This window comes from Mastigoproctus giganteus, chromosome 1 (assembly GCF_048544385.1).
Source record: "Mastigoproctus giganteus isolate SK-2022 chromosome 1, ASM4854438v1, whole genome shotgun sequence".
Taxonomy (NCBI): Eukaryota; Metazoa; Arthropoda; class Arachnida; order Uropygi; family Thelyphonidae; genus Mastigoproctus; species Mastigoproctus giganteus.
Window position 1 is genome coordinate 138,970,402 of NC_143575.1, and position 121,896 is coordinate 139,092,297.

Here is a 121,896-nt window from a genome sequence, read left to right on the forward strand (position 1 = left end):
TGATAATGGCTGCACTTTACTTTTTTTACTGAACTTCTTTTGTTGATGTGTGAATAATGCTTGTCTACTCTGAAATTTACTATGTAAATGAACCCGCAAGGTCCAGGTGGGCCCAAATTTTTTATATGGCCTAGTCAAAAAATTTCCAGAAACACTGTTTACAGTACCTTTCTAGGAAATTGATTATGTAAATTTTGTCAATAATTATAATTGTATTACTTTTGTTTATATTACTCATATAATGATAATTAAAATGATTATATGAAAAGTATAACAAAATATATATTTTTGAGGGAGTGCCAACTTACGATTGGTACCCGAATGAACATGCGATAAGAATGCCCCTGGTAGTAATAACGGAAAATGAGTCAAGAAAGCAAGTTTATATAGCATCAGCCATAAATAAAATAAATAACCTACAAGTTTACCCATCCATACCCTCCAAAAATTGGTCTGATTCTTCTTTGAATTTATTCAACCCATCCACTTCCACAACTCCAGATGGAAGCCTATTGCAATGATCAATCACCCAGTGGCTGAAGATAAACTTCCACACATCTATCCTACAGCCACCTTTCCTCATCTTGAATTTATACCCCCTTGTGTGTAGTCTCAGCAAGTGAAAGAATGCCATTAGCATTCAGCTTACTCAATCCATTTAGGCTTTAAACGCCTCAGTTGGATCTCCCTGCAAGTGCCTAGTCTCGAGACACTGCAATTTGCAGAACTGAAGCTCTTTCTACATAAAAGCACCCTTTTGTTCCTTTCACCAGTCTGGTTGCTTTTCTCTACAACTGTTCCAGCAGATCTACATCCTTCCTAAAGTGTTGCCTCCAGACCTGTATACAGTACTCAAGATGCAGCCTACCCATGGCCTTATACAAAGGGATAATCACCTCCTTATTCTTGGTAGCAAAGTTTCTGTGTGCCACTGACAAAACCCTGTGAGCTGTCTTGGCAGCATGTCTTCACTACTCAGATAATTTCATGTCTGACTGCACACTTACCCTCAGGTCTTTTTTTATTCTCTACTACCTTATGTGTAGCACCACACAGTTGATAAGTTACTCTGGTGTTACTGCCACCCACAGCACCTCTGTAGCCAGGTGGGCAGGAGCAGCAGTGCATAGCACACGCTTCTTGATTAGACCGGGGTTCGAGCCCATGACCACCAAATACGGAGGATGCGGAAAGGTCAGGGAATGACCACCGCATATCCCCGGAGCAATATGGCCTTAGTTGCTAATGCTCCTAAAAACCAAACAACAACAACTGCCACCCATATGCAGTACCTTGCATTTGTCAATGTTAAACTTCAACTGCCATTTCTCAGTCCATTGACCCAGTCTTCTTTTTTCCAGATCTTGTTGAAGTAGCTCATCCTGATGGCTGTTGTTAACCATCCTGCCAACCTTTGTATCATCTGCAAATTTAGACATTCAGCCTGATATACCTTCATCAGTATCAGTGGTAAATATTGAAAACAACAATGGGCCCAGTAGTGAAACTGAATATTATCATTCTCTTGCTTGGTGATTTCCCTTCTACTTCTCTCTTAGGATAACTCAGAATTTTTTTTTGGCTAGTGCAGTAAAAGTCTCAGGCTTGTTTGCACCATATAATGATGATAATAATAATTATCTAATAATGATGATAACAATAACATTAGACCCCCCGAAGAGTAGTGCCTATTGATAATTACTCTCTGTCATCTTCCACTTAAACCATTCCTTTACCATAGTAACTTGCCCTTAATGCCACATTGCTCCAGTTTGTAAAGCTCTTTTATATGCAACAGTATCAAAAGCCTTCCTGAAATCCGAGTATCTGATGTAAAATTTTTTACATCCAGCTCCTTGGTCACTCTAACCTCCAGATTGGTTAGACAAGACTGTTGCTTAACAAATCTATGCTCTGATTGCAGTACAATTGCATGCCTGTCCAGGTGGTCCTGCATTACTTCTTTAACTAGTAATTCCATTATTTTCCCTGGAACAGATTATTATTAGCCACATGGTGCAAGAAAGCCTGAGGCTTATGCTGCACAAGGGGAGAGAGAGAGGGAGGGAGAGAGAGAGGGGGGGGATATCCAGCTCTATACCCTGGGTGTGCCAAGCCCATATTCAACAAATGTGAGCCCTGGGGTAAGACGTTAAGCTAACAGGTCTGCAATTACTCATGTTGCCTTTTGATCCTCCCTTTATGAATTGGGAATACATTCACACATCTCCAGTCCATAGAGCTCTCCTGAATCCAAGGATGCGCTCATAATTATGGTTAAGGGTTTGCTTACCTCCTCTGCTGACTCCCGTAATATAATTGGATACATTCTATCCATCCATGCCTTTTTATGTCCATCTTCAACAATTTATTCTCCACTTTCATTTTAGTTATCAACTCATTTAGATCTTCGTTAAGAGTTTGATAAATTCTGGCATCCCATTCTGTAAATGATTCTTCATGTGTGATTGCAGATGCAAATACCTATTTAATTTGTTCATACCCTGGGCAGGGTCATCAAGCAGTTAACCAGTAGACATCAAGCCTTAGCTTGCCTAACCTCCTTTGTGACTGTATTACGGACAAATTTATATCTACCATAGAATTCTGTATCACCTGATAATTTATATGCATCCCATGCACTTTTCTTCTCTGCCACGTGTCTCAATAGTTTATCTGACATCCATTTAGGTCTAACCCCCAAACAGTATTTCTTTGTTGGTGTGAAAAGCCTAGCAGCTTCATCAATTACTTCCCAATAGAATTTGCTGTTGGTAACATCAGTTGGCCCCACTATACAGAATTTAAAAATTGTCTGAGCCACTTCTATTACCTTTGTAAAAGCCTTTACTCTTGACAGTAGTTATATCTTTAATTAAATTCACCATTAGTACACTGTGATTTGCTGCTGCCCAGTGGGTATTTTACCTGCAGATTCTTAATGCATGAAGAATCACTGCATATCAAGACAATTGCTTCCTCTTGTTGCCTCTCTAACATGCTGCTATAGAAAATAGTCATGCAAGAAATCTACAAGTCTTGCTAGTGTGCGAGTAACCAACTGACAAATTCCAGGTAAACATCTCAAAAGTTTAAATCTCACACTTTAATGAGATATTCTGATTTGTTAGCCTACTCTATTTCTCTGTATAGCTGTTTGGTATACTTATCACAGTCATTAGGCCTGTGATAACACTCCTACTCTCAATTTTGTTTTCCCAGTGCTTATATCACAACAAACTGACTCAACATTGCACTTGTCATCTATGTCAACTGGATATACTGCTTAGATTTAATATGCTTCTTAACTAAGAGCATAACTCCTCCACTTCTTCTGTCCTTCCTGTATACATTGTTACTGCCCATAGTCAAATCAGCATCACTTATGTCTGGGTGACCATGTTTTCATTATTCCTACTTCTGCATTTGATGAGTTAACACCATTCCATTTTAGCTTTCCATTTGAAGTACTTACTTAATCAGTACTTCAAATTCATCAGATTTATTTACAACACTCCTAGCAATAGTGTACATGCATAGGTTGTTACTCTTAGTTACCCTAACACAGTCCATATATTTATTTGTTCCATCATGGCCCATAGCAGGGTATGAAATCTCAGACTCCTTGCTTTCGAGGCTGCTGCATGTACCAATATTAGCAGTGCAAGAATTACTTTCATCTCTGCCTGCCTAAGCTATTATTCTGTGTATTTCCCCCAAGCTAGCAGTTTTCCAACCCACGTGTCACTGCCTTGATAGCATCAGCAAATATTCTTGTACCCCTTTTGTTCAAGTGTATCACATCCCTGTTAAAACAATCTCTCTTGTTAACAAGCACAGACCACGTTGTGAAAAACTCTACTCCAAGAGCTTTGCACATTCTCTCCAGGGCCTAATTAATTGATCTCAACATATGCCCCCGCTTCTATTGTCTTGGCAGAATTATAGACACTTTCAAATTAAATCCTAATATAATGGGAACTGTTTTGATCTGCTGTTGCATTTTTTTTTTTTATGTAAACCCCAAACACAAGAGGTATTAGAACCTATAGTACTCAGTACAGTGCTTGGGTCGGAGGTTGAGAAGACAAAAGAAGATATTTGTTGACATTGGACTTTTAACTTCTGTAGACTGTAATTTTCAGGAAATACTCATCTAACTAATCAATACTCATTTATCTCATCAATTTCTCCTGAAATTGATGAGATAAACATAAGAAAGGCATCCAGGGTGGATTGAATCTATCCAGTTATATTAAAGGAGGTAGTAAAGGAAATAAGCAAACCCTTAGCCATAATTATGAGAGCTTTCTTTGACTCAGGGGAGGTACCCATGGACTGGAGATGTTTTTTTTTTTTTTTTTTTTTTATGTGAACCCCAAACACGAGAGGTATTAGAACCTATAGTACTTAGTACTGTGCTTGGGTTGGAGGTTGAAGACGAAAGAAGATATTTGTTGACATTGGACTTGAACTTCTGTAGATTGTAATTTTCAGGAAATACGGATGAAGGAAGGTTGTTCCAGAAAACAGCAGTTGAATGAATAAGTGAGGAAGATGAAAAGTTGGTTCTGTGAGTTTGAAGTTGGACAGTAAATGATTGTTGGCTGGTGGCGGCACGTGTTCGGACTGTTTTGAAAGAAAGAGCGGGAATTATAGAAGCCAATTCAGAACAGTGCCCATGGAAGTATCTGTAGAAGAGGCATGCAGCAGAAACAGTACGTCTATGAGAAAGCGATTGGAGAGACTCTGTTAGAGAGGAATCATTAATTAACCTAACTGCCCTCTTCTGAATAGAATCAAGAAGCCTAAGAGGTTTTAGGGGCACACCCCAGATGTGGGAACAATATTCCATGGCAGGTCAGATTTGTGATTTATACAGAATGAGCAGCTGTTTGGAAGAAAAGTAACGCCGAGAGCGAAAGAGAAAACCAAGTTTTTTAGATGCAGAGGAAGCAATATTTGTAATGTGCTTGTGCCAAGAGAGATTAGAAGTCAGGGTAATCCCAAAAGAGATATATCATTTTGCCTAGAATTCGGAGTGTTACTAAAGATAAGCATAGGAGCAGAAGAATCCTTTTTGCGAGATATAAGACAAGATTGAGTTTTAGAAGGGTTGAAATCAACTAAGTTGTCTTTGCCCCACTGGAGAATTACCTGAAGATCAGCATTTAAGGAATTGGTAGCAGATTTTCGAGAAGTTGAAGCTGATTGAGCAGGACAAGGTTTCTCAAAATGGAAAGTGGAATGCAATGTGCTATCATCGGCAAAACTATGGATAGGATTTCCAGTCAATGGAAGAAGGTCATTAATATACAAGAGGAAAAGAGTCGGGGAAAGAACTGAACCTTGGGGGGACACCGGCATTATTGGAAAAGTTAGAAGAAGGAGAGCCATCTACCATCACCGTCAGTGAGCGATCAGAGAGAAAACTGGATAACCAATTACTAAAAACAGTTGGCAAACCATAAGATGGAAGCTTGTTTAGAAGACCTTTATGCCAAACACGATCAAAAGCCTTTGAGATGTCAAGAGCAACTACTTGTGTTTCACTGAACCTTTCCATTGAATTAGTCCATAAATGGGTAACATAAGCCAGAACATCACCACTGGATCGACACTGACGGAATCCATACTGGCAATCATTGATCAGACGGAAGGTTTCTAGGTAGCTTAAGAGTTGGCGGTTAATTGATTTCTCCATTACTTTAGAAAGAGTAGAAGTAATTGCAATGGGACGATAATTGGATGGGAGGGATTTGTCACCCTTTTCAGGAACTGGCTGGATATGAGCAAATTTCCAAGCAGAAGAAAAAACACCTTTGGAATAAGAAAGTGAAAATAGGCGGAAAAGAATAGGAGTAAGTTCAGGAGCACAGGTTTTGAGAACAAGTGGAGAAATACCATCAGGACCTGGAGCTTTCTTAGCATCAAGATTCATCAAAATCCTTCTGATATCCTTTTGATGGAAGACCACAGGAGGCATTGAATGGAGCGTGGTGGGAGGTGTTTTACCAAGATCATTAATACATGAGCTGGAAGAAAAATGGAATGCTAGCAGGTCAGCTTTATCCTTGGCTGAAATGACAACAGAACCATCTGGTTTGGACAGAGGTGGGAGCAAAGATGGGCAAAAGTTGCGGCCAATAGCTTTGGCAAGAGATCAGAATGCTCGGCTACCATTAGGGCAAGAAGCAAGTTTTCTACTCTTAGCCTGTTCAAACTCTAGTTTGGACTGATTAATAACTGCTTTACAATTGTTGCGAGCTTTGGTGTAGGCAGAAAATGAAACTGAAGAATAAGAAACAAGCCAATTACGATATGGAACATTCTTCTCTTGGACAGCCTTAGCACATTTATTGGAAAACCAAGGTTTAGATAAAGGACAAGATTTTAAAGTGGAGTGTGGGATAAAGGATTCCATTCCTGCAAGAATAATTTTACTGACATGATCTGAGCAAACGTTGTCATCAGAAGTTTTGAAACAGTAATCCGACCAAGGAAAAGAAGTCTCGCAGGTCATCCCATTTTGCATTCTTGTAATGCCAAACAACACGAGATTGGGAATAGCCATGAGATAAAGGTTCCATTGGAGAAGAGACAATCACCAAGTTGTGATCTGAAGTGCCTAACGGACCTCTCACTTCGACAGTGTACTTAGAAGGGTTGTTTGTGAGAAAAAGATCAAGCGTGTTGGCTGTATGATTAGGATTGTCTGGTATTCTTGTAGGTAAATGAACAATCTGTGCAAGGTCATTAGTAATTGCAAAAGCCTCAGCATCTCGACCAGCTGGGTTGGTGTGACTAGAAAACGGAAGCCAGCTGGAGTTGTGAACATTAAAATCACCAAGGAAAATTACCTCACTGTTAGGAAAGTTAGACTGGAGAAAGTCAAGTTGCAAAGAGAGGAAGTCAAAAAGCTCCAAGTGATTAGTGGAGTTGGGAGAACTGTAGAGACAACAGATGAATTTGACACAGTGAGGTAGAGAGATTTTAAGCCAGAGAAGGTCAAAGAGAGTAGATTCCAAAATGACAGGGAATATCAGAACGGACATATGAAAAAGTAACAACTTTGAGGCGAAAGGAATCATACAGCGAGTAATTTGGGCATCTGAGATGAGCAGTAGTTGAATCAACTGATAACTGAGATTCTGTCAGAAAAAGTACATGGGGTTTGGTAGACTGCAAGTGGAAATGGATATTGTTAAGATTAGAATTGAGACCACGTATATTTGTGAAATTCACACAAGAAACAGCAAAATTATGTGAAAGCAAGTTGAAAACCTAGTAAAAGTGCACCCACTTTTAGATCCCAACAAATTTTCCTGTTATATCTGGTAATTAATTATTATTATTTTTTTTTTTTTTTGAGGAATTCCATATTTTGGATAGGTATTTCCATTTTGCAACCTTTAACTACATTTTAATGACCTAGTAAAAAGTTTATAGCCTTCTGGGTTATGCTTGGCACATCCATTATGTTTTCAGTATCATTACTGAAAGTGAAATTTTCTGTTGCCGAGAAAAACCATTACATTCTTTTGGTGGCTACTTCACCTGCATATGAATATATGTTGTATGACAGGGGTGGGCAACCTTTATAAATGGCAGGCCAAATAAAATGTCTGTGAGGTACTTGCAGGTCATTTTTTTTTTTTTTTTAGCTTTCCATGATAGATTATAGACCTAGTCAGGATCCTTAGTTTATTCTAAATTGAGATAGCGAGATTTCGAAGCTAATCAATACTTAAGAGTCCGTAGAAATACCGTTCGTGAATTCCCGCCATTTTTACACGATAGCATAAGCTTAGTGTAGTATACTGCATAATATAATATTGTCAATTAATCAGTAAATCTATTAATCTTGATAAACTTTATTGTCAATTAAATTGTATTTTTAACTCTATAAATTTATATAACGACTTAATCGTAACAAATAATTAATACATAACTATAGTGGTACACGTGATACGGAAGTTGTATAAAGGGAACACTAGATACCGAAAAAAAAAAAAAAAAAAAAAACAAATATATATATATATATAACATAACTGTTTTGGGATATAACTTAAGGATTTAATTTTTGTTTTAAATTTTATTGAATTAAATTGGAATCATGACTCTGACCAGAGCAGCAAAGCAAAAGGCTCAAGCTAATGGGAGTGCTGTGGTTCAGGGGAGAACTGAGGGGGGCAGTTGCCCTCTGAATCACAGTCTATTAAAATGCACTGTTTGCTTGATGTTTGCGGAGCAGTCGGGTACGGGACATGATACTGCCAAGGGGAATGTCTTTGTGTGTGCACGATGTAAGGAGTGCAAGGAAATCAGGCGACAACTCAGCGTTGTTATGGGCCTTTATGAGACCTTGAAGGACAGGGTGGATGCCCTCGAAGGAAATAAATTGAGGGGCCCATCAAGCTCTCAGCTGCCCACATCAACGCCAGAGCTTGCACTTGGCCATCAGGCAACACAGGGGCAGCCCCCTAGGCAGAATGCGCTGGTCCCACAGGAACTAGTAGTTGTTGGTGACTCTATTGTCAGGGAAACGGGGAACATGCTTTGTAAAAAGGATAGGTGGAATAGGACCAGGGTATATCTGCCAGGGGCAAAGGTTGATGACGTTGTAGAGCGGATATCATCTTTTAAGGGCACAAAAGGTGATATAGTTGTACACGTTGGCACTAATGATATTAAGAGTAGGAGACCGGTGGAATTACTTAGCGAGTACAGGTCACTGTTGAAAAAAAGCCGTGAATTAGGGTTGAACTTGAAAGTGTCTGCAATTCTGCCCAGACACGATAGGAGGGAGTATATGATGAGAGCCTTGTCGATCAATTCGGCCCTGGAGGGATTGTGCAAGGCTCAAGGGGTAGAATTTTTTTCAGCCTGGACTGTACTTGTTAACAGGAGAGATTGCTTCTACAGGGATGGGATACACTTAAATAGAAAGGGCGCAAGAATTTTTGCTGATGCTGTCGAGGCAGTGTTAGGTGGGTCGGAAAACTGCTAGTTGGGGGGGATACAAGGACTAATAGATTAACAGTAGCCACTGGCAGAGGTGGAAGTGATTCTTGCACTGCTTCTATTCAAATGAGCAGAAGTCTGAAAAACAAGATGCAGGATATTTCAGAGACTGCTGGTAGTCATTGCGTTACAAGTAAACACATGGGTTGTGTTAGGGTAGCTAAGAATAGAAACAGGTGCATGTATACCTGCGTGTACACCAATGCTAGGAGTTTGGTAAATAAATTTGATGAATTTGAGGTATTGCTCAAAACATCAAAGGCAGATATTGTTGGGATATCAGAGACATGGTGTCACACAGATATAAGTAATGCGGAACTGGAATTTGGGGAATACAATGTATATAGAAAGGATAGACAGGACAGGAGGGGAGGAGGGGTTATGCTATTAATTAAGAAACACATAAAGTCAAAGGAAGTGAAGCCAGTTGACATCAATGGACAGGGCAGTGTCGAGTCAGTTTGGTGTGACATAAGCATAGGGAAATCAAAATTGAGAGTAGGAGTGTGCTATAGGCCTAATGACTCTGATGAGTATAATAATATATTGTACAGGGAAATAGAGTGGGCCAGTAAATCAGAGAGTCTTATAATGGGGGATTTTAATTTCCCAGATATTGACTGGAATTTGTGGGTTGGTCACTCGCACACTAGCAAGGCTTTTGTGGATTTATTGGATGATTGTTTTCTACATCAGCATGTTCGTGAGGCAACAAGAGGGAGCAATACTCTTGATCTGATTATCAGTAGTGATTCTTCATGCATTAAGAACCTGCAGATAAATGAACCACTAGGTGGCAGTGATCACAGTGTGTTGAAGTGGGATTTACTCAAGGAGGTAACTACCATCAGAGGTAAAGGGAAGGGTTTTTGTTTTCGTAAAGGCGACTATGATGGTCTGAGACAGTATTTAAATTCTATACAGTGGGACCAACTGATGATGTTACCAACAGCAAACTCAAAATGGGAAGCATTCAAGGAACTAATCTTGGTGGCTACCAGGCTTTACATACCAACTAAGAAATATTGTTCAAGGTTTAGGCCTACATGGTTGTCAGATGGACTAATGAGACATGTGGCAGAGAAGAAAAATGCATGGGATACATACAAATTAATGGGTGACATGGAAGCCTATGATAGATATAAGTTGGTCTGTAACCAAGTCACAAAGGAGATTAGGCAGGCAAAGGCAGACTACGAAAAATCCTTGGCAAAGGATGCAAAGAAAAACAGAAAGGAGTTCTTTACATACTTGAACTCGAGAAGGAAAGGGATGAATCAGATTGGTCCACTGGATATTGATGGTTCAACAGTTGAGGATCCTGCTCAGGTGGCTAACAATCTAAACGAGTATTTTGCATCTACATTCACGCATGAGGAGTTATTCAGGAAGGAGAATGATGTAGGTAAAGTAAACATTGGCAGTGAGCTGGATGATTTTGTAATAACTGAGAGGAAAGTGGAGGAGAGATTGTTGAGGATAAACATAAAAAAGGCACCTGGGGTGGATGGGATCTATCCAGTTATATTAAAGGAGGCAGCAAAGGAAGTATGCAAACCCCTAGCCATAATTATGAGAGCTTCTTTGGACTCAGGGGAGGTACCCATAGACTGGAGATGTGCAAATGTAACCCCAATTCACAAAGGAGGATCAAAGGCTGACACAAGTAATTATAGACCTGTTAGTTTAACTTCTGTTCCAGGTAAATTAATGGAGGCACTGGTTAAAGAAGCACTGCAGGATAATCTAGACAAGAATTCAGTTATAGCTCAGACGCAGCATGGTTTTGTTAAGGGCAGGTCTTGCCTGACCAATTTGATTGGATACTATGATGTAGTCACAAAAGAATTGGATGCAGGGAATAACTTTGATATTATATATTTGGATCTTAGAAAGGCTTTTGATACTGTTGCACATGGAAGACTGCTGCACAAATTGGAGCAGTGTGGCATTGGAGGCAAATTGCTGCTATGGATAAGGGGATGGTTGAGTGGCAGAAGACAGAGAGTGGTAATCAATGGACACTGCTCAAAGTGGACTAATGTTATTAGTGGAGTTCCTCAAGGTTCAGTGTTGGGTCCATTGTTGTTTTCGGTGTTTATGAATGATATTGATGATGGGATATCAAGTTTAATGTCTAAGTTTGCAGATGATACAAAGGTTGGCAGGGTCGTTAAGGACACTACTGACGCTATGCTGCTGCAACAGGATCTGGAAAGGTTGAACAGATGGGCTGAGAGGTGGCAAATGAAGTTTAACATTGACAAATGTAAAGTACTACATATGGGTAACAGTAACCCCAGAGCAATGTATCAACTCTGCGGTACTACACTGACAGTGGTGGAGAATGAAAAGGACCTGGGGGTAATTGTGCAGGCAGATATGAAGTTCTCTGAGCAGTGCAGACGAGCTGCAAGAGTAGCTCATGGTGTCTTGTCAATGATATACAGGAATTTTTCTAGCAGGGATAAGGAGGTGATTATTCCCTTGTATAAGGCAATGGTTAGGCCACATCTTGAGTACTGTATACAGGTCTGGAGGCCTCATTTCAAGAAGGATGTAGAGCTGCTGGAACGGGTACAGAGAAGGGCAACAAGATTAGTAAATGGAACAAAGGGTTGCTCTTACGAAGAAAGGCTTAAGTTTTGCAAATTACAGAGCCTGGAGACTAGGCACCGGCGAGGTGATCTGATAGAGGTGTATAAGGCTTTGAATGGTTTGAGCATGCTCAATGCCAATGGGATTCTTCATCTTTCTCAGAATAATCACCTCAGAGGGCATAAATTCAAATTGAGGAAGGACGGATGTCGGATAGATGTGCGGAAATTTGCCTTTGGCCAGCGGGTGGTTGGTTGGTGGAACCGACTTCCATCACTTGTTGTTGAAGTTGATAGCCTAAACAAATTTTAAGCTCAACTGGACAGGTATTTCGAACGAACGGAGGGGTGAAATGGGAGAGGTGTTTTTTTTTTTTTTTTTTTTTTTTTTTTGGCTGATGCTGAATAAGCTTGCTTTCTTGCATCATATGCCTCTACTAATGCTAATGATTTTTAATATTATTAAAATGATATAATAAAAAAAATTGTCATTAACAGTTTTGTTTATTGTAATATTTGTACATATAATTCATTTATTAATAAGAAAAAACAAAATACAAATTCAAGATAAAATTACAAAAATACAATTCTAGTAACAAAAATTGCAATATTTTATTTTTATAATATTTAATGAGAGATTTGATAAGTGTTTATTTTTTATCAGTGAATCGATATTTGCCATAGCAATGTTCAAAGTATTTATTTTTAAATATGTTAGAAATTCTATTAATTCGAAAAGTATATAATAAATAGCCTGCCGTTTATTATATATATTTTGAAAACTACTGCGGGCTGGAGGTTGCCATCCCTGTTGTATAAGGTTTCATTCATGTAGTATAGAATCTGAGAGTTCAGCTTAACTTTTAGAAAGATCTAAGTCTTCAGCCAGGTCATTTAGATTCTGAATAATCAAATGAGGTTGTTTCTCTTGGATTGGTATATACACTGTGTTGGCTTGGCATTAGTATCACTTATTTAATACTTTGTGGGACTCTTTTGCCCTTCATACAGTCTATACACCTTTTGGCATGGGTTTCAAACTGTGTTGCAGGGTATCTGGTGGCAGTACTACCCGTGTGTCCAGTAATGCCCACACATTTACAGGCGGATGGTTGTAGCGTCGAATGTCAGTAGATCCCAAGCATGCTCAATTCGGTTGAGACCAGGTAAGTTGGGTGACCACAGGACAGAGAATTCATTGTCGTGATCTTGAAACCAGTTAGCAACTTGCCAGGCCTTGTGGCATGGTATATTGTCTTGATAGATGCCAGAGTTGTCTGGGTACGTTGTCATTACAGAGGGGTATACTTGATGAGCGATAGAGGGAAGGAGTTGGTCCCATTAAGCTGTTAATAACAGTGATTAGAAGAGCCAGAGCATGCCACAAAAGTCCCTAAACCATTGCCTCCAGGCTGCCAAACACCAACAGTGCATCCAGGTGCCACAGCCTTGTGTTGCTTTCTCCAAATTCAGATATACCCATTAGCACGATAGAGTTGGAAATGACATTCATCAGACCAGGCAACAGAATTCCACGTGAGTGATCCAATGTTGGTGCTGACATGCCCTTGCAAGGTGCAGTTTCTTGTGTCTTGTATGGAGAATGGGCATCTGTTGACTGCCATAGCCTATACGAGCTAATGTATGGTGCATAGTCCATGCAGATATTAGTCTTGCTATTCCTGTTGTACTCAGTGGTTATCAGGACCACTGTACTACTTCACTGTTGTTGTGAGGTGAGACATGTGACTTCTAGCTGGTTGTTCAACTGCCATTGAGCCAGTCAAGGTAGACTTGTGGAGATACTGGCACCTGCACATCTTATCCACACAATCATTCCATGTTCAAAGTTGGAAAGATTTCAATGCCAACCCATACCTCGGAGACACTCAAAAACTGATCACCATGTATGTGAACTATATATAGTCTTATATCAGCTGTTCCCAAATTTGAGTGGTGTCACAGACCAGTCCATTCCTATACAAGGAGGTGTTGCTAATGAAATGCCAACTCGGTGTATACAGGGTGTTTCAGTTAAACGTTTCAGAACTTCTAAGAGGGGTAGGGTACATCCTGACAACTCGAAATCATATAGCAATGTGGGGTCGGAAATGCTTTCCTGAAGCGGTGTTGTACACAGAAGCACCATAAAAAGAAAAGAGACCGTAAGTGAGAAATCGTTTTAATAATACATGAAAAGAAGCAAAAGGTACATGGATTAAAGTAAGTGTTCGAAGTTTCTTCAACCTCATATTGCTTTCGCACTGTGGTACCTTGGAAAATGTGCTACAAATCCCCTTTTTCCTGCTGAAGTGTTGTTTTCCGATGAGGCATCCTTCACAAGGGAAGGAATTTTCAACACGCATAACGACCATATCTGGGCGGTCGAGAACCCGCATGCAATACGACGTCGTGCAGCACAGATTCGATTTTCGGTCAATGTATGGGCCGGTATTATGGGAGATCACCTCATCGGACCTTACCTGTTACCGTGTCGTCTAACCGGACCTATCTACTTGATCTTTCTGCAGCAAGTATTGCCACAACTTTTGAGAAATGAACAGATTTCTGCATCGACGCAACAGACAATGTGGTTCCAACACGATGGAGCCCCTGCCCATTATAGCGGAGATGTTCGTAACTACCTGGATGTCACATTTGGTCAACAGTGGATCGGACATGGTGGTCCCGTGCGTTGGCCTGCTCGGTCACCCGACCTATCATGTCTTGATTTTTATTTCTGGGGTCATATGAAATCGCTAGTTTATGACACCCCTGTTGACAATGCTGAGGAGCTGGTTGCAAGAATCGCAGTAGCTGCCGAAGAAATTCGAAATTCGCCTGGAGTATTCCAGAATGTTCGGATGTCCATGCGTCGGAGATGTGAGGCGTGCATTGTAGCCCGTGGAAGAAACTTCGAACACTTACTTTAATCCATGTACCTTTTGCTTCTTTTCATGTATTATTAAAACGATTTCTCACTTACGGTCTCTTTTCTTTTTATGGTGCTTCTGTGTACAACACCGCTTCAGGAAAGCATTTCCGACCCCACATTGCTATATGATTTCGAGTTGTCAGGATGTACCCTACCCCTCTTAGAAGTTCTGAAACACCCTGTATATTCTATATCCTTTTTTTGTTCATCTTCACGTGATATAGTCCATGCCTGGGAATGAGGTACTAGATGCTTTGCAAAAGGTAGATGGGGATATTGAATCCATTTTTATCTTACTTTTATGTGAAAAGCCAATGGGCTGGTTTAAGCAAAAAATATGGTCCTTTTGTTCCTGCCACATCATTTATTTTTTTATAATGATTGTAAGCTTCTTTTGTGTTGTTCAATAATATACTCACTGCAGAACAATTACAGAAACTGTCAGGATTCACACTGATACGACAATAAAGTTCTCACACAATAAATTCAGTACTTAATTTGCACATGAATTATAGAAACACACAAATAACTGATTCAAGTTGTACACTGGTGTGCAAAACGTAAGGACCAACATTATTTCTAAAGGTTACAACCACAAAATCTTTACTTAAGGTACTCTTTACTAATGAGAGTAGATTCAGTCTCAGCGATTCTGGATGTCAGCCAATCTGGCGAGAATTTGGCATATGATATCACCCCACAAACATCACTTAAAGGGATCGATATGGTGGTCAAAATGTTCTTGTCTGGGGAGACGTTATCTTGACCATCGGACTTGACATTTATCAACACAGACTTGACGGGACCTGTTCCCATTAGTGATATCCCAAATGGAAACACCAATATGACTGAAGACCAACCACAGCTTGCTGCTGGCCATCTTGGCTCTCAAACGATGCTCCCTTGCTTGGTCCTATCTTTTCCCCTCTCCCACCAGCGGGAGCAGTCTTTTGTATGCCCTCTCCTCCTTGCCACTCCTCTTTTCACTGGTGTGGCATGGGCCTGCCCCACTGATTATCTGGGGTCACCTTCTCTATTGTCCCCATATTTATTTCCCCCCAACCTTGTCTCCTCCCCCACTCTACCTAATAGGCTAGCATATACCCCGCATAACTTGAAAAATTTAATTGTGTTCATACTAACTCATTTGGCATTTTTACTCAATTTTCTTAACCACCACCGAGCAAGAATTTATTTTATTTTTTAAGTCCTAGCCACTGAAATCTCAGGAAATTAGGTGGCAGGACCTGCCAGAGTAAATATCTAAATACTAGTGTACCTGGTCTGCCTCCATGAGGCATAGTGTGGACAACGTTGGGCCCCAGCTGGTGTCTAGTGGCTAAATGGCCAGAAGAACAACGAAACACTACACTACACTTACAAAATCCATACACTTTTAAATCTCTGGCCTTTACAGTGAACTGTCTTACCCACAATGAAAGCAACACGGAGAGGGGGGGAAACCCCTGGTGCCATTAGACACGAACACACTATCTTGGATGGACATACACAACTCCAGATACTGGAGGGCGATACTGTAACTGGTGCACGCTACTGTACTGAGGTAATCCTTCCCCATGTGCGTGTGTCTGTTCTAAGGTGTCTTTGGCCCAGAGTTCGTGTTTATGGATGATAACGCCACACCCCATCGCACTGCAGCTGTTCATATGCTTTTGGAAAGTGAGGACATTGTTTGTATGGATTGGCCTGCCCATTCTACCGATCTAAATCCCATCGAAAGCATATGGGAAGCTCTGGGGAGATACCTAGCAGCACGTCCACACCCACCAGAAAATCTTCACCAGCTGAAGATGGTGCTGACAGAGGAATGGATGATGTTACCACAAGAACTTATCAACAACATTGTTTTAAGTATGGACAGGCGGTGCAAAGCCTGCATCGACGTTAGGGGTGATTATATCTCCTACTGAGGACCACCTCTTCCCTTTTTTCCATCTTTGCAATGATGCATCTGTATCATGGCAGCCAGTGCTTTGTTCCCATTTTTGAAAAAGTCCCTCTGTACCGGTTTTTTTTTTGTTATGCTGGTGTCGTTTCCTTTATCATTTCTGTACCTCACGAGGTTCCTTTGCATGCTTTTCCCATATCCAGGCCACTCCTATGAGAAGCTACAGGTGAAAACCTGATTGGGCCTTAAATTTTGCAAACCAATGTATATTAAACACATTATCAGATGTAGAATCTAATGTAGCACTGTGCCACTATGCAGATTAGCATCATTTATTTAGTGCTTAACTGGTCAGAACATGTTGTGACCTGTAACACAGTATGAGTGTTATTTGAGTCATTAATAACTCTGAAGGCCAGCAGGTGCTGCCAGTCTTAAAGATGAAATATAAATTTATTTTCATTGTAATTTCTAGTGAAAGCTTTTAAAGAAGCGAAATACTGTAATACTGGTATGTCACATGTCAGTTTACCAAGAAATAATGTGTACTTTAAACCTTGAAGTCAGTTTCAGGCCATATTAAATTTACACGATGCTATTTATGGCACTAAAATGAATTTTTCAAAATGTTTTTGGTAACTTACTTTTCAGAAAACATATACACCCTGCATTGGTGACACTTCCAAACCATGTAACTCAAATTTTTTTTTGCCAAATTAATGATTTTCAACTTTTTCTATAGCTGGTATGTTTCCCCATCTAATGATCAAACCTTGTATGCTGTAATTTCAACTAAACCAAACCTCGCATGTTTTTTTTTTCCAAACTTTGTACGTGGAGATACAAGGTTTGGCCTTCTGCAAAAAAAAGGTAAGGTTGCGCAACATTTCTTTATCCTAACCTTTTAAGTTGCTCATCAGTAGTTCAGTTCAAATGAAAGTTTCCTTTAAGTGTAACAATAATACTTTCTCAGGATAAAAATATGGTAGAAATGCTGAATAAGTCAGTCTAACAAGTGTTTGTTTTTAATCTGTAATTTCTTCAAACAGTTGTTTACATCACAAATTAATTACATAAATTATGATTCCATCTCAGATAAAAATTCGTGGAAGGCTTAAGCAACAGTGAGCAGACTATCCATTGATAAACTGGCCGTGATCATTTCAGGGTAGTGCCACAAATAGTAAAGTGCTTTTCAGAAATTCTTAGAAAAAGGACATACCCAGATGAGCTGCAACTCATTTCACAGTTACTGAACAGAAATTGAAGAATAAGATCAAAAATGTCCCTGCTGATGACTGTCATAAAAGAAACTGACACCTGCATAGCCTGGTGGGCAGGAGCAGCAGTGCGTAGCACACGCTTCTTGATTAGACTGGGGTTCCACATCCTCCATATTTGGTGGTCACTACCAAATATGGAGGATGTGGAACCCTCCACATCCCTGGAGTGGAACCCTACCATATCCCTGGAGTAATATGGCCTTAGTTGCTAATGCTCCTAAAAACCAAAAACAAACAAACAAAAGAAACCAGGAAGGTTCCACAACACTACGAAGTGTGATTGGGATCACATTCTTTTAAAAAAATTACACCAGCTTAAAAACTTATTCTTCAGTTTGTGCTGGAATGAAACCTGGAGATCGCAATGTAGCTGACAGGTATTAATGTACAGCCCAGCTGGAACCATCAGTACAAATTGCTCCTTACAGACAACTGGAAGTTGTTACCTAAATGTTGTGGATCAGCACACACTGAAAAACCTGCAGGCTTGTATAAGGAATGGCTCAAAATCACCAGAGATATTCATGACATCCAAGAACTGTAAAGAGTTGTTCCATGTGATTATCATCCATTTCATGACCAATTGCCTTGTGGCAATAAAAGGTGAAAAAAACCTTACAATATTTTAGAGGTTTTTGTTGTATAATTTTTCATACTTGTTCTCTTGCACAATTACGATTAAATTTTTACATTTATGTAATGAGCGAAAACATAAATGTACAGTTAATTACTTCAATAAACTCCAGGTTTTTAAATCTAACTTTTCCTTATAAAACCCCATACCATCATGTCCACACATCTCTCATAAATTCTCATTACTCGTAAGTCACAATAAAACTAATTATGTGTATTTTAAGTCAAAGATCTTTTAATTACCTTTTCAGAAATGCATTAGAGTATAAAGTTCAGATGTAATTAAATAAAAGATTGCTTTATTAAAAATAGATGGTTTTCTAGCCCTCCTGTAAAATTTCCATTTTGTCACTTAAGAGATTTAGAAGTGTCACCAACAATTTGTTAAGAGAATAAATTTTTTGAAGTCTACGTTTAATAAAAAATTTTAAAATTCTTCTCATTTATGCCTGATATTATATTTAAAGATTAGTGCTTCTGTTTGAAATTTTCACTGGAGTTTGATTCATTACAGTGAATAATTGTCCAACCCCAAGCATTCTTGGAAGGCATAAAAAGGGATTCCACCATACTTTTAATTACAATATGAATGTGTTATTCATATCAAAGTTGGAAAATTTGAACCAAATGTTAATCTAACACCGATTATTTTCGTTCCGCTCATTAAATTTCCCATCAGCACAAATTGTCACTCCTTTACCTTCATTGCTCTATTATCAAGTTTTGCATATGGGTATTTTTCTTGCAAAACTTCAAATATTCCCTGAAATTTATCCCTATTGTTGGTGACTCTATTGTCAAGGGAAACAGGAAATATGGAATAGGACCAAGGAATGTCTGCCAAGGGCAACAACAGATAACGTACAGTGGATATCATCGTTTAAGGGCACAAAAGCCAATATTGTTGTACATGGCACTAATCATAAGAAGTACAGGGCAATGTTGGGAAGTCACAAATTAGGAATTTGAAAGTGTCTGCAATTATGCCTAGCCACAACAAGAGGGAGTATAGATTGAGAGCCTTATCAATCAATTCAGCCCTGGAGAGATTGTGCAAGGTACATAGGGTACAATTTTTTGCAGCTTGGTCTGTGCTTGTTAATAGGAGACTTTTTTTTTTTTTCAGAGGTGGGATGCAAGAATATTTGCTGATGCTATTGAAGCAATGATAGGTGGGTCAGAAAACTGCTAGCTTGTGGGGGGGATACACAGAATTATAGCTTAACTAGAGGCAAAAGTGATTCTTGCAGCAGCCTGGAAAGCAAGATGTCTGGGATTTCAGGCTCTGTTGTGGGTCATCATGGAACAAATAATTACATAGGCTGTATTGGAGTAACTAAGAGGAACAACATGTGCATGCATACTTGCATGCACACTAATGCTAGGAGCATTGTAAATAAATTTGATGAACTGATTAAGTCATCAAATGCAGACATTTGATCACTTAATGACCATGCCCATTTTTTGTAGAAAACATGGTCATGTAGACATAAGTGATGCTGATTTGAATATGGGAAGTACACTGTATAATGTACTATACATAGGAAGGCCATGCAAGTATACTGCATGCACATGGTCTGTATAGCTAAACGACATGTACATGCATATGTCATTTTGCTACTCAGAGAAATAGTGCTTCAACAAATCAGAATGTCTTATAATGGGGGATTTTAACTTTCCAGATGTAGACTGGAATTTGTAGGTTGGTCACTAGCAAGACTTTTGTGGATTTCTTGTATGACTGTTTTCTACAGCAGCATGTTAGAGAGGCAACCAGAGGTAGCAATACTCCTGATCTGGTTATCAGCTGTGATTCTTATGCATTAATCAGCAGGTAAAAGACCCACAGGATGGCAGCGATCAGTGTATTAATACGAAATATAATTAAAGGCATGACTATTGTCAAGGGTAAAGGGAAATGCTTTTGCTTTCATAAGGGTGACTAAGTGGTCTCAGACAGTTATTAAATTCTCTGTAGGCAAACCAAATGTTAATTATCACCAACAACAAATTCTAAATGGGAAGTATTCAATGAAGCTACTAGGCTTTTCATACCAATGAAGAAATACTGTTCAAGGATTAGACCTAAATGGATGTCAGATGAACTATTGGAACAATCAGAGAAGAAAAGTGCAGTGCATGACGTGCATATAAATTATCAGGTGATACAGAAACCTATGGTAGATAAAAATTAATATGTAATCAAGTTGCAAAGGATGTTACGCAAGCTAAGGCAGATTATGAGAAGTCTCTGGCACAGAATGCAAAGAAAAGCAGCAAAGACTTCAATGCTTATATTAGCAGTAGGAGGAAAGGGTTGAATCACATTGGGCCACGATATCTATGGGTTAATTGTTGATGATCCTGCTCAGGTTGTGGACAAATTTAATAGGTATTTTGCATCTACATTTACACATGAGGAATTCTTTAGGGAATGGGATGCCAGACATTTATCAGACTCTAACAAGGAGTTAATTAACTTTGTAATGACTGAAAGGAAAGTGGAGAAATTGTTGAAGATGGACATAAAGGCACCTGGAATGGATGGAATCTGTCTATTATATTAAGGGAAGGAGGCAGTAAAGGAGGTAAGCAAACCCTTAGCCATAATTATGAGCATCCTTCTGTTCAGTGGGGGTTCCTATATATATGTGCAAATGTATTCCCAATTCTTAAAGGGGGATCAAAAGGTGACGTGTAATTACAGACCTGTTAGCTTAATGTCTGTTCCACGGAAAATAATGGAATCACTGGTTAAAGAAGTAATGCAGGACCATCTGGACAGTCAAGTAATTTTATACTGCAACCACAGCATGGATTTGTTAAGGGGCAGTCATGTCCAACCAATCTGATAGGTTACTATGATGCAGTGACCAAGTGACTGGATATAAAAAATAATTGTGAAATCATATACTTGGATTTCAGGAAGGCTTTTCATACTGTTGCACATAAAAGACTGCTGTAGAAATTGGAGCAATGTGTCACTGAGGGCAAGTTATTGCTATGGATAAAGAAATGGTTAATTGGAAGAAAACAGAATAGTTATCAATGGGCACTGCTCTTTGTAGACTAATCTTATTAGCAGGGCCACGTTTTCAGTGTAAATATTTTCTAAAGTAGTGATAAAAATTCCTAATAATAATAAACCAAGAAAACATGTAATATAAAAGCTTTCTTTAACTTAACTTGTTAGCTGTTTTATTTTATTCTTACACCTTTTTATTGTACGATAAATAAAGTTTCTATTAAAATTGTTTTTATTATTACTCTTTATTTTTCAAGTTAAAAACAAAATTTTGACCTTTCTTATTTTACATTTTTATCAAAGCATTATTATTTACACTATAAATATAAAAACTTATATATATATTAAAGGGGCCTCAAATTTAAATATGGTCGGGGGGCCTATTTCATCCTTAATCTGGCCCTGGTTATTAGTGGGTTCTCTAGGGTTCAGTGCTGGGCCCATTGTTTTCAATATTTATCACTGATACTGATGAAGGTTATCGGGCTTAATATCTAAGTTTGCAGATGATACAAAGGTTGGCAGGGTGGTTAACAAAAGTCACCAGGGTGAGCTACTGTAACATGACCTGGAAAAAAGAAGACCGAGAAATGACATTTTTGAAGTTTAACATTGACAAATGCAAGTTACTGCATATGGGTGGCAGTAACCCAGAGTAACTTATCAACTGTGTGGTACTACACTCAAGGGGGTGCCTCCATAGCCAGGTGGGCAGTGCGTAGCACACGCTTCTTGATTAGACCAGGGTTCGAGCCCGTGAACACCAAATACGGAGGATGCGGAAAGGTCAGGGAATGACCACCGCATATCCCTGGAGCAATGTGGCCTTAGCTGCTAATGCTCCTAAACTTGTGCAGTCACACATGAAATTCTTTTAGCAGTGCAGTCTTTGCTAGCAGTGATAAGAAAGTGATTATCCCTTTATATAAGGCCATAATTAGGCCACATCTTGAGTACTGTATACAGTTCTGGAGGCCTCACTTTAGGAAGGATGTAGATCTGCTGGCTGGAACAGGTGCATAGAAAGACAACCAAACTGGTGAAAGGGACAAAAGGGTGCTCATACGTAGAAAGCTATAGTTCCCCAAAATGCAGCATCTAGAGACTAGGCACCTGTGCGGAGATCTGATTGAGGTATTTAAAGCCTTGAATGGATTGAGTAAGTTGAATTTTAATGGCATTCTTCCACCTGCTGAAACCACACATGAGGGGGCATAAATTCAAGTTGAGGAAGTATGATTACTGGATAGATGTGCTGAAAAAAAGTTTGCCTTCACCACCGGATGATTGATCATTGTAACAGGCTTCCATCTGTTGTTGTGGAAGTGGATGAGTTGATTAAATTGAAGGAAAAATTGACAAATGCTTGGAGGATACTGATGATTGAACTGTGTAGGGTCTTTTTTTTTTTTTTTTTGGCTGATGCTATATAAGTTTGCTTTCTTATATAATTTGTCGTTACTACTACTACTTCATATTTCGATAATGTATATTGAGAATAGCTTGCATTTTCTATATGATATGTCCATGAATGCAAATAATTTATACAAAAGGTGCAAAAATATAATTACAATTAATTACAAGTGTTACTATGCGTTTTGCTCCTACTGTAGGTAACTATCCAGCTGACTTTTGAATTTCCCCAAACTGTCAGCCTCACCACCCATGTAGGTAACTTATTCCAGTAATTTATAACACACTAGCTAAATTAAACTTCCTGCAGTCCAGTCTAAACTCTCTCTCAATAACTTAAATTTATGGCCACTAGTTCTATAATCATTTATAACTGTTAAAATTTCATCCTCATTAATTTTGCTATTGCCTCTCAGAGCCTCAACACCTCAATCTAAGGTGCCTAGTTTCCAAGCTGTGTAACCCACATATTTGAAGTCTTTCCTCATAAGGACATCTTTTTGCCGATCTTACCAGGCGAGTTACCTGTCTCTGGACAATTTCAAAAATCTCTGTCTTTTTTTTATGTGCGGTTTCCACACTGAATACAGTATTCCAAGTGCAGTCTAACAATAGCCTTATATAATGGGATTATGACATCCTTATCTCTACTAGCAAATGTTCGATAAATCATTAACAGGACACCATGGGCCTTCCTTGCAACCTGTCTACAACGCTCAGTGAACTTCCTGTCTGACTGTATCTTACCTTCCAAGTCCCTTTCTTCCACTAATGACTTTATTTCAACTCCACCAAGTGTACAAGTTATTCTGGGGTTACTGTTCCCCAGGTGCAAGACCTTGCACTTTGCTGGATAAAAGCATAGCTGCCACTTTTCTGACCATTTCTGAAGTCTATCTAGGTCACTCTGAAGAAGCTCTGCTTGGCAGTGATCATTAACTACTCTACCAATCTTTACATAATCTGCAAATTTAGACATCATGCCCTCTATCCCTTCATCAATGTCATTTAAGAAAATCAAAAACAGTGGTCCCAATACTGATTCTTGGGGAACCCCACTTTTTACATTAACCAAAACTGAGGAATAACACATTTATCACAACCCTCTGCCTCCTGCCATCTTATCCATCTAAGGATTTGCCCTGCCATTCTAACCTATTCCAGCTTATAAAGTAACTGCTCATGTGGGACTGAGTCAAATGCTTTGCTGAAATCCAAATAAACAATGTCAAAATTATTCACTAAATCCAGCTCATGAGTGACCCTGTAAAGCTAACCAGATTTGTTAAACATGATTTTCCCTTTACAAAACCATGCTACATATCCTTCAGAATTCCATTTTTATCTAAATGGTCCTAAATTCCACCCTTGATCATTGCCTCCATGATTTTCCTTACTACTGAAGTTAGACTGACCGGTTGGTAATTTCCCACTACACTCTTAAACCACCCTTATGTATTGGAGATACACTGGCACTTTTCCAATCCAACAGAATAATTAGCCTCAATGCACTCACTTGCTGCCTCCCTTAAAATTATAGGGTATATGCCATCAACTCCAGGAGCCTTACTTGCACGTAGGCTTGAAAGATTTTTCATTAAATAATCATGTGAAATTTCAATATCATTAATTACATATTTTTCAACTTCACTCCCATAATTTCTCATTGACATAAAGGGTTTTTCTTATGTAAATATCGATGCAAAGTAACTGTTGAGTTCATCTGCAACATCAGCTGCAACATCCAATACTATCCCATGTCCATTACATAAGGGTCTGATGTGGTTTGTTGTTCTTTTTGCGAATAGTTGTTATAGACAGACACACACAGCTGGATGGATTGACATGGTGAAGACAATAGGTGCTTATTCATATATGCTACCATGCATAAAAAGTGCTATAGCATAGTATGAATTACTATAGCATTTTTTTTAAATAGTACTTTATTGTGGAACATTTTAAATGAAATGTGTCTATCGGCAGATTGTGTTAAACTTGCAAGAACTAGCAACAAATTGGAAAAAATGATATTTTGAAAATTAACTACTGTGATTATTACTAAGATATTTTAGCAACAAAAACATGTTACTAACTGGGGATGGAATAATACTAAATGATAGTGTGGTGTTCAGTTTTTAAAATTGGAGAATTTCTAACCCTACACAGCTTCTGGGAGGGACTGCTGAGGGGACTAGAGGACCATTTAATGCAGGTTTCAATTGTAATGGTTGCCCACATTGCTAATTGAGTAGCTGTTGGTGCATTTCATTGGTTTTCAATACAGAACATTATATTATCAGAATTGAAAGCCAGCCAGATAAGAGTTTGTGCACAGGAAGAACACAGAACTTACGCAGAAAAGATGAAAATGTGAGATTATATTGCAAATAAATTTTGCCCAATTTTAGCATAATGCCAACTGCAGGAAATTCCAATTGAGAAGTAAACATATTTTGAATTTCAGATAATTTCTTGCTATTATTGCAAAGCACCTTTCAAAAATTGGTTTTCCTTGATGAATCCCTACAAAATTAAATTTAAAAAAATAATCACAAGAGAATTGACATTGAAGGTAATGTCCATGTATACCCTGTATATGCATGTTTATTAATTTAATATGAAGGATCGTTTTGTTAGTTAAATGTAATAGTTTCAGCTACACATAACTTAGGTTAGGCAACATGTTTATTAAGAATGCAGATTTTATAGATGGTTGGTATTCATCTCCTCCCCCATCCTAGCAGAATAAAATGGTAAAAAGAAAAAGTGTTGGCAGTGTACACTTAATATTAATTTGATTAGGAAACATGAACATCAAGGGGAGGGAGAGCTTTTATTAGAGAGAGAAAGACTGGACGTAAAAGGGAGTTGGTTGAGGCTATTTCTCCTGGGACTTGTGCAAGCTCTCAACACCTGTGTTAGGCTTGAACCAATTTTATATGCATGATAAGAAATGGATTGACATGAAACCTCGATTTTTGCTGACTTAAGTGAACACAGAATCATAGTTACATTATTGTACATTCTACATACAGGTATTTCTGTTTTATAAAATTAAATGCCTGCTTGTTTATTATCTTATTATTATTAATAGCCATATGGTGTAAGGAAGCCTGAGGCTTATGCTGCACCAGGAAAAAAAAAAGTTCCGAAGTTACCCTGAGAGAGAGAGAGAGAGTGTGTGTGTGTGTGTGTGTGTCAAAAGTAGAAGGGAATCACCAAGGAGAAGAATGATGATATCTAGCTCGGGACCCTGGGTGTGCCAAGCCTATGCTCACCAGATGTGAGCTCCCCGGGGTTGAGTTTAAATTAATCATGCTTTCTAAATTTTCATGTGCATAGTCTTGTTCTGCCACCATTAGTCTGGAACATTGAGAATAATTCATTAGTGAAAACCGAACTAATCAATGGGCTGAACTGCAAACCTAATCAAAACTAAAAATTCAGGTGTACTGAAAGAAGAATTGAACTGGAAATTTGCAGAAAACAAATATTTCAGATTCCATAAGTCTTATCTGAATATTGTCACAGTCATCAGAAGCTTTCTGATTAGTAAAAGAGATTCTTCTTTGATGAAGTAATGCTAATAGGCTTACTGACATCACACTTCTTCCAACTAGTGGCTGGAAGACTGCACCATGCTGACAATGGAAACCATCTGGGTTACACCACCATCAACATGTTTTGACCATTGAAATGTCTGTAATAAAGATGTAGATGATGGAACTGCCAAGGAAAATAGAAGCTAAAGTAATTTATGAATATTCAAACATTTTGGGGTGTTATTCAACTGAAAGCTAAAAATGTACACGAGTTAGCATTAGTAGAGGCATATGAATCAAGAAAGCAAGCTTATGCAGCATCAGCAAGGGAAAAAAAAAAAAAAAAGTTCCCATTTCACCCCACTGTTCGTTCCAAATACCTGTCCAGCTCAGCCTTAAATTTATCAACTTCCACCACAAAAGATGGAAGTCTGTTCCACCAATCAACTACCCACTGGCTAAAGGCAAACTTCCGCACATCTAACGTACAACTGTCTTTCCTCAATTTGAATTTATGTCCTCTTAGGTAATTTTTTTCAGCAAGAGGAAGAAACCCATCAGCATTAAGCATGCTCAAACAATTCAAGGCTTTATACACCTCAATCAGATCACCTCGCAGGTGTCTAGTCTCCAGACACTGTAATTTGCAAAACTTAAGCCTTTCTTTGTAAGAGCAACCCTTTGTTCTATTCACTAATCTTGTTGCCCTTCTCTGTACTTGTTCCAACAGCTCTACATCCTTCTTAAAATAGGCCTCCAGACCTGTACACAGTACTCAAGGTGTGGCCTGACCATTGCCGAGAGGATAATCACCTCCTTATCCCAGCTAGAAAAATTCCTGTATATCATTGACAAGACACAATGATTTACTCTTGCAGACCATCTGCGCTGCTCAGAAAACTTCATGTCTACCTGCACAATTACCCCCAGGTGCTTTTCATTCTCTACCACTGTCAGTGTAGTACCACAGATTTCATACGTTACTCTGGGGATACTGCTTCCCATATGTATTACTTTACATTTGTCAATGTTAAACTTCATTTGCCACCTCTCAGCACATCTGCTCAACTTTTAGTCCACGAAGAGCAGTGTCCATTGATTACCACTTTCTGTCTTCTCCCACTCAACCATCCCTTTATCCATAGCAGCAATTTGCCTCCAGTGCCACACTGCTCCAATTTTTGCAGCAGTTTTCCATAGGCCATAGTATCAAAAGCCTTTCTAAGATCCAAATATATGATATCAAAGTTATTCTTTGCTTCCAGCTCCTTTGTGACTACATCATAGCATCCAATCAAATTGGTCAGACAAGACTTCCCCTTAACAAACCCATGCTGTGTCAGAGATATAATTGAAGTCTTGTCTAGATGATCCTGCAGTGCTTCTTTAACCAGTGCCGCCATTAATTTCGCTGGAACAGAAGTTAAACTAACAGGTCTATAATTACTTGAGTTGCCCTTTGATCCTCCTTTGTGAATTGGGGTCACATTTGCACATGGTCTTTGAGGTTGTCACAGACATTCTCTCAGATATGCCAGACAAGCTGTACTTGCTACCTGGGAGTCTAAAACGCTGATGGAACTGATATTCGGGTGACACTCAAGTCTATTGGATCCAATTTCGGCGAAGTCCGGACGTGCTGTGACAGCCAAATCCTCTGCTTGCACCTTCACAATGGTGGAACTGTTAGTAATCCTGGGTATAACCTCCATGCACAAGTACATGGTGGGTGATCACCCAGATGTAAACCAACGTAAGCAGGAGACGAGGTGTGGTGCCCAAACCACAGGGAGGAACGCCGCCCCTCTATGTTACTAGGCAGTACTAGGTGGTAGATAACTCTCATCAACTGGTGAAATACTACCACTTTGCTTATTGGAGGCTTGAAGTGGTGGAACCCATGTTTAGGCTCAAGAGCTAAGTTCCAGTCAACCCTTCCCTATCTCTTCCATCGTGCAGTATGATTGATGACTTTTGAGGTTATGATGAACGTCGTGGAATCCAATATTCCTTACATTTCGAGGGTACAGCTCTAAAACGGTGTTCGCAGGCCGGCTGCTAGTTAGTATACCGGACCGAACCTATTGGTAACTCTCTAGGAGGCTTCCGGATCAGCTGGTGTATAATCTTGCTACCTCTACTCTGCCAGATAGTGACTGGAGGGAGTCCGAGTAGTGTGTGTATGCGGGGAGCATTGTCGAGGCCACGTTATGTCAAGGATCTGGGTATATTCTTACCATGTGTATGCCATATCCAAAAATTTCATTACTTCATACAGCATGTCCCACCCCCTTTTTCTTACTATTGAATACACTATGAATTGTCAAACTAATAGAGCAAACTATCTGCGAAAAGATCTTAACCTCCCAAGCACTTCCTAATTCATTTCACAAATATACGTGGTCTCGATTCTAATCTCGACGATGTCCATTTCCACTTACAGTCTGCCAAACCCCATGTACTTTTCTTGACGGAATCTCAGTTATCGGTTGATTCAACTACTGCTCATCTCAGATGCCCAAATTATTCGCTGTATGATTCCTTTCGCCTCAAAGGTGGTACTTGTGCATATGTCCATTCTGATATTCCCTGTCAGAGACTTGGCAATTTGGAATCTCCTCTCTTTGATCTTCTCTGGCTTAAAATCTCTCTACCTCACTGTGTCAAATTCATTGTCTCTACCATTCTCCCAACTCCACTAACCACTTGGAGCTCTTTGACTTCCTCTCTTTGCAACTTGACTTTCTCAGTCTAACTTTCCTAACAGTGAGGTAATTTTCCTTGGTAATTTTAATGTTCACAACTCCAGCTGGCTTCCGTTTTCTAGTCACACTGACCCAGCAGGTCGAGATGCCGAGGCTTTTGCAATTACTAATGACCTAGCACAGATTGTTCATTTACCTACAAGAATACCAGACAATCCTAATCATACAGCCAATACGCTTGATCTTTTTCTCACAAACAACCTTTCTAAGTACACGGTCAAAGTGAGAGGTCCTTTAGGCACTTCAGATCACAACTTTGTGATTGTCTCTTCTCCAATGGAACCTTTATTTCAATTCTATTCCCAACCTCTTGTTGCTTGGCATTACAAGAATGCAAAATGGGATGACCTGCGAGACTTCTTTTCTTTTCCTTGGTCGGATTACTGTTTCAAAACTTCTGATGTCAATGTTTGCTCAGATCGTGTCAGGGAAATTATTCTTGCAGGAATGGAATCCTTTATCCCACACTCCACTTTAAAATCTCATCCTTTATCTAAACCTTGGTTTTCCAATAAATGTTCAAGAGAAGACTGTTGCATATCGTAATTGGCCTGTTTCTAATTGTTCAGTTTGATTTTCTGCTTACACCAAAGCTCGCAACAATTGTAAAGTAGTTATTAATCAGTCCAAACTAGAGTTTGAACAGGCTACAAGTAGAAAACTTGCTTCTTGCCCTAATGGCAGCCGAGCATTCTGGTCTGTTGCCAAAGCTATTGGCCGCAACTTTTGCCCATCTCTGCTCCCACCTCTGTCCAAAACAGATGGTTCTGTTATCACTTCAGCCAAGGATAAAGCTGACCTGCTAGCATCCCATTTTTCTTCCAACTCATGTATTAATGACCTTGGTAAAACACCTCCCACCATTCCCAACACGCTCCATTCAATGCCTCCTGTGGTCTTCCATCAAAAGGTTGTCAGAAGGATTTTGACGAATCTTGATGCTAAGAAAGCTCCAGGTCCCGATGGTATTTCTCCACTTGTTCTCAAAACCTGTGCTCCTGAACTTACTCCTATTCTTTGCCACCTTTTTTCACTTTCTTATTCTAAAGGTGTTTTTCCTTCTGCTTGGAAATTTGCTCATATCCAGCCAGTTCCTAAAAAGGGTGACAAATCCCTCCCATCCAATTATCGTCCTATTGCAATTACTTCTACTTTTTCTAAAGTAATGGAGAAATCAATTAACCACCAACTCTTAAACTACCTAGAAACCTTCCATCTGATCAAGTAATTGGTTATCCAGTTTCCTCTTTGCCAGTATGGATTCCGTCAGTGTCGATCCACTGGTGATATTTTGGCTTATGTTACCTATTTATGGACTAATTCAATGGAAAGGTTCGGTGAAACACGTGTAGTTGCTCTTGACATCTCAAAGGGTTTTGATTGTGTTTGGCATAAAGGTCTTCTAAACAAGCTTCCATCTTATGGTTTGCCAACTGTTTTTAGTAATCGGTTATCCAGTTTTCTCTCTGATCGCTCACTGAGGGTGATGGTAGATGGCTCTCTGTCTTCTAACTTCTCCACTAATGCCGGTGTCCTCCAAGGTTCAGTTCTTTCCCCCCACTCTTTTCCTCTTGTATATTAATGACCTTCTTCCATTGACTGGAAATCCTATCCATAGTTTTGCCGATGATGGCACATTGCATTCCACTTTCCATTTTGAGAAACCTTGTACTGCTCAATCAGCTTCAACTTCTCGAAAATCTGCTACCAATTCCTTAAATGCCGATCTTCAGGTAATTCTCCAGTGGGGCAAAGACAACTTAGTTGATTTCAACCTTTCTAAAACTCAATCTTGACTTATATCTCGCAAAAAGGATTCTTCTGCTCCTAAGCTTATCTTTAGTGACACTCCAATTTCTAGGCAAAATGATATATCTCTTTTGGGGATTACCTTGACTTCTAATCTCTCTTGGCACAAACACATTACAAATATTGCTTCCTCTGCATCTAAAAAACTTGGTTTTCTCTTTCGCTCTCGGCGTTACTTTTCTTCCAAACAGCTGCTCATTCCGTATAAATCGCAAATCCACCCTGCCATGGAATATTGTTCCCACATTTGGGGTGGTGCCCCTAAAACCTCTCTTAGGCTTATTGATTCTATTCAGCAGAGGGCAGTTAGGTTAATTAATGATTCATCTCTAACAGAATCTCTCCACTCGCTTTCTCATAGACGTACTGTTTCTGCTGCATGCCTCTTCTACAGATACTTCCATGGGCACTGTTCTTCTGAATTGGCTTCTATAATTCCCGCTCTTTCTTTCAAAACAGTCCGAACACGTGCCGCCACCAGCCAACAATCATTTACTGTCCAACTTCAAACTCACAGAACCAACTTTTCATCTTTCTCATTTATTCATTCAACTGCCATTTTCTGGAACAACCTTCCTTCATCCATATTTCCTAAAAATTACAATCTACAGAAGTTCAAGTCCAATGTCAACAAATATCTTCTTTCGTCTTCTCAACCTCCAACCCAAGCACGGTACTAAGTACTATAGGTTCTAATACCTCTCGTGTTTGGGGTTCACATAAAAAAAAAAAAAAAAAAAACACATCTCCAGTCCATGGGTACCTCCCCTGAGTCGAAGAAAGCTCTCATAATTATGGCTAAGGGTTTGCTTATTTCCTTTACTACCTCCTTTAATATAACTGGATAGATTCAATCCACCCTGGATGCCTTTCTTATGTTTATCTCATCAATTTCTCCTCCACTTTCCTCAGTTATTACAAAATCATCTAGCTCACTGCCAAAGTTTAATTCACCTCTGGCATTCCGCTCCCTGAATAACTCCTCATGTGTGAATGTAGAGGCAAAATACTCAGTTTGTTAGCCACCTGAGCAGGATCAGCAACAGTTGAAACATCAATATCCAGTGGACCAAGCTGATTCATCCCTTTTCTTCTAGAGTTTACATAGGTAAAGAACTCTTTGCTGTTTTTCTTTGCATCCTTTGCCAAAGATTTCTCATAATCTGCCTTTGCCTGCCTAACCTCCTTTGTCACCAAATACATTCAGAGTTACAGTACGCCAAGAGTTTGTCGCCTAGTACATTCCTATCTTGTGTACACTTTTCCTTGAGTAAAATATTGTTTATATGCTGCCATACTCTTAATATTTGAACACTCCCCTCCATTGATGATGGGTTACACCCTACCGAAGTACCATGTCAGACAACTATAAATATACTCATATGCATTTGAGTAAACAGTAGTATGACTGCGAATGCTGTGATCAGTGGAGCTAACAGACTTCTATCCCAGAATAATAGGGTGCCACATAAGCAATCAGGCTGTACGTGACATCTCAATGGCACTGGAGATCCATAGGTCGATGATTGGTGATGTAAACCACAAATGGGAGTGAACTGGGGTAAAGCTGTCATGAAATGAGCTGGATTATCTCCGAAGCTGACAGAACTTGACCGGAGAACCCTACCAAAGAATCATCCAGTCAGAACACAGGTTGATGTTGTCACAGCATACACAGGTCCTTAATGAGATGATTGTAAAACACGTGAGCACTAGTAAAGTGTGTAGAATACATGCCATTAATCATCTTCACTAATTCTCAGCAGTCTAGTTTCTTAAGGCCTGGAAACCATAATGGAAATCTGTGCTTTAGCATGATGAGTCATGGTACATGGTCTGACAGTCATGCATGGGTGTGGTGGTTTGGTTTGTTTGGTTTGTTTTGGTTTTATTGGCGCATTAGCTACTAAGGCTATAATGCGCCAAGACCAGGGTGTGGTGGAAGCAGCATGATGGTACGGAACTGTTTTTTTGTGGTTTGGCCTGAGACCATGGGTTGTTTTATGCATTATTGTCCACAAAGGTAGGGTCGATTTAAAATGTCTTGGACAATAATGCATTAAGTTGTGTCAACACTTTGGTGAAGGCCTGTACCTGTTTCAGGACAACATTCCATATCATACTGCTGAAGTTGTGACGGGCTAGTTTGAGGACATGAGCACTGAAAAGTGGACTGGCCAGCCCAGAGCTTTCATCTAAGTTCTAGGAAGAACCTCTGTGATCAGTTGGGTCATCAGGAGAGACTACTGAAAAAACAAAGCCAAACTGATTGCTGCTTCGAAGGTTGAATGGCAGAAAATACCAGACATTTGGAAGAAGAAAAAAAAAAAAAAAAAAAAAAAACAGGTGTCGAGTGTTCTACAAAGACTAGAGGTTGCCATAAGGGCTAACAGTTTCAGCACATTTTATTAGATTTTGGTAATGAAGGTTATTTGTCGATATGCAGGTTTAGTGGCACATGGCCTTCTCTGGCCATAGTGTGGAAAAAGATATGCAGGTACCCAGATATTAATAGCAGGTTTTTAGTGCCAGATATTTTAGCAGTGTAAAATGATTAAATTCATTTTAAAGACAAGTTTTTGGGATAGTATTAAATTTTCTGTTAATACTCCATTACACATAGTCAGAGGAGTTTATAAGAACAGTACTCTGTGGCATTCATACGAGCTTTAACCACATTCAACTCCAGAATGTCTATTGTACCCTCTCATTTTCACCACTTGGTGGCTATGGAGGCCTGTTTAATTCAAACAAATTCAGATAATCACTCAATAATTAGTGATTATCAATTGACTGTTAACTGTGTGTCTGTTGCTAAAGTATATTTGTACAATGTATGAACAATATTGATCATTTGATCAACTTCTGCACATCTATCCTACAACTGTCTTTCCTAAATTTGAATTTATGTCCTCTCAGGTGATTATTCTAAGCAAGAGGAAAAAACCCATCAGCATTAAGCATGCTCAAACCATTCAAGGCACTGTAATTTGCAAAACTTAAGCCTTTCTTTGTAAGAGCAACCCTTTGTTCCATTCACTAATCTTGTTGCCCTTCTCTGTACTTGTTCCAACAGCTCTACATCCTCTTAAAATGAGGCCTCCAGACCTGTATACAGTACTCAAGGTGTGGCCTGACCATTGCCAAGAGGATAATCACCTTATCCCAGCTAGAAAAATTCCTGTATATCATTGACAAGACACCATGAGTTACTCTTGCAGACCGTCTGCCTGCACAGTTAACCCCAGGTCCTTTTCATTCTCTACCACTCTCAGTGTAGTACCACAGATTTCATACGTTACTCTGGGGTTACTGCTTCCCATATGTATTACTTTACATTTGTCAATGTTAAACTTCATTTGCCACCTCTCAGCCCATCTGCTCAACTTTTAGTCCACGAAGAGCAGTGTCCATTGATTACCACTCTCTGTCTTCTCCCACTCAACCATCCCTTTATCCATGGCAGCAATTTGCCTCCAGTGCCACACTGCTCCAATTTTTGCAGCAGTTTTCCATGTGCAACAGTATCAAAAGCCTTTCTAAGATCCAAATATATGATAAAGTTATTCTTTACATCCAGCTCCTTTGTGACCACATCATAGTATCCAATCAAATTGGTCAGACAACACTTCCCCTTAACAAACCCATGCTGTGTCAGAGCTATAACTGAAGTCAGCTATAACTGCATTTTTCTTCTGTCACATGCCTAATTAGTTCATCTGACATCCATTTGCCAAAGGTTTCTCGTAATCTGCCTTCACCTGCCTAATTTCCTTTGTGACTTCATTACAGACCAGCTTATATCTATCATGGGCTTCTGTGTCGCTTGTTATTTTATATGTATCCCATGCATTTTTTTTCTGTCACATGTCTAATTAGTTCATTTGACATCCATTTAGGCCTAAATCTTGAACAGTACTTCTTAGTTGGTATGAAAAGCCTAGTAGCTTCCAACATTAATTCTTTGAATGCTTCCCATTTTGAATTTGCTGTTGTTAACATCATCCCACCATATGGAATTTAAACACTGTCTCAGATCACCGTAGTCGCCTTTAAGAAAGCAATAACCTTCCCTTTACCCTTGATGGTAGTTACCTCTTTGAGTAAATCCCACTTCAGCACACTGTGATCACTACCACCTAGTGGTGCCTTTCTCTGCAGATTCTTAATGCATGAAGAATCACTACTGATAATCAGATCAAGAGTATTACTACCTCTAGTTGCCTCCGGAACATACTGCTGTAGAAAACAATCATCCAATAAATCCACAAAAGCCTTGCTAGTGTGTGAGTGACCGACCCACAAATTCCAGTCAATCTCTGGGAAATTAAAGTCCCCCATTATAAGACACTCTGATTTACTGGCCCACTATTTCAGATTCATCACTCATCAGATTCATTAGGACTATAACACACACCTACTCTCATTTTTCCTTTCCCAGTGCTTATGTCACACCAAACAGACTCAACATTGCATTGTCCACCAATATCAATTGGATGCACTTCCTTAGAGAGGTTGGTGCCACCGTAGCCAGGAACGGGCAGTGCGTTGCACACGTTTCTTGATTAGACTGGGGTTCGAGCCCGTGACCACCAAATACGGAGGATGCAGAAAGGTCAGGGAATGACCACTGCATATCCCCATAGCAACATGGCCTTAGTTGCTAATGCTCCTAAAAACCAAATAACAACTTCCTTAGATTTTGTGTGTTTCTTACCTAACAGCATAACCCCTCCTCCCTTGCTGTACTGTCTTTTCTTTCTGTACACAGTGTATTCCCTAAATTCCAATTCTTCACTGCTTATGTCTGTGTGACACCATGTCTCTGATATCACAACACTATCTGCCTTTGATGTCTTCACTAGCACTTCAAGCTCACTGAATTTATTGGTTGGTTGGTTTTTTTTTTTTTTTTTTTAGGAGCATTAGCAACTAAGGCCATATTGCTCCGGGATATGCGGTGGTCATTCCCTGACCTTTCCGCATCCTCCGTATTTGGTGGTGACGGGCTCAAACCCCGGTCTAATCAAGAAGCGTGTGCTACGCACTGCTGCTCCTTCCCACCTGGCTACAGCGGCGCCTACTGAATTTATTAACTATACGCCTAGCATCGGTGTACATGCAATTATACATGCACCTGTTTCTACTCTTAATTACCCTAACACAGCCCATGTATTTACTTGTTCCACTATGACTCCCAGCAGGGAAGCTGGGAGTCATAGTGGAACAAGTAAAAAGGATGAAAAAGTCCCATTGCCTTGCTTTCCAGGCTGGTACTCAATTGCATTTTTTCAATACACCTGAATTTTTTCAGTTTTCATTAGGTTTGCAGTTCAGCACATTGACTAGATTGACTAATGAATTATTCTCAATATTCCAGACTAATGGTGGCAGAACAAGATTATGCACATGAAAATTTAGAAAACATGATTAATTTAAACAAATAGGCATTTAATTTTATAAAACAGAAATACCCATATGTAGAATGTACAATAACGTAACTATGATTCTGTGTTCACTTAAGTCAGCAACAATAGAGGTTTCATGTCAATCCATTTCTTATCATGCAGGTAAAATTAGTTCAACCCTAACGCAGGTGTTGAGAGCTTGCACAAGTCCCAGCAGAAATAGCCTCAACCACCTGCCTTTTACATCCAGTCTCTCTCTCTAATAAAAGCTCTTTCCCCCTTGATGTCCATGTGTCCTAATCAAATTAATGTTAAGCGTACACTGCGAACACTTTTTTTTTTCTTTTAACATTGTATTCTGCTAGGGTGAGGGAGGAGATGAATACCAACCATCTATAAAATCTGCATTCTTAATAAATGTGTTGCCTGGCAGCCCAAGTTATGCGTAGCTAAAACTATTGTATATTGGATTGTCTTAACTTAACAATAGCTGCTGAATCTGTAGCTCTATTAAATAAAATAATAAATATTAACTGAAATTATGTAACCTTTAACCACAAACTGAACTGAACAACAATCTTCTGAAATCATTTAAAAATCAAACCTTGTCAGGTGTGAAAACATTTATTTTTTTATTAATTCTGAACCAAATCTCAAACCACTTCAAATTTTGAAATGATTCAGATTCCTCACTTGGAATATACAGGGTGGCCCATAAGAAGAAAATAATACATGTTTGATTGTAAATAACTGTTTTAAACATATACAGGGCAGGCAAAAAAACTGCATCACCTTAAAAAAAATAACATTTGAAAGGGACTCATGTATTATGATATGGTCAGGTATTAAATCCTCTGGGCATTGTAGACTGGTTGCAAGGAGAGCCCATGGTGTCCTATCGATGATTTATCGAACAATTGCTAGTAGAGATAAGGGATATTTCATAATCCCTTATATAACAGGATTATGAAAGGCTATTGTTAGACCACACTTGGAATAATGTGTTCAGGCATGGAGACTACACCTAAAGAAAGACATTGTTCTTGAAAGAGTCCAAAGACAGGTAACTCGCCTGGTGAGATTGGCAAAAGGGCATCCATATGAGGAAAGACCGAATATGTGGGTTGCAGAGCTTGGAAACTAGGCACCTTAGAGGAGACTCGATTGAGGTGTTTAAGGCTCTGAGAGGCATAAGAAAAATGAATAAGGACAAAATTTTCAAGGTTATGATTCTAGGGGCCATAATTTCAAGTTATAGCGGGGGGGGGGGATTGTTTAGACCGGATTGCAGTAAGTTTTATTTTAGCCAACGAGTTATAAATTACTGGAATAAGTTACCTACGTGGGTTGGTAGAGGCTGACAGTCTGGGGAAATTCAAAGGTCAGCTGGATAATAACCCAAGGGAGGAGGGAAATGCATAGGTCGTCCATTTCCTTTTCTCTTATTAATTTTTATTATATTTTTTAAATTTTCTTCTTAATATTTTATTTTATTATTTATTTTTTTTGGCTAGTGCAGCATAAGCCATGGGCTTCCTTGCACCATGTGGCCATTACTAATACCTCAAAGTGATCACAAGTAAGTGGCACCAATGCTGTGTATGTATATATGTTTTCAGAAGCTGCATGAACCCCCCTCCCCACCAAATTAAATTTCTGGGGTGCACCACTTAAAGAACTTTTTACCCCTTTGATAAATAAAAATAATTGTTCTCATGTAATGACTTTACTATAAAAGATATTTTTCTATAGAACATTCGGTGAAATACACACCATTGTTCGTTCATAATAGCAAATTGCATTGAATGACATCGATTTAATTGTATCTCACATTGTGACTCCCTTCACGACAAGTTACCATGTATTGCACTACCTTGAATAAGTAATGCTTCTCTAATGGAGAAGACTACTGTTACTTATTCTCAGCAGATACCACCACCCAGACGGCATCATTGGTACCTGCCCACCCACAGACAATAGGCCTGTTGTCTGTGGGTGGGCAGGTACCCTCGTGTTGCAATCATGCCAACCCAGTTATGAAGCGTAACTCCACAATATGAGAGATGCCAAAGGGTGTACATAGTAATATTTACTATATTAGGTTCTAAAATTTTGATGTTTCATTTTTTCAAGTATGACATTTATGCCTTTGCTTTCTCTATCATTTAAAATTCTGTTTTTCTGTTGTTTGAATTACATTGCAGCAAGTTGGCATCTCTCATATTGTGGTGTTATACTTATAAGTAACAATAGTCTTCTCCATTGGAGAAACATTACTTAAGGTAGTGCAATACATGGAACTCGTGGGAGTCACAATATGAGATGCAATTTGCTATTATGAACAAAGAATGGTGTGTATTTCATCATGTTCTATAGTAAATTTCCAACTCATAATGTATTATGCCTTGTGCATTTATTTACTTAATAAAAGATGTTTTTAAAATATTTTTATATTAAAAATAAATAAACTCTGCAGGTAGTTGAAATGTGACAATCAGCTTGTGGGACCACTTAAGTTTTAAAATTTTTTTTTTAAAAACACTACAACCATGAAAATAATTTTGTGCACATACCAGGACAGAAAAAAAAAAAAAAAAAAAATTGGATTGAGTTATCAACCTTTAAAATTATGGCATTGAAGATACCTAAAGTGTCCAATAATGGTATAAAAATCTAGTGCTCATACACGAGCTAAAGTTTTGTTTTGGCACTTAAAGATTATAATATATGGTGTTATTTCATAGCTTAAAACTTTTTCTGATAAAAACTGATGTACAACAAAAACATCAGGAAGAGTGACTTCCGTGATAGACATATCAGACTTCAGGATAGGTTCTAAAATTTTGATGTTTCATGTTTTCAAGTATAACATTTATGCCTTTGCTTTCTCTATAATTAAAATTCATTGTTTTTCTCTTGTTTGAATTAGATTGCAGGAAGATGGAATTGCAGCACTGTTGCTTGGAGAGTCAAGTTGGATTGTTTCCTGTTCTTTTCACTAGAAATCTTCTGTTAAAACTCTCAATATCAGTTAAGCCAGCTTCGGTGATCATCCTATTATTTTTCATTATTTAAAGTTTTGTATTCCTTACAGCAAATAACTAATTTTGCTCTTCTTATTGTGTGTTTATCTGTTGTTTACCTATTAAAGAGCTTGCTTAATCTGAAGGTAGTGACTGTTATTTACAGACACACACTAATGTTATTTTAGTTCGGGGAGAGATTATTTTCACAAGAAATATTGTTTCTTGTAATTTAATAGGTTTATTCTATTAACTGCACAACTGGCAGCCAAACATTAAATGTGATTTTAGGATAAAGTGCCACTTTACATAACCCTGTTGGTGGGGGGGGGAGAACATTCAGATTCAAACAAACAACTCAGCCACTCGAAATTTTATTATCCATTCTCTTAACAGGGAATGGTTGTTGTGGTTATCTTCATAGCAAAAAGATTTCAGACCAGAGGTCTGAAATCTCTTTGCTATGAGGAAACATTAGAGTATAGGTGATGCATTAAAACAATTGAAATGAGTGCAGCTACAACACTCACACTTTTTTGCATTTAGCCTCAATTTCTCTTCCATTTTCCTGTCAGTTTTCTGTAAATCATGTAGTTCCCTGTTACAATTTGATAAAACTCTAGCATTCCCAACCCTAAAAATTCCTCATGAGTAACTGTAGATGCAAAATCCCTATTCAGTTTGTCAGCAATCTAAGCAGGATCATAAATTCATCCCCTTCCTTATAGTTTTTACCTATAAGGAAGGGGATGCTGCTTTTTTCTGTATGCTTTGCCAGAGATGTCTGGTAATCTGCATTAACTTGCCTAGCCTCCATTGACTTGATTGCAGTTTATATCAGCTGAAAATTTTCTGCATCCCTGATAATTTACACATTTCAATACTCAATTTCTGTCCATACTTTATCCAGGTATCATATAATGCTTTTAATTGCTTTAGTGATGGCTTATTTTAAAGTGAGCCATATCAATTTTTTTTTTCCAATACAGAATATTCTTCACAAGGCTCTCCATAAGAACAAAATGAATTGTGTGAGATCAGGACAACTTGGAATAATGCAATTGCCACATTTCTTTTAATTCATTTGTTAGGGAATCAAGTGTGCAAGGCCTAGCTTCTGCTGAAATGCAGTGGCAGTCCATCCTAGAAAGAGAATGTGGAATCCTTATAATTCTCCATGTTTTATCTAGGGAATGAAAATTGTTTAGCACATACTGATCTATGCTGCCATTGAATTCTGCAGCAATCTGCACAAGATGTTAACATCTGGCATATCTTGAATATGCCCTTGAACAATGTTTGGATTTTCCAATCTCAATATATTTGTTAGTTGTGTCATTTAACAGACCATTAATATAGCCAGTTGTCTTGCATGAAAACAGAATACTATTCAGGAACTCCAGTTTGTCATCCAATTACTAGAGCATGTAACTAGCAAATGCCCACTCTCTCTGTGAGTGGTCATTTGGTCAATTTCTTGTTCATACTCCGGCAAAACCACCATGTCAAAGGAGTTTACAAGAAATTATGTCCACTCAAAGAGCATGTGCTACTGTATTCTTTCAGGTGACTACTTGGTGACTACACAAATTCCATTTTATATGCATGGAATTTGTGTCTTTCACATCACTTTGTGAACAGTGATGGTGGTAAACTTAATTCTCAACTAAGGTGAGGAGCTGGGCAGTTTCTTCAGATCCCCTAGGTGTTTCTGAATTGCTTGGACCATCTTTGTACATTGTTTTCATGTGGTTGACGTAAAGTCACTGATTTCAGCTCAGCTAGCTATGCATAGTCTTTTCTTGATTGGTACTCATTACAACACGTTTCTGCAAAGAGAAAATTTACTGTTAACAAAATGTTATGAATTGGTGAATCAAATAAACAAAAGTATAATGCACAGTAAAAATCAGCCTCCACCTCTCAAAAAAAAAAAAAAATCAAATCATGATCTGGGTGATGTTGAAAATAAAAAGAAAATTTGGAATTTGTGTATTAGAGGGTATGACTGCCATTTGCTGAGATATTGCTGGAATAATCTTTAATATTGTGTTCCCAAAGGCACTACAGTGACAGGAAACTCATATGAAGAGATTGTAAAAAAAAAAAAAAAGTTTCTTCCAGCATTTTAGAAGAAATGCCCACGTAGACTGAATCACATTCGATTCCATCAGGATAATGCACTCTTTATGTGCAAAATTTTTAACATAAAACATAACTGAGCTTATCTCACATCCTCCATACTTGCCTGACATTTGGTGACACTTAATAACATTTGGTTGTTTCCAACAATGAAGCATGCTCTTTGTGGCAGAACTGCCAAGTGAACAGCCAAGCAGTATATGGAAGTTTTACTTCCATATACTGCTTTTACTTCTGTACACTGCAGGAGGCTTCCATCCTGCAGTGGGTTGATAATGGCTGCAGCTTACCTTACTGCTTGGCTGTTCACTTGGATAAATACATTATTCACTGTTTGGCATACATTTGCTAAGAGAGACCACCAGCAAGCTGATTAGAAGCCAGTAAAGTTTTGAATCAGAGACACCATGAGGACAAGAGCTGTCCTGGCAGTGCCTCAGATTTTTAAATGTACAGCTGATCCTACTATAATGTGCCATCTTACAACATGTTTCCAGTTATGCACATATTTATGTGCATGAAAATTTGAAGTTAGCACAAGAAATCCACACGTTGCACTGTTTTTCACAAGTGTAATTTTCAGTTTATGGTTGTTCACAAAAGTGTCACGAATTTTTATCTTTAAATTAACTTAAATTTACTATCTTTAAATTATGTTTACTATTAATTTTAATGAAATTAATAGTAAATTGGTAATTTTAATAATAGTAATTTGTATTGGGTGCAATAAAAATCCATACTAGTACAAAAATACAATCATTATAATGAAATTACAGCAAATGTAAAAATAAAATCCTTAAAAATATTATGTACACTTTTTTTTTTAGCATTTGGTATGGCTGCAGCAGTGTCTGTCTGCCTGTCTTAATAATTAACCTCAATGGTTCAATACACTCCATGGCGGTCTCCCTCAAAACTACTGGGTATATGCCATAAACTCCGAGAGCCTTACTTGCCTTTATGCTCAAAGGTTTTCTAATAAAAAAATCTGTAATTACAAAATCACTGATTTCATAGAGGCAAGTGAGGCTCAGCCTCTTCTCAGCATGAAGGATCTTTCACCAGTAAAGACCTATGCAAAGTACCTATTCAATTCATCCGCAACATCACCTGGGTTATCTAAGAATTTCCCCACACCCGTGTGTGTGTGAATACAAGAAGAAAGCCAATCTGATTAGTTTTCTTCTTCTTGTATTCACATACATGAAAAATTCCTTGTCCTCATTCTTAGTTCTCTTAGTCAGTACTTTCTCATACAGCCTTCTTAACCTTATTTGTGGTACTATTACAGATCAACTTGTACCTGTTGTAGGCTTTAGTGCTTTTCATCGCTCTGTAACTATTCCCTGCTATCTTAATTCTGCTCTATTCAACTGGACAGCTCCCAGTCATCCATTTTAGTATCCTCCTTCCGAAAGAAAGTGCATCACCTAGGAATTCCTAACCCTTTTTTGTGATGGTATGTTACATTAATGACTAGCATCACAAAAAGAAATATAAACAAAAGATATTTACTAATAGTTAAAACAAAGCTAAGTAATATTTGACAGGTGCTCTCAAAATATTCCAAATTAAGCATTTGCAATCTTTATACAAAATTTTTGGTAAACACGACAATTATGGCTGAAATGTTATCAGAAGCCCTCACAATTTGCTTCAGTTTATCATTTTAAATGGAAAACAAAATAAAAAATTCACCAGGTGCAAACTAATATTTAGTTGAACCACCTCTGCGCCTGATGACAGTAGCACACTGACACGATCAATTTCTGAAGATAATCAACTGATAGTTCGTGGTTCCAAACACGAATTATGGCTTCCTGAAGTTCATGAAGGGTCTTTGGAAAGTTTCTTTCTGGCAACTGCAGATTCCACACGATGACAGTTCTCTATAGGATTCAGGTCCGGGCTGTTTCCTGGCCAGCTAAGAGTTGTAATGGACCGTTCTTCCAACCATTTTTTCACCTGTAACAAATATAAACACATTACTGTTGAACCTCTAATGCAGAAATTAAGCTAAAGTAACTATAGAAGTGCCTACTTACACTTTCTGCCCGATGACAAGGAGCAGAGTCGTCCTGAAAGATGCAGTTAATTGGCAGGTTGAAATGGTCTCTAATGGTTGGGAGCAATTTGCCTTCGAATATAGCCAGGTATCCATTGGCATCTACGGAACCTTTTATAAACTGCAGGTGACCTACTCCATGATACGAAATGCACCCCCATATCATTTTGGCTGGTAGGGAATTTCACTGTGGACACCATACAGTCTAGATGGTATCTTTCACCATGTCTACAGAGCCATGCAGGTTGAATTTCTTCTCATCCGAAAAAATAACTGACTTCCACTGCTCAGGGGTCAATTTGACATGCTCCTTGCACAAAATTAATCAGGCCTTTTTAATTTTGTGTGTGAGGAGGTGCTTCTTCTTAGAACGATGGGCTATAAGTCCATTTTTGAAGAAGCTTCTTCTGACTGTTACTGCACTTGCTACCACTCCTGTATGTTCTTCCCATTCTCTTTTCATCTCAGACTAAGAAGCTTTATGGTTTTTAAGGCAGAAGCGCTTCAAACGCGGTCCTGTTTTGGCATAGAGACTAGTTTGCATCCGGTTCCTTTTTCCCTATCAGCAGAACCAGTATTCTTGAGTTTGGAAAGAAATCTACTCACTGTCGACTGATTACAAAACACTCCATAAGCAATATGACGGGAAGAACATCCTTCCTCACGTAAAGCAACAATAGAACTTTTTCTTCTTGGTGTCAACTGCATGTAACTCAACATCCTGACACAAGCAAGGAATGACTGCAACTCTTGCAGGGTGTGTTTATATAGCTGAAAGTAACAGCTGATGCAATATTACGTCATCACCTATGCATGTCAATCTTATCTGATGCAATCTGTAAGAAATATTGCTGTATACTTACATTGTTCGGATGACAACTACAATTTTAAGGGGTGATGCACTTTCTTTGAATACCAGGTATATGCTCATGGCTTTTGTGATTTTTGCTAAAAAAGAATTTCATAATTCAAATGTATTCACCCTCCCTTTACCAATAATTACTGCAACATCTTTCTACATCTTCCAACTGATGATTGCATGATCACTTCCTGACAATGGTTTCTGTACTTTAAGCCCTGTGATGTCATCTGATTCTCTAGTAATGATGAGGTGAAGAATATTCTCACCCCTAATACTTTCTCTAACATGCTGGTACAAATAATAATCATCTAGTTTATTTAAAAATTTTTTCTCCATCGTGAGTTTCTCTTTCACTAATTCCAATCAATCTGGGACATTTAAAGTCACCCATAATAAAATATTTTTGCTTGCTTGCCCATTCCATTTGCATATAGAGACTCATCACACTCTTCATACTCCCACTATTATTATACCTTTGCTTCCCACTAACTCACACCACACAGATTCTATGCTGGCAGATGTAACTTCACTAAGCAAAAGCTCTTTTTGCACTCAGGCTGCTTTTGATAAGAAGCATGACCCCTCCACCACTTTTATCTTGCCCATTTTTCCTAAATACATTATACATACCACAGTGGAACTGGTCATCCCCAATTTCAGGGTGGCACCAGAACTCTGTTAGCTCTATTATATCAGCATTAATTGCCCTAACTAGGAGTTGAAATTCAGCCTTTTTATTGACAACACTCCTGACATTACTGTAGACACGGTTGAACCTAAGTATACTTCTACAGTTTACTACCCTGACACACCCCTTGAAGTTATTTAGGTTTGTATCCCAAGCTTTACTTCCCCCTTATTTGAATTGCTGCTATCCTCAGAAAATCTTATCGACCAGCTGTTGTGGCAACAACTGAGAATTCTTGAGATGATAGTGCAAGCATTACTCTGACCCATATCATCAGATAAACACGAATCTAAATTACCATTTCTCCTCCCTTAACTAGCAATTTCCCTCAACCCTTAAGGTATTCAGAATGATACTGGCAAAAATCCTTACACCATCTTTGTTCACGTGAATACAATCTCTACAAAACAGATTCCATCTACCTACAAAATATTTGCTCATTCGGAAATATGTTTTAGCATATCATACTACATTGCCGAAAACAAGAAGTCTTTCCTTGACATGAAAACAGTTGTTGAATTAGCAAACAAACTAAATTTGAGGTTTTGGATGAATACACAAAACAACAATCAGTGTAAAGAATTTGTATGTCACATAGCCCATTATTGCCAATATCAGAGCACAAGAATTCATTTATATTTTGTTAGATGGCTCAACTAATAAGTCAAAATCAGAAGAGTGTATACTTTGTGTAAGATACATAAATGATGGCAGTATCGAAGAGACATTCTTGACTATTGCTCCCTTGGAAAATACTACTGCTTCAGACTATCTAGACAGCACTGACAAAGAACTAAAAGGTAGTAGTAGTGGCATGTGATGCAAGAAAGCAGGTGTATAAGCTTATGCAGCACCAGCAAAAAAAAAAACCACACCATTCCCTCCGAATGCCTGTCCAGTTCCTCCTTAAATTTATTCAACCTAACAACTTCCACAACAAGAGATGGAAGTTTGTTCCAGCAATTAACCACCCGCTGGCTAAAGGCAAATTTCCACACATCTATTCTACATCTGTCTTTTCTTAATTTGAATTTATGCCCCCTAAGGTTTGTGATCTGAACAAGTGGAAGGATCCCATCAGAATTCAGCGTGCTCAACCCATTCAAGGCCTTATACACCTCAATCAGATCACCGCACAGGTGCCTAGTCTCCAGCCACTGCAATTTGCAGAACTTAAGCCTCTCTTGGTAAGAGGATCCCTTCATTCCTTTCACCAATCTTGTTGCCCTTCTCTGTACACACTCAAGTAAATCTACATCCTTCCTAAAATGAGGCCTCCAGACCTGTACGCAGTACTCAAGGCGTGGCCTGACCATTGCCTTATACAGAGGGACAATCACCTCCTCCCTGCTAGCAAAATTCCTATATATCATTGACAAAACCCCATGACCTGCCCTGGCAGCCTGTTGCATTGCTCAGAAAACTTCATATCTGACTGCACAATTACTCCCAGATCTTTTTCATTTTCTACCACCTTAAGTGTAGTACCACACAGTTGGTACGTTTCTCTGGGGTTACTTCTACCCATATGCAGTACTTTGCATTTGTCAATGTTAAACTTCAGTTGCCACTTCTTAGCCCATCTGCCCAAATTATCTAGATCCTGTTGCAGTAGCACACTGCCATTACTGTCATTAACAACCCTGCCAACCTTTGTATCATCTGCAAACTTCGACATTAAGCCTGATATACCTTCATCAATATCATTGATAAATACACAAAACAACAGTGGACCCAACACCGAACCCTGTGGGACTCCACTAATAACATTAGTCCACGAAGAGCAGCACCCATTGATTACCACCCTCTGTCTTCTCCCACTTAACCATCCTTTTATCCATTGTAGCAACTTACCCTTAATACCATTCTGCTCCAATTTGTACAATAGTCTTCCATGCGCAACAGTGTCAAAAACTTTCCTGAAATCCAAATATATGATAACAAAATTATTTTTTGCATCCAGTTCCTTTGTAACCACATCATAATATCCTATCAAATTTGTCAGACAAGACTTTCCCTTAACAAACCCATGCTGTGTCTGAATTATTGCTGCAGTCTTGTCTAGATGATCCTGCAATGCATCTTTAACCAGCGACTCCATTATTTTACCCGGAACAGAAGTTAAACTAACTGGTCTGTAATTACTCGTGTCGCCCTTTGTGAATTGGGGATACATTTGCACATCTCCAGTCCGTGGGAACCTCCCCTGAGACCAATGATGCTCTCATAATTATGGCTAAGGGTTTGCTTAGTTGCTTTGCCATCTTCTTTAATATAACTGGATAGATCCCATCCACCCCAGGTGCTTTTCTTATGTTTAACTTCAACAATTTCTGATTCACTTTGCTCTTAGTTATTACAAAATCATTAAGTATCCTGCTACAATTTGAGAACTTTCTGCCATTTTCAAACCTTAATAATGCCTCATGTGTGAATGTAGATGCAAAATACTCATTGTTTGTTTGCTATCTGATCAGGATCATCAACATTCGAACCATCGATGTCAAGTGGACCAATCAGATGCATCCCCTTCCTTTTAGAGTTTATATAGTAAAGAAATCCTTGCGGTTTTTCTTAGCATCTTTTGCCAAGGATTTCTCGTAATCTGCCTTCGCCTGCCTAACCTCCTTTGTGACCCGATTACAGACTAGATTATATCTGCCATAGGCTTCTGAGTTGCCTGATAATTTATATGCATCCCATGCATTTTTCTTCTCTGTCAAGAGTCTCATTAGTTCATTAGATAACCATTTAGGCCTAAACCTTGAACAATATTTCTTAATAGGTATGAAACATTTAGTAGCTTCCACGATTAATTCCTTGAATGCTTCCCACTTAGAATTTACTGTTGGTAACATCATCAGTTGATCCCACTGTACAGAATTTAAAAACTGTCGGAGACCACTGTACTCAACCTTATGGAAGCAAAAACCCTTTCCTTTACCCCTGATGGTAATTAAATCTTTAAGTAAATCCCACATGAGTACACTGTGATCACTGCCACCTAGTGGTTCCTTTATCTGCAAATTCTTAATACACGAATGATCACTGCTGATAACCAGATCAAGAGTATTACTCTCTCTAGTTGCCTATCGAACATGTTACTGCAGAAAACAATCATCCAATAAATCCACAAAAGTCTGACTAGTGTGTGAGTGACCAACCCACAAGTTCCAGTCAATATCTGGGAAGTTAAAATCCCCCATTATAAGACATTCCGATTTTCTAGCCCACTCTATTTCTCTGTACAATGAACAATTGTACTCATTCGAGTCATTAGGCCTATAACACACTCCCACTCTTATTTTTGCTTTCACAGTGCTTGTCACACCAAACTGACTCAACAGTGCACTGTTCATCTATATCAACTGGATGCACTGGGATTGGAGAAAATTAAAATGTCTTGTTGGATTAACAAAAGATGGAACACCCTCCATGATTGGAGGGGCTTAGAGGGGAAACAGGCATTCTGTGTGTTATCACACACAGAGTCTAAAACACTGATGGATCCAATATCTTTCTATTTTAGAAGATTTAGAAGTCCGGTTGGCCTGCCTCCCTAAAATCCACCCATGCACGCCTTCTTGATGGTAAGCCCTGTTACGTCACTTTGGTGGCAATGAACGTGTAGAGTGGTTCTCTTCAAGATGCCGGGTCAGTGTGAAGAGGAAAAGACCAAACCCTCCAGAACACGATGAAACAAATGGGCCTCAGTCCTCAGCAGCTTTCACTCCCCCTATTATGGCAGTGAGAGGATCAGAGTGGAAGCAGAGGGTGCTAAGAATTTTTGGGTACAGCCAGGCTGCCATACACAGAAACTGAACTTGGCCTGTTACAGCGTAAGATTGCTCATCAGTGAAGACAGGATATTAGAGCTCGAAAAGGAATTAGAAAAATGTAAATTGGAATATCATTGGTTTGGTTGAAACAAGAAGAAATGAATCACAAGTTTATCAAGTGGAAACCTGCTGTACACCAATGGAAACTATGAAAAGGTTGAGTTGGCTTTCTGGTCCATAAAGATATAAAAACAACATTTTGGAATTCAAAAGTAAATAACCAAGGGTGTCCAGACTACTATTCAGGATTTCTAAGAGGCACAAACTAAAGGTTATAATGATATATGCACCAACATCGAGCCATGATGATGAAGAGGTTGAAGAAATGCACACCAAAATCAAGAAACTTGTAGATGAACAGAAAACTCACTACACAATTATTACGGGGGACTATAATGGTAAGATTGGAAGGAGACAAAACAGTGCAGAAGTGAGAACTATAGGAAATTTTGGAATTGGTGAAAGAAATGAAAGAGGTGAAAGACTTGTGGAATTTGCAGAATCTCAAGGAATGTCAGTAACGAACGCTTTTTTTCAAAAGGGTGAACAGAAAGTGAACGTGGAAGAGCCCAAATGGATTAACAACTAATGAAAACAACTTTATCCTGACTAACAGAAGGTATATTGTGAACGATGTTACCATTCTGAACAAGGTAAATACAAATTTGTATTGGAAATGATCACAGAATGGTAAGATGTATACTTGATATAGTTGTAAGAAAAGAAAGGAAAAAACTGACTAGAGTAAATAATATGGAGATCTTTGAGATAACAGAGGAGGAGAAAAAGCAGTATTTCCTGGAACTTAAGAACAAGTTTGAGTTTCTGCAGACCTTTCAGGAACAAGCTATCAATGAGGAATACAACTTTCTGAAAGTTTGTTGTTGGTGTTTGTTATTTGGTTTTTAGGAGCATTAGCAACTAAGGCCATATTGTTTCGGGGATATGCGGTGGTCATTCCCTGACCTTTCCACATCCTCCGTGTTTGGTCGTCACGGGCTCGAACCCCAGTCTAATCAAGAAGCGCACTGCTGCACCTGCCCACTTGGCTATGGAGGCGCCCTTTCTGAAAGTGATAAAGCCTGAGAAACCTATAGGTAAAAAGAAATCCAAAGAAGAAAAAATTAGTCAGGAAACACTTGTCTTGATGAACCGAAAACAACAAATGAAGAGCAAGATAAACAATTACAAGGACAAAAATTCGGTATACTGTGTTATTATGCAAAGCCATAAAAAGAGACTCAGAGAGAGGACATAAGAAGATTTAACACAAGAAAAGTAGAACAAGCATTAAGGGAAAAACAAAAGACTTAAATCAGCAGTCATGAGCAGTAATACAGAAAGACAAATGATACTGAAACCGAAAAACAGATTTCATGCACTTATAAATAGCAGAAGACTACTATAAAGAATTATATAAAGAGCGAGGAAATCATGCAAGCAATGGGGAAAATAGATCACAAATTAGCAACACATACAACATACCCAATATTCTTCCTGATTAGGTAGAACATGCATTGAAGAAAATGAAGAATCAGAAAGCCCTGGGTGAAGATGAAGTTGCTGTAAAGTTGTTAAAATTGGGAGGAAGAGATATGACACAGGAAACTGGCAAGACTCTTTCACAAAATACATTAGGAAAGGTGTGACACCTGAGGAGTGGAATAATGCAATCATAATTTTGCTGCATAAGAAAGGAGATAAATCAGAAATTGGAAATTACAGACCAATTAGCTTTTTGTCCCACATCTACAAGTTTTTCACAAGGGTCATTACTAACAGATCAGAAAGAATACTTGACAAGAACCAACCCAAAGAGCAAGCCGGCTTTGGGACAGGATTCTCAACTATGAATGGGTTGAGCATGCTGAATTCTGATGGGATCCTTCCACTTGTCAGATTACGAACCTAAGGGGTCATAAATTCAAATTAAGAAAAGACAGATGTAGATTAGATGTGCGGAAATTTGCCTTTAGCCAGCGGGTAGTTAATTGCTGGAACAAACTTCCATCTGTCGTTGTGGAAGTTGATAGGTTGAATAAATTTAAGGAGGAACTGGACAGGCATTTGGAGGGAATGGTGTGATTTTTTTTTTGGCTGATGCTGCAAAAGCTCATACACTTGCTTTCTTGCATCAAATGCCACTGCTACTACTATGGATCACCTTCACGTAATATTGCAGCTAATAGAGAAAGAAAATCAATATAAAACACCACTATGCCTGACATTTATGGATTATGAAAAGGCATTTGACTCCATACAGCATAAGGCAATTTTTTGGGCACTGGAAAGGCAAGGCATAGACGCTCCATACATTACGATTTTGAAGAAAATATATGAGAACGCTACCTCCTTTATTAGACTAGAGAAATTTAAAATAGAGAAAGGAATTTGACAAGGAGACAACATCTCTGAAGTTGTTTACTGCTGCCCTTGAAGAAGCTTTCAGAAGACTGGACTGGCCGCAGAGAGGCGCCAATGTGAATGGAGAGTGCCTACACCATTTACGATTTGCAGATGATATTATGATCATAAGCCACGATTCCAAAGAATTAGAGGAAAATCTTAATCAGTTATGCAAAATTAGTAAGGATTTCAGATTAAAGATGAATATGACTAAAGCAAAAGTAATGATGAACAAGTCTGCCACAGAAACAGATAAAATCATTGAAGGGGCAGAAATTGAAAGGGTGGATTCATATACTTATCTGGGACAAGTCATTAGCTGTAATAACAATAAATGGCAGAAGTCAAGAGAACAATAAATTTTGGATGGATAGCATTGAGGAAATATAGTCACATACTGAGGAGCAATATCCCAATTTATCTGAAATGTAAAATAATGAACCAATGTATACTACCCACCATTATTTATGGAAGTGAAACTTGGGCACTCGCCAAAAGAATAGAAGGGAAGCTGAAAACTACACAGTGAAGAATGGGATGAATTATATTAGGAATCAGACTGTTAGACAAGAAGAGAAACACATGGATTAGGCAGCAAACAAATAAAGGACATTCTTATCAAAACTAAAAAAACTGAAATGGTCTTGGGCAGGACATATAAGCTCAAAGACATAATGACAAATGGACTAAGAAAATAACAGAATGGTACCCAAGAGGAGCTAAAGGAAAACCGGGAAGACAACAACGGAGATGAACAGATGAAATTCACAAGTTCATGGGTAATAAATAAATGGCCATTGCACAAAACAGAAGGAACTGGAAAGTTGCTGGAGAGGCCTTCATCCCGCAGTGGATTGAAAATAGCTGATGAGGATGATGAGTGGTTTTGTAAGGAAAATCAGAGATTGTGGAGAACATGTCATAGCTATACATTGTGTAGCACATAACTTGCAATTAAGTGTTTTCAAATCACTTAAAGTAGTACCATAAACTGAGGAAATTGATCATTGCCAATTTCTATAACAGATCTACTAAAAAGGCAAAAGCAGTTAGCAGGAACTGCAGAATTGCTATCAACAAAACTCGTGAAGTTACACAAATTACACAGTGTATGTTGGGTAGCCAGCAAATCGAGAACCATTAAAGCTATCATTCAAGGCTGGAGATTTTTAGTGACACACCTTGAAAACTTCAGTTATGGCGAGGAAAACGACAGAAAAAAAGCAAAAGATTGAGGATCTGAAAATTACAGAACCCTGCACTCTGCGTAGCTTTTTGTTGCTGTTAAGAAGCACTGTTTGGTTTTTCAGGAAGCCTGACACTAATAAACAAAGTGCAGATTCAGGTTAACAAAACAATGGCCAGTCTTAAAGAACTCAAAAACCATCTAGGGCCTATGGAGGGTCAATTTGTAAAGTCAACATCCGTGAATGGGTTTGTATAATGATGTGCAGCTGACTGAAATTGTAAAAGAATGCAATAAATTTAAAACAGAAATAAAATAATAGCGAGAGGGATAGAGGCCATAAATGAATGATTTCTGAACACAGTTATAAATGATATATTAACAGCTATGTCAGTATTTGATAGATTCACTTGGCCATAAACTGCCTTGGAAATTTTTTAGGGAATCATGAAATAACTCATGTATCTCACTATAAGGCCCTTCTAAAGAACACAAACCATAAATGTTTAGAGTTAAGTATACACTAACCTTAGTTTTAATTTTTTATATCCTTTCTGCTTTATTAGCTTAACTATTAAGTATTAGTATTTTTAGTATTTCATTAATTAGTAAGCATTAGTGAGTAATTACATTACACCACTGCATCCCCCCCTGGTGTGTGAGAAAGAGATGAATGAGTGAAAAAAAAAAAAAAAAAATACACACACACACACCTTAGAAAAGCTATACTGGCCCTTGTCCAAGGGATAGCATTTTCTATATATTTACATTAGCACACTTTTCATTAACATACTTCTTGTATTTAATCATACTAACACTTATTGTACTTGTATAAACAAATCATTTCATTTATATAGGTTCCTTCCACTATCAGAGACAATCCCCTCCCCCTACTAACTCAAATATAAACCCTCTCAAGGCTATCAGAACATTTGCATTGACATAGGCCATATTGCCTCCAGCAATTTCACCATCACGCCATAGTCAATGAAAAGCGTAGCTGCGCAGTATCATTTAATCAACACATAAAACAACCAGAAGGCGGTTCAACCAGAAATTGATTCCTTTTCAGTCTGACCACCACAGAACAAGAAGGAAGTAAGAACCCATTCTCATTTAATCTGATAGATACCCGTTGGGCTTTGTGTTGCCTATCCCAGTTTTCTGATTCTGACACTATTTTACAAAATTTAGATTTAACACAAATTTTATAAAATTTAAATTAAACACATTATCTTTTCTCATTTATTAGCACTCCCCATTTAATTTCAACACAATCACCTAAAAATTAAACACAGGCAAAACTGGAAGGTATGAGATTCTTTTAGTCTGGCTATCGGTCTGCTCAAAGCCCCCCGAAGAAGTAGACCGATGACCAAGTGAGAGAATGTTATTTACAATTTTCATTGTTCATCATCATTTTATTTTTATTTCAATTAATATAATTTTATATAGGCCTTCCAGGCTAAAGCTAGTTTACTTTTACTAACTTGTTAGTTTGGTCCTTATACACCTAATTCCCTACACATAGATACCATTAAATAAAATTGACTAATATATATATACAGTAAACTCCCGCTTTTTGCGGGGGTTATGTTCCCGAGAAATGTCGCGAATACCGAAAACGCGAATACTGAGTTATGGCTCCCATAGTAATAAAAGGGTTCTGTTCCAAAGTATGAAATATATAAGAAAAACTAGTCTAAAATTTTGTCTATGTATGTATTAGATGTACCTTCATAATATGACCATGTACATAGACAGTATACATAGTGAAATGCAAGCATATGGCATCGAAATGAAAATAGGAAACAATTTAATATTAAATGTAATATTTATTAGAAATTTCAAACCAGCGCCTTTGCTAGCAAAAAAACTTATCCCGCCAGTGCTATCACCAGTTTTGCTAAAGTGTTGATAAAGGAGTTTTGTCTTTTCACGAATGATGAGTGAACTTAACAGAATTTTATTTTGATTTCGGTCTTCTATCCACAGATTTAAAGCCTTTTCCATTTTTTTAATTTAACATCAAGAGTTACAGAGCAAATTTTTTAAGCAATTAGCGTGTTTTCACGGACACTACGGTGGATTTTTTCTTCCGATTTTTTGATTGATCGTACCGTTGACTCATTGATTTTATAATGTTTTGCCACTGAGGAGACATTTTCACCATTAGAAATTTTATTTAATAACTCAATTTTATTTGCTAATGTCATTACCTTCTTTGATCTTTTCCCATTTCCCTTGTTATTCGTAGCCATATTTTTTGTATGGGTTAGAAAGAACTTGTCCACAATAAAGTCACTTTCTTCCGAAAAAGTCTGTTTTACACTGCAAAACGGTACATTTATCACTTTTGTACGCATATCAATTTATAAATTTATTCAATTTATAAGCATATAAATTAAAAGCAAACGAAGAAACCTTCCATGACAAGCACATAACACATACTGAACAAGGATTAGTGAGAAACATCCACACTCGCGATTTTGTCACCCCTCTCCCCCCCCAACCCACTGAGCGCTGTTTTGACCGGGAAAGATTATTTTAGCCAAGCCGATGTTTTTTTATGGCGGAAAATATTCACGGCAATTTTATATCATTAAAATTCACCTTATTTTAGTTTTCATTTTATATTAAATCAGCGATCGCGAATACGCGAAAAACGGGGGTTTACTGTATATTATGCATATTATAATAAATATGACAAATAAAAATAAAGAATATGGCAGTTTGAAACACACGGAAAGCCAAAGGAAAAAAAAAAAAAAAAAAAAAAAAGGAAGAAGATAGCCAAAAAATTAGCAAAATGTAGTAACCTTTAAAATTAAAATTACGTCACAATGTCAAAACAAGGTAACAGATAAAGGCGGTAAAAATTTAGCTAAATACTTCAAATCGGGGAAGAAAAGCAAATATGCAATTAATAAAAATAAAATCTGATGTCAGCAAAGTGAATATTGATACATGATCAGGTATTTCATTGGGGGACTACACCTGACCATGCATGCATCAAAGGACTGTAATATGCACATATTTACATTTGCATCCACTGCTGCTGCTTTGTGTGCTTCAGTGCATTTGCCATATCCAGTTTATTTAATTTTCTGATGTTTTATCTGTTTTTACTCTTTAATATAATCTCTTATATCAATTTAAGAATTAGTTATCTGCTGTTTTGCACGATACTATTCTTTAAATTGCACCCATTTCTGTTTTTCAGTCTCTAGATGGTCTTGTTTGTAACTCCATATGCTGGCTTCAATCTTTAATCTATAGTTAATCTATTATTTTCTTGTGGCCTTTAGTGTTGCTTGCATTGGCATTTATATTATTGTATATACATCTGCATCCTTTGCACACTTTGGTGCATTTGTTTTGTCTAAACGATTTTTATCTTTCTGTTATCTCTACTGGTTTTAATTCACTATTTATATCAATTTAAGTTTTAGCCATTTGCTGCTTTGTGCAATGCTAAGCTTAAAACTACAGCCTCTTCTCTTTTATTTTTATTATTTTTTAGATAGTCCTGTAGGGTGCACTTCTTGCCACATTTCTTCTTACCTTTCTTGTCTGTCTAAAATTTAGTTTATTCTATATATCTAAAAATACTGTCTTAAATTAAATACAGAGGTCACAAGTCAACTATTTTTTCGTAGCTCTCTGTCACGTTAGTTGCTGTATTATATAACATATTTGTCCCTATTTGTTACTGCTTTGATTGCAGCTATCGTAATGACCTCATGTTTTTTGCATTGCCATTTTCAGGTATAAAATTTTTTAATCTTCCAGCTTTTATACTAGTTTTAATTTTATCTTAATTGTATTTTCATTATAAAAACTGCATAGAGACTACCTTGTCCATACTTTTCAAGAGATATCTTCCTGTTTCGATTACATTTATTTACATTTATAAATTTTCTCTTGCGCTGCTATGGGCAAGTATGGAAATGCAGTCCTTTGCTGCATGGTCAGGTGTGGTCCCCCAATGAGATACCTGATCATGTATCAATATTCAATTTGCTGACATCAGATTTTATTTTTATTAATTGCATATTTGCTTTTCTTCCCCGATTTGAAGTATTTAACTAAATTTTTCCTACCTTTATCCGATGTAGGCTGCAGTTACCTTGTTTTGACATTTTGACAAAATTTTTATTTTAAATGCTATTTTTTTTTTTGGCCTTTGGCTTTCCATGTGTTTCAAATGGCCATCTTCTTTATTTTTATTTGTCATATTTATTATAATATGCATATATTTACATTTGCATCCATTGCTGCTGCTTTGCGTGCTTCGGTGCATTTTCCATATCCAGTTTATTTAACCTTCCAATGTTTTATCTGTTTTTACTCTTTAATATAATCTCTTATATATATATATATATATCTATATATATCCGATATTTCAAAATAAAACAAAATAAAAAACATAAGCCAGTAGTATGGCAAAAAACGTAGAGCGAAAATTAACATAAAATAACGTAAAATAAAATAAACCAAAGAGGAAAGGGAAAGTAAAGGTAATAAGACAGGTCATAAGTAAGGGTCACAGGTCAGGTAATAAGAAAGGTCTTATTACCTTTACTTTCCCTTTCCTGTTTGGGTTCTTTTATTTTACGTTATTTTATGTTAATTTTCGCTCTACGTTTTTTGCCATACTACTGGCTTATGTTTTTTATTTTGTTTTATTTTGAAATATCAGATATATCTGGGCTTCATATGGAGGATATGCATTCTGCTGCCTCTAATGACAGCTTAATATTTATTTATTTTCTTATCTATTTTATGTTAAACTTTAAGCCATTATTTAAATATACACATATATATATAACCAAACAGAAAAAAAATATATATATATGAACTATAAGAAAAAAGTATAAAAATAGAATGCAAGTAGAGTGAGAATGTGGATTATGAATGAAGTAACTGTATCTCCCCAACCCCCCCCTCGCCTGGCGGGTTCCCCACTGCCAGCTAACATATCCCACCCCCAGAGCAGGATGGGTAGTTTGACCTTACCGGATTCGAAAAGACACGGACCTGACAACCATTGCTGACAAAGACATACTGCAGCCTTGCTGCCAACACACCATTTGGCGATCTGAACTGAGTACTCTAACCTGGTTCCCTTTAAAACCCCATCCCCAGGCAGGGCGGAAGGAGATGAGTCTGTCTCCTCCCCTCCCTGCCTCCCCTTATACTTCGTCTGGTGGGCTCGTTCCCACTGACGTCTTTGGGGATGCCTACTCTATCATCCCCATCCTTCTACCTGTTTCCCCCAATCTAACTAAACTGACTGAGTACGCCCCTAACAATGCTGTCAATTTCTAATCAATGTCTAAAAATTCAACTGCTTTCTCGTAAACCTCGTTCGGCCTTCCCAAATTCTAGTGTTCCCCCTCCCCTTTTTTTTTATAGATCTTGCCACTGAAATCCTCGAAAAATAGGTGGCGGGGCTGCCAGAGTACTTAAATAATCTCTGGGTGGCTGACCTGCATCCTCGTGGCAAAGTGTGGGCAACGGTGGGTCCCAATAGGGGCCCAACGGCTAAATGGCCAGAGAAACAACAGAACATAATACTACACAACAAACCACTCTCCACACATTTTTTAAATCACTGGCCTCCACAGAGTTCTGAGTCACTTACAAAGAATACAATGTGGAGATGGGGGAAACCCCCAGTGCCGCCAGACAACTAACACACTTTATAAGGCTCTTCTGCAATTCAACAACAAAGAAGAGATGGACATAACTGAGAAAGTGTTAGATGAGTGGCGAGTTCAAAGTTTGTTCTAAAGATTTGTCTTTGAAGGATTTACTGGCAAAAGCAATGTCACCCAGAGATTATTTTCCTGTTCTCTTGGAACTCCCAAAAGTTTCTTCTGGGTTATCTACAGCTGCCTGTGACCAGAGATTCAGCCAGAGATGAACCTGATAAAAAATAAATTCAGGTCATTTCTATAAAGTGAAAGTTTGGATGATTTGATGATGATCGATCTAAATGGACCACCCCTGTCACAATTTAAATCTGAGAAGGCCAGAGACAAGTGTTATTTCAGTGCAAAACCTGTTAGATTTGTTCAAGGATATAAACATCATACCTGTGAAAGTGGTGTGATCATATCTAAGAGGAAATGAAAAATACATTAAGTGTACATGGATTTTTTCTTTCTTTATAAAGAGATTGATGTACACACCATTATATTTTGTATTAATCTGGATTAATTTGCTTGAATACAGATGTTCATACTTGTGGTCTTATTTCGCTGAAAATAAAACAGTATTTTTAAAATCCTAATGACATATATCACTGATACTGAAACAAAATAATATATAAGTGGGTAACATATTTGCTTCAGCAATGGTAGTTACAAAGAGTAAAAACTAACCATAGCAATAAAAAAATAAATGAACTGAGCAGGTGTGGCATCCATGTCACTAGGCAAGTGTGTTGTTAGCTACATCCCAGTTTTCTGATTTGGCAAGATTTGCCCCACATAGTATTTCCTACAGATGCAGTTTATTCTGTAAATTGAATCTTCCACGAGTTTTGGAAAGGAAGGGGGGGGAGAGTATAAAATATGATTTAGATTTTTACTGCATGCAAAGTAAACTGTTTTTTGGTAATTTTACTGATGTTTAATAGTGATAGTATTAGTATTAGCAAATGATGAAAGAAAGCAGGCTTATACAGCACCAGCCAAAAAAATAAAAAATTTCCCATATCAACTGTCCATCCCTTCTAATAGTTTGTCTAATTCTTCCTTGAATTTATTCAAACTACCACTTCTACAACACTAGATGTAAGTTTGTTCCAACAATCAACAAACTGCTGGCTGATGGAAAATTTCTACATACTGATCTTGCACCTAGATTTCCTCAAATTGAATTTATGCCTCCCCCCCACTACCACGTGCACAGTCTGAGCAAGAGGAAGGGTGCCATCAGTATTAAGCTTACTAAATCCATTCAAAGCTTTAAATACTTCAATCAGATCCCCTTACAAGTGCCCAGTCTCAGGTTCTGCAATATGTAGGACTGCAGCTTTTCTTGGTAAGAGCACCCTTTTGTTCCCTTTATTAATCTCCTTGCTCTTCTCTGCACTTGTTTCAACAGATCCTCAATCCTTCCTAAGATGAAACTTACAGACCTATATGCAGTACTCAAGATGATGCTTTATACAACAGGATAATCACCCTCTCCCAACTGGCAAATTTCTTCATTAACAAAACCCCATGAGCTGTCCTGGTTGCCTGTCTGCATTGCTTAGAGAACTTCATATCTGAGTGCATAATTACCTCCAGGTCTTCTTCATTATTCACTACATTGAGTGTAGTACTACATAGTTATTACATTAAACAGGGATTTTCTTCTGTAGGGAAGATTAAAAAAATGTACCCAGGGTAAATACCAATAATAATCACAAAATGCACATTGAGGTTGACTTTGCAGACAATAAAAATCCAAAACAAATTCTACTCTATGATTTTAACGAAAGACCACGTGTATGATTTTGCTAATGTCTAGTGTTGTCATATATAACATGTTAACAGTGTCGTCATATATGCACTTGTTTCAACAGATCCTCAATCCTTCCTAAGATGAAACTTACAGACCTATATGCAGTACTCAAGATGATGCTTTATAGAACAGGATAATCACCCTCTCCCAACTGGCAAATTTCTTCATTAACAAAACCCCATGAGCTGTCCTGGTTGCCTGTCTGCATTGCTTAGAGAACTTCATATCTGAGTGCATAATTACCTCCAGGTCTTCTTCATTATTCACTACATTGAGTGTAGTACCACATAGTTATTACATTAAACAGGGATTTTCTTCTGTAGGGAAGATTAAAAAAATGTACCCAGGGTAAATACCAATAATAATCACAAAATGCACATTGAGGTTGACTTTGCAGACAATAAAAATCCAAAACAAATTCTACTCTATGATTTTAATGAAAGACCACGTGTATGATTTTGCTAATGTCTAGTGTTGTCATATATAACATGTTAACAGTGTCGTCATATATGCACTTGTTTCAACAGATCCTCAATCCTTCCTAAGATGAAACTTACAGACCTATATGCAGTACTCAAGGTGATGCTTTATACAACAGGATAATCACCCTCTCCCAACTGGCAAATTTCTTCATTAACAAAACCCCATGAGCTGTCCTGGTTGCCTGTCTGCATTGTTTAGAGAACTTCATATCTGAGTGCATAATTACCTCCAGGTCTTCTTCATTATTCACTACGTTGAGTGTAGTACCACATAGTTATTACATTAAACAGGGATTTTCTTCTGTAGGGAAGATTAAAAAAATGTACCCAGGGTAAATACCAATAATAATCACAAAAAGCACATTGAGGTTGACTTTGCAGACAATAAAAATCCAAAACAAATTCTACTCTATGATTTTAATGAAAGACCACGTGTATGATTTTGCTAATGTCTAGTGTTGTCATATATAACAGGAAAGGAGACTTTATGGAGGATTTCCACATCCATAAATCTCACAAAAACAGGTTTACAGAGACCTACAATTGGCTGCCCCTTTTCCAAAACTAGCATCATTCAAATTACCTACTGAGAAGCAATACTGTTAAACTCAGACATAAATATGCAAAACCAAAACATTGAACAGCTCACTCTTAAGAAAATTATAGTACAAATTATGCTTCCAGGTCTTCTACTAATAATGATACAGACTATCACTGTCCCCTCCTCCCAGAATGTCAGCAAAGTTAGGTAGCCAAAAACTGCTTCCAGAATATCCCAAACAACAGAATAACCTTTTATTTTTCCAACTGGCAGTGACTAGACCCATCGAGGAAGTTTGTGTAAATGTACTTCATCTTGATGAAATTGGAAAATAATGTGCTTCATCTTGAAATTTAGAAAATTCTTCACATGTATATATGTTCCCAATTTTCAGGCACTAGCACTGTTTTAATTAGATTTTGTTAATGTTTTGTCATCATTGAGAAAGCCACAGTGCTTTGAAACATCTGGAATGTATATAAATTTTATTAAACTAGTTTAAATTAAATCTGTTACAATGCAGGGACATCAAATTTTAAAGCAATTTCTTTTTTTTTTAACGCCGCAATGTACACTACTAAACACTTCCACCTTTTCACACTAAACTCAAGGATTTCCTCTTAGACACTGTAAGGTCATTGTACAAGTTGGTTCGTGTAAAGACATGTTTCAGTTCTGTGTTACATGAAAAATGTGACGCAATTTAGAGCAAAGAGTTGTGATAAAATTTTTGGTGAAAAGTGGCGAATCATCAACGGATATTTATGAAAAGTTGACCAGAGTTTATGGAAATGATACCATGTTGAAACCACACGTTTTCAATTGGGCAAACTAGTTTCGATAAGGATGTGAATCCGTAGAATATGCTGAGCGTTCAACTCGACATGACGTAAACATTGTTCGTGTGCGTGATCTTGTTTGAAGCAATAGACGGTTAACCACAAGAATGATTGCAAAAAAACTAAACATTAATCGGGAAAGAGTTAGATGAATTTTGACTGAAAATTTGTTGATGAGGAAAGTGTGTGCAAAGCTGGCACCAAAAAACTTCTCTCGTGAGCAGAAATAAATTTGGTTGCAACATTCTCAGGAGATGTTGGAAAGCATTGAAGATGTTCCAGATTTGCTTTCTCGCATGATTACAGGGGATGAGAGCTGGGTATTTGCTTACGACCCTGAAACAAAAAGGCAAAGTCAACAATGGAAGGAAGCTTCCTTGCCAAGACCCAAAAAAGAATGTAAAAGTCAAAACCATGTTAATTTGCTTTTCTGATCGAAAAGGAATTGTCCACAAAGAGTTTGTTCCACCTAATGAAACTGTCAGTCGACAATTTTATCTTCAAGTTTTGAAAAGGCTTTACAAGCAAGTCAACCAGGTTCGCCCCGAAATTGCTTCGTCGTGGATTTTGCATCATGACAATGCTCCCGCACATTCCGCCATTGTAGTGAAAGTTTTTAACTTCAAAATCAATCACAACGTCGCAGCGCCTTCCACATTTGCCTGATTTGTCTCCTTGTGACTTCTTTTTATTTCCTCGACTAAAAGGAATCGTGAAAGGAATGCATTTTCAGTCAGTTTCTGAAATTCAGAGTAATGTAATGCGGGTATTAAAACAGATACCAGAAACTGAGTACCAGAAATGTTACGCTCAACGGATCCTATGCTGGAATGCATGTGTACAGTCTGAAGGGGACTACTTTGAAGTCGATGGCCTCACATCTGTATAACTTTCAAAATTAAATTTTTAAATGAATTATTCTCGAAACTTTATTGTCACACCTCATATGCAGGTTCGAGATATACGGTATACTCATTGCACAAATTAACCGCATATATCAAGGTTTACCTGTACTCTGCATAGTGGAAAATGAAAATGAGCTGTGGGTAATTGTACAGTCAGATATGAAGTTCCTGAGCAGTGCAGACTAATGATATACAGGAATTATGCTAGCAGACATAAGGAAGTGATTATCCCTTTATACAAGGCCATGGTTAGGCCACATCTTGATAAATACTGTGGCCTTATTTTAGGAAGGATGTAGATCTGCTAGAACAGGTGCAGAGGGGCAATGAGATTGGTGAAGAGAACAAAAGGGAACAAAAGGTAGGAGAACCTACCAAGAAAGGCTTCAGTTCTGCAAATTGCAACATCTGGAGACAAGGCTCTTGCAAAGAGATCTGACTGAGGTGTTTAAAGCTCTGAATGGATTGTGAAAGCTAAATGTTGATGGTATTCTTCCTCTTGCTGAGAATAAACACGAGGGAGCATAAATTTAAATTGAGGAAGGATGGTTGCAGAATAGATGTGCAGAAGTTTGCCTTCAGCCAGCGGTTTGGTTGATTGAAAAAAAAAAAATCTTCCGTCTGTTGTTGTGGAAGAGGGCAGTTTGAATAGATTCAATGAAGAAGTACATAAATTTTTGGAGGGGATGGACAGGCAAGGTGTTTTTTTTTTTTTTGGCTGATGCTCTATAAGCTTGCTTTTTGGTATCATTTGACACTACTAATACTATTACAAAGGGTGGAGATTGTATATTGCATAAATGCTATGGTCGTAAAATATCCATTGTTGGAGTTCTGGGATGACAATGGTCAACAACATGTTTCAATACTGCTAACTGCCCCTTGGAAGAAGTATAGACCGATAATAAAGGCAACTGCAAAACCACACCACACAGTGACCTTCAGCAAGCATAAGGGAAAGCTGTGCACCTAAAGAGGCTGTTGTGTTTTCTAGACTTGGCAATTGTGTCTGTTAATAGACCCCATGCATATGAAAATAGGCTCCTCCTATTCCTCCCAAAAGATGTTCCATGGACAATAGCCTTCCACTTCCAATAAAGCAATAAAAATGTCAGAGCAAATGCATCAAACATACATACTGCTGGGAGCTGTTGTGTAAGGCAAATTCTGTATAGATAGTACCACAATACCTTCCGTACTGCACCATGTGGTGCATTTACAGGGGCTGCTACCAAACATCCCTTTACAACTGTTTCACTGCAACTCCTTCCACCTCTGGCTCTGTAACAGTTCCAGTCCCTTTTGTAGTTTCATATTAAGACATCCCATCCCGTTGAATGTTGTGATCATGTTTCATCCAATACAGCATGTCACTATACCTTGTCTAAGACACTTCTGACATCACTATTTCCATAGTGATGTCACAATGAGCTGTTGAGTTACTTAATACAGCTTCACAAGTGGGGCACACTTCGATAAAGTCAAGAACATTTCATACTCTCTTAGTGTCACAAACATTATGCCTGCAACTTCTCAATGCACTAGCTTTTATATCTACAGGAGATTGTGGTGTCACTCTGGCCCTGGTGGCAGACTTGAATTATCCTTGAAAGTCTTGTTGTGTTTCCTTTAATATATATCACTCTCCAGGCAGCTCTGTATAAGGGAAATTTAATTATACTCACCCTGTATATAAATATTTATGATTTCTTAGATAACTATTATAAAGTTATATCATCCAAAGATAACCTTTTATCAAATTTCATTTTTTGTTCTTTACTTCTCCATCCCATTTTTTTTTTTTTTTCCAAGTCTTTCACATTTCGAAGTCAGGAGTTTGTCACTTATTTACATTCCTGTAACCATTACTGAAATTATACAGCAACATCAACTTTGCATCAGAATATGAGACTCCTTCACCACTCAACGTAATCATGTTCTGTTCAAGCATCATTAAAAATTGTCATTCAGAATTCATTTGGTTAATCATTAATTTAACCAAATGAATTCCAAATGACAATTTTTAATAATAATTTGATAATTAATTTTGTTAATCAATTTAGTTCAGTATATGTACCCAGCTGACAATATTTAAACAGGAATGCTTCAGAGTGAGGGCATTTCAATGATAAATGAATCCTTAACCCTAAATGCCTTTAAAAAATTATTCAAGTAATTAGGTGCTTAATTGTGTTGATGATGTCCATAGCCTCAAAATTTTAAACAGGAATACTTGGGAAGCATTTTTATAGAAACTAAATGTCTAATCTCTTTTAAAGAGTCCAAAATTAGATGCTGTGATGTTACTAAAACTAATTTGCACTGTTACTAATCATTAAATTAGTAGCAGTTACTAATCATTAATTAGTAGCATAGCAAGCACAGAACAATACATCATGTGAAATGCTCAATATAAAAAAAAAAAAAGAAAGAAAGCCATAAACTAACTTTGGTGGAATTTTGACTCAGTGAAACACAGTGAACTGAAGTAATTATTAAAAAATTCTAATGGTTGTTTAATCACACCGACATTAGTGAATGAATGAATGAACAGATCAGATGCCTAAGCCATCTTGACAGTAAAAACAAATGAGCTGGATAACATATTAAACTTTAAAATTGTATTTAATAATACAACAATAATAAGTATGCACTAATTAATTACCATGACTTAAATATTTAGAACTTTTTATCCTGCTTTTACTAATGTAGCATTTTGAACCTCTTCACTAAGGTGAGTACCATCACAGAAAGGTGGATGACTGGTATGTTTGCAACCACAGAACCAGTAGTTAATGCCATAAACTGGTTTAAATCCAATTGGCCGTAACTTAGTATTCATTTGAGGAAGCTTACACATATCATCACAAAGTGGCTGTAAAACAAAGAAAAAAAAATTCATCAAGTATACCAAACTAAGTAACAGTACTAAGAAAACTTGACATCTGAGAGATAAATCAAACAAACTCTGGTGAATTCTGTAATAAATTCCACACTAAGATGTTTATATTCTATATAAACATTTGGAAATAAAAATTAAGCAGCACTAAAAAACTATTTCTGTACATATTTAATTAAAGATGTATTTAAGAAACTGCAGAAGTTCTATGTGGTTTCTTAATTAAATACATTTGCTGAAGTCAAACCTGAGAGTTGGAGGAGGATGAAGAGCTGTCTCCATGCTGTCACACATCAAGCAACAGACTGGAATCCTTCTAAAACTTGATACAATGATTCTGCCACTGCTGGAAGCATTGCCAAAAAGCCCCTATTTTGTGATCTCCTTCAGTAGTCTCCTGTGATTTTTCTTGAAACTAAGTTTCTTGAAACTCTGAAACCATGTAATATTTATTCTTTGAGTGCAAAAGTCAAAAGTTTAGCTTTCGGAAAAAGAAGCAGCCATATACAGCTAAATCTGAAGAATACAGATGGGCTGGAAAGCATAGTTACACTGTTCTTAGCCATAAACTGCTATACAGTCATGAGCAAGAGCCCATTGTGAAGTAGAAGTCAATCTCCACCATGCCATTTTTCAGACTTTTTTTTAATCACATCTTTAAGTATTTGCTTAGAGCTTTGTAAAAACTGTAGTTTAATAGCCTGACTCAGCGGAACAAATTCTTAGTGCAAAATCCAATCTGTTATCAAAAAAAAAAAAAAAAAAAAAATCACTTTGCTTGAGTAGACCAGGTGTCCAGTCAAACAAGTCATTTCTACCAAACACCAGTGTTTTATGAAATGTTCATTTACCTATCTATAATTTTATTAATGAACTGTAAAATAAAAAGGAAATTACAAAGCAAAATCATGTTAGAATGAACAAAGGAGATGTATGAATCACTAAGATGTATCAAAATTTCAGATTTAATGATTATCACATAAAATTATTTAAAAAATAAAATGCATACCATTATTTATTCAAGTAAATTCTACTGCACTTTTCTGATAAACAGAAATAGTATTTTCTGCTTTATTTTATATAAATATAGCTTAAAATCAATAATAAATAAATAAAATTACAAATGCAGTGAAACCTTGATTATCTCTACCTTGATCATATGCACATTTGGTTAATGATAGGCCTTTTTTCTTCTTTTAACTTATTTGACTTGACAGAGCCATTATTTATTTTTTTCTTAGAAGCTAGCTGAATGTCTGCTTGCCATAAAGGGCATAACAACAGAGATTACAGTTTTAGTATTAGCAAAATAATAAAATCAGATTACACAGCAGCAAAAAAAAAAAAAAAAAAAAAAAAAAACTTGCCCACATCATCTGTCCATTCTTTCTACAATTTGTCTAAACCTTCCTTTAATTTACTTAAACTATCCACATCTACAAGCCAGGTAGAGTTTATCCCAACAAATCACTTTGTGGTTGAAAGTAAAATTTTGCACATCTAACCTGAAATCAACCTTTTTCAATTTAAATTCATGTCCCCTTATATGTGTCATCCAAGAAAGAGTAAGAATACCATCAGAATTTAGTTTCCTCAATCCACTTAAAGCTTTAAACACACACTGCAATTTGCAGAATTTCTTGAAGTCTTTCTTGGTAAGAGCACCCTTCTGTATCACCTACTAATCTTGTTACAACAAATCTACATCCTTTCTAAAATGAGACTTTCTACGCCTGTTAGAATTAAGGTGTAGAAAGACTCTACACCTGTAAACAATGCAAGAAATCAAGCTTATACAGCATTAGCGAAAAATAAATAAAATAAGAAACATCCCATATCACCTTTTCAGCCACCTCTAACAGTCTGTCTAGTTCTTCCTTAAATTTATTCAAACTATCTACTTCCTCAACAACAGATGAAAGTTTGTTCCAACAATCAATTACCTAATGGCAAACTTCTGCACATCTATCTTACAACTATCCTTCCTCAATTTGAATTTATGCCCCTTTGAAGAGAAAGAAGAATGCCATCGGCATTCTTCTCCTTTCAGACTACAAATAGATTGTTTAAGCTCACACAATCCACTCAAAGCCTTAAACGCCTCAACATGATCTCCTTACAGGTGCACAGTCTCCAGTCATTGCAATTTGTGGAACTGAAGCCTTTCTTGGTAAAAGCTTGCCTTTTGTTCCCCCTCACCAATCTCACTGCCCTTCCATTCACCTGTTCTAAAAGACTAACTTTTTTGTTCTTTTTTTGGGTCTTTTTGTTCTACACTCAATTAGCATTAGCATCAGTAGAGGCATATGATGCAAGAGAGCAAGCTTATACAGCATCAGCAAAAAAAAAAAAAAAAACACATTCCCATTTCTCCTATTCATTCGTTCCAAAAGTTTGTCCACTGCTTCCTTGACTTTATTTAAGCTATCGACTTCCACAACAGCAGATAGGAAGTTGGTTCCAGCAATTAACTACCTGCTTGCTAAAGGCAAATTTCTGCACATCCATTTGACAACTGTCTTTCCTCTATTTCAGTTTAGGCCACCTCAGGTTTGTAATATGAGAAAGAGGAAGAATCCCATCAGAATTGAACCAGCTCAATCCATTCAAGCCCTTATACACCTCAGTCAGATTATCTTGCAGGTGCCTGGTCTCCAGATGCTATAAATTGCAGAACTTAAGCCATTCTTTGTAAGAGCACCTCATTGTTCCCCCTCACCAGTCTTGTTGCCCTTCCCTGTACTCTACACTCTAGAGTACAGAGAAGGGCAACAAAGTTGAACAAAGGGCAACAGAGAAGTACTCTACTTGCAGGTAGAGTACTTCTCTGTACTCTACCTGCGATCAAAATTCCTGTATATCACTGACAAGTCTCAATGAGCTACTCTTGCAGTCTGTCTGCACTGCTCAGAGAACTTCATGTCTGACTGCACAATTACCCTCATGTCTCTTTCATTCTCCCTTACCCTGAGCGTAACACTGCACAGTTGGTACATTTCTCTGGGGGTGACTGCTACCCATGTGCAGTACTTCGCATTTTTCAATGTTAAACTTCAGCTGCCACTTCTCAGCCCATCTGTTCTAGATCCTGTTGCAGCAGCATACTGTTATTACTGTCATTAACCCTGAAACCTTTGTATCATCTAAAAACTTCGACATTAAGCCTGATATACTTCATCAATATCATTGATAAATATACAAAACAACAATGGGTCAACACCGAACCCTGGGGTGCTCCACTATGAACATTAGTCCACGAAGAACAGTGTCCATTGATTACCACTCTGTCTTTTCCCACTCAACAATTAGTTTATTATTTAGGGATTACTGCTATTCAATCTCTTGCACTCATCAAAATTAAACTGCCACTTCTCAGCACATTTGCCTAATTTCTCTAGGTGTTGCAGAAGCATGCCTGATTCTGTCATTAATGCCCCTACCAATCTTTGTATTATCAGTAAACTTAGATTAAAAACTTGATGTCTTCGTCAATATCATTAAATATTGAAAACAAAATGTGGTCTAGCACCAAACCCTGAAGAAACCCAATAATAACATTAGCCCAAGAAGAGCAGCATCCATCAATAACCACACTCTGTCTTCTGCCACTAAACAAATCTTTTCATCAACAGCTGTAACTTGCCCATAATGTACAGAATACTTTCAAATTGGAACAATATTGAAAGCAATACAAAAATCAGTATTATTATTGTTGCTTTTATATTATTTCTCCCTAACTGGAAGATTCCACTCTGTGATGGGTGCTGCTGCTGCTGCTACCAAGTACACATGGTGGTTGTAATGTCTGGTGTTACTGTTCGTCGAGGAACTCTGACTATCCTACAGATGTTCAGGATTGCGACTTTCTGGAGTTCCTTGTAGGTGTTCTCTGGGAGACCCATTGCTGCTAGGCTATTATGTAGGGTCTTTGGCACCATACCTGTGGCTGACACGATGATCGAGATGGTCGTTACTTGTTGCATATGCCACATCTTCTTGACCTCATGTCTCAGGTTCGTGTACTTCCTAATTTTTTCCTCATGGGTTTTCTGGACATTGCCAGTGTTAGGCACCACTATGTCAATCATCTTGTCCGCAAGGTTATGTCCAGTCTGTTGTGCGAGATGGTCTTATCCGTTATTACGGCACGGTCTCAGTACAGCTTGTGGGTTGGGGTCTAGTACTGCCCATGTCTACTAGCGTACTCAGTCTGGGTGATCACCTTGCATCCCCCCCTCCCCCCCGAGATGTGTTGGATCGTTTCTGAGGCCAGGTGGCATTGTCGACATGTGTCATCTGACATTGCGGGCTCCTTTGCAATGTATTTTCTATAGTTTTTGGTGTTGATTACCTGGTCCCGAATGGCCAGCATGAATCCTTCAGTCTCAGGAAAGGGCGTCCCACTTGTGAGCCACGTACTGGAAGCAACGTTATCGATGTGATCTTGATGGCAGTCATTGTAGTGTTTGCCATGGAGTGTCTTCTTTGCCCATCTTTCTAGCTTCGTTTCTTGTGCCATCTGGGTGGGAGGTGGCTCCTCGCTTAGGTTGAGTGGGGTATACCACTTATCTACTTTCCTTATGGCCTGGTGGAGTGGTGCTGTGTTGTTCTCAAAGTAATCCTTCAGGTTAACTATCGCTGTTTTCTGTTACTCTATCAGGTCCCTTCCTCCCTCTTTCCGAGCTATTGTTAGTCTCTCCACTGCTGACTTCGGGTGGTGTTGGTGGCTCCTGGTCATCACTGTCCTTGTCTTTTGCATGATATCCTCCAGCTTGGTGTTAGTAAAATCTATGACCCCAAAAAAGTATGTTAGTACTGGAGCTGCATAAGTGTTTATGGCTTAACTGTGTTCCCTCCATTCAATTTTGCTTTCAGCTGGCTTCTGAGTCTCTGATGATATTTTTAGGTAAGGCACTTCTTGATTTTCTTGTGCTCTAACTGCTGAGTCTGCATCATCCCTAGGTATTTGTAGGTCTCTCTCTGTTCTTCTGTCACAGCTTAGCTTTGATCTCTTTATGAGTCAGCAGCTGGTAGTTTTGGCCGACTAATTTTCCCCGATGCGTGGGTCTTGCATTTGTCTTTCTATTATAATAATAGAAAGACAAATTCAAGACAAATGCAATAATTAAATATAATTATTATTATTATAATAATAGAAAGACACATGCAAATAGAAAGACAGAAATAATAATTTCTATTATTATTATTAGCCATATAGTGCAAGGAAGCCTAAGGCTCATGCTGCACCAGACAAAAAAAAAAAATTTCCGAGTTACCCTGAGAGAGAGAGAAAGAGAGAGAGAGAGAGAGAGAGAGAGAGAGAGAGAGAGAGAGAGAGAGAGAGAGAGAGAGAAGTAGAAAGGAACCACCAAGAAAGAGAAGAATGATGATATTCAGCTCAGGACCTTGGGGTGCCAAGCCCATACCAAATGTGAGCCCCTGGGGTCAAATATGTTAATATTAGTATTAGCAATGGACCACATGGTGCAAGGAAGCCTATGGCTTATGCTGCACCAGACAAAAAAAATAATAATACAGTGAAACTTCTCCTAACGGACACCTCTCGTTAACGGACATCTCTCTACAACGGACATTTTCAAATTCCCCAACTCACCTCCATTGGTTTTAACGTGTTTGCAGCTTCTGTCTAGCGGACATTCTCTGTAACGGACGCGGACAGGCAATCTGCACTGTTTCGTTTAGATTAGCACTTAATTTGATCTCCCCATAACGGACGGCGGGCGAGCTCACGGCCCTTTTTCTAGGAACATTTCTTCCACGTATTGCCTCAATCGTGTGTTTATTTTCTATTTCCGATTCTCTGAATTTTATCAAGGTTTACGTCGCGGTTTTAAACCCTTTTTCAAGAATTTTAAGGCACGTGTAAAACTTCTGATGAATTCGGTGTGTGCGGGGGGGGGGGGGTATGGTCGGCCTTTCGTCTTTTCAGTTTCAGTTTTGTTCAGTGTCATGTGAAGTGCACAATGTCTTCTCGTAAACATTTAACTTTAAAAGATAAAGTCGAACTCATTAATGCGTATGATCGGCAAAAAAAATAGTGTTTGCAATCTCGCTGCAAAATTCAAAATCGGGAAGACGCAGGTAAGCGACATCCTAAAGAGAAAAAAAATGAACTGCTCAAACAATTTTGGCAACACGGAAATGATCAGGTTCAAAAATCATTCCCAAAAACTGTTGGACTTCAAATTTGTCGCGCACGTGCTAAAAAAATTCCCATTAATGGGCCTATTATTAGGGAAAAGGCTTTGGAGGTTGCGAAATCTATGGGAGTAAATGAGTTCAAAGCTTCTGTGGGATGGCTAGATAAGTTCAAAACTCGGCATAAAATTTCTTGGAAAACCGTTAAGTGGTGAAGGTGGATCTGTTGATATTGGGGTTGTAACAGAGTGGACCGTCAAATTGGAAGATTCATGTCGTGATTTTGAAGCTAAGGATATTTACAACTGTGACGAAACAGTTGTTTTTTAAAGCTCTTCCTGAAAACACAATGAGTCTAAAAAACGAAAAGTGCCAGGGCGGAAAAATTTCTAAGGAACGCTTGACTGTACTATTGTGTACAAATATGCTGGAAGACTTTGAACAACCTCTTGTTATAGGAAAACCACAAAATCCTCGTTGTTTCAAGGGCATAAAGTTGAATCCTTTGAATGTTGACAGGAAGTCTAATAAAAAAGCGTGGATGACACGAGATATCAAGAGCGAATGGATAAGTCACTTTAGGCGCCTCTGTAGCCAGGTGGACAGGAGCAGCAGTGCGTAGCACACGCTTCTTGATTAGACCGGGGTTCGAGCCCGTGAGCCACCAAATACGGAGGATGCGGAAAGGTCAGGGAATGACCACCGCATATCCCTGGAGCAATATGGCCTTAGTTGCTAATGCTCCTAAAAAAAAAAAAAACAAAAACAAAAAAAAATAATAAGTCACTTTAACCAAAACATGATTCGTCAAAACAGAAAAATTATTCTTTTCATAGATAATGCTGGATCTCACCCGCACATTGAATTGTCCAACATTCAAATCATTTTTCTGCCACCAAACACATCTGCAGAATGTCAGCCTTTGGATCAAGGGATAATAAAAAATTTTAAACTTCACTACAGAAAACGTGTTTTAAGACATCTCATTGCAAACATGAACGATGTAATGTGCGAGTGACCTTGCAAAGAAAATCAGCATCCTGGATGCGATTCAATGGATTTCCTCTTCAGTAAACGCAATTAGAAAACAAACTGTTGTGAACTGTTTTGTAAAGTCTGGCTTCTCAAATGCAAAAATTGAAGTTGTGAACAGCAATGTGGAGCACCAAGAAGAACAAGAACTTCAACATCTACTGATAATGTACGATATTTCCGCTACAAGTGACCCTGGCTACAAAGATATAGACTCAAATCTCACTACAGAAGATGGTGCTCTAGATATCAACAACATTATCATCGATATTTTTCAAGAAGTTCCTCATGAGGATGAAGAAATGGAAGGAGGTCATTCTGTCGAAGAACATATTAACGACGAACCACCGATGAAAGTAGAAGAAGCGCTCATACAAATCAATCGTTTAAAAATGTTTTTCGCCGCTGAAGAAGATACTGAAGGACTTTGGATGGTTTCTTCACTCCAAACAAATGTTGAAAACAAAATTATCAGCCGGAAGAAGGTGCAGAAGAAAATAAGTGATTACTAAGCATTTTTCTTAAGATAAAGTCATAATATGCATAGTTGTATAATATGCACAATTGTATGTATATTATTTACAAAAATATTGTGCAAAATCTGTATATAATTTAATTTAATTTTACATTAAACGTTTAGCGAATTTTCTTTATCTCTTGTGTATGTAATTGTATATTGTTCAAAATCTGTATATATTTTAATTTAATTTTACATTAAACGTTTAACGATTTTTCTTTCTTTCTTTTTTTCTCCCTCAGACTTCTTGTTAGCGGACACTTCTCTCTAACGGACACATTTTCGTTCCCCATGGCTATCCGTTAAAGGGAAGTTTCACTGTAATAATAAAATTAAATTTAAAAAAAAACAAAAAGTAATAAAAATAAAAAAACAAAAAATAATAAAAATAAAATAATAATAATAAGAGAAAAGGAAATAGACAACCGATGTGTTTCTCTCCTCCCGTGAGTAATTATCCAGCTGATCTGGTAACTTATTCCAGTAAGTTAACTCCAGTCTAAACAACCCCCCACCTTGTAACTTGAAATTATGGCCCCTGGTTCTAGAATCATTTATAACCGCGAAAATTTCGTCCTCAATCATTCTGAATATGTCTATGTATACAATGTCATAACTATATTTTTTTTTGCATTCAGTAATCCATAACAAATCCAAGCTTCAATTTCTGTATAACAGCATTCTTGTCAAGATGATCCAGCATTACTTTAACCACTGGTTCTATAATATTCCCTAGAACAGCTCCAGCTGATAAGTCTATAATTACTAACTTTTCCCTTTGTGAATAGGGGAATCACAAGGAAAAAGGACATTGAGATATTTGCACATCTCCAATCTGTAATTAGAGTAATGCTACTGCAACAAAACCCTGAAAAATTAGACAGATGAGCTGAGAAATGCAAATTGAAGGTTAACAATAACAAATGAATGATGAATTGATTCATGAACAAATGCACATGTGCAAATGTGACCCCAATTTATAAAGGAGGATCAAAGGCTGACACAAGTAATTATAGACCTGTGAGTTTAACTTCTGTTCCCGGAAAATTAATGGAGGCACTGGTTAAAGAAGCACTGCAGGATCATCTAGACAAGACTTTCAGTTATAGCTCGGACACAGCATGGTTTTGTTAAGGGGAAGTCTTGCTTGACCAATTTGATTGGATACTATGATGCAGTCACAAAAGAACTGGATGCAGGGAATAATTTTGATATTATATACTTGGATCTTAGAAAGACTTTTGATACTGTTGCACATGGAAGACTGCTGCACAAATTGGAGCAGTGTGGCAGGCAAATTGCTGCTATGGATAAAGGGGTGGTTGAGGGGGAGAAGACAGAGAGTGGTAATCAATGGACACTGCTCATCTTGGACTAATGTTATTAGTGGAGTCCCTCAGGGTTCAGTATTGGGTCCATTATTGTTTTCTGTATTTATAAATGATATTGATGATTGTATATCAAGCTTAATGTCCAAGTTTGCAGATGATACAAAGGTTGGCAGGGTTGTCAAGGACACTACTGACACTATGCTGCTGCAACAGGATCTGGAAAGGTTGAGCAGATGGGCTGAGAGGTGGCAAATAAAGTTTAACATTGACAAATGTAAAGTACAGTGGTACCTCGATATACGAGTTCCCTAATATACGAGTGTTTTGAGATACGAGCCACCGAGCGAGCGATATTTTGCTTTGAGATGAGAGCAAGATTTGAGATACGAGGAATCGCACACTACACCGCTGCACACGACCCCAACATGCGCCCCGCATGTTGGGGTCGTGTGCAGAGTCTAACAGTTTCTCCCACCTCAGACTAGACCTCAGTCTGTGTGCTTGTTTCCCTCGTTTTCGTAGCATTTTTGATAAGTTGGGTTCGCGTTTTTTGCTTTTTGTACATTTACAAAACATTATCAAATTTATTTTTATAACCATGGGTCCGAAGAAGAAGATGATGTCTATTGAATTAAAGCGTGAAATCATAGAAAAACATGAGCAAGGTGTGCGAGTAATTGACTTGGCGAGGATGTATGGGCGTAGCACATCAATGATATGTACTGTGCTTAAACAGAAGAAGTTGATAAAGGGTATAATGCCAGCCAAGGGCATTACAATAATTTCTAAGCTCCGGACCTCTCTCCATGAGAAAATGTAGAAACTACTGATGGTGTGGGTGACAGAGAAGCAGCTTCAAGGAGGATTCTTAACACAAAGTATCATATGTGAGAAGGCACGAGCGATTTACGGTGATTTGCTAAAGCAGATCCCACACACTTCCACAAACGAGGAATCGGAAGACTCGTTTAAAGCCAGTCGGGGCTGGTTTGACAACTTTAGGAAAAGGACCGGCATTCACTCCGTCGTCAGGCATGGTGAGGCAGCAAGTTCGGATGTGACGGCAGCTGAGGTTTACATCAAAACGTTTTCCGAACTGATAGAAGCCAAAGGATACATCCCTCAGCAAGTCTTCAACTGTGACGAGACAGGGCTTTTCTGGAAAAGGATGCCGAATAGGACTTACATAACGGCAGAGGAGAAGACGATGCCAGGTCACAAACCCATGAAGGATAGATTAACTCTAGCACTTTCCGCCAATGCGAGTGGCGACTGCAAAATCAAGCTTCTGCTAGTATACCATTCGGAAAATCCCAGAGCCTTTAAGTTGCATAAGATTTTAAAAGAAAAACTACAAGTTATGAAGTTATGTGGAAGGCAAATCCGAAGGCGTGGGTCACCAGGAAATTCTTTGTGGAGTGGATAAACCTGGTGTTTGGCCCTTCTGTTAAAAAATATCTACAGGAAAACAACCTACCCATGCAAGTCCTTCTCGTCCTCGACAATGCCCCTGCTCACCCAAAAAATCTCGAAGATGATTTACTCGAAGAGTTCAAGTTTATAAATGTTCTCTACCTACCACCCAACACCACTCCTATCCTGCAGCCCATGGATCAGCAGGTGATTTATAATTTTAAGAAGTTGTACACCAAGCACATTTTTCGGCGCTGCTTTGAAGTGACGGAGAACACAAACCTTACCCTTCGAGAGTTCTGGAAGGACCACTTTAACATCGTGATATGCCTAAGAATTATTGATCAGGCCTGGCTGGGTGTTACAACGAGGACCTTAATATCTGCATGGAAGAAGCTGTGGCCTGAGGCTGTAGCTGAAAGGGCTTTTGAAGGATTGGAACCCGAAGTGTCAGTGGTAGAGGAGATTGTTTCTCTGGGAAAATCCATGGGTCTGGAGGTGGATGAGAGAGATGTGAACGAACTTGTCGAGGAACAGACTCAGGAGTTGACAACCGAGGAGTTACATGATCTACATTCGTAGCAGCATATGGTGGTAGTTTTGAAGAGGAGCCAGAGATGGAGAAGGTTATCTCTACAAGAAATATAAAGGAGATCTTGGGAATGTGGGAGAAAGTTGTAGAGTTCGTGGATAAAAATCACCCCGAAAAAGTTGCAACTGGTCGTGCATCGGAGTTGTTCAACGAAACTTGCCTAACACATTTCCGCAATATCCTGAAAGGGAGGAAGAAACAAACCTCCTTGGACAGTTTTTTTAAACGATCTGCAGGTGAAAATGAGAAAAGTGTGACAAAAAAAGCGAAGACCAATGACGAAAATTATACGCTTCCGTAAGCACTTCACCTTTTCTTTTATTCTGTTTCTATAGAATGTATTTGTTATTTATAAATAAATGTTTCTTCTTGTAAATACATTTTTCTTATTCAAAAACACTTAACAAAAACAACTGAGGTGGTTTTTTGGGAGCTGGAACGGATTAATGGCATTTCAATTAATTTCAATGGGGAAAATTGCTTTGAGATACGAGCAATTTGACATGCGAGCAAGGTTACGGAACAAATTAAACTCGTATGTCGAGGTACCACTGTACTACATATGGGAAACAGCAACCCCAGAGCAACGTATCAACTCTGTGGTACTACACTGACAGTGGTAGAGAATGAAAGGGACCTGGGGGTGGCTGTGCAAACATATATGAAGTTCTCTGAGCAGTGCAGACCGGGCTGCAAGAGTAGCTCATGGTGTACTGTCAATGATATATAGGAATTTTTCTAGCAGGGATAAGGAGGTGATTATTCCCTTGTATAAGGCAATAGTCAGGCCACACCTAGAGTACTGTATACAGGTCTGGAGGCCTCATTTCAAGAAGGATGTAGAGCTGCTGGAACGGGTACAGAAAAGGGCAACAAGATTAGTGAATGGAACAAAGGGGTGCTCTTGCGAGGAAAAGCTTAAGTTTTGCAAATTACAGTGTCTGGAGACTAGGCACCAGCGAGGTGATCTGATAGAGGTGTATAAAGCCTTGAATGGTTTGAGCATGCTCAATGCTGATGGGATTCTTCCTCTTGCTCAGAATAATCACCTGAGAGGGCATAAATTCAAATTGAGGAAAGACAGATGTAGGATAGACATGCGGAAATTTGCCTTTAGCCAGCGGGTGGTTGGTTGGTGGAACAGACTTCCATCCCTTGTCGTGGAAGTTCATAGCCTAAATAAGTTTAAGGCTCAGCTGGACAGGTATTTCGAACGAACAGAGGGGTGAAGTGGAAGTGGTTATTTTTTATTTATTTATTTTTATTATTATTTTTTTTTGGCTGATGCTGCATAAGCTTGCTTTCTTGCATCAAATGCCTCTACTAATGCTAATGAATTTGAAGTGCTGGTCAAGAAATCAAAGGCAGATATTGTTGGGTTATCATAGAAGTGGTGTCACACAGACATAAGGAATGCAGAATTGGAATCTGGAGAGTACAACGTGAACAGAAAGGACAGACAGGACATGAAGGGATGGAAGAGGGGTTATGCTGTTAGATAAGAAACACCTAAAATCTAAGGAAGTGCATCCAATCGATACTGGTTGATAGTGCAATGTTAAGTCAGCTTGGATAAGCACTAGGAAAACAAAAATGAGGATAGGAGTGTGTTATAGGCTTAATGACTGATAAGTACAATGAATAACTGTACACTGGGCCAGTAAATCATATTGTCTTTTAATGGGGGATTTTAGCTTCCCAGATATTGACTGGAATGTGAGGGAGAAACGCACTGGACTGGTGTGTTTCTCACTCACATACTAGCAAGGCTTTTGTAGATTTATTGGATGTTTGTTTTCTACAGCAGCATGTTCAAGAGGCAACCAGAGGGAGTAATACTCTTGATCCAATTATCAGCAGTGACTATTCATGCATTAAGAATTTGCAGATAAAGGAACCACTAGGTGGCAGTTATCACAGTGTACTGATGTAAGATTTACTTAAACATAACTATCATCAAGGGTAAAGGGAAGGGTTTTTGCTTTCGTGAAGGTGACTACAGTGGTCACAAACAGTTTTTAAATTCTATACCGTGGGACCAACTGATGACGTTACCAACAGCAAATTCTAAATGGAAAGCATTCAGGGAAGTAATCTTGGAAGCTACTAGGTTTTTTGTTCTGACTAAGAAATACTGTTCAGGGTACAGGCCTAAATGGATGTCAGATGAAATATTGAGACTCATGGCAGAAAATAAAAATGCATGGGATGCATACAAATTATCAGGTGCCTATGGAACATATAAGTTAAGTCTGTAATCAAGTCACAAAGGAGGTTAGGCAAGTGAAGGCAGATTATGAGAAGTCTTTGGCAAAGGATGCAAAAAAAAATAGGAAACACTTCTTTACTTATGTAAACACTAGAGGAAGGGGATGAATCACATTGGTACACTTGACAATGGTGGTTTCACTGTTGATGTCTGTGATTATTAACATGAGATTGTTTCTACAGGCAGGACCATTCCAGGATGTATTGCTGCCATGGTGCGAACTTTTTTTTTTTGCCGCACTTTTTCAATAAAAAGAAAAGTTATGTAATTTTTAAAACTTAATTTCATTCATAATTTATATGGATAAACATGAATGGATAACATGAGTTTTATGTTTTAATTGTGACTCAGATATATTTATTGAAAATAAACTTGAACCATAAATTAAAATACACTGGTTTAGTATTTTTTATTATTTTTTTTATTTTTAGGAGCATTAGTAACTAAGGCCATATTGCTCCGGGGATATGCGGTGGTCATTCCCTGACCTTTCCGCATCTTCCGTATTTGGTGGTCATGGGCTTGAACCCCGGTCTAATCAATAAACCTATGCTACGCACTGCTGCTCCTGCCCACCTGGCTATGGAGGTGCTGGTTTAGTATTAGTAAAAATAAAAAACACCAGGTTTAAACTTAAATAGAAGGGGGTGCAAGAATATTTTCTGTAGGATCAAGGCAGTGTTAAGTAGGCCAGAAAACTGCTGATGGGTGGGGGGTATACATAGAATAATAGAGTAACAACAACCACAGGCAGAGGTGAAAGTGATTCTTGCACTGCTTTTCCTGGAACATGCAGCAACCTGGAAAGCAAGGTGTGGTGATTAAGGCCTGCTGCTGGGAGTCTTCATGGAATAAGCGAATATATGGGCTGTGTTAAGATAACTAAGGGTAATAACGTGTGTGTGTGTGTGTGTGTGTGTGTGTTTTAAGGATCTTTAAGTACCGGTTGTCATCAAATGTGGACATTATAGAATTTTGGACACGTGGTGTCAACAGATGCAGAACTGAATATGGAGAGTACAATGTATACAGAAAGAAAAAATGGCATAGGAGATGGGGAGGCAGCTTTGCTCTTAGTTAAAAAGCTTATTAAATACAGTGCATTCCGGTTAATTGGGCCACCGGTTAATCGGGGCAGCCGCTTATTTGGGACAAATTATGAAGAACAGAAACAAAACAAATATTTAGCCTGAATTTGTTCTGCTTATTTGGGCCAACTCGCCGCTTAATTGGGGCAATGAAGGTCTTGATTGAACAATAAACTATATTTAGATGGCGCGCACAAACATCTAAATATAGTTTATTAGGCCTGACTTAGCCCAGTGGTCAGGAGCGAGAGTGCATCGCACGCGTTCTTTGAGTGGACCGGGGTTCAAGCCCGTGACTACTAAATACGATAATTGGTGATTTATTGTAAACTCTACTGACCTGGTTGTCGTGCCGGAGTATAAACAGAAATTTTTTTTATTGAACAATAAACTAATTTAGATGGTTCGTAACAAAGAGATCATGTGGGAAGCAGCGGAATCAGTTATTGCGAAGTCGTGCTGTACAGCGGTTGTTTTACGTTTGTTCTGTGTTGTGGTAATCAGATTCTGAAGAAATTTTGCTTGCAGTTGTTTACGATCAGTCGGTACATATGTATACATCTTGTGGGTTAGAATAGATTAAAAACTGTACCAAACAGTGCACTGATTTTGGTTTCCCCCTCCCCTTTTTTTCAGTACATTTAAGACCCCTGTCAAGATGCCACGTAAAGATTTGTCACTTTCAGAAAAAATCGCTATTCTTGACAAGATAAAAAGCCATCCTCCTAACATCAGTCATCGTCAGCTAGCGGAGATAATAAAGGTGCCAAAATCTACAATTTCACGACTGCTACAGCAACAAGAAAAACTTGGAGAGGAGTGGACATTGCGCGTGGATTTAAAGAAAACATCTCATAAGTGAAAGAGGGAAGGCAAAGATCCAGACGTCGAAGATGCTTTGAATCAATGGTTTTCCACTGTATCTAAACGAGGAGTGCATGTAAGCGGCCCTATGCTAAAACACAAGTCCCGCAGAAGAATTGGCCAAAAAGCTAGGTCACGTAAATTTCAAAGCGACGGATGGTTGGTTGTCTCGATGGAAGTGTAGACATGACATTAGTTACAAAAAAGCACATGGCGAGAAGGAAAGTGCTGGTGCTATGAATGCTGAGCAATGGAAATGTGAAAAACTGCCAGAGTTGCTTAAAAAATTTAGTGGGGATGACATTTACAATGCCAATGAAACAGGTCTATATTATCGTGCTACACCGGATGGTTCCCTCAGCTATCAACACATAACACTGTCTGGTTCAAAGAAAGCAATGGATCGTGTAACAGTGTTGTGCTGCTCAAACATGTCAGGAAATGATAAACTCAAACTTTTGGTTATTCGTAAAAGTGCCAAACCTCGTTGTTTCAAGGGGCTTACAATAGGCAGTTTGCCAGTTTCGTATTATGCCAATAAGAAGGTATGAATGACCACATATATTTTTACGCGATGGCTGGGACGCGGAACTGCAACGGAAGTCCAGAAAAATTCTGTTGATATTGGACAACTGCACCGCACACTCTAATGTAGCTGGTTTAAAAAATATTGAACTGGAATTTTTACCCCCTAACACCACATATCCCTGATACAGCCTATGGATGCGGGAATTATAAAAAATTTGAAGACCTATTATCGTGGAAAGCTGGTTAATCACATCCTTGAAGCAATTGAGGAAAATCTGCTGACATCACCTTTGAAATCAATAGAGGTTAGTGCAAAAGTTACAATGTTAAAAGCTTTACAATTTATCGCCGATAGTTGGCGAGTAATAACCAGTAAAACAATTCGGAATTGTTTTGCTAAATGTGGTTTCGTGACTAATTGTGATTCAGACGCGATAAGCTGTACAGAAAATGAAATGGCTTTGGAACTGCAACAGGTCCAAAATTGTGAAGAATTTTTAACGATTGACGATAACCTTCAATGCCACGACGAAAATGAAGATTATGAGGAAACGGTCATTGAACAAATTGCGGCAAAACACTCAGAGACACCAAAAGACCAAGAAAATGATGACGATGATATACCTAAGCGAGTGACTAACCAGGATGCCAGGAAATGTATTGCTAAATTGAGATGTTATTTCATGCAGGAAGGCAATCCTTTATCAGCATTAGATACCTGCGCTGACTTTGTTCAATTGCAGTCCATAAAGAGGACACGTCAGGGTACACTTCATAATTTTTTTTAAAGTAAGAACCCTTAAGTAATGTGTAACCGTTGCCTGACACGGACATTATTCTGTACTGTATCTTCATTTTACATATGTACATACGTACATTTTGTTTGCTTTTAGCTTTAGTTATTTTTAAACAAATGTTTGTACCAATATAACTGAAATACAGTGTGCTTTCTTTAAATACCACATTCCCTTTATTTTATTTATACCTTTTTTGCCTCCGTTAGAATGTGCTTTTCAGCTCATTAAAATTTCGCTTAATTGGGCCAGCTGCTTAATTGGGCCAAAGTGATCTGTCCCGATGTGTCTGTCCCAATTAACCGGAATCGACTGTATATGGTATTGCATCCAGTAAACAATCATGGGTGGCAAATGCAATGTTGAGTTAGGTTGGTGTGACACATGCATTGAAAAAACAAAAATAAGAGTTAAGATTGTGTAATAGAGCTAATGTCTGTGATTAATGACTATAATGAACAAATATGCAGGGGAAATAGAGAGTACATCAGAGCACACCGGGCTATCAGGAGAAATTCCAAAGACTTCAGTTTTCATTTTTCTGGTTGGTTGGTTGGTTATTGGAAGTTTAATGGCGCATCAGCAACTAAGGCTATCATGCGCCAAGTCTAGGGTAATAAAATATAAAATACCATATCTAGTTTATATATTATACACAAAAATATGGCATAAACCATTTACAATATGTTAAACATGAGGGCAGTCTAAATAAAACTATGTAGATTAATCAGTTCTAAAAATCTGAATACATCTGACACATTGTCATCGTCGGATAAAATCTGCCTGAGTGTATAAGGCTCAGACAGATGGTTAAAACATGAACGGCGTTCATTATTAAAATATGTACATCATTTTTCTCTGACTTTGCTGAATATTCCTCATGCTCAGCATTGCTAGGAGGAAATGTTAAACAGCCAAACATGACTTGGAATAATATGGTTAATTTCAAGCTTATCAGTTCTGAAATTAAGTACCATTGTACTTCATTTCTTTCATAATAGCATCTAGTAGGTTATCACACTGAAAATGACAGAACTGGTGCAAAACATCAGAACATACTACAATGGGAGATATTAACTTTCCAGATATTGACCAGAATTGTGGACCATTCAGTCACATACTATCAAGACTTTTGTGGATTTAATGGATGACTTTTCTACAGCAGCATATTAGAGAGGCAACAAGAGTTTACAGATATGGGATTTCATCATCAGCCATTTTCAATCCACTGCAGGATGAAGGTCTCTTTAGCAACTTTCCAGTTTCTTCTGTTTTGTGCAATGGCCATCCATTTACTGCCCACGAACTCTTGAATTTCATCTGTTCATCTCCATTGTTGTCTTTCAGGTTTTCTTTTAGCTCCTCTCGAGTACCATTTTGTTATTTTCTTAGTCCATCTGTCATCATGTCTTCGAGCTATGTGTCCTCCTGCCCCAAGTCCGTTTCAGTTTAGTTTTGATAAGAACGTCCTTTACTTGAGTTTGCTGCCTAATCCATGAGATTCTCTTCTCATCCAACAGTCTGATTTGTTTCATTCTTTGCTGTGTAGTTTTCAGCTTCTCTTCCATTCTTTTGGTGAGTGTCCACATTTCACTTCCATAAGTCATGGTGGGGAGTATACATAGGTTCATTATTTTTCGTTTCTGACGAACTGGATATTGCTCCAAGTATGTGACTATATTTCCTGAATACTATCCATCCAAGATTTACTCTTCTCTTCACTTCCAGCCATTTATCATTATTACAGCTAATGACTTGTCCAAGATAAGTATATGAATCCACCTTTTCAATTTCTGCTCCTTCAATGATTGTATCCCTTCCTGTGGCATACTTTTTCATCATTACTTTTGATTTAACCATGTTCATTTTTAGTCCAAAATCCTTACTAAATCTGCCCAACTGATTAAGATTTTTCTGAAAGCTTCTTCAAGGGCAGCAGTAAATAACTTCAGAGATATTGTGTCTCCTTGTTCAACTCCTTTCTCAATATGAAATTTGCTACTGTCTTTGTCTAGTCTAATAAAGGAGGTAGCATTCTCATATATTTTCTTCAAAATCATAATGTATGGGATGTCGATGCTATGTCTTTTCAGTGCCTGAAATATTGCCTTTTGCTGTATAGAGTCAAATGCATTTTCATAATCTACAAATGTTAGGCATAATGGTGTTTTATATTAATTTGCAATTTACTTAAATGTAACTATCATCAAGGGTAAATATTAGTGTTTTTGTAAATGTAACTACAGTGATTTCAAGACAGATATTAAATTCTATACATTGGTACCAACTGATGATGTTAACAACTGCAAATTCTAAATGGAAAAAACCATAGAAGCTACTAGGCTTTTCATTCCAGCAAAGAAACATGGCAGAGAACGAAAATGCACAAGGTTTTTAAATTCTATACAGTGGGACCAACTGATGAGATTACCAACAGAAAATTCTAAATGGGAAGCATTCGGGAAAATACAGTAAACCCCCGCTATTCGCGGGGGTTACAGCGGGGGGTTACGTTCCTGAGAAATGTTGCGAATACCGAAAACGCGAATACTGAGTTATGGCTCCCATAGTAATAAAGGGGTTCCGTTCCAAAGTATGAAATATATAAGAAAAACTAGTCTAAAATTTTGTCTATGTATGCATTATATGTACCTTCATAATATGACTATGTACATAGACAGTACATAGTGGAATGCAAGCATATGGTATCGAAATGAAAATAAGAAACAATTTAATATTAAATGTAATATTTATTAGAAATTTCAAACAAATCTTTCAAACCAGTGCCTTTGCTAGCAAAAAAACTTATCCCGCCAGTGCTATCACCAGTTTCGCTAAAGTGTTGATAAAGGAGTTTTGCCTTTTCACGAATTATGATTGAACTTAACGGAATTTTATTTTGAGTTCGGTCTTCTATCCACAGATTTAAAGCCTTTTCCATTTTTTCTAATTTAACATCACGAGTTACACAGCAAATTTTTGAAGGAATTAACGCGTTTTCACGGACGCTACGGCGGATTTTTTCTTCCGATTTCTTGATTGATCATACCGTTAACTCATTAATTTTATAATGTTTTGCCACTGAGGAGACACTTTCGCCATTAGAAATTTTGTCTAATAACTGAATTTTATTTGCTAATGTCATCACCTTCTTTCGTATTTTCACATTTCTCTTGTTATTCGTAGCCATATTTTTGTACGGGTTAGAAAGAACTTGTCCACAATAAAGTCACTTTCTTCCGTTAACACACTCAAAAAAGTCTGTTTTACACTCAAAACAGTAGATTTATCACTTTTGTAAGCATATCAATTTATAAATTGATAAGCGTATAAATTAAAAGCAAACGACGAAACCTTCCACGACAAGTGCATAACACATACTGAACAAGGATTAGCGAGAAACATCCACGCTCGCAATTTTGTCACCCCTCTCCCCCACCCACTGAGCGCTGTTTTGACCGGGAAAGATAATTTTAGCCACGCCCATGTTTTTTTATGGCGGAAAATATTCACGGCGCTTTAAAATTCACATTTTTTAGGTTTCATTTTATATTAAATCAGCGCCCGCAAATAGGGGGGGTTTACTGTAATCATAGAAGATACTAGGCTTTTCGTGCAAAAAAAGAAATACTTTTCAAGGCTTAGACCTAAATGGATATCAGATGAACTGATGATACCCATGGCAGACAACAAAAAAGCATTAATGCATATAAATTATCAGGTTATACAGAAGCCTGTGGTAGATATAAACTAGTCTGCCAATCAAGTCACAAAGGAAGTTTGGCAAGCTAAGGCAGATTATGAGAAGTCTTTGGCAAAGGATGCAAAGAAAAACAGGAAACTCTTCTTTAATTATGTATACACTTGAGGAAGAGTATGAATCCCATTGGTACACTTGACAATGATGGTTTCACTGTTGATGATCCTGTTGGGGTTGCTGACAAACCGAACAGTTATTCTGCATCTACATTCACACATGAGGAATTATTTAGGGAAGTACCGTATTTCCCCTTGTATAAGACGCAACGTTTTTTCGAAAAATTTGGGGTCTAAAAACTGGGTGCGTCTTATACAGTGGTTGTAGATTTTTTTTACTTGCATTTCTCGCTTGTTGTCTTTGCGCTCATTGTTTTGCACTTGTTACTGGTATATTAGGTTACATTTTGCCACGTTCTGCCCAGAAATGGCTCAGAAAAGATTTTCGTATAGTGTTGAATTTAAGTTATGAGGAGTTGTATGAATTTTATGATGAATAAAACTTGAGTTCAATAACTTTATGTAATACATTTGTTTTCAATATGTTTCTATATACAATATGTTTCTGAACAATGTGCCTAAGATCAAACAACTCAGAGGATGATTATGTTCTATGACAAAATTTGCAAATAAACATTTGGCAAATACAACATCAACACTAAATCATAATATGCATTTCCTTCTATAAGCTACATGCTGTTGTTGTTTATTTCTTAACAAATATTACATCACTTTTGATGTGCCTTGAAATTGAAAAATCACATCTATATATGGTAGCAAATGTGTTACCTTTTTCAAAATTTATAGTACAGTATGTGGAAAATCTTGCATGTACATCTTCTGAAATTGTATGTCATATTTCTTTATCATCTTACTGCAATACATCATTAATTAGTTTCCCATAACAAGTATGATGAAATTATTTCAGGTAACAGAAAATAACACTATTATTGTGTGTTTATATTTTGCAACCTTGCACACCTGACAAAAATAACAAAATACAATTTTAACATAGTTTTATTATTTTTTGTGAAAAGAAAAAGAGGGAGAAAAACTGAGTTTTTGCAAAAAGATAAAAAGTCTGCCACCAACTACATTACAATGTAGCTGGTGACGAGACAGAGAAAGGTCAAATTGAGTAAGTAATTTAGATTCTTTGTTGTAAATTTGGGGAGTTTGTACCTATGCTTCCAGTATTAACATGTAGTTAAGAATTCTCTGCTACTTTTCTTTGCATTTTTAGCCATAGACTTCTTGTAATCTCCCCCTCCCCTTAGTGAGGACTAGTTTACATTTATTGTGCTTTTCATTGTCTCCCAATAATTTGAACCATCCTATGCATTTTTCTTCTCTGCAAAGTCTCATCAGTTCATCTGACATCCATTTAGGTCTAAGCCTTAAACAATATCTGGCAGGTGGTAAAACAGCTTAGCAGCTTCTATAATTACTCCCTTAAGTCCATCAAACAGAATTTAAAAGCTGACAGATCACCACAGTCACCTTTATGAAAACAAAATTCCTTTTCTTTACCCTTGACTGTAGTTATATACAGTAAACCCCCGCTATTCGCAGGTGTTACGTTCCTGAGAACTGTCGCGAATACCAAAAACGCGAATACTGAGTTGACTCCCATAGTAATAAAGGGGTTCCGTTCCAAAGTATGAAATATATAAGAAAAACTAGTCTAAAATTTTGTCTATGTATGTATTATATATACCTTCATAATATGACTATGTACATAGTGAAATGCAAGCATATGGCATCGAAATGAAAATAAGAAACAATTTAATATTAAATGTAATATTTATTAGAAATTTCAAACAAATCTTTCAAACCAGTGTCTTTGCTAGCTAAAAAAACTTATCCTGCCAGTGCTATCACCAGTTTCGCTAAAGTGCTGATAAAGGAGTTTTGCCTTTTCACTAATGATGAGTGAACTTAACGGAATTTTATTTTGAGTTCGGTCTTCTATCCACAGATTTAAAGCCCTTTCCATTTTTTCTAATTTAACATCACGAGTTACACAGCAAATTTTTGAAGCAATTAGCGCATTTTCACGGACACTACGGCGGATTTTTTCTTCCGATTTTTTGATTGATCGTACCGTTGACTCATTGATTTTATAATGTTCTGCCACTGAGGAGACACTTTCACCATTAGAAATTTTATCTAATAACTCAATTTTATTTGCTAATGTCATCACCTTCTTTGATATTTTCACATTTCTCTTGTTATTCGTAGCTTGTCCACAATAAAGTCACTTTCTTCCGTTAACACACTCGAAAAAGTGTTTTACACTTTAAAACGGTAGATTTATCATTTTTGTAAGCATATCAATTTATAAGCATATAAATTAAAAGCAAATGACGAAACCTTCCATGACAAGCGCATAACACATACTGAACACGGATTAGCGAGAAACATCCACGCTCGCAATTTTGTCACCCCTCTCCCCCACCCACTGAGCGCTGTTTTGACCGGGAAAGATAATTTTAGCCACGCCCATGTTTTTTTATGGCGGAAAATATTCACGGCACTTTAAAATTCACATTTTTTTAGGTTTCATTTTATATTAAATCGGCGATCGCGAATATGCGAAAACAGATACCGCGAATAGCGGGGGTTTACTGTATTTAAGTAAACCCTTTATCAACACTGGTATTTATAAAATAAATATACTGTGAGTCCACAATGAATGAAATTTCTTCCTTACACTTTGTATAGAGGAAAAGTTGTAATTGCAGGCAGTTGAGCCTGCAATTAGATGTCCATTGTGTTCTAGGATCAATGAAGGTGCAAAGATATATTTAATCTTCATTTTCCAGATTTTGTCCTAGAAGACATTGGAGTTTGCCAACTAGGTCATGGATGTGAAGTGAATTGAAGATTCCCTTTGACTTTGATGCTGGACAAAGTGTGCTCTAGAACATGCACATTTTAAGTCTATGAAATTATTAATATTAGTCATGTGGTACAAGGAAACCCCTGGCTTCGGCTGCATCAACCAAAAAAAAATCCTTAACTACCCACAGGGTTAAATTATTCCTGTCATTAACAACTTACTGGCTAAAAGAAAACCCACAACCCAGCCTAAATTTCTTCTCCTGTAATTTGAATTTATGGCTCCTAGTTCTGGAATAAATTATAACAATGAAAATTTCATCTTATTAATTCATTTTACTATCTCTTCTCAGAGCATTACAAAACAGTAATGGCTAGCGAGTGACTCAATTCGATTAACTGATTCATCTAGCTGAATCACTGACTAGTGTTACTGAGCAGAGCCATAACTACCTATCTTCACACTACTATTAATAGGTAATGTGTCAGTGCTCCAGTTACAACAAAATGACTATATCAAACTATGTATATCATCACAAAATTTAAAATCTATGAAAAATATCTCATTAAGACAGAAAGCATTAGCATTAGTTGAGGCATATGATGCAAGAAAGCAAACTTATAGAGCATCAGCCAAAAAAAAAAAACAACCTTCCCATTCCACCCATATGGTCACTCCAAATGTTTGTCTAGTTCAGCCTTAAATTTATTTAAGCTATCAACTTCCACAACAACAGGCAAAATGACAAAACATCCAGAACTGCTGAATTAGAAATGTCTTTAAATTTCATCCCCACTTTTTTGTTTTTTTTTTTTGTTAAGCATGAAAACCTAATAAATTGGGGGAAAGAAAAAATCATTTATCCCAGGCTTTTCAAATTAGTCCAAAGCTGATTTTGCATAGTTGCAACTTTGGTTCCAAGTGAGAGAACATTCTTAAAAGAAGTAAAGGCAATCACCAAAAAGCATAGAAGTGTCTAAAATTATGTTTCTTAACCAAGAGCCAGGTGTGCTAAGTCTTAGAGACCCCCACAAAATTTCAGCAATGTCATACTGTTTGTCAACTCAGTTCACACAGCTGGAACTCCCTATAACTTTCAACAAAACTATTTTCTTTTATTTCTCCACTGAAAATTCCAGAAATCTGTTGGTTAGCATGTAAACAGGAAGAATGCAGTATCAAGTTAAGCATATTCTTGATAATTGAATGCACATGCTAAAAAAGAATTTTTAAAGTTAGTGGCACCTCTTGCATACAGTTATTGAAGTGCACAGACTTTACATTTTATGGTGATGGTTCCAACTGTTAATTCTCTGGCCTTCATAACATTGAAAAGTCTGGCTGGCATCAAACTGTTCAATCAAGCATACAGGTTTTTCAATTTACATATTATTTACTGATAGTGAAAATAATTCCCAAACAAGGGAGATGATAAAAAACATCAAAGCAGAAGTGCCTAAAGAGGGGGTTTATTTAAAAAAAAAAAAAGATTAAAAATGTTATTAATAAAAAATAAATGATGTTTTTACAGTTGTGTTCACAGCAGTTTGCAAATAAGCGTGGCATGAAGAAATGAACAATTTTGAATTATTTCTTGCTGATTTTTAATATTATAAATCAGATAGCTTTTTCCCCAAATACGTACATGATATATGCACTCAGTATTCACTAAATTGTGACCACCAACCTAATATAATGTTTGGCCACCATTTGCATGGATAACAGCCACTATCCACTTAGGCATAGCGGCCTCTGCAGACAAGTGGTCAGGAGAGGGAGTGCAGTAGCACACGCCACGCTATTTTGAGTAGACTGGGGTTCAAGCCCCTGACTGCTATATACGGTCGACATGCCAACCCCCACTGGACCAGCATGGCAGATTATGGTCCATTTCCTTCAACATGAATCATTGAGGAGGCTTCCATCCTGCAGTGGATTGAAAATGGCTGCAGCTTTACCATTAGATGTCTGAAGACATCTGTAACCATGCTGCCTGAAGGTTTTCCACAGTGTCGGAACAGACGATGGGTCCATTTCCAAACACCTCACTTCCTGTTCCAAACCATCCCAGAGGTGTTCATTTGGACTGAGGTCAAGTGAATTTGGAGGCCAATCAAGATAATACCTTCACTGTGTTCCTCAAATATTCATGCACCGTGCCAACTCGATGACACAGCACATTACCATCTTGGAAGATTCTGTTTCTGTCTACGAAAAAATGCAATGTGACAGGGTGAACAAGTGTGTGTGTGTGTGTGTGTGTGTGTGTGTGTGTGTGTGTGTGTGTGTGTGTGTGTGTGTGTGTGTGTGTTCAAAGTTAGTTTGTTATTTTGGAGCATTAGCAACTAAGGCCATATTGCTCCGGGAATATGCGGTGGTCATTCCCTTGACCTTTCCGCATCCTCCGTATTTGATGGTGACAGGCTCGAACCCCGGTCTAATCAAGAAGCGTGTGCTATGCACTGCTGCTCCTTCCCATCTGGCTACGGAGGCGCCCGTGTGTGTGTGTGTGTGTGTGTGTGTGTGTGTGTGTGTGTTATGGGGGTTTAGGGGTGCATAAGCTGCCGGGGCTATAGTGCACCTGGGTGAACATGGTCTCCTAAGGGCTACCAGTAGACCTCGCCAGTGAAATGCTGGTCCATACACATCAGGGGGTCCTACTTCTTGCCAGCAAAACGTGTCTCATATTAAATAACCACCATCACAGGCCTGGATAGTGGGCACCATGCACAAAGTGTGTTAGTTGTCTGATGGCACCAGGGGTTCCCCCCATCTCCGCATTGTGTACTCTGTTTATGTGACACAGAACTCTGTGGAGGCCGGAGATTTAAAAATTAAGTGTGTGGGGAATGGTTTGCTGTGTAGTTTATGTTCTGTTGTTTCTCTAACCATTCAGCCGATGGGCCCCTATTGGGACCCACCGTTGCCCACACTTTGCCATGAGGTTGGTTGGTAGTTGGTGGATTTTTTTGGTGAAAAGGCAACTTTGGCCATATTGCGCCTATTTATTAGAATTATGTGACAAAGACGTTGAAGTTTCTTAATTATGGTTTATATCTGGTTGAAATATCCTATTAGTTTTAAATAAGTAAATATATTCTCAATGTTGGAACTATCACCTATGATTTACGATAAAGTTAAGGAATCCTGGATATTTATAGGGAGATGGAAGACTGTTTGTCGTGCCATGTGGTATTGTAGACATTCTATAGGGAAATGTTTCAATGAGTTGACAAGAACAGTGGAGACATTCTGGAGGATTAGCTTTTGCGAGCAAGTACAAGTGTGTGTCCAATGTGCAGTCTTGTTAGAATGACTTCTTCATGCCGATCCTTACAGAGACTTGAATTCCACGCCCGAAGTTCAGGTTTTATTTGAAAAAGTTTATTATTTGGTTCATTTTGCCAGATTTGTGACCACTGAGTGTTGAGAATCTTTTAGATGATAGGTCTGTAATAAGGATGTGGAACATTGTAGAGCCTTAGGCTTATATTTGTAGAATTCTTTGCTGCTCGATCAGCACTTTCATTACCATCAATGCCTGCATGTCCTGGGATCCAACAGAAATTCGCTTGCCTTCTTTTGCTTTTTAGCTTCAAAAGATGAGCTTGTATCTGGTGAAGGATGGGATGTGATGGAGTTGTTTGTTTGTTATTTGGTTTTTAGGAGCATTAGCAACTAAGGCCATATTGCTCGGGGGATATGCGGTGGTCATTCCCTGACCTTTCCGCATCCTCCATATTTGGTGGACATGGGCTCGAACCCCGGTCTAATCAAGAAGTGCGTGCTACGCACTGCTGCTCCTGCTCACCTGGCTACAGAGGCGGCATGTGATGGAGTCTGCTTTTGTTGGAGAGAATGTATTGCACTAAGTGAATCGGTATATATGAGATGTTTCAGAAGAGGAGAGGATTCAATGTATTTTAAGGCTATTAGTATGGCAAATAGCTCAGCAGAATAACTACTGCATTCATTTGGGAGTTGCTGTGAAAGACAGTGTGTGGAAGGACCACTGCAGCATCCACTTGAGTATCTGTTTTAGAGCCATCTGTATATATTTGAAGATATTCAGAGAACTATGATGAGTGGGCTGCATGCATCTGTTTTATATTGACATTTGCAAGAATGCATTTTCCTCACTGTTAATAATAAGTGTCACAGTCAGGTGTGAAAGTTAATATTAACATAAATTAATATTAACACAAGCAAAGAACTAATAAAACTATGTACCAAGTCTATAAACAAAAGCCAAGCATTGCTGCAAAGCATTCAGTCAGAGTGCCAATACTGAATAGTTGTTAATTTCATGTGCCTTTACCTTTACGGCACTTCTTTGCCGACTGGTTAAGAATAAATGCTCATATGTGTTATGGCATTGTGCTTATGTGCCTTTTGAGTTCAGATATGAGTTGTGGCACATCACTTCTAGTATACGGTGATATGCAAAGGCAATGAACGTTAACTATCTGTCAGGGTATAGACTAAGTCTGTGAATTCGTAACATTACAAACTACTGAACATAAATATGTTCTGTTTTACTCTGGTACAACCATTGGTCACAGGAGTTTATAATCAACATCAACAATAAATACCATCGTCAGTCATATTTAGAAGTCATACAGGAATGAGCTACAGTCCTCTCCAACATGTGTGCACTTTTGCAACTGACCTTTCAGCTACATCAGGCTTATAGACAACTTCACAAATCCTGATTACAGCAACACTGCCTTTTTCATACTTCACTTTAAATAGGGCATATTTTTAAATACTGCAAGTTTTTTTATGCAACAATTTTTCATGTTCACAGGGGGATGTAAAAATTGAAACCAAAGCTACAGTACAAAAATGTTTCAATGGATGGTCCTATTTTCATATACAAGTAATCCACATTCAAAATTTTTAAAACTTAACCATTTATATGGCAGGACCCATTCTAAAGAGTTAAAACTAATGCTCAATATCCGAAATACTTAATCAGATTTTATTTTTAATTGTTAAATATATGTTACTGAAAGTGCTTTAACTATTGGTCATTTGTAGACTACTGTATCATATAAAAAATGTACACCTCTGTAATCTACACATTTTTATTTCAATTAATGTTTTTCACCTTTGAACTATGATTAGAACAATTATATTTTAATTAGTTATTAAATCAAAATTAAAATGCATCCTTAAAACTGTTATACTACACAAAGAACTAAACTGTGCCCAATTTATATATATATTACTAGATACTCCAAATCATACCTGTTTCTGACTGTGACCACATGAGCACCAATAATATGCCACACCACTGCTACACTTAAGTTTGATAGGTTGCTTGTCATACACAGTTCCTTTCTCCTTTAAATAGGAATCAACATTTATTTTGTCTTCATAAGTCATAAATTTGCTATCTGGAGGTGGTTTTAATTTCTTGCCACGATATTTATAAACCTATAATAAAACAAATAATCAAACACATTACTAATGCATAATTATGGGGTTCAACACAAAAATAAATCTGTCCAAATGCAGGAAGTTAGAAAACAGGAGGTAACTGAAACTCTAATAAAATCAAAATGTGATGCCACTACAAAATTCAGCAAATTAGTGTCCCCGATGTGTGTTCATTAGAGTGTCACTTCCTTTGCTATAGTCACCCATCTATAAAATAATAGTTAAACAGCAAAATAATTTTTTCCTGCAATTTTACACTGGCATTCTTATTCAATAAATGACATTTCTTTTTATTTTTGAAGGCATTAATACATTCTGTAAAAATGTAAATTACCAAGTGAACTGAATTTTATCTGTTATCAATACTAGGTGGTAGATGACTCTCATCAAACAGTGCAATACCACCACTTTGCTTATTGGCGGCTTGAAGTGGTGGAACCCATGTTTAGTCTCCAGAGCTAAGTTCCTGCCAACCCTTCCTCATCTCTTCCATCATGCAGTAGGACTGATGACTTTTGAGGTTACGATGAACTTCATAGCGAGATCCAATCTTCCTTACATTTCGAGTGTACAGCTCTAAAACAGCGTTCGCAGGCCGGCTACTAGTTACTAACGTTGGACCGAACCTATTAGTAACTCTTCAGGAAGCTTCAGGATCAGCTAGTGTATAATCTTGCTACCTCTACTCTGCCAGATGGTGACTGGAGGGAGTCCGATTAGTGTGTATGCATGGCACCATGTGTATGCCATATCCAAAAATTTTATTACTTCATACTGCATGTCCCCCCCCCCACTTTTTCTTACTATTGAATACACAATGAATTGTCAAACTAATAGAGTAAGCTTATCTGCGAAAAGATCTACATGTACTTTTTCAGACCGAATCTCGTCATCGGTTGATTCAACTACTGCTCATCTCAGTTTCCCAAATTATTCGCTGTATGATTCCTTTTGCCTCAAAGGTGGTACTCGTACATATGTCCGTTCTGATATTCACTGTCAGAGAGTTGGCAATTTGGAATCTTATCTTTTCGATCTTCTCTGGCTTAAAATCTCTCTATCTCATTCTGCCAAATTCATCTGCCGTCTCTACTGTTCTGCCAACTTCACTAATCACTTGGAGCTCTTTGACTTCTTCTCTTTGCAACTTTATTTTCTCCAGTCCAAATTTCCTAATAGTGAGGTAATTTTCCTTGGTGATTTTAATGTTCACAACTCCAGCTGGCTTCCTTTTCTAGTCACACCGACCCAGCTAGTCGAGATGCTGAGGCTTTTGCAATTACTAATGATCTTGCACAGATTGTTCATTTACCTATAAGAATACTGGACAATCCTAACCATACAGCCAACATGCTTGATCTTTTTCCCGCAAACGACCCTTCTAAATACACGGCTGAAGTGAGTGGTCCATTAGGCACCTCAGATCACAACTTGGTGATTGTCGCTTCTCCAATGGAGCCTTTATCTCATGGCTATTCCCAATTTCGTGTTGATTGGCATTACAAGAATGCAAAATGGGATGACCTGCAAGATTTCTTTTCTTTGGTCAGATTACTGTTTCAAAACTTCTGATGTCAACATTTGCTCAGATCATGTCAGTGAAATTATTCTTGAAAGAATGGAATCCTTTATTCCACACTCCGCTTTAAAATCTCGTCCTCTATTACACATTTATTGGAAAACCAAGGTTTTCCAATAAATGTGCTAAGGCTGTTCAAGAGAAGAACGTTGCAAATCACAATTGGCTTGTTTCCAATTCTTCACTTTCATTTTCTGCCTACACAAAAGCTCAGAACAATTGTAAAGCAGTTATTAATCAGTCCAAAACTAGATTTTGAACAGACTAAAAGTAGAAAGCTTGATTCTTCCCTAATGGTAGCCGAGCATTCTGGTCTCTTGCCAAAGCTATTGGCCGCAACTTTTGCCCATCTCTGCTCCCACCTCTGTCAAAACCAGATGGTTCTGTTGTCACTTCAGTCAAGGATAAAGCTGACCTGCTAGCATCCCATTTTTCTTCCAACTCATGTATTAATGATATTATTATTATTAGCCATAAGGTGCAATGAAGCCTGAGGCTTATGCTGCACCAGCCAAAAAAGTTTTTAAAAAATCAGTGTTACCCTGAGAGAGAGAGAGAGAGAGAGAGAGAGAGAGAGAGAGAGAGAGTTGTTGTTGTTTTGGTTTTTAGGAGCATTAGCAACTAAGGCCATATTGCTCCGGGGATATGCGGTGGTCATTCCCCGACCTTTCCGCATCCTCCGTATTTGGTGGTGACGGGCTTGAACCCCGGTCTAATCAAGAAGCGTGCGCTACGCACTGCTGCTCCTTCCCACCTGGCCACGGAGACGTCTTGAGAGAGAGAGAGAGAGAGAGAGAGAGAAGTAGAGGGGAATCACCATGAAAGCAAGAAATAGAAGAATGATGATATCCAGCTCAGGAGACCCTGGGTTTGCCAAGCCCATACTCACCAGATGTGAGCTCCTGGGGGTGTTGGTAAAACACCTGCCACCATTCCCAACATGCTCCATTCAATGCCTCCTGCGGTCTTCCATCATAAGGATGTCAGAAAGATTTTGACGAATATTGATGCTAAGAAAGCTCCAGGTCCTGATGGTATTTCTCCACGTGTTCTCAAAACCTGTGTTCCTGAACTTACTCCTGTTCTTTGTCGCCTTTTTTTTCACTTTCTTATTCCAAAGGTATTTTTCCTTCTGCTTGGAAATTTGCTCACATCCAGCCAGTTCCTAAAAAGGGTGACAAATCCCTTCCATCCAATTATCATCCATTGTAATTACTTCTACTCTTTCTAAAGTAATGGAGAAATCAATCAGCCGCCAACTCTTAAACTACCTAGAAACCTTCCATCTGATCTACAATAGCCAGTATGGATTCCATCAGGGTCAATTCACTGGTGATATTCTGGCTTGTGTTACTCATTTATGGACAAATTCAATGGAAAAGTTTGGTGAAACACAAGCAGTTGCTCTTGACATCTCAAAGGCTTTCGATCGTGTTTGGCATAAAGGTCTTTTAAACAAGCTTCCATCTTATGGTTTGCCAACTGTTCTTTGTAATTGGTTATCCAGTTTTCTCTCTGCTCGCTGACTGAGGGTGATGTAGATGGCTCTCTGTCTTCTAACTTCTCCACTAATGCTGGTTTTCCCCAAGGTTCAGTTCTTTCCCCCACTCTTTTCCTCTTGTATATTAATGACCTTCTCCATTGACTGGAAAGCCTATCCATAGTTTTGTCGATGACAGCACATTGCACTCCACTTTCTAGTTTGAGAAACCTTGCCTTGCTCAATCAACTTCAACTTCTCGAATATCCGCTACCAATTCCTTAAATGCTGATCTCCAGGTAATTCTCCAGTGCGGCAATGACAACTCAGTTGATTTCAATCTTTCTAAAACTCAGTCTTGTCTTATATCTGGCAAAAATTATTCTTCTTCTCCTATGCTTATCTTTGGTGACACTCCGATTTCTAGGCAAAATGATATATCTCTTTTGGGGATTACCCTGACTTCTAGTCTCTCTTGGCATAAGAGGAAGCAATATTACAAATATTGCTTCCTCTGCATCTAAAAAACTTGGTTTTCCCTTTCGCTCTAGGCGTTACCTTTGTTCCAAACAGCTGTTCACTCTGTACAAATCGAAAATCCGCCCTACCATGGAATATTGTTCCCACATCTGGGGCGGTGCCCCCAAAACCTCTCTCAGGCTTCTAGATTCCATTCAGAAGAGGGCAGTTAGGTTAATTAATGACTCCTCTCTAGCACATATATGTACTATTTCTGCTGCATGCCTTTTTTACAGATACTTCCACGGGCACTGTTCTTCTGAATTAGCTTCTATAATTCCCACTCTCTCTTTCAAAACAGTCAGAACATGTGCCACCAACATCCATTTACTGTCCAACTTCAAACTCACAGAACCAACTTTTCATCTTCCTCGTTTATTCATTCAGCTGCCATTTTCTGGAACAACCTTCCTTCATACGTATTTCCTGAAAACTACAGTTTACAGAAGTTCAAGTCTAATGTCAACAAATATCTTCTTATGTCTTCTCAACCTCCAACTCAAGCACGGTACTAAGTACTATAGGTTCTAATACCTCTCATGTTTGCGGTTTTCATAAAAAAAAAATATTCATTTATTACAAAGTTCTTTTTCACCCTGTGAGAAATAAATATTGTGATTTTGTATGATTAGTACAAATCTTGGTAGAGCTGTCCGATTATTACTCCTATTACTGCCTCTGGCCACCTGGCCCCTACTTCCTGAAGGATGGCACTGACTTGTTAGAAACTAGTTTTGTGTAAAAACAAAAGCAGTTTATGGTAGCTACAATGTCAAGTGCACTCAAAGAAATATATCTTTCTGAAGGATGAGTTGTTAAATTAACAAAAGAATAAAAAGTTTTTCTAAGTTGTTTATGCAAAGGCTGCACTCCCTCGCTCTCCACGGGAATAAGGTCAGTTGGAATTGTTACCCCAGTTCAGAGTCTTTTGCTACCGTATACAGCAATCTATTTTTCATCCCTTTACCTACTTTATCTACAATACTGAAAAACCGAAAAAGACTTGAAGTGCATGACGATGGAGCAGCAATAAAAAACAGGAAACGAATTCGTGGTGCAAAACACAAGGAGCTTGAAACAAAACTTTTTGAGTGGTACCAATGCGTGCATCTAATTTGCCATCTAATTTGCCAAATGTGTGCATCTAATTTGCCAATATAAGGTCCGATTTTGCAAGAAAAGGCAAATTATCTAGCTCAGCAACATGGGATTAGTGACTTCAAATGCAGCAGTGGCTGGCTCCAAAGATGGAATAACTTGGTTTCGACAGGAATAACTTGGTTTCGCGAAATGTTTGCGGTGAGTCTGGATTAGTCGACAAAGAAAAGGCTACAGACTGGTTGTGTTCTGTACAGTCCATTCTTGAAAAATATGAGGCAAAGGATATATTTAATCTTGACGTGACAGGTTCATTTTATAATTTGCTGCCAAACAAAACACTTGCTGTTCAAGGAGTCTTCTGGTGGAAAATTTAGTAAACAAAGACTCACTGTTCTGTTATGCTGTAATTCGGATGGCAGTACAAAACTATGCCCACTTGTGATTGGTAAATTTTCTAAGTCAAGATGTTTTAAAGCAGTGAACCAACTTCCCTGTGATTATGAGGCTAATAGAAGTGCTTGGCTTACGGTCAAAATTTCAGTCTTAGTTATCAAAAGTGGACAGAAGAATGGCTTCAGAAAAAAGGAATATTTTGATGATTCTAGATCGTTGTACAGCACATTCTGCCACGACACTTACGTATTTTCCGGCTTATAAGACACACGGACATACAAGACGCACCCTAATTTTGGCCACATATTTTGGAAAAAATAATAACCCTTCTATTATCCTTCGATACTGTTTACGGTGAAACTAAGAAGTGATCTTTTACCGACTGATGTAAACAAATATGGTGACATGGCATGATACGGGACGTAATCAGGGGGTAGGTATTAAAAATAAATTAAATGGAGTTACATTTATTTTTTTTAAATTTTTTTATTAAATGGACTTACAACATGGAGTTTTTATTCAATTCATAAAACACAAGAAATTTTTTAAAACATTTATTTGTTTTTAAAAATTTAAAAACATTTATTTGTTTTTAAAAATGAAATCATAATATTCAAGATATTCAATGTCACCATCGTCCATGTTATGAGTGATCTCTGAGTCAGATGAATCTGTTTCCTCATGCAAAAGGTCGTCTTCCGTGCCGTCAAGAGCATTGGTTATGCCACACTTCTTAAATGATCGTACTATTGTCTCCATTTTAATTTCATTCCAAGCATTTTTTAACCCACTGGCAAACCTGTACAATGGTAGGTCTTTTGATGCACCCTGTTGATGTTAGTTCATGCTGTGGAAGCATCATCTATTTATTCCATTCTTCACGCATGTAGTCCTTGAAAGGCTTATTTATTGATACATCCAGGGGTTGCAATTGACCCATTAACCCTCCAGGAAATTTATAAAAAAAATTATTGATAAAGAAAATAATAATAATAAAATTAAATACGGTAATACATTTTTCTCAAAATAATGGTATACGCTTGGGTAAATGTTCAACCAATAATGAAATGTTTGTTTCTGAAAAAAGCTGACAGAATACAAATATGACAAATACAAATACGACTGAATACTAAGACAAATACGGGCATCACTTTCTCTTTGTAAAAGACGGTTGGAATTGAAAAAATCCCGATCCAGTCTAATTAGCCCGCCATACCATAAAAGCGCGAGATCATATTATAGAGGAAGCAAACACATGGGAAAATGAAACAAGTTTTTACTTACGTCTGATTGTGAGATTCATATCACGCAGATTTCAACAAATTTTCCACGAAAAAAAGATTACTGGTATGTATTGTTGCCATAGATTGTAACCACTGATAATTGTTAAAAATATATTTCAACAGATAAGTCAAGTAAAATTGGTGTGAATTTCAAAGGGAAGTTTTCAGAACTCAGTTTACTGGCACTGTGTCATCAAAAGTGCATTGCCGGTAGTCTTTAGGCCTAATCTGATATTGACCATATAAGACGCAGGGTAATTTTCCGAGTATTTCTTCGCGGAAAAAAACCACATCTTATAAGCCGAAAAATACGGTAAGTTGACAAATATATGGCTGTTGTTTTTATCCCCCAATACCACCAGTTTAATGCAACCACTGGATCAAGGCATTATTTATAACCTCAAGAGAGCATACAAGCCCGCCTGATAAGGTACTTGATCCGCAACATAGGAGGGAACAATTTGCAGCCAAACTGGAATGTCTTGGATGCTATCCATAATCTTGTTATTGCTTGGAACAGTATCGCATCAAGTGTAATAATCAACTGCTTCAGAAAGAGTGGCTTTGGAGAGAATATCACAGAAAAAACATGTCCAAGAGTCGAATGTGACAGCAACATTGAGAAATGGAGGAATTTGAAGGCGCATATGGATTTCGTTTGCAAATTTGAAGAGTTTGTGAAGGTGGATGATGAAGTTGCTACCACTGGAATGCCAACACTAGAAGGGCTACTGAGCACCAAACAAAACGATGCTTTTGTTACCAGTGCCAACAAAAATGAAAAAGATGCCCAAAATGCATTGAACATAATAGAGAATATGTTGGCCTGCAGTAACATTGATAAAGAAACACTTATTGCATTTGATAATGTCTGTACTGTAGTTAAAAATGCATACAGGACAAAAAAAACTGTGCAAACATTGGATTCTTTCTTTAAATTAGATTAATTTATTAAAAAGTTAATGGTTTGTATGTCTCCGTTTATATTAAGATTGTAATTCTTTTTACTGTGATACTAAAATACTGTATATATCAATATATATACTGTACAATATTTTCATTTCTGTTAATTGCTTTTTTCTTAGTTTTTCTTACAAATAAAATAGAATCTTTAAAAAATATGCTATTCCTATTATTGTATTGTTAGACAAGGCTTTTGTTTTTATTTTATTTTATTTTTATTTTTTTATTTTATTAATTTAAATTAATTTAAATTAATAAATTATTAATAAATATGATATTATTATTATTTATTATTCTTAGATATACAGTGAGTAAAAAAAAAAAAAAAACAATAAAATTAACACTTTTGGGGGACCTCATTATTACAAAACGTGAAAATTTATGTCCCTTGAACTTTGTATTAACAAGATTCAACTGTACTTAGCTTTTGACTTTTCCTCCTCTATTCACATCCACTGGGCCCCATGAACCATTGTTAAAATATTTCCACAAAATGTGACTTTTAGGTATGTTTGCCAGCAGGCAATATAATTAACTTTTCACCACGTCAACCTGTATATTACATTGAACTCTTCATAGAGTTCAACACAAGTTACAGCAATAGGTCTGTGTTACAGGCCTCTTTATGGCCCAGTTCATCGGCCAGCAACACTGATAGCTTAAAAAACAGGCTGGTTCACATGATCAGCCTCCCTGCACTCTCTGCTGCTCAGTGCATCTTGCAGTAAAAAGGAGCCTGCTACTCTCTCGACTCTCCACTGCCCAATCAAGCCAGCAACTGCTGACTGCCTCTGCTTTATCCAGTCTTTCTGAGACAATAACTATAAGGGACATACTGTACGTGACTCACGTTTTGGCCAACATTTGGTTGGTGGCAGAAGAGCATATAACCTAGAATACACTGACATGCAGATGTCAGTGTATTCTTGATGCTATCTGCAAGTTCTGACGTGTCTGGTTGCAAAGTTGCCATAAGTTATATGCTCTAAGCACAAACCATTTTGTAATGAAAGATCTGAAGAAAAAGCAGTGTTCTGTTATATGCAATTCTGTGTGGTATGAAAAATATTGGGTGTTTACAGAGACAAGTATTTGAAGAGAACTATAATGGTTATTCTGCCTACAGAATAACCATTCCCAGACTTATCAAGAAACTGCTTCAGGAATAGTTCATTGATAATGCAGGTGTACATATACTTTGAGAGATTATTTTGAAAAGTACCGACCACTGGCAGATCTCAGCAACAAAGATTAAAAATCAGGGTTAGTCCATTCCACAAATTAAATGATCAACCTGCATATTTTAATACATTACAGAAAGCACAAGGTCATCAAATATCCTTGAACTAGTTTTCAACAAGGATCTAAGCAGTATCAAAAATATGACAATTCAGAGAGCAATAGCAGGGAGTGATCATAAAGTCACTGAATGGGTAGCAACTAATGAAATTTAAGTGGTCAAAGGGAAAGGGCAGGGTTTTAATTACAAGAAGAGGGTCTATGGTAGACTCAGGTATTACTTGAGCTCTACTCTATTAACTAGAATTGGATTATGCAGTATCATACCAATGCATTATGGGAAGTATGTTTTAATAGCAGCAAATGATGCAAGAAAGCAAACTTATAGAACACCAGCCAAAAAAAAAATAAATAATAAATAAAACTTCCCACATTATGTCTGCCCCCTCCAACAGTTTGTCTAGTTCTTCCTTCAATTTATTCAAACTACCCACCTTCAACAGTACCAGATGGCAGTTTGTTCAAACAATCAACCATCATCTAATGGAAGGCATTTTTCAGCACATCTGATCAGCAATCATCCTTCCTAAATTTGAATTTTGCCCCCATCCTCCATGTGTAGTCCGAGCAAGAGGAAGAATGCCATCAGCATGTGCTTGCTCAATCCATTCAAAGGCTTAAATTTTTTAATACCCGATATCCAGAAACTGCAACGAGCAAAAATAGTCTTTCTTAGTAAGATAAACCTTTTGTTCCCTTCACTGGGCATTGCCCTTCCCACACCCATTCCAGATCCACATCCTTCATAAGGCCTCCAGATCTATATACAGTACTGAAGACAACACCCAACAAATGCCTTGTACAATGATACTCGACTCTATTCCTTCAGGCAAAGCTCCAGCATATCACTGATGGTGCCAGCCACAAGCATGTTCAACCTGTTCTGTCGAACAGGATCTCACACTCAAATGGTCAAAACAATATTGTTGATTAATGTATTAAATATTATTTGTATTTAGAATTTTTGTTCAGCATAATATAAAGTTATTTATTTTTGTCTTATCTACTGTAAAATTTGAAAAATTAAAGAAAAAAATCACTATTACTAAAACATGCAGCATAAGTTTTGCACAGGACCTTAGGGTTCTGTGCAAAATTCAAGAATTACTTGTAGGGGCCCTGCAAGTAATTCTTTAACAGGGCCCTGCAAATTTTGGGGCCGGTTCTGATCACTGACAAAACCCAATGAGCTATCCTGGCAACCTGTCTCCACTGCTCAGAGAACTTCATGACTACACAATTAGTGCCAGGTCTTTTTCATTGTCCACTACCTTGAGTGTGATACTACACAGTTAGTACCACACTCAAGAATAACCATTCTCAATAATCAACTACCGGATAGCTAAAGGCAAATTTCCATGCATCTGTCTTGCAATCATCCTTTTTCAATTGGAATTTATTGCCCTCTTATGTATAGTCTGAGCAAAAAGAAGGATTCCATCAGCATTTAGATCTGATTAAATCAGTCAGATCTCCTTTCAAGAGCCTAGTTTTCAGATGCTGCAGTTTGCAGAAATGAAGTCTTTCTTCAATTCCCTCTCCCTAATCTCGCCGGTCTGAGCAAAAGGAAGGATTCCATCAGCATCGAGACCTTACTGAATCCATAAAAGTTTTAAACACCTCAATCAGATCTGCCCACAGGTGCCTAGTTTTCACCCACTGCAGTTTACAGAACTGAAGTCTTCAGTTCCCTTCCTAATCTCATTGCTTGTCTCTGCATCACTTCCAACAGATCAATGTCTTTTCTAAAATGAAGCTTTCAGACTTGTATGCAGCACTCAAGATGTGGCCTCACCATTGCCATATGCAATTTGATAATCATTTCTTTATCTGTGCTGCAAAATTCTTCTATATCACTGGCAAATCCCCATGAACTTGCCAATCAGCCTGTTTGCACTGCTCAGAGAACTTCATACATGACAGCATAATTACCCCAGTGTTTTGTCATTTTGTGCATTTGTCAATGCTAAACTTCAGTTACCACTTCTAAGCTCATCTGCCTAATTTGTTTAGGCAGATGAGCTTAGTTAACCAGCATACCCTGGTTACTGTCATTAACCACCATATGTATCAATCTGCAAACTTAACATATTTGTCACCTTATAAGATGCTGCAGCACGGAAGACATCCTAATTTTGGAACAGTAAATTTAAGAAAAAAAAAACTTTTGAAAAAATTTTATGTTAATACAATGGAAATTTAAAATTCAATAAAAATAAAACCCAAAAGCCAATAAAGAAATATATAGGATTATTACTCTTATTATTTTAGTATAATTCAACTTCAGATTCATTACTGATTTGATCATCATTATCCCCAACATCATCATAATCACCATTATCCTCTTTAAGCAGTAATTAATGGTGCCAGCTATTGATTAGGGATTAAATGTATCACTGGAATTCACTTGTTATTCCAACAACAGCATGATAATTACTGAAAAGTGTACTAATGCATAGTAGTTAACTACTAAATGTTAACTCTCTGCTTTGCACATGTGCTGTATCACCACTTTCGGCTTCTAAGACGCAGGGTGATTTTTTAAAGGTATTTATAAGGGAAAAAAGTGCGTCTTAAGCTGACAAATACGGTAGATATTAAGCCTGACATTCCTTTATCAACATCATGGATGATGATGCTGCTGCTGCTGCTCAGCATCCATTTACTGTCCAATAGTTACATATTGCACTGATGCTGACTGCAAAGTAGTTTGGAAAAGAATGGGCACAAACTAAGCAAGCATCTATGAGACAGAGTGGAGTGACTTTATGAGAATTTAAATAAGAATCTAGAGGTTTGAGAATGGTTTTAGGAATACCACCTAAGATATGGGAACAAAATTCATGGAAAGATAGATTTGAGATTTGTAAAGAGCGAATAGTTTTTTAGAAAAAAAAATTTAACTCTGAGAATGAAAAAGAAAACACAGCTGTCAGGGTAATCCCTTATAGAGATTAGGGATTTTGTCTAGAAATCTGTGTCATCAAAGGTAAGCATAGGAGCAGTACACTCTTTTTTACACGCAATAAATTTTGGACTGAGTTTTATAAAATCTGTAAAATAAAAAATAAATGAGATGCACCTCCACCAATTTTTTTTTTTTATTTGTAAAAAATTTTGATGTGATAGAGCAAATTTCAAATAACTTTCTAAATTTCTATGAAAAATGAGCTCATGTTACTTATCAGCAGTAAAATATCAGAGAATGTTTCTTAAAATGCAGATCAGTATGTTCTGGAATACAGAAACAGAGAACCCTTTATCACTGTTTTTCCTTTTGGTCTAGGTGATTTATCCATGAAAAAGTTACCCAAATTGTAACTTTTTGTATACGATAGGCATTTTGTATATTATCTTGTATATATATATTTTTAATAATACATAAAATGCATTTACTTATGTGTATTCCACAGATTTAACTAGGTGTGTATTAGTTATTCACTGCTCTTCACTACTACTAGTATGCACAGTCTAACATAATATATGCACTACAGATTACATCATGTCTTAGTATACATATTGCTCTGGCAATGGCACTAGCCCATAAATCCACATACTAAATTTAAAAACTGCAGTTAATCTTTATTGTATTGCCATATTTTCTAAATCCATACCGATTTCATATATTATGTCTCTCTGTGTGTGGGTTGTTTAATTTATTTTCCTTTGCACAAAAGTAGTTTAACTTTGTTAAGTCCATTTTGGAATAATAATAAAAAAAAAAAAAAAAAGAGAAAGCACAATTTCTGTACACACCATGCTTTGCTTGTGTTGTTGATTTATGATTAACCTTGAATCAGGTGTGTCAAGAGTCCCCACCCCTTTGGATACCACTATTGTTTGAAGCATACTATTGCAGTTTAGAGTGAATGAGGTTAGGGAAGGATTGAGCAGTACATTATAGGGAAAAGACAAATAATCTCTTTAAATATTACTTCAGTAGAGTAAGTATTTTGTTGGGGTACTAGATGGATGTCAATCTCTGTCTGCATTATATTGAAACACTTTTATGAAAAAGGTGAGTTTTATTTGAAAGTTATCTCAGCAAAATTCTCATTAAGCTATAATAAAGAATTTACTCTGTTTGATAGTCTGTTGGTTGCTATCTGTGTATAATGTTATTTCTTCATAATTAAGACTACATTCAAGTACAGGAAGGAAGGAAGGATCAATTATTAAAAGTATTCAGTATCTGTGAAGAGAGGAGATAGGCTGCTTAATTTCTACATCAGTTTGTTTTCTGATTTTGCTTTGAATTTTGTTTTGGAAAACCAAAAAAGGGGTGGGGGACTTCATGAACTGTATGGAATGCAAGTTTTTTTATATTTAAAATTTTTTTTTGTTGAAAATTAAGGTTAATGTCTTGTGGGGGTGGGGGGCAGAATTTGTAGTTTTGCCTCTGGGTGATTCCATGTCAAGTGACCTAATTTTGAAGATGGTCCCTGCCCGACCATCTTCAGTTTTGTTGAAACTTGGTGTAGATGTTTAAACAGATTTCCAAAGAAGCTGTGCAAAAATTTCAGTTCAAAATATAGTATGCTTGAGGCACCAGCACCTTTTTGTGGAGGTCATATGTGTTACGCAGAGCAAATCACAAAAAATTTTCAAAGTTTTAAACATTACTGTTGCACGACATTGAGAGGTAGTGGTCTGAAACTTGGTATACCTAATTAACTTTTGGCAGAGAATCAAAACGTTTGGTGTCCAGGCTCAAAAACCTTCACATTTTTTACAATGCGATCTAAAACTGGCACCAAAAATTTGTTGTGACAAATTTAAGCAAGACTTTTTAAAATAAAAACCTTTAGTACCTTCTTCTTTGGGCATTCCATTTAACATCAGCATGAATTCAGCCTAACTAAATATGAGCTCTTATACTTGTTTGCTGGCTGAGATATTTTCCTTCAAAGATAAACTCAAAATTTGAAAGTCAAAATTGATCTATCTTTAGGGGCAAATATCTTAATGTGGGACACCTTCAATTCTCTCATTTTTGCCACCATTGGAAAGAACAGGTTTTAAGCAACAAGAATCATGGTTTTTCAGTTTTTTGTCTTGCTACTTAAAGCCTAAAAAAAAATGGCCTTAAACATTTTATATTTTCCACATAATATTTCCATACTTATTTGATGGTGAAGTTTCACATCTCAATAAGGACAGAACTATTGCATTTACAAGAGTGAAATTTTCTGCAATGACTCTACCCTTTGGTTTAAGGAGAAAGGATACATTGCCAATGCACAAAAAGATCTGTATTTTTTTACAATGCTTGAAACTGCAACAGAATTTATTCAAAACACAATACAATTTGAAATAAGCAAGTAGGGTGAAGATATTGAATCACTGCTTCATAATGGACTGGAATTTTTCATTGATGGTTGATATTACTACTTCAGGCAAACTATACTGTCACCCCCATTGTTTTTGTTTTTGGAGCTGGAAGATTGGCAATAATTTGTTGTTCAGGAATTGAGCAGACATCTTGTCTAGCAGGCCAGTAAAATGAGCAAGCTGTTCCATGAGGATGCATGAAATTTACCAATATTATTATTATTACTAGCCATATAGTGCAAGGAAGCCTGAGGCTTATGCTGCACCAGCTAAAAAAAAAAAATTTCCGAGTCACCCTGAGAAAGAGAGAGAGAGAGAAAAGTAGAAGGGAATCGCCAAGAAAGAGAAGAATGATGATATCTGGCTCAGGACCCTGGGTGTGCCAAGCCCATACTCACCAGGTGTGAGCCCCTGGGGTATATACATCATGTTCTTCAAATGAAATTTCACAAATATTTCCAATCCACCAATTATTGTCATAAATATGGGCAATGTATTGGCCAGGTTGTAAATTAACAATTTGCACATATTGAATATTGGTTTCACTAGTCTGATTTATATGAGCTACAAATGGTGTGTCATTTGATACTCTGCAAACACGAATCTATCTTGCACAATAGAAATGAAGTGATGATTTTCTCTTGTTTCAGCAATAGTATGACCATCTATGAATCTTTTCTCTTGAAATGGCCTTACTTGCTCAATTTCCTCTTCAGAAACAAAACAGAATTTTAATCCAGTCACATGCTTGTCACAAAATTCGAACACGTTTCTTGGTGTCAAGATTTGGTTTTCAATTGGGCGTTGGAGACTTGCACGTGTTGCCAATCATTTTATTGTTCCACCAATTCCATCACATGGTGACTTGCCATGGCTAGTGCCAAAGAAATTCCATTCAGCATCGATATCAAAATCCTTCTGATGACGATACAAGTTAATAAAATTGTTGAAATTCTTGTATTGAGCTGCAGAACCATCACTGAAGTAGTAAATGTGCCTGATTTCTTTCATGAAACTTGAAATATTCAATTAAGTTGATTAGAAAAACATGCACTGTAATTGTGTCATGTCAAAGGGAAGGGAGTCACTGATTATGCAGAAACTTGTATTCTAAGTTCAACATCCTTGTAATAAATGACAAATGGATGCAATGTAACCTGGCTATTCTCCCAGTGGAACCTTTGAACAGCAGCTTGCACAACAAATGAATAATTTTCTGCAAAATCTATCAAGATGACCAATTCTCCTATCATTAGACTTTCCTTTGTTGACTTCAAATGGTAGCTTTGATGTTTAGCAATGTAGTGATGACAGGAAAGGTTAAATATCTTTGTACTCAACTCTTCAATAAAATCTTCTGTTGTTAATTGCTTTGTGTCCAGTGTATCTCTGTCAGTGTGTATGCATTGCTTGAACTCAATACCTTCTGGTTCATTGTTTTCAAAAATATTCTCTAGAAACTTTTTATAATTAATCTATTCCTGGACATTTTTCACACTGATGAAGCATACAACCTTTTGACTCCAAATCACAGACTGTTCATCAGTTTTTTTGGAATTCAAGAATGTTCTGAAATTCTAGAATATTCTGGAATTCTATAATATTTCAGAATTGTAGGATATTCTAGAATTCTTGGGTATTCTTCTAGAATATACTCTATTTCTAGATTATTCTAAACATTAGACAGGATTAAGGAAGTGTTCTGCAACAAAAAAATCTCACAAAATAACAATATGGCACATAAAACTACTTTATGTTTAGGCTTAATTTTAAGGCCTTAAGTGCAAAGACACAAAATAGATAAACCATGATCCTTGTAGCTGAAACTCTGCTTTATCCAGTGGTGGTAAAAAATGAGAGAATTGAAGGTGTCCCACATTAAGATATTTGCCCCTTAAGATAGGTCAAATTTGACTTTCAAATTTTGAGTGAATCTTTGAAGGAAAATATCTCAGCCAGAAAACAAGTATAAGGGCTGATATTTAGTTAGGCTGAATTCATGCAGTTGGTAAGTGGAATGTCCAAAGGTTTTTATTTCAAAGTTATGACTTAGAAAAATCTTTCTTAAATTTGTTGTGACAAATTTTTGGTGCCAGTTTTAGACCGCATTGTAAAAAATGTGAAGGTTTTTGAGCCTGGACACCAAAAGTTTTGCATTCTCTGTCAAAAGATAACTAGGTATACCAAGTATCAGAGCACTACCTATCACCGTTGTGTAACAGTAACACTTAAAACTTTGAAAGTATTTTGTTATTTATTCCACATGACACAAGTGACCTCAAAAAAAAAATAAGGTACTGGTGCCTCAAGCATACTATATTTTGAACTGAAATTTTGCAAAGCTTCATTTGAAACCTGTTTAAACATCCACACAAAGTTTCAACAAAACTGAAGATGGTCGAGCAGGGACCCCTAGGCCACTTGACATGGAATGACCCCTCTGCAATTTTGTGTTTTCTCAATTTTACATAAGCTTTTATACTATTATGATCCTGAGCACATTACCTAAAAATGTCATGCATATTTTGCATTCGGCATCACGATCAAGGCATGCAGTTTTTTTGGGTTTTTTTTTTTAAATAACCATTTCATCGAATATTTTTGTTTAAAAAAAATAAAAATTACATGTAGGCATTCTACTGAATAGAGAGAAAATAAGCTGTTTTATACTAGATTTTATCAATAATTATAACAGGCTTTTTGCTTGATTATTTAAGACAAGAAAAAAAAAAAGTAAGTAGTGCATGAGCAAGAACTGTAATAAAGCATCATCACATTGATGCTTTATTACAGTTCTTGCATTTTGACAGTATCAAATGTACCGTCAAAATGCAAGAACTGTAATATGGCTGTAATGCAAGAAATGTAATACGCAGACATTCTCTCATATGCCAGATAAGCTGTACTTGCTACCTGCGGGTCTAAAATGTTGATGGAACTGACATTTGGGTCACATTCAAGTCAAGTGGACTCGGCGAAGTCCGGACGGTCTGTGACAGCCAAATCCTCTGCTTGCACCTTCAGGTTGGTGGGACTGTTAGTAATCCTGGGTATAACCCCCATCTGCATGCACACAGTGGGTAACCACCACCCAGGTGTAAACCAACGTAAGCGGGGGTCGAGGCATGGCACACACATCACATGGAGGAATGCCGCCCCTCTACATTACCAGGCAATGCTAGGTGGTAGATGACTCGTCAATCACTGTAATACCACCACTTTACTTATTGGAGGCTCGAAGTGGTGGAACCCATGTTTAGTCTCGTGAGCTAAGCTCCGGTCAACCCTTCCCCATCTCTTCCAACATGCAGTATGATTGATGTCCTTTGAGGTTATGATGATCACCATGGCGAGATCAAAACTTCCTTACATTTCGAGGGTACAGCTTTAAAACGGTGTTTGCAGGCCGGCTGCTGGTTAGTACACTGGACCAAACCTATTGGTAATTCTCTAGTAGGCTTCTGGATCAGCTAGTGTATAATCTTGCTGCCTCTACTCTGCCAGATAGTGACAGGAGGGAATCCAAGTAGTGTGTATGCGGGTGGGAGGGACATTGTCGAGGCCACGTTATGTCAAGGATCTGGGTATATTCTTACCACGTGTATGCCATATCCAAAAATTTCATTACTTCATACAGGATGTTTCCCCCCCACACACTTTTTCTTACTATTGAATACACTATGAATTGTCAAACTAATAGAGCAAACTTATCTGCAAAAAGATCTAAACCTCCCAAACACTTCCTAGTTCATTTCACAAATATGTGTGGTCTCAGTTCTAATCTCAATGATGTCCATTTCCACTTACAGTCTGCCAAACCCAATGTACCTTTCTGACAGAATCTCAGTTATCGGTTGATTCAACCACTGCTCATCTCAGTTAGATGTAAAATGTAGTGTTGCTGTTTATTACAATAATGTTAATTGCCATGTTAAATTAACAAAATTATATATTATTAATTTTAACATTGTATATTCAGTTCATAAATAGCTTTATGTAAAAATTGAGAACAAAACATCTCCCTCAATTTTTTTGGGACAGTGGAACATTTATACCCAAATTCAGGACAATCCGAATGTCAAAATATCAGAATTTTTGATCATCCTATCCCTGCAGCTTTACACCCTCTCTCTCTGTCTCAATAAATTTTCAGATAGTCACTTATTTTATGACAGTTCAGCCAAGCTTCATTATTACTCTTAGATTTTCAAAGAACAGTGTAGTTTCAAAGTAAAGATTGTTGCAAAATACCTGTTCAATCTCAGCCATTATTTCAGAAAGATTGTTACGCCGTAGCCTAGTGGTCAGGCACATGGGTGCATAAGTACACGTGCCTTGAGTGACTACTGAATACGGTGCTGTTTCTTGTATTCTATCTATCTTGTGAACTCCTCTGACCATTTGGTCGTCCCGGAGTATAAACAGAAAATTTATTATTATTAATTATATTACCACTTTGATCTCACAAGGGACATGTCAAATTTCCTTACTGCATCTTTGCATTCATATATGAGTAGAACTCATTTTCTTCATTCTTAGCTTCTTGACAACAATTATTCATACTCACCTTTTCAAAATCCTACCCCATCAGTAATTTTATTACATATCTGCTAACAGATACATTTATGAAGTACTATCACGTGGTAGCCTCTGAGTTTATAAGTTCATGGTATTTTACTTTTGCTCAATTAAAGCTATCAACTCTTGTTTCATCTATTTTGACACCTTTCTTTTGTAGTATTTCTTAGTTCTAATGTGTTTGTAGCGTCCAGAATAAATCCCTTAAACATATTTTATATGCTTAGCTTTTAACACACTTTAAACACTTTTCTATTGGAACATGCAGCAGCCTGGAAAGCAAGGTGCTGGAAATTTCCTGCTGAAGATTTTCACGGAACAAGCAAATACATGGGTTGCGGTAGGATAACTAAAAGTAAGAACAGGTGCATGTATACTAATGCTAGGAGCATAGTAAATAAATTTGATGAATTTGAAGTACTGATGTTCATCAAATGCAGGACTTTGTAGGGATATGGGAGATGTGGTGTCACTCAGACATAATGAATGCAGATTTTAAATCAGAATTTAAATCAGTGGGCAATGTGTACAGAAAGGACAGGCAGCAGGGCTGGGTGGGGGGGATGCACTTAGTTAAGAAACTTATTAAATCTAAGGCAATGCAACAAGTTGACATGAGTGGCCAGTGAAATGTTGAGTTTAGTGTAGAGTGATATAAGCATGGGGGAAAACAAAAATGAGAGCAGGATTATGTTATAGACCTAATGTCTGTGATGTGTATAATGAACAACTATACAGAGAAATTGGGTGGGAGCATAAATCAATGTCTTGTGGGGATTTTAAATTTCTAATTATTGACTGGAATTTGTGGGTTGGTCATTCAAATGCTAGTAAGCCTTTTGTGGACTGATTGGATGACTGTTTTCTACACCATGTTGATCTGATTATCAGCAGAAATTTTTCGTGCATTATGATTCTGCAGGCCAGCCCGGCAACCCAAAGGTCGCGGGTTCGATTCCCGCCTCGGGCTTGGATCAAAGTACTGCAAAAACCCTTGGGAGGTGCAATATGGCCACAGAAGCCGATGCGCCAACAACTACCAAATCAAAAAAAAAAAAAAAAAAAATCTGCAGGCCAGAAAGGCAACAACAGGAAGCAATACGCTTGATGTGATTATCAGCAGTGATTCTTCATGCATTAAGATTCTGCAGGTAAAAGACCTTCTGGGTGGTAGGTGATCATGACATATTGATGTGGGATTTACTTAAAGACATCACTGTCAAAGGTAAAGGAAAGAAGAAGGGCTTTTGCTTTCACAAGAGTGACTACAGAGGTCTCAGACAAGTCTTAGATGCTAGCAAGAGAATGGCAGGGCCATGCAAAGGTACCTGGGGCCTAGATGCAAAAAGGTTTAGGGGACTTTGTTTATGTAGGTTGAGACTGTGATCGCTCCCTCGACTGGGGCCCTGGTGCGGCGCATTCGACGCACCCCCCCCCCCCCATTTGCACGCCCCTGGAGAATGGTTACAAAAATAACTCGCACACACGCTAGAAGAAAGAACTACGACACAAAATATCGAGCTGTGCATTTCATGCATCATTGAAGAAACTTTTCACCGCGTTGCAACAAACGAATATCCACCCTGTTCAGCAATACAAGCATTGCTGAACGGGGTGGTCGTTACAATAATTTATTATATCGTTGTTTTTTTTTTTTTTTTGTTGCATTTTCATGTATCTTCTTTACAAATACAGTATAACTACATGTTTAACGAAATTAGGTTACGTAATTTCTTGCACACCCTGTATTTCGGATATCTGAAAGTGGGATTTGCTTTTCTCCATGACCACAGCCCGTCCAATCTTATCATTTCAGAATAACACAAATTTTTAAACCAAAGATACTTTTACCTGTTTTAAAAAAATTCTATCGAACCGGCTCTAATAAGAAGTCCAAAATCGGTACTCACTTTTTTAGGCCCAAGATATGTAAAGAGACTTTCAACACGACAACCAAATTTCCATAATTCTTTATATTTTATAAGCATGAAGTGAACCTGTCCAAATGGTTTAATTGAATGTATCAATCTCATTGAAGCCATTTCCACCAACAGTAACACTAAAGCACACCACAAGTTTGAATAACAACTACAACGCGGCCGACTCAGAGTACTAAAACATTTACATGAATATTGCCTGCGCTCGGACTTGCCCACAGACTAGTAAATTGTGTGTTAAGTACATATCCTGTCCCTAATGGTCGATGCACAATGTTACTACTCTGTTGGTCGATGTTTCAATAATCCTTGGAAATACAAAAATGAAGGTATTGAAAAAAAATATATAAAAAAGAGAGAGAATGAGAATCGTTATTTTATTTCAAACACAAAGATACAATATATTGTTTTCCGTGCCTCTTATTTGTATCTGGCATTAATAATGTTCCATTTTGCAGCTCAAATATATAAAATCCAAATGTTCTTTTTCGTGAGACTTTGTTACATTGCATAAACAGTTTCAGAAAATGAAAATTATTAGACGAGGATCTTCAAAAATGTGAACAAATTTACAGTTGCACAAGCAGCACAAAGAAGTGAAATTTCGAAATTAGCATTAGGTAATGGCAAATGATGCAAGAAAACATGCTTAAACAGCATCAGCGAAAAAAAAAAAAAAAAAATTCCCATTTCAATTCAATTATTCATTCCCTTCAATAGTTTGTATACTTCTTCCTTGAATTTATTTAGGCTATCAACTTCCACGCCTGATGGAATTTTGTCCAGCAATCAACCAGCCAGTAGCTAAAGGCAGATTTCTGCACAACTATTCTAGAACTATTTTTCCCCAAATTCAATTTATGCCCCCTCACGTGCGTAATCTGAGCAAGAGGCAGAAATACATCAGCATTGAGATTGCTCAAAACATTCAAAGCCTTATGCATCAGATAACCTCACAGGTGCCTAGTCCCCAGTCGCTGAAATTTACAGAACTTAAACCTTTCTCGGTAAGAGCAACCCTTTGCTCCCAACATCAATCTCTTTGCCCTTCTCTATACTCATTCCAGCAGCTCTACATCCTTCCTAAAATGAGATTCCAGATTTGTAAGCAGTACTCTATGTGTGGCCTGACCATTGCCTTATATAAAGGGATAATCACTTCTTTATTCCTACTACCAAAATTCCTGCATATCATTGACAAGACCCCATGAGCAATTATGGCAGTCACTCTGCACTCGTCAGAAAACTTCATATCTGACTGCACAATTAACCCCAGGTCTTTTTCATACCCCACGGTCCTGAGTGTAGTATTGCACAATTGGTACATTATTCTGGAGTTGCTGCTACCCATATACAGTACTTTGCATTTGCCAAAGTTAAATTTCATTTGCCACCGCTCAGTCCATCTGCCCAACACATTTCTAGATCCTGTTCGAGTAGCATACTGTCATTATTGTTATAAACTCTGGCAACCTTATTATTATTATTATTTTTATTATTATTATTATTATTATTATTAGCCATATGGTGCAAGGAAGCCTGAGGCTTATGCTGCACCAACCATAAAAAATTCCCGAGTTACCCTGAGAGAGAGAGAGAGAGAGAGAGAGAGCAGTAGAAAGGAATCATCAAGAAAGAGAAGATTGATGATGTCCAGCTCGGGACCCTGGGTGTGTCAAGCCCATACTCACCAGATGTGAGCCTGTGGGGGGTTATCCCAAGTAAAGATACTCAAGAGCCAAAACGTTGACCATATCGTCTGCAAACTTGGATTTTAACCCTGATATACCTTCATCAATATCATTGAAAAACATAAAAAACAAGAATGGGCCCAACACTGAACCTTGGCGTGAATCTTCACTAATAATTAGTCCATGAAGAGAAGTGTCCATTGATCACCAATCCCTGTCTTCTCCCACTCAACCATCCCTTTATTCATAGCAGCAATTTGCCTTCAATGCCACACTGCTCCAATTTGTGCAGCAGTCTTCCATGTGCAACAGTATCAAAAGCCTTTCTAAGATCCAAGTATAGGACATCAAAATTATTCTTTGCATCCAATTCCTTTGTGACCACATCATAGTATACAATCATATTTATTAGGCAAGACTTCCCATTAATAAACCCATGGTGTATTCCTAGCTATAACTGAAGTCTTGTATAGATGATCCTGCAGTGCTTCTTTAACCAGTGCCTCCATCAATTTCCTTGGAAAAAACGTTAAACTAACACATCTATAATTACTTGTGTAATTATCCTCCTTTGATCCTCCTTTGTGAATTGGGGTCACATTTGCACATCTCCAGTCCATGTGTACCTCCCCTGAGTCCAAGGAAGTTCTCATAATTATGGCTAAGGATTTGATTACTTCCTTTGCTACCTCCTTTAACTGGATAGATCCCATCCACCTTGGGTGCCTTTTTTATGTTTATCTTCAACGGTTTCTCCTCCACTTTCCTCTCAGTTATTACAAAGTCATTTAGCTCCCTGTTAGAATTTGCTAAACTTCCGGCATCCCTTTCCTTAAAGAATTTCTTATGTGTGAATGTAGAAGCAAAATCCTAATTCAGTTTGTCAGCTACCTGATCAGGATCATCCACAGTCGAACCATTGACATTAAGCAGACCAATCTGATTCATCCCTTCCTTCTAGAGTTTACATAAATAAAGAAGTCTTTGCTATTTTTCTGTGCGCACCTTGCCAAAGATTACTCATAATCTGCCTTTGCATGCCTGACCTCCTTTGTGACTTAGTTACAGACTAGCCAAGTCACAAAGGAGGTTATGCAGGCAAAGGGCGTCATACATTAAAATTAATATTATAATATATATTTTTCTCTTTTGAAAATAATTTGGCATTTCGTGGACATGCTAGTTATATCAATACCCAGTAACGTTCTCAGTGAATTGCTAAAACCACAATGAAAGCAATGCAAAGATGGGGGAACCCCCTGGTGCCGTTTGACAATAAATACACTTTACACTTTCCCAGTGGCGTAGCTAGTTTTTTGTCGCCCTTACGGGTAACAAAAATCTTACGGATGACATTTAATTTAATTTAATTTATTGACTTTATTAATTTAAAATATCATGCCACAAACTAGAGCAGCAAAGCAACGGGCACAAAGCGGCAGGAATGCTGTGACACGGGGAAGAACTGCGGGGGGCGATTCTCCAACGCATCACAGCCTAAAAAAATGTGCAACTTGTGAAATGTTTGCCGAACTATCTGGAACGGAACATGATATTGCCATGGGGGATGTCTTTGTGTGTGCGCGATGTAAGGAGTGTAAGGAAATCAGACGACAACTCAGCGTTGTTATGGGCCTATATGAGAGTTTGAAGGACAGGGTGGATGCCCTCGAAACATCTAAATTGAGGGACCCATCAGGCTCTCAGCTGCCCACATCGACGCCAGAGCTTGTACTTGGTCATCACGCAACACAGCGGCAACCCCCAAGGCAGATTGCGCTGGTCCCAAAGGAACTAGTAGTTGTTGGTGATTCTATTGTCAGGGAAACGGGAAATATATTGTGTAAAAAGGATAGGTGGAACAGGGTATGTCTGCCAGGGGCAAAGGTTGATGACGTTGTAGAGCAGATATCATCTTTTAAGGGCACAAAAGGTGCTATAGTTGTACACGTTGGCACTAATGATATCAAGAGTAGGAGACCGGCAGAATTACTTAACAAGTGCAGGTCACTGTTGAAAAAAGCCGTGAAGTAGGGTTGAATTTGAAAGTGTCTGCAATTCTGCCCAGACACGATAGGAGGGAGTATATGATGAGAGCCTTGTCGATCAATTCGGCCCTGGAAAGATTGTGCAAGGCTCAAGGGGTAGAATTTTTTTCAGCCTGGACTGTACTTGTTAACAGGAGAGATTGTTTCTACAGGGACGGGATACACTTAAATAGAAAGGGTGCAAGAATATTTGCTGATGCTATCGAGGCAGTGTTAGGTGGGTCGGAAAACTGATAGCTTGGGGGGATACAAGGACTAATAGTTTAACAGTAGCCGTAGGCAGAGGTGAAGGTGATTCTTGCACAACTTCTATTAGAATAAGTAGCGACCTGGAGCGAGGGGTGTTGGGGGTTTCAGGGACGGATGTCAGTCATCGTGAAACAGTTGGGTATATGGGATGTGTTAGAGTGGCTAGGAATAGGAATACGTGCATGTATACCAATGCTAGAAGTATAGTAAATAAATTTGATGAATTTGAAGTGTTGGTCAAGACATCAAAGGCGGATATTGTTGGGATAGCAGAGACGTGGTGTCACACAGATATAAGGAATGCCGAACTGGAATTTGGGGAGTACAATGTGTACAGAAAGGATAGACAGGATAGGAAGGGAGGAGGTGTTATGCTGTTAATAAAGAAAAATATGAAATCAAAAGAAGTGCATCCAGTTGATATAGATGAACAGTGCACTGTTGAGTCAGTTTGGTGTGACATCAGCACTGCCAAAGCAAAAATTAGAGTAGGAGTGTGTTATAGGCCTAATGACTCGAATGAGTACAATGAACAATTGTACAGAGAAATAGAGTGGGCTAGTAAATCGGAATGTCTTATAATGGGGGATTTTAACTTCCCAGATTTTGACTGGAACTTGTGGATTGGGCACTCACACACTAGTCAGACTTTTGTGGATTTATTGGATGATTGTTTTCTGCAGCAGCATGTTCGAGAGGCAAACAGAGAAAGTAATACTCTTGATCTGGTTATCAGCAGTGATCATTCATGTATTAGGAATTTGCAGATTAAAAAACCACTAGGTGGCAGTGATCACAGTGTACTGACGTGGGATTTACTTAAAGATTTAATTACCATCAGGGGTAAAGGCAAGGGTTTTTGCTTCCGTAAAGGCGAGTACAGTGGTCTCCGACAGTTTTTAAATTCTGTACAGTGGAATCAACTGACGATGTTACTAACAGTAAATTCTAAGTGGGAAGCATTCAAGGTATTAATCGTGGAAGCTACTAAAAGTTTCATACCTAATATTGTTCAAGGTTTAGGCCTAAATGGTTGTCAAATGAACTAATGAGACTCGTAACAGAGAAGAAAAATGCATGGGATGCATATATTTTATCAAGCGACTCAGAAGCCTATGGCAGATATAAGTTAATCTGTAATCAGGTGACAAAGGAGGTTCGGCAGGCGAAGGCAGATTACGAGAAATCCTTGGCAAAAGATGCTAAGAAAAACAGCAAGGATTTCTTTACTTATATAAACTCTAAAAGGAAGGGGACGAATCTTATTGGTCCACTTGACATCGATGGTTCGACTGTTGATGATCCTGCTCAGATAGCAAACAAACTGAATGAGTATTTTGCATCTACATTCACACGTGACGAATTATTAAGGTTTGAAATGGCAGAAGGTTATCAAATTGTAGCAGGGTGCTTAATGATCTTGTAATAACTGAGAGCAAAGTGGAAGAGAAATTGTTGAAGTTAAACGTAAGAAAAGCACCTGGGGTGGATGGGATCTATCCAGTTATATTAAAGGAGGCGGCAAGGAAACTAAGCAAACCCTTAGCCATAATTATGAGAGCATCCTTGGACTCAGGGGAGATTCCCACGGACTGGAGATGTGCAAATGTATCCCCAATTCACAAAGGGCGACACGAGTAATTACAGACCAGTTAGTTTAACTTCTGTTCCGGGTAAAATAATGGAGTCGCTGGTTAAAGATGCACTGCAGGATCATCTAGACAAGACAGCAGCAATAATTCAGACACAGCATGGGTTTGTTAAGGGAAAGTCTTATCTGACAAATTTGATAGGATATTATGATGTGGTTACAAAGGAACTGGATGCAAAAAACAATTTTGATATCATATATTTGGATTTCAGGAAAGCTTTTGACACTGTTGCGCATGGAAGACTATTGTACAAATTGGAGCAGAATGGTATTAAGGGTAAGTTGCTACAATGGATAAAAGGATGGTTAAGTGCGAGAAGACAGAGGGTGGTAATCAATGGGTGCTGCTCTTCTTGGATTAATGCTATTAGTGGAGTCCCACAGGGTTCGGTGTTAGGTCCACTGTTGTTTTGTATATTTATCAATGATATTGATGAAGGTATATCAGGCTTAATGTCGAAGTTTGCAGATGATACAAAGGTTGGCAGGATTGTTAATGACAGTAATGGCAGTGTGCTGCTGCAACAGGATCTAGATAATTTGGGCAGATGGGCTAAGAAGTGGCAACTGAAGTTTAACCTTGACAAATGCAAAGTACTGCATATGGGTAGAAATAACCCCAGAGAAACGTACCAACTGTGTGGTACTCACTTAAGGTGGTAGAAAATGAAATAGACCTGGGAGTAATTGTGCAGTCAGATGTGAAGTCCTCTGAGCAATGCAGACAGGCTGCCAGGGCAGGTCATGGGGTTTTGTCAATGATATATAGGAATTTTGCTAGCAGGGAAAAGGAGGTGATTATCCCTCTGTATAAGGCAATGGTCAGGCCACGCCTTGAGTACTGCGTACAGGTCTGCCGACCTCATTTTAGGAAGGATGTAGATTTACTTGAGCGGGTACAGAGAAGGGCAACAAGATTGGTGAGGGGAATGAAGGGATCCTCTTACCAAGAGAGGCTTAAGTTCTGCAAATTGCAGTGGCTGGAGACTAGGCACCTGCGCGGGATCTGATTGAGGTATATAAGGCCTTGAATGGATTGAGCACGCTGAATTCTGATGGGATCCTTCCACTTGTTCAGATTATGTACCTAAGGGGGCATAAATTCAAATTAAGAAAAGACAGATGTAGAATAGATGTGCGGAAATTTGTCTTTAGCCAGCGGGTGGTTAATTGCTGGAACAAACTTCCATCTGTCGTTGTGGAAGTTGATAGCTTGAATAAATTTAAGGAGGAACTGGACAAGCATTTGGAGGGAATGGTGTGATTTTTTTTTTTTTTTTTTTTGGCTGATGCTGCATAAGCTCATACATTTGCTTTCTTGCATCACATGCCACTACTACTACTACTACTACTACTACTACAATAAGTTAAGATGGTTGTCTCTTCAGCTCTTAATTCGTGCTTAGCAACAGCACTTTTGCCTAAA

The 121,896-nt window shown here is 37.8% G+C and overlaps 1 protein-coding gene across 2 annotated transcripts; it reads right to left on the bottom strand.

The window, feature by feature from the left end:
* Positions 1-39,822: 39,822 nt before the first annotated feature.
* Positions 39,823-115,046, bottom strand: LOC150091160 (uncharacterized). 2 transcript variants are annotated; one of them, XM_090382319.1, is made up of 4 exons: positions 114,805-115,046; positions 94,177-94,365; positions 65,508-65,717; positions 39,823-41,195 (listed from the first exon to the last, which is right to left on the bottom strand). In XM_090382319.1, exons 1-3 carry the CDS (start codon positions 114,934-114,936, stop codon positions 65,532-65,534), a joined length of 507 nt encoding a protein of 168 aa, XP_090238445.1. In that variant the 5' UTR covers positions 114,937-115,046; the 3' UTR covers positions 39,823-41,195; positions 65,508-65,531. The 2 variants fall into 2 exon arrangements, with proteins under 2 accessions (XP_090238445.1, XP_090238436.1); XM_090382310.1 differs by lacking the exon at positions 39,823-41,195 and having other exon boundaries at positions 65,449-65,717.
* Positions 115,047-121,896: the final 6,850 nt, after the last annotated feature.

Bases quoted from the DNA above. Each gene is read 5' to 3' on its own strand.
- LOC150091160 (XM_090382319.1), bottom strand. From the start codon at position 114,936: ATGGCTTCAATGAGATTGATACATTCAATTAAACCATTTGGACAGGTT. The intron at 94,366-114,804 runs GTGAGTACCGAT...GTTTTATTATAG, and splicing joins CATATCTTGGGCCTAAAAAA to GTTTATAAATATCGTGGCAA. The intron at 65,718-94,176 runs GTATGATTTGGA...TTTGTTTTACAG, and splicing joins GTGGTCACAGTCAGAAACAG to CCACTTTGTGATGATATGTG.